Consider the following 143,547-nt stretch of genomic DNA (forward strand, 5'->3'; position numbering starts at 1 on the left):
GATCCTAGATACAGTTGCACGTGGACACACTCGGCATGGTGGTGTGGGGAACGTGGAAGGTTGTGTGTCTGATTGTGCTTGTGTGTTCATGAGCGTCTGTGTTTGCAGGTCTAAAGTCTGAGTCTATCTTTCACAATGTCCAACATTACTTGGTAATCTGTGTTTACTTACCCACTCCTGTACAACCATTAAAACCAACTCACCCCTTTCAGTCTTCCTCTGTGCCCCACACACACATACAGTACACACATAAATATGAAATGCAGTATAATAAGCGCTATGGTAACATACAAGCACTGCCCATCAAATTGGTTGGTGAAGGCGACAACCACCCAACCAGAAAAGGGTTTATTTGCTGTACGTGTATCCACTGAAAACCAGACCTTTACTGATTTACTCTGTTAACCCTCTGAGTGTCCATGTGCACGTCCATGTATGGACATGCACTGTCCACACAGATACAATATGACTGGATGTAATGAAAAGGTGTGTGCAACTGTGCTCCTCTTTGAAATCACCCTCTGATGAGAGGATACGATAACAAGAAGGATATCTTGCCTGCATGTGTCCTTCCTTCACCGTCAGACCAGTGCTGCTGTGATGAATCGCCCTGAAGTGAATGCATATTGCTTGATCCATCAATCACTGTCAATTGCTGAGCTGAGTCTGACAGATCCTGACAGCATTTCATCCCTGTGATCAGTTAAGGTAGCAGATGACTACAGTCGGCCCTTAAATACATGCCCTTTGTTGAAGCAGCACCTCTCCTTTTCCCTGAAGGTTCCACTTTTATATCATGAAAGTGTATTAAGCCCTTCTGACAGCAGTAAAAAAAAACTGCAGGAAATCAATCAGCTGTTGCCAGAAAATACACAAAATTGCAATACTATCAACTGCTAAAAGTAAAAGCAGATGATCTGTTTAAGTGAAATCATCTATGGAGCTGAGCTGGTTGTTTCAGTGAGAGATGCGATCAGTTTATTGGCCTCCAGCAGAACAAGCCACTGGTCTTGTCATGCTTGCTCTGGTTCTCTTCTCTTAAAGTTCAGAAAAATATTCATAAAACATATATTCAAAGAAGTTCAAACATCTGTAGTGAAAACACAAGTAACTGAAAAATAGAGTGAGAGCAGTGAGATAGAGTCCTTTGTTACTCATGTGTTCAAGGGCCATCCACTGTCCATCACCAGCTCTGAGGCCTCAGGCTTTAGAGCACTTGGCCCGAGGAGCTCAAACCTTCAAAACCATCTTTCATCTTTAGTTCACATCCCCAAACACATCTGTGGTCTGTTGTTCCATCAGGTTTTGCCATTTTCACTCACAGTAGTTTTGAACTCGTTCTATATTACTTGTATGTCTACTTGTGACCGTGAACTGATGAGAGGACATCACACGTCATCCATACCTCAAGCATTACTGTGCAACAAGAGAGAATAATCTACCTCTTCGATGGAAACATGAAGGGCGCAAACAGCTCCTCTGCCCTTCCCCCATTCGGTGGATCAGTACCACTACCATTAGCAGTAGCTGTTGTTGTGAAGCAACAGGTGGCCACAACTCAGACTGTAAGGTTTTTTTTTTGTATCATGCTATATTATTACAATTCCTTTCTCAGCAATAAGACACATACGCTATATGTTAGCACATAGCACACATGCTATATGTGCACTATGCACATACAGCTCATTATTGCACATTAAGAATACTTCTATACAACGCTGTATACAGCTTTGTATTTCAGCCGTTGTACAGTTTGTTCTCAACTGACTGCATTTTATCTCCACCAGCCAGGCATAGGCCTGGAGGAGATCATGCATTTGGTTGTGTGTGTGTGTGTGTGTGTGTGTGTGTGTGTGTGTGTGTTGGGTTGCGTATGTTTGTGTGCATGTGTATCTGTCTGCAGCTAATCTCATACTATTGGACCCTACGGCCTAATATTTTAGGAGCAAATTTATAAGTGTATGCTCCCGCGGCTTTGGTGATTCACAGTCACAGAAAAACCTCCTTCAGGTTTTTGTATTTCAGCAGGATTTGCCACTTAACGATGTGTTATGACTGATTTCCTGCAATCAGCTAGGCTCAAAATTACACTTTCCGTGTCTGTTGCTGGTTACATTTTGGCCTTTGCTGTGGCTCAAAAACAAAGTTTGCTTCATCATGAACTAAAGTATCTACAGATAAATTCCACATCTGTACGTTATGATCCACTAAACTTAGGCATACAAGATGAATATATCCCTTTTTGCTATATTTGCCATCTTGACTACAAGGACCTGGTTGGGATAACTGAATCTTTTGTAGGTGTGTAGCTGCAAAAAGAGCTACTATTTTACCATTACTCCCTCTCTGTGCCTCATCTTTATCCTTCTGTTTCGGGCAGTGGGTGTACTCGCTGTATCAGCTCTGAGAGTGTGTGTGTGTGTGTGCATGTGTGTGTAGGACCAGGAAGAGATGTGGACAGGGCAGAAGTGGACGTGACCCTGACCCATCTCTGCCTCTAGATAAGAAAGCTTCAAACACACTGACACACAGTTGCCCTCCCACACACACAAACACACACTTCCTGAAACACTATCTAAACACTCCCTCAGTCACAGTCCAGGCGAGGGAAACAGGTGGCAGAGTTCAGATCACTCCTTTCATCTCAAATAACTTCAGCATACATGCTTTCACTGTTACACAATAACTAAGACATCGCAAATCACATCAGTATATCAGGTGAACATTAATTCAGCACATTTAACACAATTCATCTCTAAGACCCGCCCTCCTCAGTTACTAAGATTCAGGTTGCTAAAAAGTGAATGTTGGGTTGAGTAAAAAGACAGCACCTTCCAAGCTCTTTAGATGCAGAGTACTGTCCTACAGCCACACCTGTGACACTGTGGCATGCAGAAGAAACCACAGCTTGACAGGAAATTGCTAAGATGTGATTGGACAATCACTGTTTGGGGGAGGGTTTTGGTAAATGGCACACTGGGCAGCATCAAATACCCAGAGAGCGCCTTACTGAAGAGTTTGATTTCATCACAACATCTGTATGTGCATTCAGCTGTTGAACAAAAAGGGGTTTTATTAACAAAATGCCAATTCCACTCAGTTTGCTTCCACTGGGTGGGTTGAAGAAAATAAATGAATTTCGTAAATGACTAAAAACATGGCCACAAAAGACAGAAAGTCTTTCGAGAGCTGATTACTAATGAGCAGTATTGATTGTCCTTCCATGTATGCTGTTCATAAAACAAAGCACTTGCTGTAATGTACCCACTAAAGCTTGTCTAACCACAGCAGACTCTGTGGGAGAAACAGTGGAGCAAACCGGCGACTCCCATCAAGATTCCAATAAAAGTCACCTAAAGAAAAACCCGAGCTCTTGTCCTGTGTTATCTCCAGCGTGTATACCTCCTCCCTGCTCCTCTGTGATCAGCCTCTCCACACATGAGCGAAAAGGGAAATGTCCTCAGGTCTGTTGATCTTTGGATCTTTGTCGTGTGTGTTGGGATTTAATCCTGTGAAACGGGATTCCCAAGGATACCGAACAACAGCAACAGCTGTGCCAGTGGAACACACTGAAAGCTTACTGTAATTAATAAACATCTTCAATAGTATGGCCAAATGCGCTTGTATCACTGCCACTAAACAATACACTACAGCAGTCAGGCTGGAAACCCATAGCTTTATACATATTTTATACCTACTGCGCAGTTCCAGGGTTCCCAGGCTATCATGTGTCAGGATAGAACAGGAAAGTACTGATAAGATACAAGAGCAGGTTAGAAAGTGTCTAATTTTAGGGAAAGATATGAATCCCTTGTGTGTGTGTCATGTCTGTGTGTATATCCAGGCATGTGATGTTGTCTCTACACACTCTTTCTCTGTCCTTCCTAGCAAGTATTTACAGCTGGCTGTGGTTGGGTACAAGGGCAGAGACGCAGTGCTGTTGGGAAGATGTATGGATGCATATGAACCCCTGGCACCCCTCACCCCATCGTCTAAAACAGTAAAGTACTTCAGTCTGGCCACTCACCGTCCCTCATCAGCTGGGCTGAATACAAAACAAGCCTTAGACAACAGAAGGAATAAGGGAGTGCTTGTGTGTGTGTGTGTGTGTGTGTGTGTGTGTGTGTGTGTGTGTGTGTGTGTGTGTGTCCGGGTGCGTGCGCATGTACGCTAGACCTCGTCAATTAAATGGTCTTTCAAAGAGTCCTTGAGCTTACCTGCCAAAACCAGACCCAGCAATATACAAGGAGTTGTAAAACCTGCCAGGAGTGTGTGTGTCTGTGTGTGTGTGTGTGTGTGTGTCCCACAATGTCAGCCAAGATACTAACAGAGCTTTTATTCCGAGGCTTGGTCTGCTGCCATCTCTTACCCCCCAAAGTCCTACCAAGAGGATGGATAAGTAAATGGAGTAGTGAGAAAGAAAGAGACACGGACAGATAGGAGGAGGAGAATTTAAAGAGGCCGTGTAATGCTTCTGGGGTTTTCGCTCTCCTTTCGTGTGTTATATAGCTTTGTTGTGCGTGCTACAAAACCCAAAGTCTGTGCCAAAGGGAGCTATTCTCTCCCACAGAAAGCACTGCTCCTGAACCGCCTGGAACACCTTGTCCGTGGTCCGGCCTTTTCTTCTGTAGCTTGTCTACATCAGTCTGTAACGCAGCACCACCTGCAGCTCGGTGACCGGCCTCCCAGGTGGCCATGCTGTTTGCCGTTGTTATACAAAGATGTAGAGGGTAACGTTACGAACAAAGCAGCCAATTTCTATGCTGTTGGGTGCAAGAACTAACGCAAGTCTTTATTGGATTACTTTCATGGGTTTTTTTTTTTTTTTTAAGTGATCTCTGGGGAGAATTCCTGCACACATCTGGACAGATGCAAGGACGCAAACACATGATTTTACGAAGCACAGGAAATACCCAAAAACATATGAATAGATGCACACTAAGAACTAGCTCCCGATGGCATTCCCCTGCCTCTTAAGCAACGTGATTCTCTGAGGACATGGTGATAGCCAATCACAGGGAAGCGGGGGGAAGTGGCTGGAATGTGAAGACACGGCATGCTGCAGATTAAACAGATACAAGGAGGATACGGAGTGAGGAAGTTGTTTAGTTACGTGCTGAAATAAGTCACTTATTTCGCCACTCCTCACTACAATGACTCTGCCTTGGATACAACTTGCTGTTGCACACTTTTACCATTCTCTCTGTACAGCCTGTCTTCTCGCGTTCGTGATGCCTTCACTGCTCTCTCATCCTCTTTCTCTCCTATTCACAAGTTTTCTCTCACAGCTCTCTCTCTTCAGACAAGAGGGTCCATTGTATTTCCTAAGATGCCTTGGAGTCCCGGCCCAGCATGCCTGTGCACAGTGTGTGTGTGTGTGTGTGTGTGTGTGTGGGTGTGTGTGTGTGTGTGTGTGTATGTGTGTGTGTCCCAGTTTGAAAACAGCTGTCACATTCAGCCATCACATGCTGCACAGCTGAGACTGACCGCTACCATCCCCATCAACTTGCTCCATCTTTGTCCCTCTTTCATGAATACCTCCACACCAGATTTTTCTTGGCCATTGCTGTGACATTTTGGTACTTACCTTTTTCAATCGAACTTTCTCAGATTCTTGGACACCCCTAATCATCTCCTCCCACGTCATCCTTTTTGTCCAGACAGTGTAGGAGTTGAGGTCTCAGAACAACTGCTAAATACATGGATCAAACTACATCTAAAGAGTAAGATTCAACTGTATTTCAGTTACGTGAATAAGCCATAGTGTAGGTGTTTAATGTAGTTTCAACACAACATGTGCCTAGTCCACACATAAGCAGGTATTTTTTTAAAACAGTTTTTTAATGCGTTTTGGCCTTTTGTCTACACACAAACACAGCTTTAGGTCACTGAAAGCGGACATTTTGGAAAACTCTTTCAAGGGTGAAGATATTCAGAATCTCCATTTGCAATGTTGACACGGAAAACAGAGTTTCAGTCTTGTGACGTCAGAGCGTGCACCGTTATCTCGTTTGTTAACACAAGGCATTTTTGTGCAGTTGCAGGAATTTTACCACAAGTGTTGTGAATGGCCCGGTGAGCAATGCTGTGTTTGGCATGGCCTGTCTTGAACTGGCCGTTAAATAAAGTTGCAGACTTCCTCATTTAAAACTACGCGCGATGCAGCAAATAAACAAACTCAAGTTTCCCAGCATCTCTGTCATCACGCTGACATCAACAGTAGCGCAAAACTTCTCCCACTCTGGAAACAACGAACTAACCCGCTACCTAACAATGACCGTTATGTGGTAAGCACAAGCAGCTCAACACAGTGCAGTGTTCATATTATCACACATGGGATTTTAAGTTTACAAGCATATTGCTGCATAGTGTAGCATAGCACCACTATGTGTACCACTAAGTTGCTGTGAGAACTGATCTCGCAACTTATCTGCATACGGCATTCAGTGATATTCACTTTCCTGTGATGTTGATACGTGTGTGTCTTGCGTTAAAATTTGAAAATGTGGAGTAAACTCACTATGGTAGGCGCTGAGGTGACAGAATCTGTAAAAGTTTGTACAGAACAGCAGTTTATCTTTATGGATTATATTGATGCTGAATTAACAAGAAGACTGTCGACATGGCGCTTTTTATCTTGTGTTTCTAGAGTAATGTGTTTTAAGGAATTGTTAACATGTCATATAAAGAGAGTTTGGCGTAATATTTTCCCTGTAGAGCGCAGAGAGCTTTCATTTAATTCAAGTACTGTATGTAAGCTTTTTAACGTTTTGTCACTTCAGCAGAGAAAGTAGGTAACTGTTACAGTGTGACATGGCTGTCTGACGTTAATTGGCTGCTGTTAGTTACTGGTTCGATTATTGGTTTACAGTCTAATAATGCATGTTGGTATTGATTACTGACGATGGCTGATCAGGCTAATTATCAGCCAATTGTACTCAGCAGTACGCAGTAAGTTGTTCTCCTTTGTGCGCGTATGTACGTTTGTGTAACTACTTTCCTAAACATTGTGTGCTCGTTGTTGACACTAATGACTCCTGATGAAACTAGAAAGCTCAGCATTCTTGTTGTTTTTTAGTTTCCCCTTTGAAAATAGCATTAACCTTTATTCACCCAGAAACAACTAAAATTTCTCTGTATAATATGACCTCCTCTTTCTGTCAGCTGCTGTGTGCCTGCAGTGTATCTTGTGATGAAAGAGACTAGTACTCTCACCTTGAGAAGTTTCTCGCCAGTGTCACCAGGTTTGCACATTATTTAACTGTATATATGTTTATACTGATTACGTTGATCCTCCCTTACCTGTCCTTTATTTTAGACAGTAGAATAGACAATATCTGTTCTCCTCACCACTGACATTTCCATAACGCCTATTAGCTGTTGTGAATGAAAACTCATGCTCTTCTCAGACACAGCATTCATCAGGCACAAAGGCATCATATGGTCATCAGTGACGTGATAAGAGCAGGTCAAAGTAGTTCAAGGAGATGAGCATCAAAAAAACAAACAAGATGACAACTTCTGTGAGAGCACTGCTGTTTCTATGCTTAGCTATCAGTGCACTGGGCATTTCGCATATCCTCATATAGATGTTATGAAAATGAGCTGAAAACAGTTGTGATCCAAAAGTAAAGTAAAGTGAAGCCTGAAACTCTTACGCTGTTTCATAATTTAACTTTAAATGCAAACAGCAGTGTGCCTACTTATTATAATAAAACACTCACACACTTAAAAAAATTGCTGGTTTCCAAGAGAATGCTGAACTGTCAGAGATGTGTGTTCATATGGATGATGAATATTAACGAGACGACATGGTTTAACACCATAGCTACCATTTCAGCTGACACACACAAACAAACACGCACACACACACACACACACGCACACACACACACACACACACACACACACACACACCACAGCTATGCTAATACCCCATCAGGATATGTTGTAACCTGACTAACAACCTGAACCCCTGGTCACTGAGTTTGGTAATATAAGCTCACCTTAAATGACTAGGTGGTTGGTCTGTCTGTCTGTCTGTCTGTTTGTCTGTCTGTCTGTCTGTCTGTCTTTCAGTGTCTGTTGATGAACACATGCACAGCGTTTCTTAATTCTACGTTTAATTTTTGTCCACCTGCCACTCAAAGTACTTCTGTACCCAAAATAACCACATGGGAGATACAAGTGCATTCAGGGTTTTATAATAATGTCTTAGAATAATAATATAATCAATGTCAGTAACATAAACCAGGTGTTGTGCACTGAATAGTCGTCAATCAGTTCCGACTTACTGGGTCATGTTTGAAGCTAGCACACAGCTAAATATCATGTCTAAATATCAGCTGATTAAAATGAGGCACACAAAAATAATCATCAGTTGTAAACTATTAATAAACAAATCATGAACTTTTTTTATAAAGAATTGTCACAGTATATTGCTTACCAGAGGAGTAAGTTCAATAGCAGTGTTAAAATTAGTTTGTAATTTAAGGCCGTTTCTAACCTCTGCTGCTTCTGGCCTCATCGCTTCAATGAATCAGTATTACTCAGTGAGCCTTGTCAGTACTAACGCTGCTGTGTTCTTACCTCTGCGTTGAAGGTGTTGTCATCCTCCGCTCCACGAGCCCCAAGCGCACACATGGACAGCGCGAGGAGGGTCCGTCTCCAGAGCAACCAGAAGAAGCTGTTCCGCGAGGTGGAGGCCATGGTTGGGGCGCGAGGAGAATCAGTCTGCGTTCGTCGTGGTGCTGTCTCGACCGTGTGCTACGACGTTTTCGACGAGTTTTAATCGGTTTATTGTTAGTTTATGCGGTTAAAGCCCAATAGAAAAACTGTAGTGAACTATTCCCTAGCAAGAATGCTACAGTAGTCTTCAACAGTGCACTTGCATTCTGGAAAAGAGCTCCATTCCAGACTCACAGTCAGAGCCGTATTACAAGCTGACCCTCCATAAATGCCGATGAATCGTTCACTCACATGTGAGCTTGTGAGTCCATTCAGCTTTCTCCTTCAAGTTTTTTGCACCTCAGACACCTCACCTTTCTTTGAGTACTCTGCTGGGGTTTTTGTTGTTGGTTTTTTTTTTTGCTGGAGGAGTTGCCCACGAGAGCGCACGTCTCATTTAATTTACATCAAAGTCGTGGCCTAATCAGTAACCTTGAAAGTGCACTTCACAAAAGAGCCACAACGTCTCCAGCAATGCCCACTATCAGCACAGTGGGTCTGCCGCACAAATGCTTTATTAAATCAAATACTGCCAACATGTTCAACTTCAGTAGGTCGACAACATCCCCTCGTGATAATGCCCACTGAGGCGCGGTTAGTTTTACCCTGAGAAACTTTTCAATAAGAAAACAACAACCAAATGATAAGCCCAAAGTTCAAAGCACTTGACCGACTCCTTCAGCAGTAACGTTAGCATCAAATCGCAGCTGTAAGCGAACGCGGCTGTTTCAGATCGCGACCTCTCTTGTAAAAAATATATGTATATATATTTGACGGTTTCTTTGCCCTCGACAACCAGTTTTCCCTTTTTCCAGAGGAAATGCTTTCGGAAGCCGGTACTTAGCTAGTTGCTGCCAGTCATGTCCCCAGTCAGCGGCTGTGTGGTCTCTCTGCCGGCGCAGGACGGACAGTGGTTCGCTCTGTTCGTGGTGTTTCGGTACCTAACGTGGAGATGCCAGCGTCAAGTTTACATGGGAACGAGGTGTCCCCGTCAGGACTTTCAAAATAAAAGATAACTGGTCTGACTTGGTCTAAGAGCTCTGATTTTAATGGAAATAAAGTCAAGACATAAAGAGGAATTCATGTTAAACTAGTGGATTTGCTCCCATGAAAGTCCTCTGATATTTTCCTTCTCAAATATTGTGTTAGTAACAGCATGAATAGTCAAAAACTCGTAACAGTTAAAAGTTAATGTGCGGTCATGGAGCATATATTAACTTATTTGATCAATGTGATATCATTTGACAGAGGCAGTAAGACATAATGTGAGTGCAAACTGCATATCTTTCTTAAAATAGGAAGCTGTTTCCTCTTGTGTGATTACTTTTGCCTTTTATTTTGAAGACAACGTATTTCCGGTATTGTCTTGTCTTTCTGTGACTGACTATGATGGTGCTGACCGCTACTACAATGCTCTTATCAACCGGACGGATGGAGGTGGAAGTGGGGAGGAAGCAGAGAAAGAGCCCCGGACGCCAGCAGACATGACCCTCCCCCCTGTGTTTTATAGCTCAGCAAGGTGATCGGACGATATCACGGGCACGCGCTTACACACACACACACACACACAAACACACACACAAACACACACACACACACAATCTGAATAACATTATATATATATATATATTTTTTTATATTTTGCAATGGCATCTATTCTCTGTTCCATTCTTTGTATGTCTGTAAGCAGTAATAAGCAACTGCAGCACTAATCACATTTTTAGATATATTTATATAAATCTGTAACTTTGAAGTCCTTATTAGAAATCAGGTAGTCATGTTTTGTTTTGGGGGGAAAAAAGTAAGTAAGTATGTGCCCAGGTGAGAAGGAAGCACCTGTCATCACTGCAGATGTGTTAATAGGACAGCAGAGAATGATCTTAGTTCCTCGGGCAGTTCCTGTCATATGCTCCCTGTCAGTGTGATAAGACGCTGGAGAGACATGTCTGTATAACGAACTCCCTATACAGTAGCTACTTCCAGATATAATAATAATGTCTGAGTCTGTAAGTCATATTTTGGCATTTCTCATTCATTGAGGAGTCTATTAAAGAGGGTGAGAGAGAGCACCGTGGTGTGATAAAGGATTCATGCATTCAATCCCAGATCATGATGCATGTAGTCCAGACGACCAGAAGATACATTCTGAAGAGATCTTTTCGCAGTTCAGTCACTGTTGCTTTGTCTTGCACGGCAGTATGTCCAAAACATTGAGTAATCTCTGTGGCCTGAGGTCATTACAGGGGACGAGGTGCCATAGTCAAGTGAGCACACACAATGGTCACTGGTAAAGCCTTCCTAAAGCTCTTCTCCTCAATGTATGCCTCAGTGCACCTAGTAAATTGTGGCTGTTGTGTCTCAGCTTGTGTTTCAGATGTAGTTTGATATAAGTTTGTACAAACAAAAAAAAAGTAGTTCAACTTTTAAAGTAGTTCAACTTGGGATGGTGGCAAATAGCAGCAGTTTTAGTACCTTGGAAATCCCCATCCCTATTGTAGACTGTGTAGTCATGATTGCTGACAATTCAAAATGCTACGTTTAAGTACAAATAGAGAGTATGTTTTTTATCACCCAGGTTTTTCCAGTTAGTCATAATGAGGATCGTCATCTGCTGTGCGTGAGTCTGTCTGCTTCACTGGTCTGTTTTCATCCAGGTGAGCAGTCTGTGATGGTTTGTCACAGATAGGATCAAACCCCAGAGGCTAACATCAGTCAACCCCTGCCCACATACCAGTGATCTCAACTGTCTTAGCATGAACGCAGGGAAATCCCCCCAACAGACCCCACCCTGAATGATTTTTGAAACAGTTATTCATTGTTTTTTCTTTGTAAACTCCGACAACATTTGCCTCCCAACAAGACTCAACACAATGACCCATATGTGCAGTATATGGATATACAATCGTACTAAAGCTGTGTCTTTGGAATAGCTTTGAATGGTAGAATGGTACCTCTTTACTTCATGGATTTTGCTACCTTGCAGTATATTTACAGATATGAATCGGGAATGCTGTAATGTGCTTCAGCAGCCTTTATTTTATTCTTTTATGTTCTATTATGTTCTACACTGATCTGTTCTATTCTACTCTCATCAAGTGTAGTTTCGTCTTTTTTGTTGTCTCTATGATGTGCTGGCCACCTGGCAGAAAGGACACCTGCATGCCAAGCCAGTAAACTTACTGATGGACAAAACACAATGTGTAAGACACACACACACACACACACACACACACACACACACACACACACATACACACACACAAAGCCATGGAATGTATGCACAGTGTCACAAGCTACAGGTGTGTCCATAAACATGTATGGGTTTGTATTTTAATTAAACAGGTGGCTTAAATTCAGGTTCTTATGATGACAATACCAGCTGCAAATGCCATCATATCACTTTACCAAGTCATTGTCAGTGAGCCTGACCGCTGAGGACCTCCAAATTGTTCAATATTAAATAAATAGATAATCAATCAATAATCAAATCATCTGAATAAACTGTGAAAAATAATTAAATGAAACAATAAGTTGTGAAATATTCAAGAAATAACTTTTCATAATGTCATAATGGTGCAGTCACCACCTTCTCACCTTTCATCCAATCATGTGGCCCTTTGCCTCTCTTAACACAGACTCTTCACTTGCTGAGAAATAAGATCACAAGCTGGCCTATCTAGCGATGTAGCATGAGCAGCCTTGTTAAGATAAGGTTTTAAAGCTACAGAAGTTTAGTGACTGTGTCCGTGTACTGTGTATACTTATAGCACACTCTGGTTGATTCAGAATTTCATTGGTATACTCGTTGCTCTAGCTAATGGGAGCTAACTGGCTAAATGTGGTAGCAGTTGTGGACCTTGGGAGTTTAGAGGCAAGGGGTAAGTGACTCAATGAAAGGCGAGAGGGTGGTAATAAGACCACTGTCATGAAAAGTGACATAAATGTAAAATTGAGAAGTGGTATTATCAAATAAAGCTTGACATGAAATGTGTGATTGGGGAAAAAAGACCGAAAAAACTAAAGAAACTGTTCAGGAGTCCTGGACTGCCCTCTGGACACCATGGAGGAGGTGGCATCGATCATGGACAACCCATCCCACCCCCTGCATGAGACAGTGGGGGGCTTAAGAAGCTCCTTCAGTAACAGACTGCTGCATCCAGTCTGTAAGAAAGAACGCTACTGCAGGTCCTTCATCCCAACAGCTGTCACACTGTTTAGCTCCAGCATCATGTAACGTAGCTCTGTGTTGATGCTGTTTTTCCCAATTCTATATCATAAACCTACTTTCTTTTTCTTCTAGTACAAACACTGTATTTTAATATCCATATTGACAACAGTATATATATATGTATATATATAAAGTTGATTTATAGGATCTTTATCCTATATCCTCCTTATCTTGACTCCTCTGTGCCACTGTGCCACGGCGTGGGATCAATAAAGTTTTATTATTATTAAGCTTATCTTAATGAAACCAAAACAGACTTTTGAAAAAGAGCAATACAATAAAATCAAAATGACATTCAATAGAATTATGTTATTAGGGAAATGAATGATTAAAAAACTGTTATGTAATTTGTCATTCAAAATTTCAAAATATTCAATTATTTCACAATGTGCTGATTCTATATTTTACAAGATTTATTTATATCATTATCTGTTCTATTTGCTTCGTTGAATGTTACAACACAGAGAGAGAAAGTCTGGAAGTAGGAGCTGCATGACTTACAAATACAGGCTCAGGTTTACATGTGGAATGCAAGTATGTTGATTAAGCAACCAGCAGAGAAACAGTTACAATTAAGCAATCCATTTGTGCAATCACAACATATACACAATGGAAAATGAAATGCTTGCAGTAAACACTCTGCACCTGTTTCATGTGATTTTTTTTGATGTGCTACTCCCCTCTGCTGGTGGGAGTAGTGCCATGCAGCCATAAACCAAGTGATTTGCATATTGAGCAATGATGGACTGCTATGTAGTTCCAGATAACATGCCTTCTGAATAGAAAATGTAGTTTCAAGTGTTGAACATAATCTTTTTTAGTTATTTAATCTGAGCCCACATTCACAGCAGATTCAGTGGCTACAGAGGCAAGAGATACAGACGGCATTTTTAGCTTTCAGTCTGTTACTGCTTCCTCTTTTTATCTCAGAATGTCATTTACATGTTTTCTTTGTCTTCTTTTTTTCAACTTCCCATGAAGCTCTTTGATTTCACCAGGTTTCCTCACTTGCTCTTGCCCTGCTGTCACATCAGCTGCGCTCTGTAGTACTCTCGTCAGTTGAAAAAATTTTTACAGGGACTCAGCAACATGAAAGGGTAGGTTATGTTTTGATTGTCTTTAGGTCAGAGCCACTTTATTCTATATTGATGTGACTATTAGGCCTGAGGAATGTCTGTTGGTTATGTGACAGAGTATGGGGGTTGTGAAAAGAAACTTGCTGCTGTTGTCCCAGTTAAGAGCAATAATGTGAATGTTGAATGATTGTGTTTGTACCTCCCTCAGTTTGGATGTGTCTACGTTTGCTCTCAATGAATCCTGCTCACTTGACAGGTTGAAGTGGTGGCTCCTCTGTTGGCTGGTCCTGTCTTTGGTGTCTCATGAAATCACCTGCAATGATCCGGATCCAGGTCAGGGTCAAAATCCAGGTCAGGGTCAAAATCGAGGTCCAGGTCAAAATCGAGGTCCAGGTCAGGGTCAAAATCGAGGTCCAGGTCAAAATCGAGGTCTAGGTCAGGGTCAAAATCTTTGCAAGAAGATCAGTCAAAATAAACCAGGTGAGAAACTTTACTATATGAATGTCTTTGTTGTTGTTTGTTGTTTGTTGTTGTTTTTTTGAATACACTATGTATATACTGATTATCAATAAAACATTAATTTAAACCTACAGGGGTTTCTGATGCCAGATGTTGTATGGAAGATATAAACAAGATTTTGACAAATGGAAACAGCCTCGACACTATCAAGTAAACATTTTTATTCTGTATGCAATTTGATATTCGGGGTTTTAATGTTGTGTGAGCATCTGTGTTTGTGTGTTTGCTCATAAGTAACCAAATACGTACAAGGGAGTAAATAGCAGGGCAACGTGAAGAATGTCTAATCAGATATAAGGTTAGGCATTCTGTATTCCAGAAGTCATCATAGGTTTTAAGGAAATTGTATGATTGATTGATGTTAAGAACTTCTTGTCCTTTCCCATTAGATCCCTAGAGAGCCTAGAACAAATTCTAGAGGAAGTAGAGGTGACTGAGACCACGTCCCTGTTTGTCAACCGTTTCGTGGCCGTCCTGCACAGACCCAAAGGTCGCTTCGCAGGCCTTGAAATTTATGCCAGTGAGAGTGAGGTAAGTATACATTTAATCTGAACTGGAGGTTGAGTCAAAGGCAAAATCACGGTTTTTAACCTGCCCGTAGATTTTTAGCCATATTAGCAGCATGGCTCAAGGGATGGCAATGTTGGCAATGTTCACCGCTTTGGTCAGACATTCATTTGTCTAATATTGCCATGGATGGGTTTACATTTGAGTCGGTGCATCTCATGCAGACGCACAAGGTCTCCTTAGTATCCAGAGACACCGAGGGGCGTGACAAAGCTTCAGCGTCTGACTGTCTGGGAATAAGACCAGGCTCAAATATCTAAAAACACATAGCACAGTGCTAATTAGCAAATGTTAGCACGCTAACATATTAAACTAAGATGGTGAACATGGTAAACATTTGTCATTGTGAGCATGTTAACATGCTGACATTAGCATTTGGCTCAATGCACCACTGTGCCTAAGACCATTCTCAATGACCTGCTGCCATGGCTTTAGTCTCATTTAATGTTCAGCCTACTTGTTTTGCAACAAATACTTTACACGCATTTGTATGTTCATCTATCCTGCATGCCTAAAAGCAGCTTGTAAGAAAATACAGGATGGCAGGATGATACTATAAATCTTCAACTGTTCTTTTGTTATGGTGTCAGGTATGTCTGAATTTTGCATCCAACAGGATGACATTATATTATGTCGTGTGCTTGGATACAAATGTAGCTGTGAGAGTTGCATTACTCTTTTACAGGTATTTACATAGAATGTTTATCTTCCTGTTTTTGGCTCTGTGTCTCTGATACAGGCAATGCCAGAGAAAGCTGTTGCCAACAGCAAAGTGAGCGTTCGACTGCCGAGAGAGTTGGATCTTGGACCAGACAACACTGTTGTGTTCTGCATGCTTACCTGGCCTGAATCAAACGGGGTTAAAGACTACATTCTTTTATGTAAAACTTTGTATAAAAGAAGAGCTGTAGTCCAATAGACTACATATATGTGTGTGTGTTTGTGTGTGTATGTATGTATGTATGTATAGATAGATATAGATATAGATATATAGGTAAAATTCTATTTTTTTTTTTATGGGCCCAGCCTTGGTGTAAGTGTTTCCCATTGGCTGTGACTTGGCCAGCATGAGCTTCTCTCTACTGGCTGCATGGTTTGGTAAATGGAGTAGGTGTGACTCATGGAGGAGTGAACAGGGTTTGGATTGTGTTGGTAAGAAGAGGAATGTTGCAATGCCACAAATCTGCCTTCATACCTGGCATGTGATCATTTTTTAAACTAAATGATTTACTTGGTATGTTCCAAGTTCATAAATCTGGGAATGACCACAGTGTTTCTTCTCCAGCTGTTCACCAGCTCCTCATGTTAGCCATAGGAGGACAAACGTGTCAAGTTAAGAGAGATAAATAGGGCATAGGTTGATTCATTTCAAAATGCTGATGCTGTGACCAGCATCGTTGTATTTCATCAATCTAGTTTAGCTGGTAGAGCTACAAAAAACAATGTCATATTGCATTTCATGCAACATTCGCTATGTGTCGTTGAGTTGTTTTTTTGTTTGTTTTCTTTTGTTTCATTTTATCTTTTCCAAATCTGGCCAAATTTACAATGTGGGCCTCACTGTCACAAAGTAAAGATCTCTAAGGGCAGCATTTTATACAAACGTTCAACAGTGACAGAGGCAGATATATTTATCACAAACAGGAAGGGATGTTTATTTCCGACAAAATATACCCTCAAATGCAAGAGACTTGTTACGTTTATTAACAACTGAAACTGTTGTTTTCTGAACTAGAAGTAGCTGCTCTTTTGCTCTTCACGACTGCTGTCTGCAGTAACATGCAAAACATAACTTTAAAAGTTCCTATGAAGGCCAGTGGTTACACCAATAAAGGTCACAACATTTCTATGAGAATGAGGATCACTGGGCGGCATTTTCCTTTAGTAAATGTTCATCAAATAGTGATCAAATTTTAGACAATAAGCATCTTGAATACACTGTCCAACTAACTGATTGTATGTTGTACTGAAGACCACAGGGGGAGCCTCGGATGTATTATACGAGAACAGACTGGTTGGGGTGAGTGTTGGGGGCAAGACTGTTTCAGGACTCCAGGAGCGAGTCAACATCACAATGAATCTCACTATGTACGGAAATGTAAGTACAGCTTCATTCCACAGACCGTTCACTACGACCTCAACTTGTGTAACGTTGTAGAATTGTATGTTTTTCCAGACTAAAGTCTGTTCAAATGATAAATGCATATAAGCAACATAAACCTAATGTGAACCTGGTATATTGTTGCTTCCAGGAAACCCAAGAACCCCGATGTGTGTTCTTTAATTTTTCAACACAAGGTGAGTAACTGAGCAGATCGTAAGTTGGATTCATTGTTGTTATAATGATTATAATGTGTGATGTGTAATGTCTGTCTGTTTGTTTGACTTACCAGCATATAGCGACGATGGCTGCAAAACCCTGTGGAAACCTGGCCAGAGTGACATCACCTGTTCCTGTGACCACCTCACGTACTTTGGTGTGCTCATGGTAGGCAAGAACGACAGAGATACAATGGCATTAAAGTGATCAGTTTAGCAAAACTGTGTTTTCAGTAGAAGAGGATCTGAAACAGCCTTCACCTATGGGCGATGCTTTTCTTATTGTAGCAATAAAAAAATAATAAATCAATAAAATAAGATATTTATATTACAAAATACAGTACAAATATTCTGTAATGAACCTTTTTTACAGCACACTAATTGACTTGTCACAGTAGGAAAGCACATGTTACTAATAACATAACAATGGTTAAGATCTATGCTGATAGACGTATTATTCATAATATTAGTATCATCGGCAGAATATCCTGCTATATTGAAGGATAAATAATCAAAAAATCATGTATTTTCGGATTTTAATTTTCTAACTCTGCACCATAAGCTTGTCATGCTTTTATGTTTTGTATGTAATTCCTAATCTGCTTCACCAGCAACTATATGTTTATCAAATGAATGTATTAAAAGGACGGCATTTCCTGTATCTTTGTACTTTCTCCACAGGTGTCTGTTTCCCTCTCACCGACAGACCTAAAGATTCTGACATACATCACTCTGATTGGTTGTAGTCTTTCTCTTTTTGCCCTGGTCCTCACTGTCCTGCTCTTCATCACAAAAAGGTTATTTATTCTTCCCTTTTGGATGGCTCTCATCTCTTATTGTCTGCCCTTCCTCCTTACCTTCAATCTATCTTCCCCTCTCACATATTTTCAGGTACAGCGGCGTTCTTCTGTCCTCGCTCCCATCACGTCTCCAGCTCCTCTTTATGCCTTTATCCTGTTTTATTTCTTTACTTCTGCAATGTACTCTCCTTTCTTTCTCATCACATTTTGTCACCCATCCTTCCTTCCTTCTCTATTTACTTTCTCTGTTTCGTCTTTCCTCTCTTCCTCAACTTTATATGGCCTAATTTCATTGCCACCACGATGTCACCGTGAAATCCGCATAATTAAACCACAAATCCATTCTCCTTTGTCTGACAGAAAAGTCAGGGCAGATGTCTCCATGAAGGTCCACATCAACCTCGCTACCGCCCTGATCCTCCTCAACGTGCACTTCCTCCCCAGTCACACGGTGGCAGCACTGTCCTCCACTTGGCTTTGCCTTTACATGGCCATTTCTCTCCACTATTTCCTGCTGGCCACTTTCAGCTGGATGGCCCTGGAGGGATTCCACCTCTATCTTCTCCTCGTCAAAGTCTTCAACATCTATATCAGGAGATACTTGCTGAAAATCAGCGTGGTGGGATGGGGTGAGTAGAGTCGCCAAGGCCGGGGAACCTGCATGTTGCCATCTGGAGTCTGGAGTGATCCAACCCCTAAGTGAAAGGATCATTCCCTTGCTCAATCCGTATGTTTCAGGTATCCCTGCAGTCATTGTGTCCCTGGTGGTCATCATAGACAGGGACGCGTATGGTCCTGTCCCTCTGGACTTATCTAACTCCAACAGCACTACAATGTAAGGGAGAGGCAGCAGCCAAGTTGCAGTCATGTACAATCTAGCTAATAAGTAACTTGTATTTATTTAGTGTTTTGCATGTGCATAGCTGGACATTTGAATGTTTTGGGAAATGATTAGAAGAAATAGCTGGGATGTACTGTTGAGACACTGACTCCCCTCTAGCTTCAGGGATATTTTTACTGCACATAGCAGAATCTTTAGTCACTTGAACTGACATTTTCATCATATCTCATTTTGCAGCGTGAGATTAAATCCTTATCAATTCTCCTTCTCATTGCAGATGCTATATCGGAAACAACACAGTGAAGATAGTGACGACAATGGGAGTGTTCGGCCTGGTGTTTGTCTTTAACGTGGCCATGCTAGGGGTGACAATCAGACGCGTTGTGAGTCTCCATCAGCGCAAAGAGGTGCGATTGAATCAACACTCTATGCAGCCTGCTCATCTTGTCTTCACAGAGGATCTTTGAAGGATGAGTCCGCTGATATTTGACAAAAAGGAAAATACAGATTATCACCAGTCTTATCCTTTTTGTTTCTTTCTTTAATTCTACCTTCTGATATTTAAGGCTTCATGTCTAGTCAATATGTTAAATAAGCAGTCATTGAAAACATAGCGGCCTCCCTGACCCAGACAGCCTGTGTAAAAACATTCAAAATGGTACTGACATAAAACTGACAGTATGACTCCTGAGAGCACAGTTTTATACAAATTCAAGAAGATAGATCTGCTTCAACTCCAGAGGTGTAACGTCCTCAAACACAGGTTTGTTTTTCAGTATTGTCTGGTCACAGACTGTCCACAACCTGTTAATGTGTCATTTACACTATGTTTTGCAAGTCAGTCGGGGCAGAGGGACCGAGACAGAGCCAAGCGAGACACCTGCACCCTGCTGGGGATCACCACTCTGCTCGGCGTAACGTGGGGCCTGGTTTTCTTCTCATTTGGCTACCTGACTGTTCCTGGCCTCTACGCCTTCAGCATCCTGAGCTCACTGCAAGGTACAACCTGCACGACCTGCTTCCACAGATTCACATCTGTCCTGCGTTGATGTTACCATAAATATGACAGAAAGGGTTATCGGAGGCGAATATCTAAACTGTTGTATAGAAATGGATGGAGGACTTCATATGTGTTGGTTGTGTATGTCAATGACAGCTGCTGTGGTCGTAAATGCAAGCTGATCCTTTGGTTTGACATTTATAAATTGAATTTATCAGGGTACAGTCAGAGTGAAGCACAACACGGTTTACTACTGAAAGCTGAACACAACATAGTCTTTACATGGCTACACATGTTTATGCTCAATCTGACGTGGTAAAGACCAGAACCTATCGTGCTTTGTCCATGCCAGACCTGAATGTGTAATGGACAGACAAAATTAGATAGCTTTCTATATCACAATTAATGTTCTAAGTCTCTGGATTTTTAACCATGACACAGGATTTTTATTCCTGTTGCAAACTGAGAAAATTACTCAAATACCAGGAGACAAGAGAACTTTAGAGAGTTGGACACTTCCATGCCAAGAATAAAAGGTGTATAATATTGAAAAAGATACTGACTATTTGTATATTGCTAAACAGTCATGTGACATAAGCAAATTGTTTATCAGTGGCATTTGCATGATAGGCGAGATCCTCTCCTCCTATACTCTCTAACCCTTTATTTGTCTCTTTCTCTTTTTCCACTCAGGTTTCTTCATCTTCCTGTGGTTTGTGATGTCTTTGAGAAAGATAGGAAACTCAGCTACCAAGACAAGTAGTGAAACACGTAGTGCCAACAGCTAAGTTTAAAGCCGACAAGAGACTTCTCTTTTCTTTTGTGTGCATGCGCGCTGCGTGAATTAATGCAGAAATGCTGTGAATTTAGCCGTTATTACCTCTGCTTTAGATCATGATGTTTTCATGTACAGCAATGTAGCAGAGAAGCAAGCATGTTAGCCAGAGCTAACTCATGCAAAGCCTTGTAAATGACTCTAATATTGAAATACAAAATGCTTTTACAACTCACGGTTTTAGTGCTATTTTTCTAGCTTTGTTGTTAATCTTATATTCTTTGCACAGCTGTAGGAACATGAGAAGCAAGAATTTGGGGGCATTGTGAGATGATTGTGAGGTTTACACCATCTCACTCCTGTTAGTCAAAGTTTTAAGAAAAAACGATGCAGGTAGGAGATCCCAGAATGAAAATGCATCCACTCCCATTGGAGTTGCAAATAGTATTTCTGCCTCAAGGTACACACCTGCTTTTCTGTCCAGATCTGATATGAGTTTTTAACTGCAAGTCACCACACCATCATTCTCTGAGAGCGTACATTCACTGGCCTCCACCTACAACACTGTGCAATGGAACATGCATCTATTACATACTGCATTTGAAATATTGATTTGTGAGTGAGTGAGTGAGTGAGTGAGTGAGTGAGTGAGTGTGTTTGTGTATGCGTGTATGTGTTAATGTTATAGTTTGCATAGTTTTTTAACCTTCAGTAATCCACCTTCTGTGGTTTTCCTAACGATGAGGTTATTGTTCACTATATCATATCTCTGTTGACCTGGTTTGAGGTAGCAGTGAACTTTGGACTGTGATGTCGGTTTCTCGCATATACACATGAAACAGACTCATCTGCAATCATTTTGTTACATTGATAAAAAAAAAATATTTGCATAAAACAAATACCTCCAGCAGAGCAAACATAAGTGCTATTGTATGTTTTTACTTTAAGTCCTCAATCATAAGTTCAAACCAGCACAGCTCTCAAGTCTGGTTCATCCTTTTCTCTTCAGAGGTGAGAAGAGAACGTCTCTGTGTTCACTGAGTATTAATGTAAGTATTTGTTTTAAATATTCTGCTTTTTGTGGGATGCACTTATTACTATGATCGCATTGTGGAATTAGATGGCAAAGAGTCATTTTGAAGAGTTTTATTTAGTTTTAAAGATATAGATTTGGAAGAAATCTTGTGATGGTGCTTGTTCATATTTCCCTTTAGGTGGAACTGTATGAAAGATTTTCCTCTATTTGCCCAATGATATGTTGAAAAGTCACAGCAGGTATGTTTGATTTGTGCTTTTGGAGTGCTGAATAGTTTGGGATTTTAGATTGTGTCACCATGAGGAGAACTGACTGCTGTGTCCACGGGAGGGCAACTGAATAATAAGAGACAAACAAGAAAAGAAAAACTTCAGTCACTCATTGCTTAAGTGAACGTTAAAATCAAATCATCAAATCAAACTGACATGGCACTGTTATAACCACGACGGCTGTCATGAACACGAAGGAGTCTCAGTAAACCTCTATGTGGAATTTGGTCAATTACGTCCTTTAATGCAAAGCTGACATTTTTGAGATGTCTTTGTTGTCATTTTTGATGCCGTAAATCATCATCTCATCATGGTGTCATGTCAGTCTTATGCACACCTTCAAATTAAGTGTAACCAAATCTTTGAAATTTTTCAAAAGACAAGAAAATCAAGTGCAATTCTTTGCTTATACCATTTAATATTTGGATGTATTTCATTTGCTATTACTTACAAAACACTTGGCCACTTTCAGGAAAAGAATAAGCATTTGATTGTTATCTGATGCAGATTGCAGATACACTGAATATATCTGCACTAAAATATAGTTTTATTTCTTATTTTTTGTTTGTTCCATCAGTGACATGTTCAGAGGAAGCACAATGGTTCCCTTCCTGCTGTTACTGCTGGCCCTGGAGTCACAAGCTGAAAACGGTACTGTCAGTTTTATTAGATAAGGTTTTGTTCACCAAACAAAGATGAAGCTCAGAAAGGAAAAAACGTCGAGTTAGTCATTACATCAGCATCTCTTAGATTTCCCCCAATCAAGGCAGTCACCTAACCGTTACAGAGGTCTTGCCATTTTGCTTTTTTATGTTTCATAAACCGAGAGACATCAGTCAAATCCTGATGTATTCACTTACTTTTACATCAGAAAGCACAAAAGTCAACTCAAACTTTTTGAGCCACTTTATTTGAACCCGAGCAGCTGAGCTTCTTGGGCTGAAAAGTATGTCAGTGTGTGTTCATTGAAATGATTTATTTTGCCTTGTACTCCATCCCATGTAATCGTTGTCCAGAGTCAGTAAAAATCTGAAAATGTTTAAATGGGATTTTCCATACAATGAAACAATATTGTAATTCTTTCTTGTCTTCTTTGTCTGTCTTCAGTTTGTTTCAACATTTCAGGTGGTGTCATTAATATTACCCTGACCAATTCCTTCATCAATGAAGCCAGATCTGGCAATGTGAATTGTGTGAGTGATGGACAACCCTGCACCTTTCAATGCCCCACCAACATGACGTTCAATTTATCATCTTCCTGCTTTGAGCTTAATGTGACATTTTATCCTGCCGAGGTTGTGAACAACACGGTACAATGTAAGTACGCTGTCTCTCAAACAGTCCCCTACAGTGTGAAGCACACATTATCACTGATGGGGTCAGACATTGTTCGGAGATGCTGTGGCTGCTTTGTCTCCGTAAACAGGTTGATGACATGTCTGCATCTTAAGTCTGTTTCCTCTCTCACTTCTCAGTTAGATATTGCACTTTGTACTTATGCAAACACAAGGTCATCTTGCACCTGATTCGTTCAATGGATAATAACAACTCTTACCAGATGGAAATGATGCAATTCTTCTATGTAAGGCATTCATGCGCAGAGCTCTTCAGCAGCAACGAGACAATAAAAAAAAACGCTATTAGGTAAGTGTCAGACCTGCTGCCAGTACTCATTCATACTGTTTTCCGTAAGACCGCTGTTAATCATGCAAGCAGCATATCTCTGCCGGTTGGTCAACCACTTTTGTTCAGACTCAAATATCTCAGCCACTATTGGGTGGATTGGTTGGTAAAGATATTCATGGTTCTCAGAGGGTGAAAAAAAATTTCACACTGCTGTCAGAAATCAGCGGACAAAAATATGATAAACTCAGCAGTATCACTACAAATATTAGATTTAAATATCATTTGGAGTATTTTCTAAACAATTAGAATATTGATAGTACAGTTGCTGATGATATGTCATCATAGCAGGGCTAGACTGGTCACTTCCCATTTGGTTTACATGTGTCACTGGCATCTCAGCTCGTCTCAGTGGGGATGTGAGAAAGAGAGATGTGAGGGTGGAGGAGTTTTGTTCACCAGATGGGATATTTATTTCATTGCCATTGTCTTCCTGCAGTGTGGAAAAACACATAATCCTTAACATCATGAGAATATCACAGCTAGAGCCTGGAGGCTCCATAACCTACGACCTGAAGGATTTGTCACTGCATGTTGTCAATGTCAGTGAGGTTAACCTGACAGGAAGCAGCTCCAGAATGCAGATAGAAGCTCCACAGGTAAACAAGCTGTGATGAAGACGGCGCTGAAGAATTTAGAAGGAACAGTGATGATTAAAATCACATGATGGAGAATATGTCTGTGTCTTTGTTACGATAGGCTGACATAACTTCAGGCAGCGTTTGATGAATTTTGTTTTGAATACAAACTGCCAACTGCCCTTGCTTGACATAATCTACTTACCTCCACTGTCAGCTGCTGCCTCAGAACACGACATTTGTCCCTCACATTTGGTTGCCGGTGCACGCCCTGCGTAACGTCCGACAAGAGGAGAGGATTATTGGTTTGGTCAGCTACATGTCGCACAGCCACTTCCAAGTATATCCTTTGCCCTGCTTCTTCTCGCATCATTCATTCAATGCAGTCCTGACACTCTCGTGTTTCAGACTGTAATTTGTGGGTTTTGCATAAATACTGTATGCACACTATGTTATACTGCTCTGTGTTTCCTTCCATGCCTGTACTGAAACTGTCTCCTCATTAGTTTAAACAGGACGATATCTCATCAATGGTTATCAGGATACAGCTACTGGGGGGACGGCGTCTTCGTAATCTGACGACATCTATCAAGATGATTTTCAAAACTACTCCAAACACAGACATTAATGTAAGTCTGTTTGTGCATGCATGATTGAATGTTTTCAACTCCGATCTCTTTTTAATTGTCAACTGTGGGTCTAAAAACAGAGGGTGCTGTACACTGTACAAACTGACCTTAGCTACTCCGACCAGCAACTGTCCAATCACAGGTTAGTAATTGTAACAAGGGCTGGCAGGCCTGTCAAGCTTCTACATGTCGATGTGTTGTGTATGAGGTTCTAAGAAGAGCGATATCTCAGCAGTCTGGGCTCTTTTTTAATATTAAAATTCTAAAGTAACAGAAATACCAGGAGGACTAGCTCCAACTCACGTTCCATTTGCAGTGAAGTGATACAACAAAATGTCAGTTCAACCGTCAGATAGGTGTTCCCCATCTGTCAGGTAAATGTTCGTCTTCTGGAAAATCCACATATATGCTTTCTGTTTTTTCAGATCATTTTTCAGATCAAGGGGAAGCTGCACACTATTTCTTTGCCATTAGTCATTCTTATTCCAGAAGCCTGGCCTAGCATACTGCAAAATAAATGTGTTGTTGCAGTGTGTTTGTCCTCACTGGCCACCCTATCATACAGCGTACCACTATGAAGAAACATTTGAAACCACTGATGTGTTCTCAGTGGTCTATAGTCAGCAGTTCCAAGGTCACGTACAGCCTTTGTCTTTAACTGCTCTAATGTAAGCATTAAATGTTAACATATCCAGCTTATCAGTAGTAACTAAGCATTACACCCAAAGGCAATGGGCATGTTATTAACTTTCTAGTTTATTGTTATTTTTGGTGTTCTATAAGGATTTATAGTCATGATAGCAGCTCAGTCCCGCTCTGTTTGTTTTGGGGAAGTTCACACGCCAGCAACTGCAGCCAAACTTGCTTTAGATGCCATCACATTTTCCACTCATGTCTGATTCCTCATATCCTCAAATCATTTCTCTTGTAAAAGTGAAGCACATTGTTTAGTTTAATAGCGTGCTATGGGGCAAACGACGCTCACACACTTGGGACATGTAGCTTTAGCCTCAGTGTTTTAGCATTATGTCATGTATACAGCCATCAAGTACATATTTCAGACCCTTTTGCAGGGCTCTCGTTTTAAAATGTGTCACATGGAAACGTCAGCTGGAGTCAGACCTCTAGGCTGACTCAGAGTTTACGCATTAGTGTTCAACTTACTTGACGTAATTTGACTCTATTTTGATGATGACATGTGACCTTCACTGCTAAAGTGGCATTTTAAAAGTTTGAGCATTATTTCCATGCTTGTTCCTTTAGAAACTTCAAGGGAGTGAAGAGAACTGATTTAACTGGATTTATCCCAGTATTGTGCCACTTTTCTGTTTTTATTTCCTGTTTTGTTGAGTCTTCTCAGATGACTTCAGCTTCTTTAACGAGGCAGGATGTATGGATGTGTGGATGTTTCACTGCCTCAGCGTAGCTCTATGTTTTTGTATTTTTACAGAATGCCTCATGGTTACAGTGTCACTATTTTGATGACAGTGGTAGGTATATATCAATTTGTGCTTACAGTTCGATAAACAGCAAAACAGGAATTTTATTCTTGTTACTGTGTAGTAAGTCACTGACAAATGGATGAAAGCATGTTTTCAGTATGTTCTAGATTTCCAACAAAAATCTGCAAGGTTGTCCAAGAATAGCAAGTCATCAAAAGAAAAATTCTGATTAACTTTGTCATAGTCTATTTTTGCCTAATTGTTGTGTGAGCATGTTTTAAAACATGAACCATTGACTGATTTAAGAGAAGATTTCTGTGTAAATTTAAGGGTGATGTTATATGCACCTTGTTGATCCTGCAACTTAGAGAGTTAGGAACCGGAGAATTAGCAGAATTAGACCTCATTAAGTCAACTAAGTCAGAATGTTCACATCCCCAGATTGGAGGTGGAAAACAGATGGATGTGAGAGTTATGGAATCATTCAAAATGAAACGAACATTACTTGCGAGTGTGACCATGCAACACCATTCGCCGTCTTGCTGGTAAGGACATACACTTCTCTGTCTGATGATATATTCACCAATTAATTAAGCTTTTATTCATTTGACATCTTTCACACAGAAAGTAAAGAATACAGCAGATAGCCAAAACAATAGTATTACTGATCATCTTTATTCAACAATAGTACAGTACTGGTATTAACCCAGTTTCAAAAAGCTCTCTGACTCCATGTACATTGCAGATAATTACCACTATGCCATCTTTTATGCAGATGAGAGAACCAATTGCAGAAGTCCACTGGGAAATTCTGTCATACATCAGTTACGTAGGCTGTGGCCTGTCTGCCTTCTTCACATCTTTGTCCATTGTGATATACCTCTTCAGTCGGTAGGTATACATGTATTCTACACCTTCCATGCAGCTAGCTGTCAGACAGCTGCCATCCAAGAAACAACTACTACTGCTGGCAGTCTCTGTGTTATTTATTTCATATAAGGGGTTTATGTATTCTGTTCTTGTTCTATGCTGCTCTGAAAGTGAGGATTCATTATCCTCTAAAACATGTCTTTGTATTTTGTGTTTTATGATGACAATGATAGTGCACTTACGTAGTAAGAAATGGCACAACGAAACACTGTTTCTTTGTGCTTGTCATATGCCCAATGCACTGTTCTCCTTTCTCTTCCTCAGAAACCACAGAACAGATTACTCCATGTCAATCCATGTGTCTCTGAGTGGGGCCTTGTTTCTGCTCAATTCAACCTTCCTGATGAACGAATGGGGGGCCACAGTGAAGCCAGGCTGGGTGTGCGTGTTTGTCGCAGCGCTCATGCATTACTCCCTGCTCTGCTCTTTCACCTGGATGGCCATAGAGGCACTTCACCTCTATCTACTGCTGATAAAAGTGTTCAACACCTACTACAAACACTACATGCTCAAACTGTCTCTTGTTGGATGGGGTGAGTGCTGCAGGAGCTTCAGCTGTATTTACTACATACTGATGTGGTGTGTGACGACTCATGATGACACCAGTGGAACTTAGAACAGGAAGCCCCACGAACATCTTTCACTGTTGCAGAAATTCAAGCGAAAGAAGGCTTTTGCAAGGAAGTCCTCCAAGGCTGTGCTGCACAGAAAGCTGCTGAAGCAGAGGCTAGCCAGACCATGACTGGGTCATCGTTATTGTATGTGGTTAGCATGTGACACATTTCTTGTTGTTTCTTCTCATGTTCTTCGTGTGTGTGTGTGTGTGTGTGTGTGTGTGTGTGTGTGTGTGTGTGTGTGTGTGTGTGTGTGTGTGCGTGCGTGATTCTAAGGGATCCCTTGTGCAATCGTGGCAGTCTCTTTGGGAGTGACAGACTTCAAACAGTTTTATGGACTTAAACAAGTGACCTTGACCAATACTAACCACACTAATGCCATGTAAGTAACTCCTAACTGGTTTTAGTAATACAACAGACACAATCCATTTCAACAATAGGAATCCAAAACCAATTTCTTTTCTTTTTTTAAAAAAAAAAAAAAAAAGAAAATCTGGTCAATCAAGGAGAATGGGAAAATGTGTCATTTATGTACTTTCTATGATTCATGATCACCCTTTGTTTATCTGTCTTAAAGATCATTTCAATACAGCTTTAGTGTAAGTTTTTTCTTTCACTTTCTATACATGATATGTCCACAAGACTATTCTGCCCATGACAAGCATCTCATACATACATACATACATACATACATACATACATACATACATACATACATACATACACGGACATACATCATGCACATGATCATACCCTTCTGATTTATATGACAGTGCTGTGTCTTGGTTCATTTGGTGATGCTCCTTGGTACGGGTGGTAACATCAAGTGCAGTTTACTGCAGTGAGAAACAGTAATGTGCATGTAAAGACAAACTGAATCCTGCAAGGACATGGCAGACTCTGCCAACAATGAAGACTGTCATACAGAGAGGTAAACACAGAGTGTAAATACATTGAATGGCCCCTGCTGAAAAAATACCAACCATGAAGAGAATCAAAAACAGGGTTTGATTTCACAAAAATCTCAAGAATTGTAACTTAAAACATTCAAGATAATGCTTTGATTCCTTGTATGTACTGGTCTGTATGAACCCTGCATGCACGGAGATGATATGTCTTTTCGTATGTCGTGAAACTATATGCTGAGAGTCCTTTGGGTGTCCTGCCTGTCCCGCAGCTGCTGGATCACAGATGACTCCTTCTTCTACTTGAACTTGGTGTATTTCACCCTTATATTCGTCTTCAATGCCGGCATCTTGATGGCAGTGGCCTCGGGCATCTTTAAGATGAAACGAGTGTCAAAGCCTGGGGCAGGGTCTGAGAGAAAGACCAGGAGGGACCCGGTGAGGTTCAGTGAGTCCTGCAGGAGTAGCCTCACTGTGTTAGGTCTTACCTGGCTGTTGGGGACCACCTGGGGCCTGGTCTTCCTGGGCTCAGGATATGTCAACTACCCCATCCTCTACCTTTTCTGCATCCTCAACTCCATACAAGGTCTGCTGTCACTTCTGACTAGTGTCTGTCTCTGAAGTGTTTTCACCTGTTTATTTGTCCAGGTTTATATTTACGTTCCTTCAAATTCTTTTTTACTTGCTTGTAACTCACATTGTCTCTTTGTCAAGGTTTCTTTATGTTCCTGTGGATCTGTCTGTCAGCCCAGAAGCAGAGGAAGAGAGATATGAACGACAGAATGACTTCAACTCCAGCGAAGACCTCAGGAATCAGTTCTGATTCGACCACCTTGTCTGCCATTAGTCTGGACGATAAAGCCCAGAAGTAATCATTGATAGAAATCCCCCTTCATGTAACCATAGCAACTCTGTTAAACTGTCCTCACACTCTAGCTTCTTGTAAAGCTGTTTCTTTCACTAGCGTACTGTTGAATATTGTACACCTTTTTGAATAAAGTCAAGTACCATCCTTGAATATGCACAGCTTTGAATAATTCAGACCTATATTAAAGAATCTTCAGATAACCTCATGGTGAATTACATTTTCCTTTCCTCCTAAGTGCTGTCAACTTCAGAAAACAGTTCACTGTGCCAGCCTGAGTTTCACTTCCAGTTGTGTCATTTGACCATTGTGACTTGACGTTTTTTCTTGTGTCTATTAGGAAACTGTAACATTTGTCAAGTTCCCCTTTTCTTAAAGCTCCCATCTAATGTTGGAGATTTAGTCATAGTAAAATATTCACATTGTTTCTTTCTATGAACACCCAGAGTCACATAATGAGTGGTGGAGATCCCTTTTTTCACTAATAACTCTTTAAAATAAATAAATGATGAGAGCCTGGCTTCAGAGGGCTCTCCCACAGCAATCTATAAATCCACAATGTGACATTTTAATCTCTCATGGGCACATCAGATATGTCAAGGAGATTTCTATGAAAACCAACTCCAGCATCTCCAAAGAAGTGGATCATTAAAAAACTCTTTGAAACACATCTAATATGAATCACTTCCTGTAACCCGCCTCCGCTCCACCACTACGATGTTACATATGCAGATGTGAAACTCCCTCCTCACCTCATTAAGCAAACCTCGATTCAGCTGAGCGATGCTGTCCGTGGGACTGTAACAGCATTGAGGTGTTTGAAGAACCACGAGGCACCATGTGGATTACTCTGTCTGTCGTCACACTCGTCTGGTTATCTAAGATCCAAGCTCGTGGTGAGTTCACTTGTGTTTATTGTTAATACATCCTCTGCTTAAATAGTTCCATTCCAGCACTTATAGATCTTATTGAAACCTTTGGAAAAATATCTGGATACAAAATTAATTACTCAAAATCTTCTATAATGTTACTTAATGAATTAGATAGGATAAATGGCAACGTTAATGTCTCTCCTTTCAGCTCTACAGATAACTTCACATGTTTGGGTATAAAAATTTTCCCTGAGGTGAACAAGATTACTCAAATAAACTATGACTCACTGCAGGAAACTACAAGCTTATCTCTAGAACGCGGGACACCATTACTAATATCAATGACTGGCAGGATAAATATCCTAAAAATGAACAGCCTTCCTAAATACCTTTATTTATTCCAAAACATCCCTCTACCCCCTCCCCCTTCCTTGTTTACTAGAAATAGGAAGTTGTTTACCAACTTTATTTGGCAAAATAAACGTCCAAGATTACGTTTATATAATATATCTACCATATGACCGAGGAGGCCTTAAGTGCCCAAACATCCAGTGGTACTACTGGGCAGCTAAACTGCGTTCCATCATGTTTTATTTCTCTTCTGAAAACACCCCTGCCTGGATAGACTTGGAAGCCTGCTCAGTGAGGCCTAGCTTACCACTTAACTTGTTTTTGCATTCAGCAGATCGGAAAAGTCTGAGGAAAAATACAGACAACCCTATAGTATTAAATATGATTGACATTTGGTTTGATACTTGTAAATATTTGAACATCAATCCGTCCTGGTCACGTTGTAGTCCTATCTGGGGTAATGCAAATTTCAAACCAGGGAGTAGTGATCCAGGATTTCGAACATGGGCTGAAAAGGGATTAAGGAAAGTGCAAGATATGTACAGAACAGATGACGTATTTATGTCCTTTTCAGAAATATCAACCAAATATAACATTCCAAAAACACGTTTCTTTAAATACCTTCAAATTAGGAATTTTATACCGTCATCTCAGAACTGTTCATTGGCTATACCTGTTACTTCCTCATTAGAGACAGTAGTTACAGGTTATTTGTCAGTTATCAGTTATTATTGTTATAATAAAGGTTTAATTTCATCTCTGTATGATTTGCTTATATCCGGGTCTGATGAATCTCCAAAACATAAGTTGAGACTGTGGGTGGAAGATATAGGCGATGATATATCACTACAAGACAGGGAAGAGGCATGTATGAAAGCTCAGAAACAAGCAATTAACAGCAACCTGAAACTTATTCAGTATAAATGGTTGATGCGAACATACATAACCCCAGTCAAATTGCACAAGTTTAATGATAACATCCCTGATACCTGTATTAAGTGCAATGAAGCAAGAGGAGCAATGTACCACTGCATATGGGAATGTGTGAAAGTGAAATCCTTCTGGCAAGATATTTTGAACATGATTGATCAGATATTAGATACGAAACTACCACTGGATCCCAAGCTTTTTATTGTAGGCACATATCCAACTATCCCACAACTACAAAGTAAAGAATCTAGACTTGTAGATATGTGTATATTACAGGCTAAACGTACCATTTCCCTTAATTGGAAAAATGTTGATGGACCAAGATTTGGAAGGTGGATTAAAGAAATGGCATTAAACATGACAATGGAAAAGATAACATTCATTATTAAACGGAAGCAACATGTCTTTGATGACATCTAGAGGCCTTTAATATGCTTTTTAAGACATGATGCTAATGTTGGTAACTTACTTCAGCAGGAGGAGGTTCTGAGAGAGTAGAATGTCCATGCGGTGTGATATAATGTCCTGAGGAACGCCTTTGAAAAGTGTCTTCAGTCTGTTTTTATTCAACTATAGTGAGCGTGTGCATATATGTGTGTATATGTATGTGTATCTGTGTCCACACGGGCATGTATATACTGTATACCATATCCAGGGTTCTATTGTTATTAACTTTTTTTTTCTTAGTTTTTTAGTCTTAACACACCTTTCTTTAGTATTTTGTGAGGGGAATAGGGGATGGGAGGAAGAACAGGGAGAAAAGTTTGCTTTGTTGTATATGATAATGATTTGCTGTTGGATTTGCTGTAATTTGCAAACAAAAACTAATTAACACATTTAAAAAAAAAAAAAACATCCTCTGCCAGGGATTCTTACCAGCTGTGCAACACTAAAACCCACAGTTTCCCAGAGTAAGTGGTGGTCTAAGAGTTACAGAAAAAAAATGAAAATCCTGTCTGTGCTGACATCAGTCATTTCTAGTTTTCTCTTATTAAGCTGACCTCTATCCAGTCTGTCCATCCATACGTTTTAATATCTGTGACTCTGTCACTTTCTTTTTCTGTCACTCCGACAGACTTCTGTGAAGATGTCATCTACGAGTGTAAACAAAGCAATGTTTCCTGGACCAGGTGAGTCATTCAGCGGATACTAAACTGATGCTGTAGACCTTAATATCTCTTTTTGAAGGGGAGTACATCTTTCTCTTACACTCATGAATAACTGGGGTTTTCCCTGCTGTCTCTCTGACATGACTGTGAGACCCTCAAACAAAAGAAGCACACAAACAAGATCTGAGCAAATCAATTCTTACAACTTACCGGATTTTTGGAGGAAATTTTTCAGGTTCCAGCTCCAGGTTGGCAGCCTTTTAATACCTTCACGAAGAATGTATAGATAGATAGATTAGAATGTATAAATAGCCTATCTGACATCAACCAATGGGCAATTAATCCTTAATTAGTTTTTAGAGAGCACAGAGAGTCACTCGTTTTTGGAGAAAAGCATCTACTATCACACATTATCATGTCCTGCCTATATTGCCTAAGACATGAAAAACATAACAACCATAATGATTTGAATATATTTGATGAAAACCAAAAATAGGAAGAGCATTTTGAGAACTGTGGGCTTCATTATGTAACCATTTATAATGTTACAAACACCAAACACTGTCCTCACTGCGATATTATATTGTCTAATTATAACTATTAACTATTGATTCAACGTGAACATTTCACATTTCACAAACAAAACAGAAGAGTATTTGCCAGTTGAAACTAGTCTTTGTAAAACTTGTAGCAGTGGGAGAAAAATGTAGAAATGTGTTGGGAGCATAGGCGTTCTGGTGACAGTGTCATGGTCCCCCTTCAACTCACTACTGCCACTACAGTCCCATAAAGATATACACAGGAATTAGGGATTCCCTCAAAACACCATTTTCCTTGCTGTTGGATCTAAAATCCATTTCAGTAGATAAGGGTCTAATTTGACCCAGAATGGCTTCAATGTACAAATATTTGACCTGAACAGTGTGTAAAGGTTAGGAACTAAATGCATATGACTGCATTTGTTTTTATTTCTCCTTACAAACAGTGTTTTGAAATGGCTTTGCTAGCCGAATGGGTGTACAACTTTCTCAATCCATACATAAATGACTATGTGCAATAATCATAAAAATGTCAGTTGTGCTATTGAAAATTCCCTAAGGACAGCTTAGTAGTGTTGTTTGTTCAACTAAAACCAATACTTATTAAAGTAGTTACAGTATACTGTATGACTCTCTCTGAAATACTGAAATCTATGAATTATGTGTTGGTAGGTGTTATGAGGACAGAATTGCAACCTGTGGACTAAGAGGCCGTTTTGCACCAAACTTCATTCGTCTGATGGTGACGTCGTCTCAAGAGGTGAGGCCATATTTTATTTTTTCAACTGGTTCTTGGTAAAAATAATCAGAAGTTTTGTATGTCATGCACTAACTAACTAAAACAGGAGACAAACTGTTTTTGTTGTCTCCATCATACACATACATGTACACTTCAGTTCAGGATGTTAGTTTCACTGTCAATGAAGATTCTCAGTCATCCAGATCATGGTCGTCCAGAGGGTTGAATAAAGGCAACTGGACTTGGTTGTAGAGACTTGAAAATGTTTCACCTCTTATCCAAGAAGTGTCTTCACTTCTAACTGACTGGTGGGGAGTCCCAGGTATTTAACCTCTGCTGGGTCATTATCAAAGTCATTGATACCTCTTGGATGATAATGGAATAACTGAAGTTTTTAAACATGTTTTGTCACAGTAGCTCTCGATGGCATAATGTATTCAGACTTGAGATACTAAAATAGCTGGTTGAATCCCTCGCTCGCTACCACACTGTTTAGCAGCATCTGGGTCTCAGTTATATGGCACATCAACTGGGGGATGGCCTCAGACTGAAGTGCAAATGAACTAATCAGCATGTATATGTGCATAAATCAGGAGTTCACAAATTATCGGTTAAACACCAATATTCCTAAACGTGAGTTAATGTTTTGCATGTGTTTGTGTGTACTTGTGGTTTTTAGGCTGAAGTGAGTCCCACTCTTCATCACAGGGTTCACATCCCATCCTCAGCTCTCCAAAGAAGCAAAGGAGCTGTGTCTGAGGACGAGGTACTGCTGGTGGCCACTGTGATCAACAGCACTTTCTTCCAGGTCAGTAGTTCCAATGGTGCACAATCTGGGACCTCTTAGTTGAAACTCTACATGTAGATAAAAGGAAGTAGGAGCATTTTTAGCTTTTGAAAATCTGACTGTTCAAAAGGATCTGCAATTCAGGAGGAAGTATATGGATGAGGACCTTAATATTTTTGTACATGACACTGGCTTCTACTCCAAGTTAGCTACCTGTGTGTAATAATATGGGACAGCACTTTCCTCTCATGCTGATTTGCATTGATTTCCAGGAACTCTGCATGCTCGCAGTCATCCCTTGTAAACTATGAAAATCAAGGCTTGATACTGTAGCTAATGTTGCAACCCTTTTACATGTGTTGGAAGTGGACAAACAAGTTGACAAACCTCAACCCAACCCAATGTCATGTGTCCCCTCTGAAACCTCTGTCTGTCACTACAGCTGAGTCCCCCTCCAGGAAGAGGAAGGGGAAGAGCACACCAACCAACCCAGCCTGTTCACAGGCAAGGCACTGTTCTGGGAGAAACTGTCCTGGCAGTGAGGGCAGGGAACCACCCTGTTACAAACCTCTCAAAGCCTGTCAAATTATCCTTCAAACACAACAAGCAGGTAAAATGATAAAACCAGCTTTGTTCACATTACACTTGGAAAAAGTAACAATCTGCTTTTCTCTGATTTTGAACATGCTTTTGAATATGTTTCAGTGGGAAGATGGGACTTGTGTGTTTTGGCAGGAGTCTTGGCTGGAGGATGGAACAGGTGGGCTACATACAGTGTGCCAGCCTGCATTATTTTTGTTCCCTCAAGAAAAAAAAAACACATTATTTGAGATTTATCCATTTTATGTGCTTTTTTTTTTTTTTTTTAGGTCATTGGAGCACAGAGGGATGTGATACCAATGACACTGGAACTGAATTTATCTGCAGCTGTAACCACCTGAGCTTCTTTGCTGTGCTTGTGGTAAAAATCTTTCTACAGAACATTTTCTGTCATTGCTCTTTTAACAGCTACATGCCAAATGATAATAAATGATGAAATAATTTGCTCTTACAGGATGTTTTTACCTTAACAGGCTCACAATGGGCCATAGTGGCCCTTTCAAACACCTAAAACACAAGAGCAGAAGTGAAAAGAACGGATTAAACACAGTGTTTATCCTCCAAAATGTAAGCTGCAAACGTTAGCATGCATGTCTAATCAGTTTGCTGCCTAAAATAGTAACCAAGCCTTACTTCCGAAGCCAAGCAGCGTATCATTTGCTAACTGAGTTTACAGGATTACAGGGTCCATCTTTAAAAAGCCAGACCAGCAAAATCACTGTGTGGTTCTTCCCTGCTGTGTGGAAGCCGGTCCTGGATGGACAGCACGTGTGTCCTGCTCTTAATTGTATTTGAGAAGTTTACACTCCAGTAATCACATCGGTTAGTCCTCACCCTAAAAGCGTTTCCTCTTGTGATGTTTAAAGTGAAAACATGCAGTTTGAAAATGCAAACAAGTAGCTAATTAGGGTTTTGTTAGAATGAAAGAGCTTTGAAAATAGTCTTTATTTTTATTTCTTCTGCCTGGATAAGCAGACGAGATGCTGCCTGGCTACGACATGCAGCTTTAGCCTCATCTTCCAGCGCAGCAGCCATCAAGTGCATACTTAAGACCCCTAATACAGGATTCCCATTTTAAAGCAAATCAGCTGAAATGAAAAGTCAGCTGGAGACAACATTTTTAACCATCTCATAGTGCTAATGTGAAATTTGCCAGCAAAAGTTGGTGTTTTATTTTCTAAATACAAAACTTTCTGAGTGGTAAATCTGCCACCATTGTCATTATAAACCACAGGCGTGGTGTGCAAGAACAGCAAGCTTGGATGGCATAGCAGCAGTGCCGTTGCTAGGGTCTCTTGGGGTTCCAAGCAAGAAATCCCTGGGGCCCTCACCCCACCCGTGCACGCTGCAAAAATTTGGTTTTTGCACACATAAAAGGCACAATTTCTGGGACATTTGAGATGAATACTGAAAAAATCGATTAGTGGTTCTCAAAGTGAGGTCCAGGAACCAACAGAGGTCCCTGAAAGCCCAGGCCTATCAATAATCGTTGTTGTAAGTGGCCGGGGGCCCCCTTAGTGGCCAGGGGCTACAAGCAACTGCCTGGCTTGCTTGTCCGCAAGCCCCGCCCCTGCATAGCAGCATAAGTCAATGGAGAGATGAGGCTTGATGAAGTGTCAGTTCAGCCTGAGACAGCACACAGATTGTAGCTGAACAGTCCTTACAGTTCATTGTTAACACTGAAGGTACATTTTGTCACTTGGGTACATAATTGGTTTACAAAATTAAGAATTTCAGACTTAAAATGTGTATAAAACCTGGTAAACTTGGTAAAATACATTTTATTTTTTGGAATTTTTGCTGCATCTTTTTTCTGTTGCAGAACCCTGTGTTATCAGTTGGGAAAACTAATGCTGTGGCCCTCACCTACATCACCTACACTGGATCAGCTCTCTCCGTCATCTTCACGATCATCAGCTTGATCATCTATATATGTCTACAGTGAGATTTCTGATTGACTTTTCTGATATCATAAAATATCTTCGATGTTATTCTTAACAGAGATGACATGTTAAGTCCTTTCTTTGTCATGTGACTGAACAAGCTGCAATCCCTGAGACTGAATAATGAAGTCCAGACTGAAGTGCCAAAAACTACAGTTCCTGCTACTTAAGGCCGACTCCAAAAGCGAGTCAATCCCCATAGACCCCCATATTAAAATGCCCAACTTTCCAGCAGAAATATACATGTTGACAGCCTCATACAAAAAACACTTTTGCTCTTTGTAGCTGATTCATGACAGCTGTACAGGATTAAATTGGTTTATATAACAAACTTTTTAGGTGTTTAATTTATATTAATGCTTAAAGTTTGGTCGAGGCAGGCACTGTCACTCAGTTTCGTAAAGGCTCCTCAGAAATCTGTCGGTTAAGTATGGGCTATTATTCATTTATTTCAACAACAGTGTTTTCTTCCGGTAGAAGCTGAACCACAGTATAGACATATTTATATACAGCTTTCTTGTTTTTCTCATACTGATAATGATCTTTGACCAAGTTGACTCTGTTTCTCTTTATACATCTGGGACATAGTTGTTCTAGTGTGGCACCCCACAGTCATGTGGGTCAAAAGTTATTTACAAGTTGCATGCAAACATGATGATGTTCATTCTGGTTAAAAAGCCAGTGACGGTAAAAAAAAAAAACCCCAAAAAAAGAACAGGCTAATTCTTAATCTTGCATTGCTGTTTGTGTTCACACGGCTGGCTGGCATGTGATAAAAACCACAGTCAACATAAGAGCAGCCCTGACTCACTCTACATGTTTGTAGGCAAAATGTGAGATTAACTTCCTATCAGGGGGTAAGGTTCAAAACAGGAAAGAGAAAAATGATGTTCATGTATTTACACATAATAGAGTAAATGCCTACCCCTTCCTTTACACTTTACTTCATTATAATATAGAAATACTACATGATAGAAAAATCAATGAAAGCAGAATCAGGACAGAGTCTGAAGTCACTGTGGCACAGTAGTCAGTCAGCCTGCACAGAGTAAACAATGAAGTGTTCATCAGAAGCCACGGTAACATCAAAACTGATTGGATGGATGTGTTTGACTGACAGATGTGATATTGTATCAGATAAATGGGCAAGACCAATATCTTAATATCCTGTGTGCTGTTTCTCTCTCAGACGGCGGCGTCCAGAGAAGGCCATCGGTGTGCACATGCAGCTAACAGGGGCGCTGCTCTGCCTCCACCTCAGCTTCCTGCTCTGCAGCCTCTGGGTGTGGCTGCTGAAGGAGAGTGAGGAAGGCTGGGTTTGTCGGGGTCTGGGTCTCTTTTTACACTGGTCCCTGCTGGCCACCTTCACCTGGACGGCTCTGGAAGGATTCCACCTCTACCTTCTCCTAGTCAGAGTCTTCAACATCTACGTCAGGAAATACTTGCTCAAACTCAGCGTGGTGGGATGGGGTGAGCGGACTGAGACAGTGTTTCTGTCAAATTAAAAAGTCTTCAATTATTTTTGAATTATGGGAACATTAGTGGCTGACAGCAATGTAAATGTTTTCATATTGTAAGACTCTTTTTCTCCCATTCTGTGGTTCCAGTATTAGTCTGCTCACAGATACAGAGGCATCACGATGAAGCAGGCACCAGGCCACACACCCTGAAGGCCCAACATTCATTGTGTCTCAGCGTGTCTGTGATCATTTTATTGACTTCAAATTTGTTTGGACATATGCTCTACCAATCCTCAACATCAACTGAGATCTGAAGGGCTTTAAACCTGCAATATATCTTTTGGCCACTCGGGGCAGCAGGAACAAACTGTAAACTGACAGACCTGATAGCAAACAGGTTGCTTAAAATACATCCAGCAGGCTAGAATGGACATTATCAATCATTTGGAGTCATATTTTTGTCCTGATACTCACTCCCTTCCACTGACTCTGGAGGGAAATATTTGTTTGTTGTTAACTTTCGTCTCTCTGATGTTTGCTGCTTGACAGGTAGAATATAGTCAGTGAAAACATCACTATGAGCGACAGTTTTCACATATAAGCAGTCCTGCGGTCCATTGTTAAGAATAAAACTTGAAGCGGCTGCTCTGTGGGGGCTCCTGCATCATAACCTACAGTATCTCATCTAGCTCTCCTGTAGTGGGGCCCTGTGGCCTGTGTACACAGTGCACATCCCTTTAAAATGCGCCTTTAAAGGATAAGGCTGCCAATATTCTCCATCTCTTTTCTTGTTGTTGATGTGTTGACATTATTGTCAACAATGTCAAACCAACAATACATTAGTCTGTCTCTCAGTGCTTTGTGTCTTCCCTGTGCTGTGGCTCTCAGGCCCATTGGTCCCTAATGAAAGTGTAAATCATTTCCTAAAAGAGCTGGGTGCTGTAGTTTTTAGCAAGCATTACTTAAAGGAGGAAGTAGCGTGCTGGTGTATGTGGGGTCAGGTCCAAATTAATGACAGATGTTTGTGTAATGAAGAAATATGTTACCTGGCGCTCTGGTGTGGCTCCTTGATGCATTTTGAATTGTTTTTTTACACACTGAGGCTCTGTCTCACAGACAAACACACTATGTCAGGCTTTGGCGACGCAGTAACTGTTGGCAGGATCAATTCACTGTTGGTGTTGGTCGTAATGGGGTTTGTTGACAAAATGAAAAATACAGAATGTCACCAGCCTTACCCTTTAAACAAAGACACCATCAATAGGCGCCAGCAGCTTATTTTTGACAGCTGTGTAACAAAGTGCTCCCACCGGCAGCTCTGACCGAGTCAGGACTTGTTGAAGTAAATTCTCTGTCTTTCTTGTCTTCATGCAGGTCTCCCTACATTGACTGTAATGGTGTGTGGGATTGTTGGCGTTTATGGCAAATTTAGCCTGGAGCTGAGGGATGACAACAACCAGAATTCAACAGTGCAAATGTAATTAACCAAGATTGATTGTTAGGATTTTAACTGTTCAGCCACACAGACTGTGATTCTAACTGTGCTCCGTTTTATTCATTCCCACTTTAATTTTTGCTTTGTTTTTCATTAACCCTCAGGTGCTGGTTGAGCAGCCAGTTCCCGCAGAGGCTTTTAGTCAGCTACATCACTACTGTGGCCTTCCCGTGCCTGGTGATAATGTATAATTCCTGCATGCTGGGGCTGGTGGTGTTCAAGCTCCTGGAGCTAAGGAGAGACTGTGCCTGGAAGATGATGGACAAAGAGAAAGGGAGCAGGTTGTGGAAAGACTGTGCCACAGTGCTGGGCCTCAGCTGCGTGCTGGGCTTACCTTGGGGGTTAATGAGCACCACCTACGTCTCCCTCCCTGGGATCTATGTATTCACGATACTAAACTCCCTGCAGGGTCAGTATGTGCATGATCATACAGTACATGCTGTGCATTTATGACTTCCTGGAAGAATTCACATCCTTTCTTCTTCCATCTCAGGTGTATTTATGTTCCTGTGGTCCATGGCTTTGACCTGCAAGACTCGATCTGACAACAACTCCTCTGTCAGAGACCCTTCCTCCCAGAAAATGATGATGACCAGTCTCAATAATTGATGTCACAGCAAAAAGAAATGTGTTATCCATTGCCTATATTAGGTGTTTACTGGACTCTGGTCATATGCAGTTAAATAATAATTAACAAGGATTTAATTTTCTGATATCTTGCACCTTCTTTAAATGAAGAAAATCATGAATCATGAACAGTCAATGTGCTGCTGGTGCACTGCAACCTGGATGTAACTGTGGCACATCAGTGCCATCTGCTGGCTATCCAAGGTCCAAGGTTCAATTTATTCAGCCACAAAAACATGGAAATGACTGCTGATTACTGATTAGCTGATTACAAAAACATAGAAAGTAAATACTCATACAGTAAAAACCAGAGATAGAAAAACACAAAAACTTTGTACTAAAAAAAAGAAAAGAAAAAAAGATTGAAATAAATTCACACACTTCCAGATCTCTGATTGTATTGTTGTATGTCCCCTGGGTTAACATGGAGTATATGTTCACAGTATGTCTACCTCATGTCAATCAACACTGCAAAAAAAGAAAAGCAATTTACTACACAGCACTAGATTACATAGATCACAACACAGATTTTAAAGGTTTGTTCTATTAAATGACAACAGAAACAAGTTTCAAACTTTTAACTTTCAGAGGTTTGAACTCAGTCTTTTCTGTTGTATTTTTATATAAAATGTGATTGTTACATGGCTGAAAAAACATAAATGAGATTAGCTTTGAATGAGGGCACAGCTGGCCTGCATATTTAATCATCCACAGAATAAAGAGGTAAAGATGGATAGATAGTTTAAATAAACGAACAAATGAGCATGGGTAAAGTGATGCACTCCAGCTGTAACAAGCAGCAATGGAAATATGAAACCAAATGAATCATTTCCCATTTGAATGAAAACTGTGAAGCACAGTATGTCCTGTGCATAACCACATCTGAGACTTCATTTTATCACCAAGGAATACATGGGAACATTATGTAGCAGCTCAACTAATTACAAAAGCAGCAACAGCAGAAACGTAAAAAGAAATGATGAAATTATCCGCTGCTGTTAACACCTGAACACCATGTCCTGACTGAGAGTCTGTGAAATCCAGGGGAAGGAAGTCCGAACAGTTAGCTAACAGCAGGGGATAAATGGTTGAAAGTGAGACAGATTAGCCTTGTAGAACAGCTCCATGAGTTCATCGTGCTTTGTACACATCCTCAGGCTCAGTGAGCATCTGCCTTTTTACAGCGTCTGATGTCGCTCCAGGTGAGGCTCACAGCACGAGGCCAGGCAGACCAGGCAGGACTTCAGAGCCTTTAGTCTGATCCCGGCACAGATGTCACAGGGATCCTCTCCTGGCTCTGCTTCGTCTGAGGCTTCCTTTTCAGCTGAGTGTCTGAACTGAAAATTCAGCTATGAAAGCACTAAAATGCAGCCCAGGTCTTGTGTCAAAAAGCTTTTTTACAAACAGGGCTCTTCTGGCATCTTCTATTGATTCTCCAGCTTTCAGTGCTGCCCTTTTTGCAGAAGTTGTGTCCACAGTATGATGGCAGGAGTGCTGGACACATACAGACAGAGGGAGCAGACTGTTGACAAAGCCAGAACTGAAGCTGTGGAATAACAATGTCAGCACTGAATTCTTGAATACCTTTAGAAAAATGTTCATGTTATTAGAATATTAGCTAAAGTTTTTTGGAATGATTGTCAACAGGTCTTCATTTCTCATTGGAAATCATCAAAACATGATAAAGCTGGTTGTTTATACAGAGCAAAACACACTCTGCTGTGTGTGTGCACAGCCATCATCCACCATTCCTGAAAATTATCAGACAAGTTTCAGTTTTTCTTTATATATTTCTTATACCTGTGTTGACTGCAGCCTGGCTGTCGTTCTGAGGTAATAACACTGAGGGGATGTGACTGCTCTTGTCAGTGTGGCTCCACCTGTTCAGACAGTTAAACTGGTCACATGGGAACACCCTGAGAGCAAGAGGCACATAGTCTTTTTCTCCTATCTATACAGAGAGCAGTCGTAAAGGCCCTGTTTATTCCTGATATTCACGGAATGTGGACAGAGCATATTAAATCCCCTGGAGCTGTTCAGCAAGACCGAAAAGATGTGTGCAGGTCAGTTCACTCAGGCAACACATCACAGTACAGTGTTCTACTGAAAGGAGAGTCTGAAGGAAAGAAGGCTGAGCTGAAAGGACTGTGACAGGGTTACAGCAGATGATTCAGAAGACACACAAATGAAGACAGGCACTCACAAAATTGGTTTTAAAATTGTTCAAAATCTTAGCTAACCAGAATGTAAAACTTCCCCTCCTGTCACATTAAGCTGTAATATGGTGATTAATCCAGAATTTGTTTCCTCAGATGACTAAAGCAGGCGATGAAATGCAGCTATGGCCTGTTGTGGCTGTCAGCTGGGTTTGGCATACTAAATTTAAATGATGCTCTCAAAATATTGTTTAAAAAAGATCTCATAATAATGATCTGCTTGATTATATTGTTATCAAATTGTAAGTCATTTTATTTGTTTAGAAATAAGTCCTAAATTGATTTGTAAATCAAATTTCAAATATGTATTTTCTTTCTTTCTTTCTTTCTTTTTATTGTGTTATCGTTATTGTAATGCTACAATTAATTGGTTAGAATTATCCACTAAAAAGGTGTATTATCACGATGGCACAATCCAAACTCCAAAAAAAAAGAGGTTTGCGCTCACATGAAATTAATGGAACTGATAAAGTAGTTTGACAGTAATAATATTTTGACCAAACGCATGAGCTGAATAGGAATTATTTTACTCAGCACAGCGTTTCCTGACATTCCCCACAGCTCCGCCATACTGTGACGTTTGTGGTACCCGGAAATAAAGGCGGAGTGAGCGCTCTCCGGTTTTCCTCCTTTCTGTCTGCCAGACAAGCCAGGCAAACTCAGACAGAGGGACAACATGGATCCTAACACGACGATTCTGCGAGTCAAGAGAAAAAGGGGGACCGACCCCGCAGATGCGTTGCTGCTGGCGTGCAAACGCATCCGTCCAGAGACGTCCCAGAGCTCAGGCGAAACGGTACCGGAGCCCAACGAAGCCGAGGTGGAAAACTCTGTCTTCAAACTCGTGGCGACAGTAGCGACACAGGTGAGAGGCCCGCTGGCACAGGCACTGTGTTAGCTAATCAAGCTGCGGGCTAACGTCAACGCAGCCGGCGGTGGAAACGGCAAATACACGTTAGCTAGCGTCTCGGCACAGACGTTGGTGTTAAGCTGGTGAAGTCGACTGGCTGTTAGTACTCCTTAAAATGACGGCAGTCCCTGGAAGACTGTGCTAGGTGTTGTTAGCATAGCATTCAGGCTAGTCAGTGCTGTTAGCGGTTAACGTTAGCCGTAACTCACATCAGCCAAATAGCCCGTGATGTCGTTAGCTCATTTTGTTGATGTTGAACGTAGTTGTGACGTGTTGTAGGCCCCAAAAATGATTTGACTTGAACCAAAATAAAAGCCGTCGTAGTTATAACATAGATTTAGATCCACATCGAACATCGAAGTGTCATCCATTATGCAAGCTAGCTAATTATCTTATCCGGTAAACATGTTCTGGCATGACACCAATATATAAGGTCTTCACTTTTTCGCTGTGATTACAAGCGACTCCATCTGCCTTTACATGAGCCTTCATGCTGTTAATGTGTTCCTGCTCATTGTTGCGTTTAGGAATGTCTGTGTTTTCCAGTGACGCTGTGAGAGTTGGGTCCAAAAGTAATCACACGTTTGATTTCCTTCAAGGCACAGGCGTCAATAATCAAATGTCTTGTCCATGTTTTATATTGCCTTTTATATAAATATATATATATTTTCAAACCTTTGTCTTGTCATCACCAGGATGCTCCTGTCCAGACGCAGGTTCGGCAGGCTTTGGCTCGGCCTCGCACGGCCCATGCACTGCGTCCCTCTGCTGCCAGTTCACAGCGGATCATTGGAGACCTACGGAGCACAAAGTGGAGCACCCGCAGGGAGGAACGCTACAGAATACTCTCCAGCCACCGTACAGGGCTGTCGAGCCCACCCGAGCCGCAGGACCCCCAGACAGATGCTTCTGAGTGTGTAGAGGAAGCTGGGAAAGAGGCGGACAAATGTTGGGGTCTTGGTGAAATCCAGGTGGTTGATCTCGTTCATGAGAATGTAGAGGACCAGGACAAGTCCTCTGGCAAGGTGAGTTGAACATAATTGTAGCTGGTAATTATGTGTTGTTAGGATTTTGTCCTTAACGGTATCAATTACATCACTTGTTACTGAAATGGATACTTACTAATAGTCTAATTGATTAAAACAAAACAAAACCAAAAAAAATCCTTCACTGCTTCAGAAAGTAACAAACATAGACACATACCTCTCAAAAACAACTGTCAATGGTACAAACTGGTGTAAAACATAGACATAGCAGAGAGAATGAACCAGCTTGAAGTGGGCATACATCCTTCTTGACAGTGATGTTTTTCTACTGCTGGTATGAGAAATTTATCCAACGTCGGATAAACAAGTAACATAAATTAGCAGAAACGTGACAGCTTGCTCACAATCAGCTCCGGGTAACATCTTCATCCATAGCCAGTATGTCTCACATAGCCGTCAAGAACCGTGGGGGTAATATTACATTGATAACACATCACATGAAAGCTAACACTGTCAGTTTCGCTTGCGTAAGCTGATTTCTTCTGTACTAGTTGTACCTGCTAAGCAGCAAACTCTTCCTCATTTATATTTATTCTGTTGTGAACTTCTTCCTTTTCTGGCACAGCAATCCAAAGGCACCAGTGAACAGTACTGATAAGAGGAGTTGTATTCATAAAAATCTAACTACACAGTTCCCATCTTGACATAGATCAAATGCCTGGTTAAGATTTTGTAGAAATGGGTTATTTGTAAGACAGACAAGCATGTTTTTTATAGCAGTGCAAAGCAGGAAAGTGTTTTTGGAAAGAGCATTGTAAGGAAGTCCCAATATCAGAGTATCTGTACCATTACTGCTATCTAAATGTAGGAAACGCCCTGAGTGAGTGGCATCACTTTGGGGGTCAGGGGTGACTGTGCTGAAGTTGGTGCTGCAGCAGCTTTCTTTACGCTGTCCAAAACACTGCACGTCTATGACACACTGTCCTTTTTAGGTTGCTGGTGTTACTCCCATTGCACGTAGCTGTTGTGTAGATGCAGTGAGCGTTAACTGTGTTTCCATTCACTTTGGCAAAGGGAGCGTCCAACGCTCGACGTTTGAACCTGTCTCCCATAACAGAACACTTGGCTCCCTTATCATAGTCCAAAATCCTGGCCCTGTATGGAATTAAAGTGTAGAATTAATAACACAGAATAGGTCCTAAGTTGGAGTTAATCACAGTACACATGCTCGACATTTTCTTTCCTTTTGTCACCAAAGGATTTCAACGTAGTCAACAGTAAATATTTATTGTCTTATTAATTAACTGTTGAAAAAGGATTATTAATCTGTTAGAGGTTATAAATCCAGGCATCAGTCAACACTTCTTCATATATTCTCTGGCTTTATTTATTTTAAAGATGCTGTCCTCAGACCCAGAAGTGATCCTGTGTAACAGCACCAAGATGCTGCGGGAGCATCTGAGCATATCTGGAGAGCGACTGGGGGAAGAGCACCGGGAGCAGGACGCCGACTACGTCTATGATCTTTACTACCAGGAAACAGTCACACCAGGGTGGATCCAGGACATCCTGTCTGTCAGGGCCTACGCCGATGAGGGAGAATTGGTGTGTGTGGATGGATGGACGGACAGATGAATGAGTGCTGAAATCGGAGTGAGTGAATGAAGACATGGGTGAAGTAGAGAGTAGACATGGGGGAAAACAAGGGTGCTTAACTGCCTGTGAAATTTGTAATGAGAGAAATTGGTCGTTAGCTGACATGCAGCTGGTCTTTGCCTTTCTTTTGGTGTGGTTTCTCCACACGTTGCTCTTCTGTTGTGGCACATGAGACCACCATATGGATAAGTTGTGTTTACCTCAATAATATTGGCTTATTCTATATTGAAAACAGGGACAGACATTTCATACTGTCCTCAAATTTCAGCCAAAACCAACAACAGGGTCATTCGTTTGGCATATTTGAATGTGAAACAAAGTGATTTTCCAAAAGTGTTAGTTCAGATTCATGAGTGAAATGATGAGGCTGACTTTATTATATATATCTAATTACTATAAACAGCTTCTCCCAGGACACCAAAACCAATAAAGATGCAACAAAAACGAAGCTCTCAGATAAATGGGCTGTTGTTTGTCCCAGGTGCCTGACCTCGTGGTTCATGAAGAGGAGGTGTATGAAGATGAGGATGATGAAAACGATGAAGCAAACTGGAGGAATGACTACCCCGATGAGGAGAGTGATGGAGACAGTGACAGAGAGGAGCGCTATGGTGGTACGCATTTATGGATTTATGAAGGTGTTATTCAAGTCTGTATTTGTGTTTTTGTGTTTGTTTTGTTTGAACTCAGTATTGCGCTGCGTAGGCAGAAGCTACAGAAGCTTGAGCAGTGCTGTAATCAGAGTGTTTGGCAGGACATTGTAGTTGAACCAGTTTAAAAATTGTCCAAAGTCTGGGTCATTTTCAGTCACTCCTGTTCAAAAGTCACTGCTCCAGTCTGCTTTTGTTGGACTGGTTCTGGTTTCTGTCATTTTAGGTTTAAAGTGTTATTTGACATGATAAAAGGGGGTGTCACATCATGATTGGCAACTAACACTAAGAGTTAGGTGGGTGTATGGGCGGGACTTTGATACTGTGGCTCCATCTCCCGATCACGACTGTGCAGACTGCGGCTCCACATGACGTTGCCATGATGGCAGCGCCTGTGGCCGGCCGGAGCTGGAAACGTGTCGTTCATCTTTATTTACAGTCATCGGGGAACACACACGTGAAGTTTGGTTCTGTTTACAAAGGACACTCTCCTGCAGTTCCCTCTGTGGGCTCTGCAGCCTGCTTTGCCCATACCTCTCCACCCAGGATGATGCCCAAACTCTGCACTTTGCCCTCCTGTTTCATGCATCACACATGAGGGTACACTGCAGTGTGGGTCTTCCACAATCACAGCTCCAGTCATTGCTAACCAGTTGCTCAGCTGTGAGATTTACGCTGCTTCCTGACTGCCAAAGACTTAAAAAAAATGCATGTTTGCAGAATCACTCTTCGTATGGTTTGTCCTGACTTAACCCTGCCTCCTACAAGACTTCAACTTTACATGAATCAATCTTTGTGTCCTCTGTGTGCAGGTTACTGGGAGGAAGAGCACTCGTACAGCCGGAGGAGCTGGCAGCGCTACCAGAGGGAAGTGCTGCACGAGCTGGGCTGCCGTGGTGAAGATGACGACGACGATGAGGAGGATGATGGAGACAAATACGATTCCGATTGATCTGTCCTTAACCCACACCTGTCAGTGGATTTTCCCAATGCCCTCACAAATAACCCCATACTCCATAGACCTCTGTAGGGGAGAGTGGAAAACTACTGCGAGAGTGACACACAACCGAAACATCTCTGGAAAAATGTACTATAGAAATCGAAGTGTAGCAGCTCATGTGTAGCAGTCATCAGATTTTTCCAACAGTTCAAGTGAATTTGTTTTGAGTAACATCCCGTTCTTGAGTTAACACACTAGTCTGCATCTTCAGAAGGTCAACTTTATGGTGAAATCCATCCCTCTCTCTCCTGCACAGGTGATGGAGTAGGCGTTATTTCCAGAAGGATCCAGAGTGTCTTTTTTTTTTTTTTAACCTGTGATGGAGTGAACTTGTGTGTGTGTGCGTATGGGTGTTTGTTCAAAGTGGATGTGTGTTAGAAATGTCGCATATTAGTGTTACATGCCTGGTATGCTTTGTGCTGTTAACACTTCTGTTAGTGAGGCGTCTTGGGCCGCGTGTGGTTGCAATTTAGGGTGTTTGCATTTTGTGCATGGTAGTGTGTGTAGGTACAACTGTGCGTGTTAAGATTTTTGCATATGTGAAAGCGTGGTGCATTATTAATGTTGTGGGTGTGTGAGTTTGGTTCAGAAATTCCCCTTTTGAAGTTCAGATGTTTCTCTTGAATGCTTGTTTAATTCAACTTTTTGTAAATATGTAGATGTGTATAAAAAAAGCTTTCAAAATAAACTTCAAACATCTCACTGTCAGTTTGTCCTGCATGATAAATACACCAGTTTAAAAAGCAGACGTTTCTACAGTGGACCTGAACGTCTGCACGTAGTACAGTGAAGTTGAACCAAAGATGTGTTAACGATCAGTGAAGTGAAGCTTTCTTTTACTGCCGGATGAAAGAAAAGTGGACAAGCAGGAAGCACGCTCAACCTGCCTGTTTCAGGGTTTGATCTGATAAGCTGGGCTCGACTACTTCCAGAGGCGGCGGTGTTTTTATGAAACAGGCCAGTGTAGGAAGTTAGTCCCAGTTGATCTGAAATACTCGACGTGATGCGTCGTGTTGTCTGTTTAGGGGTCAAATGTTATTGTGTGATCAGCTTTTTCACTTTGGAAGTGAAATTATCCAGGATGTATGTAAAGCTCATCCCTGTCAGGGGTTCTCACAAGGTGGCCATAAGGCACCGCTGGACCAGGAGTGCCAAAGAATGATCGAATGAAAGGCACAAGATGAAGTACCAGACTGAACCCAAGAGGTGCCATTTAAGATGAAATTGGATTTTTCTTAACTTCATCACTGAAGTGACTGTGATCTTCAGCCCTGTGCACATTGACCTTGTACAAATGACACATTGCATGTAGGTTTTCTACATCAAATTTATCTGTCCGTCTTTGAGTTCATGGATTTTGATAGTAACGACTGGCAAGAGTTTAACACGTTTGTAATTCAGTTTTTCAGTGATGAAAAATGGTGCTCTCATGCCCTCTCAGCCTGATGTCTCAGGTGTATTGCTTTGTGTTTGTGTGGCTCCATGAATAACTTCCAGAACCTCGTGAATAAGAGGGTTTTTGGTTTAATTGGAATTGAGATACTTTAGAAATAGTAACATTCTGAGATAGTCTTTTTGGAGCATAGTTTGCTTGAGACCATTTAGAGGAGAGTGTGCAAATATGACACAACTTGAAAAAGACAGAGCGCTACAATGTAAAGTAACAAAATTGCTATTTTGACCAAAGTCTGAACATCTGTTGTTGTCTTGAATACGGCATGTTGAACACTAAAGAATTAAACTGATGTAGCAAACATGACGAACAGAAAGGGTACAGCTTCCCCCAGTGCTCGACAGTTAACCCAGCTCAGCCAAAATGCTGCAAACATGAACAAGTCATGAAATAAAAAGCCAATGTTCCACTTCAACATATAGAAACAAGAGTTAAAATGAAAAAACAAAGTACATGAAGGCAATGCCATTAGGATGATAAACCCAAATCTTCACATAGCAGCAGACAGAAAACATTTTCTTCCCTTTTTTCCAGTGAGGAGGTGAAGACGACACACAATTTATGACACCAGGCGAGCTCACATATATAATAATATTTACCTGCTTCATCATAGAGTCCCTGTGGTCATGAGCAGCACCTCTGAAATCTCACAGGCACATACTACAGGCATCTACACCATTACCTGTAGAGCTAACAAGGCAACTCCGTTATAATAGAGGTCATTAAATAGTGTGATGAAGAAATAAAACTGTAACAATATCCACAATACGCAGTATAACAGTACTGTCTATCCATATGGGTTGAAGTCCTTGAATGTCCTGGAATTCCAGGACAATCAATCAAGTGAACTTGTGCATCATGTGGCAGCATTTCAGTGTAAACAAGTCAGTGAAGTCTGACCGCTCCAGCATGGTGTCCAGGAGAATAACAGTCAGAAATGGTTTAATTCACAGAAGAAGCCCTGGTCTTGTCGCCTGGTGGCTGTCAGCTGTGAGGCTGCTGAGGCTGCTGGGTAAAGTTTCAAAGTGTATTGAATGCTATTCGCTTTTGTCCATCTCTGTCAGCACACAGTAGCAGGTGTACTGGGTGAAGTGAGTCAGAGAACCTGCAGTAAGAGACAACAACGCGTTAGTCCCGATGTTGATACGGGTGAAATGACAAGTGTGTCTGCTGTGCGGGATGTGTGGCAAACTCACGCAGCAGCTTTGTGATCACAGGCGGTCGTTTGGACTCTGGTAGATGGACACCCAGGAAGTAGACGGGAACCCCTGACAGGGCAATGGCAATGCCAATCAGAGAGTTGATGGTGTCACTGTAGAGAGGAACTGCGACCAGGAAGACAGCACACAGGCAGAACACCACCGGGTACAGTAACGTCAGCTGTAGAGACAGACATCAGGAGGGAGACTGTGAGCTACAAACACAACAAAAACACTTACCGCTGTTAATCATCAAAAGTTCATCTTCAAAACAAGACATCGGTCATTTTGTTAGGATGAAGAGCTGCAGGCAACAAGCTGCACACCTCCAACTTCTCAGCAAGGTAACACACTTTCACTGTGCTCTGCTGCTCAGACTCATGCTGCGTGCAGCATAGAATCACATCACAGATGCTCACGGAATGACGGAAAAACGCCTGACTTCTTCACTCAAGTGACAATAGTTTGTTTTGCCGCCGCCACAGTGATGTGACCTGTAGTACTACACTGCATTCACTGTTCCCATCAGTAACTACAGGTGCTGCCAATCAACCAGGACTAAGATTACTACACGACAAAGGCCTACATGCCAGATATCAATCATCATCATCCAAATAATGCAACTTAACCTTGGCAGCCAGCCATCACATCACACAACCACTGACAACAGATTTGTTAACACAGAAATGAATGTGCACAGGTTGGTGTTTGTTTTGGCAGGTACAAGTGCACACAGCGATTTTCTTTCTCTTTTTGCTGTTATTTTTACCAGCAGCTCAAACCAGTATGGACCAATAAAGTACAAGCTGCTAGAGGAAGGTACACATGATGTTCCATTCCCTCAGCAAAGGAATACTATGACTGACAGCAGGAGGTTCTAATACACTACTTAATGCAATCTGTTCACAGGGTTAGGGTTAGAAATGGAACTGCTCTCACCTTGAGAGGTCTGGGTCTGTCAGGCTCTTTCCAGCGGAGGTAGATCTGCCCGGCGATTGACAGACCCATGAAGAACCAATAGCTAAAGCTGTAATAGTTGATGAGCTGGAAGACATCCTCCACTGTCAGGTAGATCAGAGACATGATACACTGCACAGAGAGAGAGGAAGGAGGTCTGTCAGTGAACATTACAGTATTTACCGCAAAGAGAAGATTCCATGACTTCAACCTGTTGACCCATTAAGGTCAACATTTTCAGGTGGACGAGTGGTTTAGATAAAGGAGTGTCATATTTATTAACAGGCAAAGAGTTTCATTAATTCCACAATCATGCTCTTGTACTTCTTCAGGAATTTACATGTGGGTGATACATTTTCCTACATTGAAGATCAGAGCAGGGATGGGAGTGAATCTCTGTATGTGGATCATGGACAGAGCGTCTGGAAGGTGACCCTCACGAGAGCCCACAAAGAACAACCTGGACACAACAAACAAGAATTAAGACGGATAACATGACACCTGCGGAAATAATAATTATAAGATGAGCACTGCAGACATTTGCAGTGCTGCGTGTGTGTGTGTGTGTGTGTGTGGTTCTACCTGGATGCAGCTATAATGGAGGCGTTGAGACCTCCATAGCAGGACAGAGCCACAGCGATGGGGATGGTCCAGCTCATCACACCAAGAGTGTGATCTGCAAAGGTCTGAAGCAGAGAGCAGTTTCAGTTCAAACACATGCGTCTTATTCTCCATCTCCTCAGCTTTGTTTGTTTCGTTTGTTTACTCACCACTGCCACTGCGTCACTGGCCAGTATAGCACTAACATCCAGAACAGCGTAGTAGGCCACATTGGTGAGGATGTAGATGATGGTGACAATGGGCATGGAGATGGCGATGGCCAGAGGCAGGTTCCTGGAACAAGAGGATGTTGGATCGTTACCAGATTGGTTCAACGATTCAGAATTGTCTCTGCTCACACTTTCTACTGAGCAGAAAACGTTACCTCTCAGGGTTTTTGATCTCCTCAGTAACAAAGTTGAGGGTGTCCCAGCCGGAATAGGAAAAGAGGGCAGAGTAAAGCGCCAGCGCAATATCACCAGGGTCTGTAGACGATCCCCGGAAGGATGATTCCAAGTTGTTTGTGTAACCTAAGACAGAGACAAAACAATTCAAGCAACAGCTCTTAATTATCTTATTTACTATTTTATGTGTAATGTGTGTTTTTTATCTGTTTTTATCTGTTCATATGTGCTACTGGACACCCGAATTTCCTCTCATGGGGATGAATAAAGTATCTATCTATCTATCTATCTATCTATCTATCTATCTATCTATCTATCTATCTGTGATGCTGTATTGCAGTTATGCAAGTATGCCACCAAAGCGAGACTTTTAGGACTGAATACAGTTCCTGTCAGCAGATATTTCACTTAATTTCTTAATTTCACTTATATTTCACTAGTGAGACAGTAGAGGAACAACGTGAGCTCTGCAGTGACACCACTCACCCTGGCACAGCTTGACGATGCCAGTGATGATGATGACGATGAGGGCTGCCACCTTGGCATAGGTGAAGACGTCCTGCACGCGGGTGCCCCACTTTACATATGCAGAGTTGATGAATGTCAGTAGGCCTGAGGAGAGAGGAAGGTTTCACACATTCTCGGTACAGTCACCACTCCTGCAGCTACAGTGGGACAAAGCGTGGAGCAGAAGTACTTACAAATGCATGCTGCAGCGATGAGCCTGGCTGCTGCATATGGTGGTTCACATGTTGGAAAGAGCGGCTGCACCAGGTAGTTTGCAAACGTAATGGCAATGACCGCCTGACTGGTGGGCTCAATAATCAGCAACGAAGTCCACAGACGAATGAATGCAATGAAGCCACCGAATGACTCCAGGATGTATGCATAAGATGCCCCTGACTTGGTGATGGTGGTGCCCAGCTCAGCGTAGCAGAGGGCCCCCACCACAGAGAACAGACCCCCAATGACCCAGATGACTAGCGACAGCCCGTAAGAGGCGCTGTAGATGAGCACACCCTTGGGGGAGACGAAGATGCCAGAGCCGATCATGTTTCCTACGATCAGGCTGACTCCATTGAGCAGCGAGATCTCCTTCTTAAGCTGCATGCTCTCTTTGGGCGGCTCCAAAAGATGGGAGGAGTGACCAGGAGTGCTGCCGTTCATCCTTTTGGATTCCTCATGGTCGGCCATGGTGCTGTCGTCCCGGGGCTGAACCAGCGGGAGCTGAGGACCAGCTGTGGACGCTACAGGCCCTTGTCCCTTTTCTGGCAACCTGTCCCACAGATTCAGATGTAGCAAGTCATTTTTGGTGAGTCAGAAGAGGGTCTTGAGGCTGGCTTTAATCTCTAACCTATCGACACTGGTGAAAGAAAGCTTCTGATTTGATGAGACACGTAACATCATGAGAGAATGAGACACGTAATGTAATGGCCTGAGTTGGACACTTCTCTTTAGAGTGATTTAATGGACCATGATACACCCATAACACCACACAGCAGCCTCAAACTGAACTCAAAGCAAGATCAAAAAGTTAAGCCCTTCACAACACAACTGACTTGTTTGTTAAAATTCAATGAAGTGTCCAAGAAAACACTCCAATGGCAGAGGTGGTGCTCTTTGTAACGTAGGTGTGGAATGTACAATTCATCAGAGCGACGGGCTGGTCAAGACAGTGGGCTGGTGCGTGTGAGGTGCGTGCTTCATTCAGTCATTAGGCATGTGTTCCACATGTGTAAACTCACCACTACACCACCTGCTTTTCTGACGATAACAGACCAGTCAGGGACTCACACAACCACTCTGCTGTTTACCTGAATCTCACTGCTCAACAGCGGACACTGTGGCACACACAGCAGTGTCCTCCTGCACGCTGACTGCCAGAACCCCAAGTCAAAGCGTGCCTCAGGCTTCATTCAAGCTGGGAGCTAAAGGTGTTGGTGGTGTGAGACTTTATGTGTGTGTGTGTGTGTGTGTGTGTGTGTGTGTGTGTGTGTGTGTGAGAACTTGTGTGTTGGCCTGCGAAATGCTTCAAGCAGTATGCAACTATGAAGAGGACACAATATAGGTGTGATGCACAACGGTACAGTAAACCCTGTGATTCTTCATCCAGTGCTACAGCTAGGAATACATTGAAGGAAGCATCGACATTCAACACTGTTATCATTTTATGACTCTGCTGCAATCATCTGACGTGTTGCTTTGATATGTTATTGATGTGATGACTGTGATGTCTTGGGTTTGAATTTGGCCCAGGACCTACATGTGTCTCTGTCTCTCTTAGACTTTCTCCATCTCCTAATAAAGGCTCGGGGCCAGCAGTGTGGAGGAGACTGCTGTCCATGGAATGTTTCGTTGGCTGGTCACTCACAGACAGAGAGAGGTGCAGCGTCTTCTCTCCACATGATTCAAGAAATCAAACTAAAATAATCCAAATCATGAACAATTTACCTCACAATCAGAGCTGAAAAAAATTATCAGCAGCTATTTGATGATCAGTAAATTTTTCAAGTCAGGTATGACGCGCCGAATGCTGTGTGCTTCCAGATTTGCTGTTGTTGACTGAACATCTCCATCACCAAACAATTAATCAATTACCGAATACAATATATGAGGAAAATAATAGTTAGCTGTGGCCAAAGCACATTGTAGACTAGTGTCTGTGTGTGCGTGAGCATGTACAGTTAACAGCTGGAGAAAAGTGGATCACTATCTTCTTTGGCTGCAAGCCATTTTAGAGTTAATTTGACTTGGAGTAACCGCAGGGCGGCTCAATGTAGGACGAGCTCCAGTCAAAGTCAAGGAGCTCCTCATAATGAAACCTGTTCAGCTACTTCACCGCTCTTTTTCAGACCAGTGACAATGACACGACATCACACAGATCCTTGCTGCAGGCCATCACTCTAACCAACAGTCGTATAGTGCCAATAACCACGTAACGTAAGTGAAACTTGTGTTATGATAGCCGAATGCCGTACGCCGACATCTGTGCTAAAAAGGTGGATGTATTCTTTCCTCAAGCGCAGTCTCCACTGCTACCACAGCTCTGACCATTTAGACCAGGTTTGGGTTGGCCAATTTCACTTTTAAAGCCAAATCAGTGGGGATCAGTCTATTCATTGACATGATATTAGATATTTGTATTGGTAGACCCAGGTCTGTCACATAATAGGGATATATACAGTATACCCTTAAACGTTACACAGCATCCACTGACGGCGTCTTCCTTCCCTAAAATAGCCGGTGTCAAGGCTGAATTCCTATACCTGACTTCCGCCATTGACTTTCAAAATAAAGTTACAATTATATCTGTCATAACTTTAGATGAAGCTTTTGTTTCCTCTCATCACTTCTTTACTCATGTCAAGTCAGGTATTTTTGTGTAGACCACACCGACATATGTCACATATGGGCTTTACAGTGCACGAGGCAAACGGAAAATAACGATGGGAACTGAAAGGTGGAGTCCAGCTCCACGCAAAAACAATGACAAAAATATATACTTGCTGTTATTAGATAGCCATAGATAAGTCTAAAGGCAGGCTTGAGGAGCTCTTAATAATAACAGGCATATTTCTGTACCTACTGTAACAACGTTAGAGCGTTAACGCACTAGCTAGCATTCAGCAACATTAACGGTATTTGCCTTGGCTAGGTTAGCTTATTCTTTGATCTGACTCACTGCACATCATGTCTTTAAATCCTACTGGCTCAGCCCAAACGAAAAATGTTTGCCCTCACCTCTTATTGATGAAACAACACAGCCCCGTCACAGAAATACACTATTCCAAGCAATAAATTGCTAACGTTGGCTTTCATTTTGAATGTGAAACTCCTCACCTCCGGTTGTATCTCGGCTCTCTGCGGTTTGCTTGCCGCGATTCAATGACTTCCCTTTTGTCCCGTTAATGTGTTTTAATTCAGGCACAGTTCGGTCTATCTTTAGCCAAATCGCGGACACGGTCTCTCTCTAACAGAAAGTATTAACCGGGGCATTTTCCAGTCTTACCTGTGCTAATTTGCCGCCTGTCCAGTGGTTTTGACAGCCAGCCAACACGGTGCCCGTTCACATATGCATCAGCCCCGTAAACAACAGGCTGCCGCTGCTCGCGCGGGGACGTCATGTGACGCTACTGCATGGACACAGTATACAGTACGTCCTCACTGCTCCGCATTCACCCTTTTTTTTTTGCGATAGTGTACATATAATGAGTCGGGAAAGTCACTTTGTAAGATATGTTATTTGTTTGTATAACAGATGAGATTAAAAAAAAAACAGTAAGAAACGTTTGAAATGGCGATGCTGGTGTGGGAGGAACACACATGTAATTAGAGCGCAGCTGTCAGGAGCATGGGGCACAGGGCTGGGCCTTTCAACGGCATCTGCCATTATAATGTGAGGGAGGTGAGAGTGATGTTCAAACATGTACGCACACACCCGTTGGAATAAATATGGGGAGGCTGCTTTGGGCTGCTTTTACACAGCGCAGCCCTTTATCATAAAAAGGTCTCATGCGACAAAGAGGCAGGGTCCTAGATCAGGAGTCAATTACCAACTAACACCAAATGAACCATCTGTGTGAGGATGGGATGGTCGCTCGTGTGGAACCAGGACCGAGGAGTGTAGAGACAGGGGACAGACGCTCATCTGGGCCTATGTGTTTGATTTTATCAAATATGTTTGAAAGCCTGATTTTGTTCGCAAAACATGTCTTATTCCTTATGCTTGGTGAGGGAGTAAAACTTGGAGTGAGTTCTTTGGCACATCAGATAAAAATCACCAGTTCAAAAGAGACGAGTCTTTTATGTCATGCATTGTTAGTAAACTGTGTATTTTGGGTATAGCAGTGTGGCTCCAGTTTATTGATTATTCCCTGGTCCCATTCAGCGCACACTGTGGCTGGACAGATGTAGAAAGAGTGCCACCTGCAGACACTGAAGCACCACTGCAGTGAGCCCCTGTTGGCACAGCACCAGTCACGAATGCCAGAACAGTGAAGCACAGAACCATGGAATGCTTTTACAAATGTTCAACAGATTTTCTGGTCACATTGGTGGAGACACCTTGTGATCTGCCTGTTTAACAGCACACCTCTGGGTCTGGTACAAACTTTGACCTGCCACGTCTGCATCGCATGACTGTGTAGAGGAATCACGTAGGAGTGTAAAAAAAAAGGTTGTTTCAAGTTTTTCTGGTGGCTGTTAAGTCAACTTCTTCCAAAACTGCAGGCATACATGGTGGCACAGACCCTGAGAATTCCAGTGGCAAAGAAGCAGCATGTTTGTGAAGAGAACAACAAATCTAAAACCTCCAGGGAGGAAGCACACACAAAGATAAGGAGGGACGACTGAGCAGGAAAACAGCAAGCCTCACATGTGTTTACTTGGCACTGGTACAGTCACATTTAGACATACCCAACGTTTAGTTTAATAATGCATATTTACATCCACAAAAACTCACATATACAGAATTCGAATGACATAAAATTTCACTTTAGAAAATAAAGTGCAAGTGTCACAGCATCTACAGATTCACTTGTGTTGTGCTGGGGAGGAAAGAAATGTTTAAACTAAGTTCAGTTTCAAATAACAAACACATGTTGGTCCATTTTGAAGGCAAAGACCTGAGAATTACTACAGTGTGTATTATGTTATTTTTGACGGTCTCAAAATGGCCATCCTGGAGTCTATTATAAAACAGCTATTTTACAATGCACAACATACTGGATATGAAATCTTTACTATGTGTATTAGAACAATACAAATGACAACTGTTAGGTTCTAAAAGTAAACCTAAAAAAAAAGTACAAGTCAAAGTGCTACTTTACAAAATTAATATTCTATATGAAAGAAATGCTTACAGTACAAATTAAAAAGCTTATCTAAGGTTCAAGGGGAGCTTCAGTTATATATTGTTTTTCTGTACAGACAATGGAAATCACAAAACAATTATCTGCAATCATTTAACTTCCCTGACTGGAAAAAAGCCTCACTTTATCCCCAGCTGACAACTGAAAGTCTCAAATTCTTTCCCTTCTTTAATTATAGTCAGTCTAAATATTCTGCAAACAAAGGCTCCAGGCCTGTACAATGACTTCCTGAGTGATGGTGTCATTTATTCTTCACTGTCCCAGAGAAGAAAAAGCAACCTGTTTGACTGCAAAGCGGAGGGGTTGATTGAGATACTTCAGGCAAGGTGTTGATTATATTTAGCTAAGCCCAAGACATATGCTTTATACCTGAGTGCCATCTGTAGCTTGAACAAACAAAACAAAAAATTGTAATGCATCTGACCAAAATCTGGTAACTCTTCACTTCATGAGATGACTAATGAACACAACTTGCACTCACCCCCAGAATGACTGATGAAGCCTATTTAAGTTGATAAACTGGTGCTGACAGACTGTCTCATGGCAGATGTCTAACCTAGCATTTCGTTACCTTGACAGGGATAACAACGCCGCTTACAGCTGCAAAGCAAGCACTGGATTTGAACAGCACCAAGAGTTTACCAATCGAAGATCAGTTTTGAAAAATCCAATAACGTTAATTTCACTCAGTGTGCTGGTGTTCACCAGCCCAGCATGTTCGCAGCACTAAATACTAAAGTATACCAGAAGAATGAGAGGTGGAGGAGGTGGAGACTTCGCTCACTGCTTTTTGGAGGCACTCTTGTGGGTTGTCACTCAAATTTGGCAGCAGTTACCACAGCAGACTGTGCAGCAGAGTTTCATCTGACTAAACTGTGAATCTACAGTGTGGCAGTCAGTGGTTCAGCATTCTTCTCCAGTTTATCATTCAAGAAAACTGGATTTTTACAAAAAAAAGCTTGATCGCTACAGCTTTGACTTTTCCACTGTATTATGTGCCACATGTTCTTTTCGGTCCATCTAACTCTTCTCCTGGGCCTGCAGCATGTGTTGTCGGGTAGATCCGGTGCTGCTGCTGCCTAGAGCAGAGCCACCAGCCTGTTTCCGCACCCAGTCCAGCATGTAGAACCGCAGCATCAGGAGGAAGCCTGGAGGAACAGACCAGAACCAAGGTTCAATCACTCACTTTTCTCTGTCTATGATCACTTCTCTGGATCACTGGGCCAAAAACTGCCATGGATGGCACAGACACATTCAAGGAAGGTCAAGACAGGCCCCAAATACATACACACACTCAAGACAATGTTCCAGTGGGAACAGCTAACTTCACCTGTTTCCAAAACGAATCAAAGGCTGGAAGTATTTACGTCAGTCAGAATATTTGGACTGTAGGATACTGATACGTATATACATATATACGAGATACATATCACGTTAGCACGACATAGCATTTCTGGTATTCAGTTCATACACATATCTCAAGCGCACGAGTTACATATCTCAAGCTAACATGATAAGTTTCTGGATCGCACATGACCCGTCGTCATGGTGACCAGAAACTTTTTATTTCTGCTTGTTTTCTTTTCTTTTTTTTTCTTTCTTTTTTCCCATGTCCCTTAAGCGGCTCTGTACTTTACAGCTGCAGATAGGTGGATTTTGGTACCTCTGGACAGTGCCAAGAGAGCTGTTACCGCTATTTCTAGTTGAGCTGAGCAAAACTAGCCCGCTCCTGGCTGCAGCTTCATATGTGGTGTACAGACATAAGTGCGATATCACTCTTCTTCTAATACAACATCCACCTAATTTAAAATTCCAATGAATCAATTGTATATATAGGGCCATGCATACTATTGATGAAGGCCTAAACAGCTGTATCACTAAACTGTCACATTGGCCACTTGGTGCACAACATTATCCTATTGAGTTAGCAATGGGCAGCAAAAATGGGGTTAATAAGTTGTGCTTTTGGACCTGAATCAAAAGCATGTGAGAGGAAACAGGCTTTATTCTGATATGCACCAGTAACAGACAGCCTTGATTAAGCATGGCCATTGTCTTATTCCCACACTGATACAATGGACCACCAGCTCCAGGCACACAGTCACCAATCTCTGAGGCAACAATGAAAATAACCCTGTCCAAAGGCTGACTATATATAGTTAAACGTTCTGTGAAGGTGGAATAATGCAGTTAAACTACACAAACATGAAGCTTGAATTGGTTCAAGACCTTTTTTCCTTTGGATCAGTATATTTGCTTTGGTGACAGTGATGACATATTAAGACTGTACAATACCTGAAAATGCAAGTCTCTGTCCTGTTGTGATAGTTCTGTGGTATGGTCTATTATTAATGACAAAACATACAAAATAGTCCACAGAAGTTGACAGACACTGATAGCCATGCTGTCCTCCTTGTGGTTGCTTTGTTGAGTAGAACAACATAGTATAAACCTCAAGTGCACTGACTGAAGTCTGTAACTGTGTTTGACTGGCACAGTATACTGCAAGTACAAACCTTGGAAAGAGTTGAGGATGCAGAAGAGGAAGAGAACAAATTCAGAGAGAGGTCCAAAGTCTAGGAAGGTCAGACCCCAAGTTGTCCCAAAGAGGCAGCTCAAGCCCCAGATGCTGAGAAAAGCCACCCGGTTCTGCCTCCATTCGTCCCTTGTGCGGATCTCTCTATAGACCAGGAAGAGCATCACAAAGCCCAAGAGCACCAGGATGACCAGGGTTGTTATATTGGTGAAGTAGTGGCCCAGCAAGGCCTTCGGGGTGTCCTTCATCCAGCACCTGGAAACACCAAATACACTCAGAGAAGGAAAAGCAAGTAATCCCAAAAATGTCAAATAAAATGGTGAGTTTTCTGAAACTGACGTTAGACTGAAGACTATTAAAACATGGGCTGTGTGACTTTGTGATTTACAGTGCTAGCTTTTATTTGTACAGCATCAAGGGATTATCTGCACGTTTGTCCACAGCAAATATCTTTGTCCAGGTAGTGCTGCTTACATCTGATAAGGATCAGCTTTGTCATCACATGACCACACCTCTCTCACTCCATAAATGTCACCTACTGCCATCAGGATGATGACAGGAACAGCAGGGAGAACTGGAAAACAGGTTTGAAGGTCATACGTTAATATCGTCTTTACCTAAATGAGCCATGAAGTAGTTTTCTTTTTGGAAATGCTGCTTCAAACACTCACCAAAGCCGACCAGGTTCCGTATGTAGGGCTTTGGGGAGGGTCTGAAAACCACATGGACCAACCAGAAGGTGTGGAAAACTTCAATGCCCATCCAGGCAAGGGAGCTGAGCAGGGTGTAGTGGAGGGTTGCCCCCACCCAGACACACACACTCTCCCCTCCTACATTGGCCATGATCCCAGTTAAGAAGAAGATCAGATAAAGGAAGGCCAACGAGACAGCTAAGCCCAAGTGGCTAAGTGTGGACTGCTCCTTAGCTCGCCTGCTAGAGGGAGAGTGGAATGGAAATCAGTGGAATACTTAATTGTCCCAAATGACTGATCTTTTTTGATAAACTAGATCAGACCTAAAAAAGTCCTATTACCTCTTCTTGCAGAGAAAAATGATGAGAGCTATACAGCTGACCACAGACACTGCACAGCCCAGAGATGTAATGATGGTCAAGGCCAGCAGGTGGCATACTGGGCGAGGCTCCAGTTGCTGTCAGGGGACACAGAGCAATCAGCAAATTACACTATAACACTAAAATATGAGAGTATATGTTTCTGTGTATTTTTTTGTATGTTTTGTCACCATAAATTGATCTGCTGCGTGTCTCACCACTAGTACTGAGAAGAAAGTCAGATGATTACAGAGGCACTCGGTGTGTTTTGCTCCCTGTTGACGTGTCTCACATCCATCCACCAGCCAATTAACCTGCAATGGATCTGCACAGAGAAGGTACACATTTAAACATACCTCATACAAATAAACAGGGAAATACACATATATGTTGAATGAATAAATGAATATTGGCTTTATGGTTCTAAAGGGTTCCAACCTTTCCTGGTGTCCCATGAAACACATTTCCTTGAATGCGTTCTCTGAAACGAAGAGGAGGCAGAGATGTGAGCAGTAATCATTTCTCATGTAGATGAGTACACTGTTATTCATATTAACAAAGTTTCGGGTACTTTGAAGCAACCACTGCATCCTTTGATTCAGGAGTGCGTGAAAGAGCAGCTATTGTAAATAGTTGCATTCATTACTTCTGTCCGACGTGCAAAATCTGCTGCATGTCCCCCCATCACCACAGATAGGTCGAAATACAGTTTAACAGAGATCAACTATGACACTAAGTGGTAAGTTTATGGGGATGTGTGCATTGCAGAAAGGAAGCAACAGACAGTAAGCGTACGAACAGCACCACCTGTTTTCGCAAGATGTGAGGTAAGAAAAGAAACCTTCAAGTGGTTTCCATGTATTCTGTGTGTGGAGGTAGACAGCTCGAAGACGCCATGAAACTGAAACAACAGCATCCGCAGCAAGCCCACATTTGAGAAGTCTGTGTGTCAACTGACACGTATTCTGTAAACATTACAGGAAAAACAGAACATTTGCTCCAGTGTTTCAGTTTTAGGATAACACTCTGGGTTCTGCAACCTTTCAGGACAATATTCGATTCCGTGTCAACTGTTCGTAAAAACAACATATTTCTGTGGCTACCGTTACACAACCAAACATACCACCAAATATTTGCACTTAGCTAGTAACCAAATCATTAAATCCTCTGTATGTAGTGTCAAATGACTTGTTGCAGTTTGGATAGGAGTCCTTTTTCCAGTGCTCATCACATACGACTGACTTAACATTTGAAAGTATGGATTGAGACAATGTAAAGGGGACAGTGATGACACTGACACGCACCAAAAGGCACAACAGCACACAAACTTACAGGTATGACATCATGGTGAAAGCCAATCCTGATTGGCTCAGACAGATTGGTGATGATCTCATTCTCCACTGTGATTCCCACGACATCATCAAGAATCCTGGTCTTCCTGGAACCCTCCTGGAATAAAAACAAGCACACTTCTTTACCTGTCCTCTCGCAGCCTTCATATTAAGTTTGTCAGTAGAAATGGTGTATTGTGTATCAAGAAAGAGTAGAATTACTGCCTCAGCCTCAGGGCAAATACCTGGAACAGAGAGTTGTTTTTGAAGAAAGTGCAGACTACTTTGTTGGTCTTTTTTGCAGCTTGCTTCAGAGCGGAGGGGATCTGGACGGTGATAGTGGGCTCTGCAGATACACTTTGAGCAGCCTGGAAAACAGAATATGTACAGAGCAAATGACCACAACATTGCATTGTTACAGACTGCACTCCAGGGTTTGAGTCAATTCACTTTCACGTCAATATGTAAAAAATGAACACAGGAAGCACTATCTATAAACCAGCTAATCATTTCAGTATCGATTCTTAATCATTGCATTAAATGCAGGATCTAAGAACAACGTCAATGTTTTCACATTTTCAAATTGTGAGTTAAATCAGAGACAGGACTTGTACCACCCTGCTGCTTTCTTGTGAGTGTGCATCACAACCTCATGCTGTACACAGCTGTAATTAGTAGATGTGCATGTGGATTGCTGGGTACTTACACAAATGGCCCTATTTTAAGATAGTTTAGAGGACAAATGTCAGCTTTCTACTCTACTTGTCAGTAAAATGCTTCTATCACTCACTTTCATGTGGTTAACCTGTCACCTTTTTTCTCAACTAAATCACCACCTCCCTCGACTTGAATGAAAATGTTACGACAGTTACTCATTCGCTGGGATAAAAACCTGCCATGAAGTAAGCCCCTGACTTAAAATGGATGCACACAGTCACTGGAGGGAAGCAGCCTACTCAGCTGAGCTGTATTATTCTGTCGAGTAGAGAAAAGGGAGTGAAGTCTGTCCTGTATGACAAAAATGGACTTTGAGTGAAGAAATGAACACATAAATGAGTTTATTTCTGAATCAACAGGTTTCTTTGCAAGTGAACTGCAACACTTTCTACCCATGGCAACCACTGAAGAAGAAATGTTAACATGTTATATCATTTTTTGTAGTGGTTGCAATCTGTTTTCTTATACAAGACTACCTGTATGAATAGCATTAAATGATCAAGTCACATAGTCAGTGTTGTGAGTGACTACTGCATGCTGAAAAATTCCTATTCCATGGTTCCAAACAGACATAAGAGCATAAATAACGGATGTGTTTCTGTTTCTGTTGGTGTCAGAGAGGAAATGTGCTTCATTTTCGAACATGCAGCTAAAATATAGCTAAGACTAGACCAGTGTGGTTACAATCTTGCTGATGCGGCCTGTGCAGACTGCAGCGTAGGTTGACACGTAACCTGAGACAATTCAGTGTCAATTCTGTAGGTCAAAGTTTATTCTTGACCCAAGAAACCCATGACGAACTTTATCTGCTGAGAAAGATTATATCAAATGTTGGGAAGATCAACTTGCTGCTAAATGGACCTTGTGGTGAGATTCTCTGCCAGATCTTACTGTAAATATTGCTTTTAGTTCTGGTATCATTCTAACTGTGATAATAAGGCACATTTGAACTCTTTTTGCGTGTGTCTTACAGGCGATGTGAGGTTGTAGCCTCTGAAATCCTTCTTCATCTCCACCTCAGAGCTGTGAGCGCAGGGATGCTCAACAACCTGTGCAGCCTGGGATCTTTTCACAGTGTCTTCAGCTCTGGGGACATACATTAATACACAGCACCATAATATTCAGATAAAAGTTGTGCTTTCAGATGGCCTTTTCACAGAGGTAGCGTTCATTTTGTAACCCCCACCCAAACACAGTACAAAGCCTAGCTTCCTGTTTGTAGTCAAAAGCTTCATAACAGTGGCTTTAGCAATTAAGACAAAGCTGTATGAGAAGGAGGATGTTGACAAAAACACCCTAATATGCTACTTCAACAACAAATGTGAGAGAAGAAAAGAGGAAATTACTTGTTAACTGGGGTGGATCTGAGGTTCGCTTGATCACATAATTTTTCTGAAAAAAAAGGGAGAAGAGTTTGACATACTACAGAGAATCGATACATACATACTCTGAACTGTGACACTTAAACAGAATCTGATTCTCAATCCATTTGTATCATCTTTGGATTTTGAGTTGAAGGAAGTTTTGAGACTTTCTGTTTCAAAGATGATTCTTCCATATGCACGTTTGACTCCACAAAAGGAAATTTTAACAATCAATGTTGAAAAACTGACTTAGCCTAAAACCTTTCAGTTATCTCAAATCATTAAAAGCTTCATCTCGCTAAATATATTCCATTTACAGATTTACTGCAGATAACACCCATTCTCCCTTACTGCAGTCAGTCATCCCTCCCTTGAACTCGTAGGCTGTCCGTATTTTATCGGTGATTGTATCATTATTGACCGATCCATTCTTGATGCCGTGGAGTGCTTCGGGTTTGTTGGCGCCATGAGACAGATCTGTGCAGCACAACTTCTGCAGGCTGGCCGGCCAGCACAGAGTAATGTTCTTTCCTTTGATCTGTACGACAAAATAAGACAAACAAACAAAAACAAACAACCCTCGTTAACATCCTCAACGAGGAGGCTACTGGAGCATATACACTGAATCTGAGTCTCATTCCACCTACATGCCGTTTAGCACAAAACATTACTCTTTCACTTTCAGAGCTGATACCGCACTTTCCATAAGTTGGTTATGCTTTCACACCCTTTACTTTCTAGAATCCTGATTCCATAGAAATCAGAATGTGATCACTTGCTAATCCTTTCTGACATACACTCAACTGAAAACAGAGACAATATATTTAATGTTTGAACTCATCACCTTCATTGATTTTTGTAAATATCTTCTTATTCTGAATTTGATGCAGCAACACGTTTCAAACCAGTTTGGACAGGAGCAACTAAAGACTGGGAAAGATGTGGAATGCTCCAAAAACACCTGTTTGGAACATTCCACAGGTAAACAGGTTGATTGGTAACAGGTGATAGCATCATAATTGGGTATGAAAAGGGCATCCTGGAAAGACTCAGTCATTTACAAGCAAGGATGGAGCGAGGTTCACCACTTTGTGAACACATGATCGGATAAAGGAGATTACTACATGGACTCAGGGACACTTTGTGAAAGTGTTGTCAGTAAACACAGATCATTTCCAAATGATTGCATTCTGTTTTTATTGACATTTTATTCAGCGTCACAATTTTTTAGGAATAGGATTGTAGTATGATTGAGTCCTTTGTCATTCAGCTTTGAGGGCAAAAAAATGAACTAATTGTACTTCCATGTTACTGAGTGTGATGATAGGTGACAAATGACCGGGGAAGTTAGAACAGCTTTTGGATGTGAGAGGTGAGGACCCACTGCATGGAAACATACACCTCAACAAATCCTCATTTTGTCTATTTCTTCCTGTTTCTGGTTTACCTGCAGCTTCAACTGGTCCAGCAATGGCTCCCAGTACAGACAGAAGGGACTTTCCCCCGGCGAATCAAGTCCAAACTGCTTGAGGGGAATGACATCAGACCGCCTGCACTTGGCTGTGATCGTCCCATCGATGGACAGAGAGCTCTCACTGGCTGAGATTAAGATCCCTTCACAGCCCGTGGAGAGGTTGACAGCCAGGTTCAGGTCCTTGCCATGGCGCCAAATGCCACAAAAGTTCAAATCCAGGTCATTTTCACCTGAACCTGAAGGAGACAAAAAGGCACACCCAGAAAAAAAATAGTTTAGTTTCCTATTAAGTGTTACAAAACTGTTGTGAATGCAATACTGAAAGAAACACTGAAGTTTTACACATAAACCCACAGAAAAACAGATGAACTCACACTGTGTTCATCACAAAAAAAGGGATTTCATCAATTTCTGAGTGTTATTATTCTGATAATCAGTCAAATCTGCTTGTTTCAAGAGTTTTTAGGAAACCACATTCTTACAAGCTCAAATGGTGGTCATTAAGCTTTTAGAAAAAAAACCCAAAGCCTGTTGAAACCTTTGAAAAAATTCAAATGTAACGTCATATAATAATAATAATAATAACAATAACAATAACAATAATAATAATAATAATAATAATAATAATAATAATAATAATAATAATTCTGTTGTTGCAGAAATTTGATAATGTCTAAATATAATTTATTAATCATTTAATTTTCCTTTAGCCTCCTAATGTCCACAGAGCTGCACTTAACATAACACACGGTCACAATGAGGTCATTTACTGTAATTATTGAGAACTTAGATTTACACATTGATGAGTTACATCTGTTTAAAGTTGCTGTGTTCTTCGCAAACATGCAAATGGGCACAGCAAAATCTAACCAGATCACCTACACCACTGAGGCAACATGTTGCATATGCTGTTTTTGAATGTCTCTTGAATATTGCTACACATGACTACATAGTGTATACCACAGAAGCAGGCATGGAGCTTCAGTATGTATGAGGCTAAAAGAAATGTTCTGTTTCCAGTGTGGGTACCTTACCTGTGGAAAGGAGGATGATCAAGATGAACGCAACTCTCATATTGTCTGTTAGTCAGGGCTCCACTGGTAACAACTGCCACAGGGAAACAAAGAAAGCAAAATGTAGTTGGAAAAGAGGAACAAATCTACGGTTTATTTCTGCATAGGCAGATCAGAACAGTCAGTCAGCAAGTTAAAAACCCTGCCACTGAAACCTGTGTGTCATAAAGTGGAGGATTAAATCAAAATGCACTGTGTGCATTTGCTGCCAGTTTAGAACTGTAAAAGGCAAAAACACAAATATATCTGTCACATAACTTTCTCTCACTCAACACTTTCTATGTGCAAACACACTTCCTACATAACACAAAAAGTCCCTTTCTAGAGGTTTTTTTTTAAAGATACTAGTCCTATCCAGATGCCTGGCTTGCTCTCTACACTCTCTTATCAATTAATACAAATGAGCTCAGGCTCAAAATACACACAGGGACCTTTCTGTGCTGTTATCAATGGAAACAGTCTTTCCCTTTAACTGACACACACACACACACACACACACACACACACACACACACACACACACACACACACACACACACGCACACACACACACGCACACACACACACACCAATTCAGTCTTTCCATCACCCTATAGCAAGTTCATTTTTCTTGTTCTTGTACAAAAGTAACATGCTTGCCATATTAATATTCTGCAGACATTATAGAATTTAGAGGAGTAGAGGAGAATGTAATGCAAAGTTCACTGAAAAAAATCTACATTTTGCATCATATTAGACTTCCTGAGAATCATGTGAGTATTACCAGACACATATGTGTCAATCAACCACACACACGCACACACAGCTGCGTTATTTTCGATTTCGACCAAACACAGACTCATCCCAGACAGTTTTCATCATATGGACTTACAAGCTTTACTTGTTGCCCACATGATAACCCACTTGCCAGCTTTGTCACAGCACTGGCACAGTCACCCATGGTCACACTTTGCAATTTAGAATACAACAAATAAAGACTGCATCTCTGACTGTGTGGTGTTACTGTACAGTACATGTGACAGACAGAACTTGAGCAGCTGTACATTTTGGAGGGGAAACAGAGCAGTCATGGTCGTCCTCAACATCACAAGACAGACAGGAACAAGCTGAACCACAGACAATTCAGAAAGACAGCAACAGAAGGAAAAAGAGAGACTAAAACACATTTTGTTTCAGTCCTCTAATACTCCGTAAACACACACCTGTGACCACAATCAGTATGACTGCCCCAGACAAATTCTTTCAAAAATGTCAGATTTTGTTGGGAAAATTGATTTACTGGGTGGGCTATGAATGAATGTGTGCTGGAAAGAGATGCACAACTGTACAATTGAGGCTGATATTCAGATAAATGTTTATAGCCCCCCCAATCTTCAAGCATGACTTCCACTCTGTCTGTGTGTTTCTTGGCAACCATTCTGTTAAACCAGTACACCAGTGTGTGAAGCTGTATTACAGATGGACAAACTGAGCTCTAAATTATGACTGTATATGTTCTGGGGAGGGTGAGTCTTACCAATTAACAGGCAGTTAATATTCTATTGCACCCTATAATATACCATTCATAAAAATGTTATTTCATAGATTTCATAAAAAGCAATAATATACTGTTATAAATATGATACATACTACCTTCCCACGACAAGTTTCTTTGTGGTTTTGACACTTCCCTTTTGTGCCGATTCAAGAGCAACATTAAAAGTTTTGTGGAAAATGTGCTATGCTGTGACTTCACAGTGGTTTTATGATAAGGAACTATCTTTACACACACCCTCTTGCAGAGAGAGGCAGAGCAGTGTAGAGGTTCATCAAGCTGCAGTGGATTTAAACTGTTATGTATAAACAAGACACATCACTGCAGTAAATCATGCTGCACCCTATGTCCTTTGTTTCTGAAAAGGTGACGCTCCTGGTCTGCCGCAGAGGAAGGACGACCAGGATGGGTTAAAGGCGGCGGACAAATTTCACCAGTGCATGGCGTGTGTGTGCATGTGAATGTATCTGTGTGACAAATAAAGGGGATTGTCCCTCTGATTCTTCTTCTTGTCTTGTCTTGTCTTGTCCCTCTGATTCTTGTTGGACAGGTTTTTCACATCTCATCAGACATTTCAAATAAAAGGCTACAGAACTTCTGTAGTTATGAACACGACAATCCAATATTATGCCTCAGCAGCACCGAAAGATCAGTATAAATCAACAGATCAACAGAGGCAACAGAGTACACAGTCAAATGGATGTACAAATGTGGCAGCGGTCTACCATGGTGGAGCATGCAGAAACTTGCTGTAGCTTTACCGCGGCCCACACAGTCTACAGTGACCGCCGCTTCCTGTACAATCTGTTATACTCAACGTAAATCTGGTGATACTGTACTATTTTCTGGAAATACAATTGAGTAACTTGAGTGAGTTGTGTGAATGCATTCTTGAGCTTGGAAATAGTACTTTGACCACCAAAAAAAAAAAAAAAAAAAAAAAAAAAATCATCACCTCATGGTCTTTTCAGAGCAGATGCAGTTTGCTTAGTTGTATGTATGTATGCATGTATGCAGATGGCTCATTTTGTCATCATGTGACCTAAGAACCAAACTTCCATTGAGGACAAAGGAGCAAACTAAATCCACAAAAAAAAAGCCTAGTAAGTGGTCCTCTTATCTATTTCATTTTTTTGGCCAATCTACTTAAACCCACTGCAGACCCTGCTGTTCTATCAATAAACTACACTATTACGCTATATACGATGCTAAAAATCATAAATAAAGCTAAGGCTGTTTGCTGACATTGTAAAATGCAATTGCCTTATAATAACTTTATCTTGTCACTTGAGAAAGGCAGCAGAGGCACTGCAAACATATTTTAGAAGACAGACATTTTTTTTATACATTCAATTATGAATGTTGTCTCAGATCCTGCAACAGAAAAGACAAAGACAATACATGTAAAGAAAAAATGTAAAAATGGGATGTTTTCACAAAGTAATCAGAAATTATGTTAAGCTTGGTGATAGCTAAACATAAAACACCCAAAATGACTAAATTTAGACCGAATAAGGCGCACACAGTCATGCTTTTGGGTGAAATGATGACACACAGCTTACATCAGTCATTCAGCATCACACTGGTGGCCAATTCACACACAGCATTAATGTGTGACTCACATCAGCCTCCACTAGATCCTGTGCATTACGGCCCACTGACTACAGACAGTTTATTGATAAACAAGACATCTAGTTGCACTGTGGGAAACAGTAAACCAGTGTCAACCCACCCAAAGACAGCTAGCTACAAGTGTGAAGACACAGTGGACAGCTCAGTTCTCCAGAAATGTTGTCTCTGACACCTTAAATATCTTTTGAGCATGTGCACATGTTCCTTATGCAATCTCACATTTTCAAAGTGTTAATACTACAGTGTATAGTACTATTTTTGCACAGGGTACAAGGTGTCCATGTCTGAGTGCATTTAACATAAAAGTGACATTTCCTTTGTATGGAGCTTGATAACAGAAACATGATTTACTTTTTCTCAGCTCAAACCACCATATTCTCCCTCTTACACGTTTCAGCTTGTTGAATTGGCATGACATGTAAACTAACTCTCACTCCCACCCACCCAGCCCCACACCCTCTCTATTGTCCCTGCATGGCGCCCAGGCATCAATTCAGCACAAGAATTTCCCCTTTTCTTTCACTTCCCAGCTCTTGTGTGCGTGTGTGTGTGTGTGTGTAAGAGCGAGAGGCACTGACCAAAGACTGGCATAAATGGAAGTGTGTGTGAGATGCAGACTGGAACGCTGCTCACATACCGCAGACTTAGCATTTCTCATTTTTCAGTAGCAAGCCCACATTAATCCTGAAACTTGTTGCTTCGCTGCGTTCGTCACTCCTACACACATGCAGGATGAGATGAAGTTGTGTGTGAATGCATGCATATCCAACAACCCACGCATGTCTGAATGAGACAAGTCACTATAACCCACTGACCTAGTCTGTCACTTTGTGTTTTCCAGTAAAATTTATCTTCCCATCTCTGCATCATATAGCGGTCTGACTCACACTGTCAAACTCAGGGGAGCTGACATATATTATTCATCTTCACAAGTCTCAAAACAATGTGTGACACAGACAGCAGATAGGGGTGCCAGACAGCGAGAGAGTGGGCAAGAAATCAACTCCTCTCAGTACTGTCTGAGACATTTATTTATGGAGGTGGAGCATTTTCAGCTTCACCTTTAGCCATGCTAACAGCAACATCTGTCAGTCAGTCCGCCACTTTGGTCCAGACTTAAACATATTAACAATCACTTGATGTATTGCCACAAAATGTTCACGGTCCTCACAGGATGAGACCAACTAGGTCTGTTGACACCCTGACTTTTCCATCAACCAATTTTGTTTTTGGTTAAAAATCTCAACATTCTACTATCTACAATTACAATTAGTCATTTGGCAGACGCTTTTATCAAAAGCGACGTATATATGAATTCACACACCGATAGCACAGCATCCAGTGCAGGTTTGGGGTTCACTATCTTGCCAAAGGATACTTCGGCATGTTGGCTGCCAAGGCCAGGAATTGAACCACGGACCTCCTGATTGACAGACAACCGCTCTACCACCTCAGCTACTGGATGGATCCCCATGACACCTCATATTAGGTTTTAGCTCAAAGCACTGTTGTGCATAAGCACAGCCTCACAGAACTGCTAGCATGTCACACACACCTTACAATATGACTTACAATGCTGACAGTCTGCAGCTGGCCAAACTGTCTATTTTAGTGCAAGAGGTACTTGTCAGGTTTGACAGTGAATTCTATCAAAATGCTGACTTGGCTTTTAAGCTACAGCTGCACCTCAGATCTTACTTTCAAATCCTATGATATATGGGACCTGTTTTCAGTACTGTAAAGTACCTTACCACTTCCCCCACTTCTCACCATCTCACATTTTCTGTGACTGCTTTTGAAGTCATGCCACATTTCTGAATGCTCGCCTGAATTAATTTTATTTATTCATTTTTTATTTATTCAAGGTTGCATCATGTTGTAGGCACATTTACAATACAGAGAGCATTTGTGGTTTGGATTTTGTACTGCCACAGTTTCAGTTTGAGTTTTCCCCTCTCCTCTAAAAGCGGCAGAGTGAGGGAGCAAAGAATGTGCACAGAAGAGTAATTCAAGGAACAAAAGATTCTCTTTGTTGTCAGGCCTTAGCGCTGAAGTGACAGCAAGCTTGAATAAGGGTCAAAGATCACTGGCTAGTTTGATGGGTGTTTAAACCATTGATTAAAAGACATATGCGCAAATATTCAAACACAACCAGCTTTCACTCTCTGCTCAACACAGTCAAAATGACAGGCAACGTGCAGATGCTAAAGACCACTTTGAACAACTATATTGTATAATTGTAAAATGATTTGGTTTATTTTCCAGTTCTTATGAGCTTTCCTTCAAGACTAAGGATGAAAACAAATCCATGGTGTTAGGCACAGTAAAACACAAAAGTTCCATTGAGGAAAAAGTGATTATATCTTCTGAAGAAACACACTGACCTCATGTGTCTTCTTCATTTGTGTTTTTGTAACAGCTGCTGCTGTGAGAAGAATGCACTTTGCTACCATGTTGTGCACTGCTGCCAGCATGACTACAAGATAAGACTGTGGTTTGATTTCTTCAGCCACAATACAAAAAGCAACTGGCACACTATGGCTGCTGTTTGACATGCCGACCGGACAGCACGTAGTACCTGCAGTTCAGGACTTGTGCGTGAAAATGACTTGGTGAGTCACTGAGGAAGCTTCTGAAAGTGAGAATCATGACATCTAATTGAAAGTATTCTTAATAACTTTTCATTCTCACCAGCTGCAACACATACTAAAAAACTCAGCAGATCTATGTCAAAGCAGGAATGAGCGTCAAAGTCCGCTGCACAGAAATGTTTCTAGTTTAAGTGGAAGACTAGATTGAATATGGCTGATGTGGAATGTTCCCTAGGCTACATTTGTGTCAAGACCTTGCATTCTTTGTGCTATCACCACTGTGTGCACATCTGCACGAGTGTTTATGTATTCCTTTATCTGTATCTTGACATTCTCTGTGAGGAAATTGGAGGAGCAGGTGGAATGCTGCAGATATTTCCTTCGGGGCTATGAATGAATCAATAAAACAACACACACACACACACACACATGCACAGACAAAAGCCAGCATACTATTACGCCTAAATAACCCCCAGTGTGGCCTTAGGTGTGGGTCACGAGGTGCAGTTTGCCATCAGGGGCTTTCTTTCCGTCATTATGAAAAATGAAATCAGCACAAAAGAGAAGGAGTTCCTGAAATGAGTCACACATCCACTGCAATATTTGCATGGCATTTTTCATTTGCAGTTTCAAACAAAAAAAAAAAATAAATTTGCATACCCTGGATGACAAATACTTAAACTGGGGCAATGCCCTGGTTTCTTCTGGATTTTTCACATGACAGGTTGTTTTTTTTTTTTTTTTTACTGAGTGAAGACTTGTGATTATGCACCTTGGCACAGGCAGGAAACCGCATACATGTGGCAAGAGCAAGGTAGAGCATTTAAGTTCCTCCTGCTCGCCTTTGATATCTGCCTTTCAATGTCAGCATGAACCAACACATCATTTCTCAGTAAGGGTCGGCTTATGAGGGGAAAGAAAAAATACACAAGGCATTGCAGAATCCTGTTACTGCAGATAATCATAAGGATGCCTCCCTAAGTCCCAGCCCCGAAAACACACACACACACACACACACACACACACACACACAGAGAAAAATAATGTCTAAATAAATGTCAAATAATTGAATAAATAAAGTATTAATTATGGGAGTGCTGCACACACACAATAGAAAGATGCACGTCAGGTGATTATATTATATTGTATTAACTGGAAAAATGGTATGTACAACCTAATTTAAAGCACGCCCATTGGTAGCATTATGTTCACCTTATTATCGCGCCTACTAAACAAAATATTTAACATTTTCTTTCCAAAGAAACCATTTTACTATAATTTACTTTAAATTACTTAGTAATCGTGATAACACAAGAATATTTTGAACAGATGAAAAGGGTCATAATGGAGGTGCTAATGAACAGCAGACATGCTAAATGATTTTAACGTCGTAGCTTAGCTTGTTTCCATAGCAATGTAAGGTTGGTATTTTTCCCTCGGCTTACCCTGGGTAGTTTGTCCGTCAGCAGTCGGTGTTCCTTGTCTCCTCTTGAAGACAGCAAGACTCTCTGACGCTCAGAGTCAGCAGTAAAATCTTTCAGTCTCTGGTCCTCACACAAACTGGACTGGAGAAAGAAAATTAAGAAGTATCTTAATGTTACACACCGCAGAGACTACCTGGGATGGACGCGCACCCAGCTTCGGCCAGTCATACAAACCGACTAATGTCCCAGAGACAGGGAAAAAAAAAAAAAAAAAAAAAAAAACTTTCGAATTTGGATATTCGGATACAGCTGCTGTTTTTCAGGTCACTCGTGGCGTCTACTACACGCTTGAGACGGTTGAAGATATTTCAGAAACAAAAAGTCCGAAAAACAAGACGCCGGTCTGAGACGGTGACGCACACAAACGCTCCACTCACGCAGAAACTCAGCGCGAGCGAGGTAGCCACAGCAGCGACAGCGAAGAGCGATGTTTCCGGTCATGACTTTCACAATACATCACATGGACAACCACAACATCCTACAAATAAAGCGTGTATTTACAATTTATGTAAAAATCTTTGCTCAAAGAAACCTTCTTTCCCCCTCAACTTTTTATTCCCTCTACCGGGACACATGTCTTTCCATTTGTACATATGTTCCAGTAAATGTTAATCCTCAGTAGTTCCTTTTCTTATACAACTATTTAAATGGTTATATTTTCATTTTAAGGAGGAAGTCCTTGAAGGAAGAGTAATATCCCGGTTTTATGCTACTAGTCTCACTTCACTGCTGTCCAGCACAAAGGTTTGAAAGGGAAGCTCGACAAGCTGTCTGTATCTGGATGCGGGAGCAGAGGAGGGTCTGCATAATTGAGGGTACAATCTGTCAGTTCCCTTTCCAAAACCTCTCTCAATACAAGTAGTAGACAAACCTCAAACTTACATAGCTTTTGGTGTTTGTTTATTGAACCAATAATCATTTATTACCATTGCTATTGACCTGTTGCCTGATAATTATAATTAATATTAAAATCGGCCAAAAATGTAGACTATAATTTCTTAATATTATTCAGGTGGAAGCATTCCCACATAAATTAGAGTACATTTTTGTAAACTACATTCCAGGTTAGCACTCAATTCAGGACATTGCATAACTTTCCAAATAAGTGGTGCAATATGTAGGAATCTTTTACTGTATCAAACATGGATGTAGCCTCTGTGACGTCATACATAGGTTTCTGAAGAGCCATTGTGAAGCCATGCCCATAATTATACATAACTTTAAGCCTTAACATAAACGCCCCACCACCACCACCACCACCACCACCATCACAGATGGGAGAAATTAGCTTTTTTTTTTTTTTAAGGCTGTTAGCATGTTAATGTCTGCAGTAATGTTGGTCATTTTGGACATAATATGGGGCTCCATGGGGATTGACTCACTTTTGGAGCCAGCCTCAAGTGGCCATTTGAGGAACTGCACTTCCTCAAATGGTGACTATTGGCACTTGAGCATTTGCTTCATTTTTCAGCGTGGTAAGATTCGGCAGAACAGAAGCTATAGCTACTATCTGCCATCAGTTAGTTTGTACAGTTAGCTGTGCAGCTAATGGCCTAATTAGCTGACCCTCAAGTTAAGAGATCGGTTAATCCGCACAGTGTTGTTGTTTAAAACGTGGCCAATGGAACCGTCCTCAGCAGCCTCCAAGTGAGGCCAGTTTGATGATGGTGAAAATGGTGCTCAGTTGATTTACAGCGGTTCCAACACGGACGGGGTGGGGACAGGAGAGGCAAGAACCTCAACAGCAACCTCTGTGCATGATGCACTCCTTTTTAATGAATTTGTTTAAAATAATGTATCGATTTAATTTCAATTTATTTACTGTAATGAATGTATTTAAATGAGATTGATATCAGCAAAGACGATAGTGTTGGACCTGTGCCACTGCAATGCCAGAGGCAGCTGGCACTCTTACAGGTTTCAGATGTTACCACAGACCACAGCTTCATCTCCAGGAGACTTTGAACTATGAAGAAAAACAACTGTCTTGATAACTGCTTAAAGACAGGTATAGCAAACATAAAAGGTGAAGAATGAAATCCATATAACTTTTTTAAGTTGGCAGCTTTAAAGCTAAGCGCAAAGGGGCAGATGACTGAACTCAAGTCTCAATGCAGTATTTTAACTGAACAGCTACAACACAGAATTGAAACTGGCCATAAGCTTCAACTAAGATTATTGCTTCCTGTCATGAAAAGAAAGGGTCATATTAAGAGCATCTCTGGAACTTATGATGCCCTTCACTACAAAGAGATTAAATGACTGCAGCGCAATTTTCCTAGCCTTCTATTTGATGACTTTTTCTGAATTAGCCTTAAGTAAGATGAGAAAAAGCCAACTGGGCGTCTTCAGGCTACCAAGTCCTCCATTAAATGTTGCAGTTGACTTTGTGGCTCTGCTGTTTGTCCAAAAAAGTCTGAATGGCACCACAATAAATCTCATACCAGAAGATATGACCCAACATGATGTCTCAGGTCTGCTGGTATTGGCCTGTTGAAGCGAACCAAACACTGAAGACAAAGGGTGCGAACCTTTTTGCAAGACCTGTGCACATATACATTTGTGCATGTCTAAAAGCCCTTTGTGGCCAGTGTATTGTGTTTGTATGAATTATTTTCATGGTATTTCTCTATTCTCTGCGGCGTGGTGCTTTCATTGTTTTATGTTAAACATGCAATGTTACCTTGCTAATGCAATTTGTCCTAAAGTTTGAATTAACCTGTCTTTGAGTTTTATTTGTATTCCGCTTTGCACAAAACTCTCCATGACACACCTGCAGCTGCAGGTGTTAAAGCAGGTTAATGTTTAAACAGCATTATCTGATGTCATTGTTCATGCTCAGTCAACAATTTAAAGGACATTGTCCATGAAAACCTAACCTTAAACTCTTCATTTCAATCTTATATCTGCTTCTTATGCAAAAGATAAAAAAGCAAGGAAAGACTCTGGGGAGAGAGGGGGGCTAGACTCAGCACCTGGCTCCTCTCTGTTCAACGGTCTGCGTTAGCGGTTGAGGGTGTGTGTGTGTGTGTTTGTCTGAAGCAGGATTTGTCAGTTGAATTGTGTGGGTAATAAAAGGCCCACAGTCCCAGTGATGACAGGTGTGCTTGGAATTACACGCACACACACACACACACACACACACACACACCAATGACAATGCTCAGAGACCAAAGCAACAATACGATTGTGACCCAAAATATCTGCTGTGGACTTTGTGTGGACAGAGAGAGTGAGAGTGAAAGACAACTGATGAATAGGTGAGAGACAGGATAGAGAGACACAACAGGAGATACAGAGACTGGGAGTTGGCAGACAGTCTCCAGCCTACGCAAGTTAGTTATCTTATCATCCATCTCCATGTACAAGCCATAGCAGACATTGTGGGCAAGTGAGTTCCTTTCTTAATAGATGAGCTATTGGTGGTGCCAGTAACAGGGTAAGGTGCAGCAGAGCAGAAAATACTTGTGCATGCTTGTCAGTAGCAGACAATGTCCTGTAAACTAGAATATTGACCCCTGAGCATGGAATGCCGGCTCTTGTCAGGAGCTCCAAATATGGCCAAAAGAACAGTCTGAACTTGACAAATGATGAATGCTTTTGTGGTCTATCATGTGACACGGCGGTCAAGTTGCAGGAGTGTGGGCCTGACAGGCAACAAGACAAAGCACTTTGTGACTCAGTCGCATAGTGGTTGATAAAACATCCTGCAATTATGGTTTCCCACCAGCAACAACTGAGAGATAATATCCAAAAGTAAATCTTCTTAAATCCATCATGTGTTATTTTGGGATAATTTCACAAGCTGTTAATACAGGGTTCTGTCTGTGAAGGTGTGTTTTCCGTAAAACTGTGCAAATAAGCCTCACAGTGAGGGGAAGCACACACCCTCTTGCAAAGAGGTGGTGCCTAAGGTGTTTACAATGACACATTGTATATTGGTATACTAAAACACGCTGGTGTTGCTGCACTTGTAGGGGCCAAAACTGCACACTGCAGTGCATGCAAGGCCCTGATGAGTTTTTTTTTTTTTTTAACACAATCCAAATGTTAACTTTGATCTTAACCCATACTCTCACCTTAACCTAATGCAATGTATTCTAAACCCCTTAAACCCAAACTCAAAATCCTCCAAATGTCTCAACTTCAGTCTTTCTGACGCCATTATCACACACACGTTATGCCTCTGCTTTCATGGTAGAGTGAACTCAGAGGAGCCCTGTCTTGTTAAAGTCACCAACAATAGCTTCAGAACATTTTGGGGTGTCAGGGCTCCACCCTCTATAGTTCAAGTGACACAGTATGGTCATAAAGGCAAAAAGGCCTGCATTCCCTCTGAAAACAACAGCTTTACTGAGGTTTAAACCAGCTCTACACCTATCACAAGTTCAGCCATCCATCATTGTGTTAAAATACATTGTTGACTGATCTGTTGCAAGCCTTCACATCAGTCCAACATCAGTGAGGCTTCATTTAGGTCGTCGCCATATATTTATGATCACTTTCTTTGTAGGTGTCAGTGGGTGTCTGTGGGACCTATTTTCCGCCCTTTCATGACAAGAATCAGTGTAAAGGTTCCTGTGGTATGTGCACACACTGACCTGGTTGTAGGCAGACAGTGAGTCAAAGGCATCTGAAACAGAGTGAATGCACTCCTAACACAACCCCAAATGAATGTTAATGTTGCTCTGTGTCTGCTGGATGTGTAAACAGGCAACTGTTTGATGACAAATTCAAGAGATGGCAATATGTCAGTGCAGTGGTAGTCGCTTATTTCCATCTCCGAAATGATGAAACCTTGAGTAAATTTCAGAAGGGGGAATTCAGACCTCATAAATTCAGATACAGGGTTTTCAAAGAATATTTCAATATCACACATTTAAATGTCAACGTGAAATACTCTGCATATAAACTCAATATTGTTATGGCCTTTCTTGGTTTCCATGCTTATTATATAGTATAGCCCAAATTAGGTTCAAGTCATTCTCTTCACCCTCTAGCAGAAATGCAAATGTTACTGTGAACGGTAAGATCGTCGTTTACAGAAGTCTCAACTGGGAAGCAGAGCACGTCACATTTTAAGATTTCTGGCCTCTCTTTTTATATAGAGCTGCACTGTGTTCTGTATAAAACCTCTAATATTTCACCTGCTGAGGTGAAAAATATACCAAAAGGTTCCTCCTCCACTCCTCCCTGAGGGTGTGAGAGAGGGTGTGAAAAGAGGGGATTATTCACACCCTCTCTCCCCTATATTTTCACTCTGATCCCTCATCCCTCACTCCAACACATCATCCTTTCTGTCTTTTTTGTTCCATGCTTCATCCATGTATTTTTTTTTATACCCTCCATCATTTTCAGAACATTCCTTCCCATTTGTATCCTGACAGGCTGTAGATAACATTGCATTGATCCTTGCTGTAAAATAGCAAAAATAGGGAAAAAAAAAAAAAAAAAAACTGGTTGGAGAGTCTAGAGGATACCACATGCCCCACATGAAACACACACACACACACTGTGATGTGTGTCCCATGTGATTAGATCTTCATTGTTTATTGTGTCTCTGTCTGGAATACAGACAAGAAAATCTGCAGGCTTTGTGGGCGAGACAAACACACACACACACACACACACACACACACACACACACACACACACACACACACACACACACACACACAGAAGCACACACACAGCCCCGCCTTTATGCATTATTAAAAGATAGTTAAACCAGGCAATAAACACACACACATGGGCCCTCATCTGCTGGGCTTTGTCACCATGGTGACAACTGTGTGTCCTGCCAGAGAGCAGCTGGTGGAACCTGACTGTGATGGGAGTGATGTGTGTGAGACAAACAAAGAGGGGACACACCGGGCAGCGCTGACAATTGGTCTATTCATTAAGCTGTCTGCTTTCCACATTATATGCCTGGACACTCACCTGAAACCCCAGAAGAAGAGAGACAGCGTGGCAGACATTAGCATATTGATCCTCGCATTGATCGCCAGTTGCAAATGAGTATTTATTGTCCAATTCATTCACTGGGATCTTTATTGTGGTGGGGCAGGGTTGACACTCCAGACAGTGTACCATCTGGTTCCACCACTCTTGCACAGAAACGTAAGGAGCATGCAGAGACAAGTCTGGCTGTCTGGTTGGCACAAGCAGAGCTATGTGTTTGTCTCATTTAACATGATTACAGACTTTCTACTACCAAAACATCCAGGCATCATTCCACACTGACTAACTCACTCTCTCCACTGACTTTCTTCTCGTGCACCTCTGCACTCTGCCCTCCGCTCCACCTCGCGCTCAGTTAGAATAGCATTGTTTGTTCATGTAAACCATATATTAAATGTCAGAGTACATCAGTTCGGTTTGGAGAGCTCATACAGAGCGGGGCTTGATCACGCATGTGACATGGCTGAACACAGTGTGGCTTTCTGAAGCTGTGGCAGGAAGTTAAAGAGACAACATGATCTGAAGAGAGGATCGCTTCCCTTTCTCATGAAGAGCTTAGAGGAGACTGAATATGAGGGTTTCACCACAAATCAACACAAAATCAACACTTTTTTCAAGCATTTTAGCCTTTCGTAGTACATAGGAAGTGAGGAGCAATAGAGATTGAGGAAGTAACAAAGGTGCTGAGCCAGTCTCAAACCAGGGATGTTGGACCTCTAAGCCATCAGGATGTCCCAGAAATCAAAGGGGTGAAGATTAGTCAGGTACCATTGATTCATATGTCTATCAAATATTTGGCCAAAGCCAATAACCAGCACTTAGCTTAACCTGAAGACTGGAAACAAGACAGGTTTGGCATTTAACCCCCATTTAACCCCCCAGCACTTAGCTTAACCTGATGACTGGAAACAAGACAGGTTTGGCATTTAACCCCCGGAAAACCACAACTTGTTGGTTTTTTTTAAATCAAATGAAAGGTACTTTGACGTCAAACTCGAAGCAAATAAGTATACTTTACAAAATGTCTAACCAGTCCACGATGAAATGACTAACCATTAACATTTGCCTTTTTCAACATGATCAGACGTCAGATCAATTTCTTAGTGTGACTAAATGAATAAACAAGCAAGGAGATCACACATCTGAAAGTCTTTCATCTACCATACTCCTCTGCCATACTGCTCATTGCTCAGTGCTCATTTGCTGGTGTTATTTGTCTGTGTGCCTGTCTGCCTGTACAATACAGTGCACAATATAAAAGTGGCCTCCACAGGAATGATCTCTCTGAACTCAAATATTTCTGTTCTTGTCTGCCTGGATGTTCTACTGCCATGCAGCAGGCCAGCAATACATTAAGGGTGTAAACTTTGAACTTGTGTTTATCAGACCCTTTACTTTAGTGAAAGTTGTAATACCACACTGAACTCCACTGCAAATAAAGGTCCTGCATTCACAACTGAGCCTGTAAGAAAACACATTTAGCAGCATCAAAAGTAGAAGCAGGCTACTCATCATGCAGAGAAGTGGTCCTTGATGATGATGTAAATGTAAATCCTCTTTTACATGTCTTGTGCCTAAAACTCATCTTCATTCTACATCAATGAGAGGACTTCATGGAAAATTAAATGCTCAAGGATGGCAAGCCTGTAATGTACCAGTATAAAAACATGTTCATGTCATGTGTTAAAGGCTTTTTTGCATCGTTCAAAACTTACAAAAAACATATTTCCTATCATTTTCAAGCCTAGTTCGCTTTGGCTTTGTGTCCACCTTAAAATGATGCATACCATCCATACAGATAAATATTTATTCAGGATGACAGATAACAGAAATAAGAACAGAAAATGTACAGTATTTCAGCTGCACAGAAACAGTAAAGTAAAGTAAAGACAAGCACACAGGACTAAAAATACAATCGAGAATGTAAAAAGCCAAGCAGATGTAACGAAAGGGAAATGAAACTTGAATTACAGTATTAGAATCCTCTTTATTTACAGAAATGTAACTTTACATTTGATTTGCCTGTACTGTAACTATACTAAGACTGTACTGTACAACCCACCAGAAAGCAGCAGTGCAAACATAAAATTTCAATTTTCCTTTCAAACCTCCTCTAAAATTCTTGGAACTTGTGCTGCAGCGCCCTCTAGCAGCTTTTCCCTTCAAAGACAGAGAGGGCAGGGGAAGCAAGTTGATAAAACTCATTTAGGAAGGATCAACAAAGTAAAACGCCTGAACACAACCGCTGTTTGCAGCAGAGATGACTCACTCTTGCTATTGGATCTACGCCTTCATCAGTTACAGGAAAATGTTTACAAGATAGCAATCACAGTCGGGTGGGGCAGAGGATGTGGAAGTTCATCCTCTTGTGCATCGCTGGTCACTATTCCTCCACTCTGGGTCAGATGACTGTACAGGAGACGCAGTGACAGTAGCTGTCTAGCTGTCATCGGCCTGCAGCATCTTCTCGATCTCTTGATCCCATTGGTCGTCTTTGTTGTCTGACTCAGTCACCACCTCGTACTCCTGAAGCTCCTGCTGCAGCTCCTTCTCCCAGTCGGCTGACTCATCTGAATGCAAAAGGAAAAGACAGATTATGAGCAAGATGATTAGTTACTCTGCACTTAAATAATACTCGACATCCAAAATCCAAATTAGCTAATTAAGTACAGTAATTACTTTCAGCTGTGTGGTGTGGTCGCCAAACAGACAACATGTAGCTGGATAATCAATAAAAACTCATCTAACCATCAGGGGAGGGGGTGCTCTCTTTCTTATCCAGCACCAGCTGCTCCATCTCTTTCCTCAGGTCCTCCTGGTTGATGGCCGTCGAGTCGAAAGCGTCGCTCACAAACTCAGACACTCCAGGACTTGCTGACATCTCCTCCTCTTCTTCCTGAGGTGGCTGTGAGTCACACAGACAGGACGGGAAGTCACTGCACTATTCTTCTTAAACTTCACAATGATTGTTGAGAAATGGCAAGATATGCATACACACACACACACACACACACACACACATCTTTGTTTTAGTAGTACTCTTACCTTCTGTATGTTGTTGATGGACACTGGTGGAGTTTTTGGTCTGACATTGTCTACAACAAACAGTACAGTGCTGTTAGTTTTCCATATGCAAATCACAGCGTGGTGTTTGCTTAACTCAGTGACCCATGAATTCCCTCTGAAACCATAGCCCTGTCTGTGGTTTGTAGTAGGAGCATCATTAACTGCAACGATAAGCTGAATATATAATGAGGTGGACAGCAAGAACTGAAGACTTGATTCTCATTACTTTTCACAGCGTCACTTGGACGGCCTCTGATCCTACACCATGAGCTCCCCATACAGAGCCCAGTTGTAACACAACTTCAGCTCTCAGTTCTTTTGCTTCCAGGCCTCCAATCAAATCTCAGATCTCTTTCCCAAGAGGACAAAAGTCCTCCACCCCAAGAACAAAGCAGAAATCCAGGAGCCGTTCCTGATGATAAATCAAAAAGGACAAACGCGACAGCAACACTGGAGGCGTGATACATTCTTCACAAATCATGGACAGACGTGGTAACACAGCAGATTGTTCTCTTCTACCACATCTACAATTGTAGAACATCAGTCTGTATGTGTCTTTTTTACTTAAATAATGAGCAGAAAAGGAGTACACCAGGGACATTTACCACACAGGTATACGTATTTATGAAAGAAGAATGTGCACAACAGGCCACACGCACACATGTGCATTCTGAAGCAGGTTACAAGTGACAGAAGCTGTGAGGTGAGAGAAGGAACGGTAATAGACACTATTCATTAATGTAGCTAATTTCGCTGATTAGCTTTTTTTGCAGTGAATATTTTTATACACAGCGATTTGTAAAATGTCAACCAAAGGCATAATTCTAAGCTTCGTTTTGATTTGGTGTGATCGTCTTATCATCATTATTATCATTATTCACTGTATCCTCAACTGTGAAACACTATGTAAAGTCTGTGATCAATTAATGATACGTGTGCTATAAATAGCCAGAGGTAAGGTCTAATGTTTAGAGTTAGAGTTTTATGCATCCAGCAGCTAAGGCTCATCGTGGGTGTGCCAGTCGTTCTAAGCATATTGTCAGTTGTGGTACAAAGTGGGACAAGTTCCACCCTTAGAGCTTCATGTATAGTTATTCATTGATTCATTTTCTATACCTGCCTATCCCTTTCGGGGTTGCGGGGGGCGAGAGGCGGAGTACACCCTGCCGATTGCAGGGCAAAATATACAGACAGAGTCTGTGGTCACGCGTGCATGGGAAGAACATGTAAACTTCACACAGAATCTTCACCAGGGATCGAACCAGCGACCTTCTTGCTGTGAGGCACGTGCACTACCTGCTGCGCCACCATGCCGCCCATATATAGTTATAAAATAAGTAACTGCAGCACTGGCAGAGGCCGGCGTTGATGTAGTGAAATGACCCAGTGAAAGTGGGTAGTTAAAGGATGGATGAAAGTCTGACCTGTTAAGACGACGTCCTCAGGTGAAACACTCGCCCCTCTGTCCTCGCCGTCCATCTGCTGCTGCTGCTGGGCTGCCAGCGCTGTGAGCTGAGCTGACTGCTTGATCAGAGACACACGGTAGAAATAATTCCTCCAGAAAACCTCCTCCTTCACACTGCCAAACACAAAACACATGGCCGTCCATTTCACCTTGTTGATTCCACAGGTACTGTCAGTGTAATTGTGTCCAGTCACACTCTTGCAGAAACCAGCACATAAAATCTGTAATGTACACACATGCATGCCACCACACACACAACGCAGGAAGACTACTGACAGTTTAGGAACCAAATCAAAGCGCATGCGGTTGAGGAGTTGATCTTCCTCCAGCATCACTGCGGCCAGAGGATACATCTGCTCCATGTCGAAGTGGAACTGAACACCAGCGGGAGGGTCTCGCAAGAAATTCCTCTTGTCCTACAATCAGAGAGCTCACTTTTAACAAAAAGGGGTTAATCATTGCAGAGATAATGAGAGGGATAAAATGCGACAGTGTCACAGACAGGCTGACACACTCATACAGTGTGTGATGTCTGCTTACAGCTGACAGAGCGAGGATCTGTTGCTGGATTGTCTCCTCCTCGTTGTAGCCGACCCAGGGAGGCACTGCTGCTTCTAGATGAACATCAGCACACACACAAGCACGCACACACAATCTGAATTCATTTTTACATTACTAAAAAGTGCAACTGACACTTAGATACAACTTGACACAACACAGTGCTGTGGCAGATCAGACACACTTATAAAGCGCTGAATGCTAACCGAGCTTTCTGTTATTCTTTGTATACTTCTGTCAGTTACAGTCAGTGATTCAGGAGGACGTGCTGCATACAGTATGCATGTAGACATGATTGTTGCACACTGTATATGATGTTGATATCTGTAACGCAGATCATTAAAAAGATGCTACAGAAGAAAATGTTTCAGTTCTAAAAGATTGAAAGTTGACAGTAAAAAAATAAAATAACTGATGGTGCTGTGCTCCATCACTGAGAACAGGATCTGACAGCAGCCTGGATCAACAGTAATTCCAGTGGACTCTCATGTTGACAGGTCTTGGGTGGCGTATCACTTTAAGTAGCTATGTAAACTACAAAACCTTAAAGGTACTACAAGAAGTTTTAACTGGTTATGAAAAAGTCTCTGCTTAACACTGATGCCTCTACAATGACCGACATCAGCAAACGAGACCATCGGCGAGAACACTGTCTGTTTCTATTCAGTGATTCTCAATGTCTGTCCCCAGGTCAGATTTCCTGTGAAATGAGACAAAATGATTGCATGCAGACAGAAAGGGCCTCTGTTCCCAGACAAAGTTTGGTAGTGAGTCGTACAGTTGTCAGTTAAGAGGAAGTGGGAGAAGCTTTTTCTTGAGAGAATGATAATATGATTCATGGTTATGGCTAATACTGGTGCAGGATCAGCAAAAAGAAAAGAACTGATTTCACAGCCAATCCTGAATTGGCCCTCTTCCTCTTGGACAGGTATGGATTGTGGGGAATGTCGATAACTTAAGATTCCTAAATGGAATTACTCTAATCAAACAACCAGATCTGGTTTATGTGTATCTTGAGTGTATGAATGATAGTAAAACAAAGTTTACTTCGCTTCACCATCTTCATGTTACTGTTATTAATCTCACATAGCCACAGACAGACACACGACATCATCCTTATGCATCCTGCAAACAGCTGCATTTAAAAAAGAAAAATTGTTTTAAAAATAATCTGTCTTTCTTTCGCTTACTTCCAACACAAACACATGCGTGAGCCAGATCAACATGTTTATGAAACCAGGTGGCCCATGAAGGTGCACTAATATTCTCCTTACTGCAGTTTGTTTCCATTGGATTAAGCTGTGAAAAAGTGACTTCACTGTTCTCAATTTACATTACTGTGTTTGCACTGTTTCAGCACTTTCTCATCCACACCTAGAGTTCCTGGAAACAATGTCTCCCACGATCAACCATGAGTGAAAATTCATGTGACAGAGATTACTCCAAGAAGAGCCTCATTTCCCCATCTGATGTTACCTGACTTCTTTGCCTTCTTCTCTTGGACAAACTTCTCTTGCTCCTTTTGAAAGTCTCCGAGGAAAGTCTGCAAATACACGAGTGGAACAAACACACACACACACACATATATATTTTAAATGGAGGAAAGGACTTTCTAATGGAAGACTGTCATGCTGATGTTATGTCACGTTGAACAAAGTGCTGCACTTGACAACCACAAGTCAAAGCCCTGTAGCTGCACACATGAAGCCTGAGCTGTATTCTGACAAACTTGTCTGACAAGCCAACAGAGCAGCATGCCTTGTCTATGATGCCATCGATTCTCCCTTCTTCCACAGTCTTCTTGAGGGTCTGAGCCGTCTCTACCACCGACTCTGAGATCTTCTTTGTGGCACTGGAGGCAAAACTGAAGATGTAATCTTCAGGTGGAGGAGGAGGACGAGAAGATAAGAGTTGACAACAGCATCATATTGTGGGACTGTTACTAAGAACATTATTACAACAATACAACACAAACAGATGAGGAGACAGCTCCTCCTGCTCTCAGATACCTTCTTGTCGACACTGGGTAAAGAACAACATAACTGAAGTTACATTTCAAGAATAGGGTATGAACATCTTTCACAAAGAACCAGGCTGCATTAATTTAATGCCTTTATGAGGAGTTGAGGTGGACAGACAGACCAATGTCACGCTGTATAAGACAACCAAGTCCTCGAGCCTTCCCAGTGGCTCGAGGACTTGACAAGTTAGCTAACTCCCTAGCATGACATTAAATGAATGTCGATAAAACAACAACAATATAGGGAAAAGGTTTCGTTCTCACCACCCAGTCCTTTGCCAGGCTCAGAGTTTTCCTGGTTCGCCTCTGGTTCTTCTCCATCGTGGTCAGCTGGCTGCTGTTTGTTTACCTCGTTTTGTGCCTCCACCACCTTTTCTTCCTGCTCCTCACTCAGGTTTTCTTTGTTGTCCGGCGACTTCGTGTACGGCGGGTTCTCCAAACCCAACCACGTCCCGAAACCTCTGAACATGTTGGTCGAAATGAAACGACCGTAAGCTTAAAAGTGACAAAAACAACAAACTGAACAGGGGGTGATTCTAGACTTTATGCAACCAGGAACTAAACCGACAGGATTTCTTCTTCTCTGTTTACTGTACTGTGATTCAGACTGCGTGTTACTACCACCCAGCGGTCAAAGGGTGGAATGACGCCTTCAGGTGCGCTCTGGTTAAATGGGTAGACAGATGGGTCATGGATTCTCAGTTGTCGTTACCGCGCACGCGCTGTTTTGGTGGGAAACTGTGTTATACAACAAGTGGATTCATTGTGGCAATATCATTACATTTTTCTTAATAATAGTTGTTCTTGGACTCCAAAAGTGACACTTCACCAGCGGGTGGCAGTAATGAGCACAGAATTGTTGCTCATCTTGTAACTCAGGACGAGGAGGAAGACGGACCGGTGGAGTGACGTCAGGCAGGCTAAGGTCAGTTTGTTGTTGAGCACCGTTTGTGTAAATATGTATTTTATGTACTCTTTGTCTCTTAACCGGGGGTATAGTCTAGTTTCTAGTCACTGTAATCATTGCTCCCCCCCGAGCCCGATCTGAACTGTTGGAGCAGAATTTGAATGGAAGGATTAGCCGGACTGCTAGGCCGTTCACTCGTAAGAAGACGAGTTCCCACCAGATTTCTTATAAAAAAAAAGAAGTCACTTAAAACATAATGACTTTCAACGTAACCATTGTAGTGTATAGAAAATAAATAAAAATATCTCAGGGTTGATTTAGGTGTGGTGGTACAATCGGCACATAGAGGAGGGCAGTTTATTGAGAGCTGACATTTGGATGATACAGTTTATCAGGAGTTTAATCAGGAACAGACGATCAGCTGGGTGAGCAGAACAGGCAGAACCACTGATCACAAGAGGAGATTTTATTTTATGTATTAACTAAACCCGAATGTCACGAACAAACGTGCGTAATACATCTTATTATAACGAGAATATTAGATAATAAGAAGTCTTTAGTTTTTTCGTTTAGGGTCCAAAATAACAGTTGCTTCTTACTGTGCATTGTTTGAAACTATGTCTTTCTCCAGGTGAAAAATGAAGACTCTGATGGTGTTTGATTTTGACCACACTGTGGTCGATGACAACAGTGACACTTGGGTGATAAGGTAAATAATATATTGTATATTATTATACATTAATATATTAGTGGAATGCAATTGATGAATCACTATAAAATGCTGTAGAATGTCTAAAAATCTATCAGAGTACTACTACTACTATACGACTGTTTGACACTAAGAGATCAAAATACCACACTGACAGGATCAATATTCAGCACTTTATTCACAGTGAATCTTGTTGTTTTCTCTCTTCCTAGATGTCTTCCAGGTCAGACTCTTCCTGACTCTGTGAAGAATTCCTACAGAAAAGGCCACTGGACTGAGTTCATGGGCAGAGTGATGAACTACATAGGTTAGAATTTGTTATCCTGTTTGTAGTCCATTCTGCTACAAAGAGCTGCTCAAAAAAAAAAAAAAAAGGTTCATTAATATTTTATTGCTACCTCCAGCCTGCTTCTTCTCCAGTCCAATGATGTTTTTCTCTTTTCCTGTCTGTCCAGGAGACCAGGAGGTCAGCCCTGACAGGGTCCGCAGTGTGATGGAGACCATCCCCTTCACAGCTGGAATGACAGATTTGCTGACATTCATATCAGAGCATAAAAGCACCATTGACTGCATTGTAATCTCTGACGCCAACACCATGTTCATAGACTGGATCCTCCACGCATCTGGTCTCCAGGCAGCTGTCGACAAGGTTTTCACCAACCCGGCTAAGTTCAACGAGCTCGGGTACATGGAAGTACAGTGCTACCACTCTCACGACTGCGATCGATGCCCCGTCAACCTCTGTAAGAAAAAAGTCCTGGAGCTATATCTGTCGGAGCAGTCTGATAGAGGTGTGGAGTACAAGCGGATATTTTACGTGGGGGACGGTGGGAATGATCTCTGCCCCACTTCCTGTCTGAGAGGGCATGATGTTGCGATGCCCAGGAAGGGTTACACGCTGGAGAAACTGCTGGCCAAGCTGGAAGGTCAGGAGGATAACACTTCTCTAAGAGCTAAAGTCATTGCCTGGAGCAGTGGCACTGACATTCTTGAGGAACTGAAAGCAAGTATGTAGTCATATCAGGACCGTTTCTGATTGACTTCTCATTTGTAATTGAAATATTGCACTGATGGCAAATACTGAGTCTGCACTTGTAGAAGTCACATGCTGCTTCCTGTAATTGTTTAGATTTAAGAAAAGAAGTTGTTAAAGACAGTATTTTTAATCACCTTAATTGAGTTAATTTTGATGCTCAAATTATTTACACGCAATTGCAAATGTTTGAAAACTGACGTTTCAACTGCAGGAAATTTTTATCTTATTTGACAGCAGTCATAACCCCCTCAAACAGGGGTTTGTCTGTTATCCAGAGGTGGGGGTGGAGAATGAAGGATCCTGAGCCCAATGGTGATACATATACATTACAGAAACAATGTTTACATGTGCAGTGTATGTTTGACAGATCATATCTGTTGAGGTTGTATTTGTATTATGTATTTGAGATTGTGACTGTTATCTGGGGTCTGCTCCAGTAAGCAGAGGGGGTACTCTGGGAAGGAGGGTGAGCAAGTTAACTGTTGAACTGAAATTCATGGAAATTTACCTTATGTGCTCTCTTGCCAAGGGTTAGCTGAGAAGATTGATACCGCTGTCATGTCTGTACACTAAATCCAAAGCTACAGCCACCATCTGATGAACGTAGCTTAGCATCAGCCAGCTAGTCTTGTTCTGTTCAAAGGGAACATAAATCTGCCTACCAGCACCTGTAAGCTAAATAAATGTCTTCTTTTTCTTGTCTGTTTTATACAAGCAAATGACACATAATGTGCTATTTAGTAACATTTAAACAAACAAGAAAAAGAAGACATGTTCTGTAGCTTTGCAGTTGCTGGCAGGCAGAGTTCATTACCTTTGGGTAGAGCCAGGCTAGCTGTTTCCCCCTGCTTTCAGCCCTTGTGCTAAGCTAAGCTAATCGACTCCTGTGACCTGTAGCACCAGCTATATGTATGTTCTGTCTTAAGCCAGGATGCACAGTCCGCTCTAAACGATATGCTGAAACCAGTCATTTTGACGTTAAAGCGGTGTCGATGTTTGTTGCGCCACAGTGACATAAGGTTCATCTTAACTACTCAACCAAAATATTTTGCCACAATATGGCATTTTCACTTCCTGTAAGCAGTCAGTGAAAAGCATCGTTCTTAGTGGTGTGTTTATTACCGTCTTGTCACTCGTGCAGCTACATAATAACAACGAGGCTAACGGCTAAAAATAGCTAACGATAACGTCGTAACGTAACTTTAAGTTTTCTAACCATATATATTTGCTTGCCTACACTATCATTCATCATTTTAGTGTCTAATGTCACATTTATGTAAAATGTCTCTTTTATTGCTAGCTAGTGTCATGCTATGTTGACGGTAGTTTGTCGGCTTGTACAGTGTACAGTTAAGTGTGCTGTACTGTCTGTGTCCTGTAATGTTACTGGATTAGTGTGTGTACTGTCACAGAGAATGTGTTTGCCGACAGAGCAAGTTGGTGTAATTTGCTCCTCCTTATCAGTTATGCCACCATTGAAAACAGTGCTCCATGCCAACTGCTGTTTTACAGAGGACCTTACACCCACTAAGGTCTAGTTGTAAAATGTAAGTTGTAACTTATGTCTACATTGAAACTATTTCAGCTGGTGCAACCCTTAAAATGTTAGTAGCATGTAAACTCTGTTATCAGTTAGAAATGCCATTCATACTCGGCTATGTTTGAACTTACTCGTAGCTGGTGCGACCCACTGCTGGTTCTTCCTCCATATTTAGCTGACAGACATGATAGTTGTAGCTGTTTTCTCATTTAATTCTGGCCAAGAGAGCAAATATGCGTGTTTCCCAAAAACTATTCCTTTAAGTGTATAAAGTCCAGCCTAATTTCCAACTATTAGCTCTCAACCATTAAGTGCAACTGGTGCCAACAGCATCCAACTACACTGAAACCGATGGGATGGATAAAATCATCCCATCAGGACACAGGACATCAGTCATGCATGAAGCAAAGGCAGAGCACTAACCCAACACTACAAAACCTACAAATACACTTTATGACCGTATATATTGTATTACCAGCATATATGGAATTGCAGCAGGACTTTTTTTTTTTTTTTTTTTACAGTAGACATTATGTGTTGTTAGTAGAAAAAGCACAGGTGTTATTAATAACAGGAACAATGGTTCTGTTCTGTTCAAGTGTCCCAGTAAGTCATGACAGTGAGCCAGCATGCACAGCGCCGGGAGCCTGAAACTGAAGCAGACAAATGGAATTCAGCCATCATTCATTTTGTTATTAACACCTGTGCGTTTCCTTCTGTGACATGACTAAAGGTCTTCAGTGAAAAGGGTATAGTACAGCTACAAAGAAGAACCAACCGACTTTTAGCTCAGGGCTGTGGCATCATTTGTAATGCAGAACACCTCGACATTAACTTACCTCAGCTGCCCTGCAGGTTGAATGAGATTACAGAAATTGAGCAGTATCTGCAGTGAAACATTGCTTGAATTTCGAGAGAATGCAAACTATCTTGCCAAATAAGTTATTCATAATATGTCAAAGTTATTTAATGTTTCTTAATCTTTCAACTGAAAATATAACATGACTTCTAATAGGAAAATAAGTTCCTTTAGCTTACAAGCATTTTATGATCACGCAGTCGGAGAACAGACACGTAACTAGGCTAATTATATAATAATTACAAATAGTTGGACTTTTATGTTTTGGTTGTTTATGCGGTGTATCTAATTTGTGGCACTCTGCTGCTGTGAATACTCAGGGCTGTTTGTACTCATACATGTGAAGCTGTCTTGATTGTTTAAACCAGGTTTGGATTAACCTGATCATGGGAATTACTTGTTTAAGCTTATGAACAAAAAGTCTTTTTTTTTTTTCTCCAACAGCCTCAGATGTACTGAGTTACGTGGATAACTTTCCTGAGTAAAATCCAGAGGTGCTGTTTTACTTCCATCCACGTCCAGGATTTATTCAGCAATGTTCTCCACATAACAAGGAAACTGTCTTAGACAATATTGGAGTTATTCTCAGACTTTATCCAGGTTTGTCATAGCCAGTTTATATTACCTGGATAGAGTATTGTGTTTCCCACTTTAATGTTCATGGAAACATGCACTGAGAGATGTTTTTTGATGTGTGAAATATTGTTTGATGATTTTTAGGGGTTAGCAGCACTTGCTGCTGGAGCCCGATTGCATTTGTACTCATTCATCCTGTAATTCCAATGCTAAAATTAAAACCAGAAACCTCTTGTATCCATTTTTACTTTAAATACTGCTGGGGACACTGCAGCACAATCACACCACAGTCTAACAGTCCAGTGCTTCACATGTGAAAATGTGATGCGCAGGAATGCAACAAAAAAAAAGTTTGGACGTAAAGTAAAACAGAATGTGATCATTTGCTAATACTTTTTGACATATACTCAATGGAAAACAGTGCAAAGACAATATAGTTGATGTTTGACCTCATCAGCTTCATTGATTTTTTTCATAAGCAAGGATGGAGCGAAGTTCACCACTTAGTGAACACACAAGTGTATAAATGATACTACATAGTTACTGCCTAGTTGATTTGCAAATGATAGGATTCTGTCTGTATTTATGCTTTACACAAGTTTTTTGGAATTGGGGTTGTATAAATGGAGTGGACAAAAAACACCTGATGCAGTCCATAAGAGGTCGAAAAGGGGCGTTCAGACACTTTCAGACTGCACTTTAGAGACCATATACAGTATACTGGCCGTTCATTAACCATGGACAACAGAGGAGCATGCAGTCAGTCTGTCAGAATGCTGGATCTTCTCAACTCTTGCTACCAAGGTTTTCAAGCAAAATGCTAACATCAGCATGCTAACATGCTCCCAATGACAATGCTAATGTCACTGTTAGTTTGCTGTGCTGATGTTTAGCATGTATGTTGTTCACAGTGTTCAGCATCTTATTTTAGCGTGCTTACGCGCTGATATTTGCTGATTAGGACCAAACACAAAGCACAGCTGAGACTGATGGGAACGTCTTCCCTTGTCTGCAGGTATTTAGTCACGAACCGAGGAAAAGTCACCAAAGTCATCAGGATACATGAAAGTCTGAGCAAAATTTTGCACTCATCCATCTTTTACATAAGATATTTCGCAGGATGAATGACAGCTAGAGGAAAGTTCAGGGTATCATCAAAGGTAGTAGGCTTCGTCCCCCGGGAGTGACGAGAGACAAACTGCATGACGCTTACTGATGCATTATCATTTTTTCTTAGAGGCAGCTTCTTATGTGCTGTTTCCATCAAAACTTCAAACAGTGGTTATCTAAATAGCTGATGTACCCTCTCTTCTCAGATAGGCAGATGTGAAGATGCAAAGGATTCCTTCCCAAGACTGAGAAAAAAAAGAGACAAAAACATCACTATTGGCATAAACATAGAGGGATTTGAAGATGGATTTGGACAGGGATGCAGGCCAACATCTCACAGAGACAGCTCTTGCCTAAGATCTAACCTGGTGTTATGGTCCAAGACTCAGCAGGCTTTGTTTACTTCCTGAATTCACTCGTCGGTGGGAAGAAGCTTTGGATGAGGCTTGCTGTATTAAAGGAAGATGCTTAGTTGCATAAGTGAGAGCCAGGCTCAACAGTGAGGCTGTCAAACAAGTTTTGGAAGTTTGGACTAGTTTACTCAGAAGGTTTGGTGTTCAGGCCAGAAAGAGGGCCCAGAAACAGCTTGCGTCTGTACATGACCAGAGACTGAATCCATCGCATTGTGAATTACTGCATTTATGTCACTGTGATATAACTATAATCACTGTTTTTAGGTCATCACATAATTGCCTGCGGTTAAATCTGCTGTTTGTGACTCCAGTGCAGCAATGATGCTGTGTAAAGGGAAAATGCACACTAACAGAACAAAAATGGGGTCCACTGTAGGTGAGGCAGAGTCAGTTTGTGGACACACAGTAGCCTGCATGCAATGCAGCCACGAGACACGTGAAGTTCTCATGAAGGAGCTGTGGGTGTTTTTTTTTTTCCCCCACATATGCGTAAAAAACACAAGCTGAGTGCAAAATAATTCTCTTTTCTTCAAGCTCTGTCATGGCTGTTGAAAGGCAGATAACAGTATCCAACAGTGCAAACTGACCTTAGGATTTAGGAACAGTTTAAGCTGTTCCTTAGCACACTTTATTGGTGGAATAAATGCGGCTAAATTTGTCATTCCAAGATATTTGTTGGCCATTTGTACGACAGCCTGTATGATTTCTACTGAGATCAGTAATGAGGACTGTGCTCACTTTATTAGTGTGCACTGGTAAATATCTTCATCTTCACAAGAATGTCCATTAAATTATTACATGTTTTACACTTCTCATGTTCCTACAGGAGCTCACACAGAAAAGATGACCATAAAACTCAACGACAAGCACCAGCTCATTCATGACGACATGACTGATCCCTCTTTAAAAGCTCCTTCAATTTCAGTTTAAAATGATCCATTTTGAGTTTGGTTGGCAAGGAACTCCACATTTAGTTTGAATACTTCTAGCATTTGCTATTGTAACACTTACATCATCCATATTCCTAAATCAGTGTGAGTGTTCGAATGCAGAGCTGCAGCAGTGCAACTATTTCTAAATCAGTTGTCTTGAGTTGTTATTTTGAAATGTCAACATTCACTGCCAGCTTCTCACACTCACTCTCCCCACATGGTGTCCATAGTCTTCGATGATTGTCAACTTTATCTATGAACCTTTGGTGTTGCCTTAATAGTCCATTTGATTACTCTGTCCAAACCTAAAGGTCTCTTGAGTGAACCCTACCCCTCCACACCCCTCTCTTTACAGCCTCTTTAATCTCATCTCCAGCTCTGCTGACAGTCTGTGACAGTGTGGAATGCGTTCTGTGATCCCGGTTGATTTTCTTATCAGAGCAGCAGCGACTCACAGCTGCGTCAAGGTACATCCACAAAACCGGAACATTTGCGATTTGGCTTCCAAAATAAATGCTTAAAGTGGTCACATTTCAAAGTAAAAGTGCAGAACTATTAACAAAATGCTCTTAAGTATCAACAAGCATTGTAGCATAAATTATATTCTTTGATCATTTCTATAGAATTTGTCAAGGCTAATTTAAACTACTTATTGTTGGCTAGTTTATTGATACGTCACATTTGATCAACTGATTTAATGTGTGGTCTGTACATTAAATAATGAACAATAGGGAATTGAATAGAACTAGTATGTGAGAGAACGAATAAGACAGAGGAATAAGAATACAAGGAGACTTAAGTAAGGAGGCTACAGTGCTTAAAAAAAAAGTACGAGGTGACCAAAGCCTGCCTCGTGCTCCAAACATACGCCTAAACGAAAAGAAGAGCTTTATTTTGAAAGTCACAACCAGAAGCTCTTCTTAGCACACGGATTGTAATGTGTTCTCATGGGAAGACCACAGCGACATAACCAATTTAAAGGCAATTTCACTTAAAACCAACACGATTTTTTCTGCTAATCAGAGAGATTAAGCCGCTGTCTCTGCAAAGTCCTTTGAAATTCAGTGGAACCGGCATCACATCCTGTGGACCATGTCGGTCAGGTATGTTGTTATGACCGTTGTTAAGTCACACTTATGTATCACGCTCCAGGAATGGATTTGTTTTGGGAATTTTAACTTTTTTTTTTTTTTTTTTTTTTTTTAAAATTCTAAAATGTATTTTACCACATACTTAAGTTCATTAGCAAGTGAAAGTATCCAATCCCAACCAGAAATAATAATGCAAGAGGCAGCTTGTAAGTCTGTGTCACTAGGCTGACCTATAGTATTTTTCATGATTTTCTAAAGTGTTTTCCATATGTGTCAGAATATTTGCAAGAGTTTGGGGAAACCAGATCTATAGGAGAAACTCACCACCAGAATTTAACCACAAATGATGCATGTGTATTATATCACCATAACACCATTTATTATGCATGAAGAGTTGATGAATATTTAAAGGATCAATCCTTGATTTCAGCGGGCAAATGTCTCATTTGCACACCAATCTAAAGAGTGGGGTAAGAAACCGTAGGGTACCACAGTAATTTACATCCCTCTTTTCTGATGCATTACACTTTTTTCCAAAACACAGCATGTTGAAAACCCCAAAGATGTGGTAATTGTGATTTACATGCAGAGCAAATGCGATCTTAAAATGTATTTGTCAAAATCAAACTGACAATAAGTATCAAAACCTATGATGTGACATGTTCATTCAGTTTTCCTGCTTTGGCACTGAGCCAAACTCTGAAATGCCACAGACAGACTACAGCCGAATCACCCAGAAGATCCCAGGATCTCTATGTGTATGATTTCCACGATGTGAGCCACTCTGAGGAGGTGCTGGATGCCCTGAGAGGCTTCTACTCTGAAGGCCTGTTCACAGACATCGCCCTGCAGTGCTCCTCTGGCCAGGTCTTGCACTGCCACAAGGTGGCACTCTGTGCACGCAGCTCATACTTCAGGGTCATGTTCACTGTTGACATGAGGGAGAGGACCAATAGCCTTGTCAGGTATGTATGAGTGTGAAAAGGGAGATGACGAGGTCATCATGGTTGGATTATGCCAAGCTATAGAACTCATATTCGATGCCCTGCTGCCATCTGCAGGCAATTAGCATCGACCCGCCTTGTGTACCTGCGTCAACCCAATCAAGGTCCAATCAAGCGTCTTCTTTGTCTCACTGTGTAAGCAATACTAAAGACTGTATGGAAATGCGTATAGATGAGTGACTAAAAAGCACGCAGGGAAATGTTAAATGTGTGAATAAGTAATATGAAATAGCAATGGCATAGACAGGAGTATATTGGTTCATATTGTGGTTCACAGCATTGTGAACACCTTGTTGGTGTTTAATCATCCAGTTCAGGACATTTAAAGATAGAGTGATTTAAAGGCTGTCATTCAAGTGGACAACCTGGGCTCAGCTCCAGCGTGGCTCATATTGGCAAACATCTGCTGAGCTGTACAGTCCTTTAGAGAGACAATGAATGTTCTCCAGCCCTCCCTGACCTCTGACCTCCCTGTAAGAGAGGGGGAGGAGAGATGAGAGAAAAGATCCTTCAAGGGATCAATAAATTATCAAAAACCATTGAAACTAGCATGGTGTAGCCAGGGTCTTGCTTTGTGCCAAACCAGATGTTAATAGCTTACAGGGAAGCTGGGTCATGAAGAGAAAGGGCTGCAAGTCACCACAATGGTAAATTTCCCTTTTGTATTGTCCCCCATGATGAAATTATTGGGAAGAATGGGGATGGCCCAATTATCCCTTAATAGATTCAAGCAGCACTTGGGGGAATACTAGTTCTTACAACCTGCAGAGGTTTCAAAGGCGAAGGTGCAGGTGTTATACATTTTTCATGTGCCAACCTCTAATAATTAAAAAGGTCACAAAGCAAACATTTGGGCACCCTTCATGGTCAGCACTTAGTGACATGGCAACTATCACAGCTTGTAAAAGCTTTTTCTAGCAGGGTAAGTTTTTCACCTTTTGTTTGGGGGTTTTTGCTATTCTCCTTTACAACAGGCTTCTTGTTCTGTGATTGTTGGGCCATCTTGCATGCACTGCTCTTTTGAGGTCTATCCACAGACTTTCAATGATGTTTAGGTTGAGGGACTGTGACCACTGCAAAACCTTCAGCTTGTCCTCTTGAGGTAGGGAGAAGCCATCCTCTTCAGCTTTTTTACAGACGGTGTGATGTTTGCTTCCATAATTTGCCAGGATTTAATTGAATCCATTCTCCCCTCTGCCCGTGAAATGTTCCCTGTGCCACTGGCTGCAACACAAACCCAATGCATATATATGCTGCCGTAACTCTCCTGATGGTCCGTGCACTTGGTGCCACATCACCTGCCGGCCACTCATTTGAAGTCTCTATCCCTTTGAAAGATATACAGTCTGACAGCGAGGAAAGGATAGACTCGTCGCTATCTTGTTCACCCTTAGATCGGCACGTTCCACACTTCATTACTCCTCCTCTCCTCTCCTCTCCTCCCCTCTCCTCTCCTCTCAGGTTGCCAGTGGTGGAGGTGGAGGTATTATCAGCATTGGTAGACTACATCTATTCCTCCAGACTCACCATAACCCAACTGAACGTGGAGAGTTTGCTGAAGGCCGCTGACCTGCTCCAGTTTGGAGCGGTGAAGAAGGCCTGCGAGGCCTTCCTGGTGCGTCTGCTGGATGTGGACAACTGCCTGGGCATGCTGGCCTTCTCCCAGCTCCATGCATGCCTTACCCTGGAGAAAGAAGCCCGCAGGCTGTTAGCAGGCAGGTCAGAGATCAGCTCTCTCTATTTCGTAATATTTTTCCAAATTATAATTTTTAGAACGAAGGCAAATTGAAATCAGAACAGTATTTTTCTGAATTACAGTATTTGCTTTGCATGCCACTGAATAATTTTCCACTGTGCTGTGATCTCAAAAAGGTCATTATGGTGAGGCTCTTTAACGAACTTTCACACATGAACAAATGAATACAGACAAAATCTTGCTTGTTGTTGAAATGCTGTTTGCTTGGATATGACAAAGCACCTATTTTAATCTCTCCATCTTTACATATTTTTACTATAAGCCATGGTTGCTAAAGTGACTCTATTCTCTGTAAAAAAAAAATAAAAAATAAAAAATCTCCAAGTCATTTAATTTCAGGTACTTCGCTGCAGGTTTCACGAGGTGATCAAAGAAGAGGAATTTCTAGAACTGGATCTCGACAGCTTAAGGACTGTTGTAGCGGAGGAGAACGAGGAAGTGGTGGTAGAGGCAGTGGGCAGGTGGCTGAGCCATGACCCTCTCATTCGAACAAAACATCTCTCCTCCCTGGCACTGGACATTAACCCAACAAATCCCACCACCGCCTTGTTGAAAATTTGTGATTACTGTGAGCTAAACGACTTTGACAGCCTCCTTTCTATGCTCACCCTCACTTCCATGGTCAAACAGCCCTCCATGAGGTTAAATAAGGTGAAATCCAGCTCCAGGATGATAGTTGTAGGGGGTTACCACTGGCGCCCTTTATCTGAAGTTCAGCGCTGGGACCCGTTGAGTGGAGAGTGGGTGCAGGGTGAAGACATGCCGGATCACTCCAAGGAGAGCTATGCGGTGGCATTACTGGGCTGTACCATTTATGTGAGTGGGGGGTACAGAACCAACACTACTGAGGTGTTGGATACAGTCTGGGAGTACAACAGCGATTCTGACTGTTGGACTGAAGGGCAGCGCATGTTGACAGCCAGGTACTGTTAGAAAATGTAATGTCAGATTTGTTTTTGATTTAAACTTTTTTACTTTTTATTTATGTATTTATTTTTTTTTTAGGAATGGGATTAGGCTCTGAGTTTTTTTTTGCCGTATCTACAGAGCTTTTTAACATCTTTCAAGAGTAGCTCTTTTCAGTGAGAAAGGCCTGCCAAACAGCCAAATATTTCCCTCTTAGGTGGTTCTGGTTCAACAACAGGAGCACAATGTAATGCTGCATCTGTGAATCCATTATGTGCAAGTGCATGTGCCTGGTAGATTACTTTGTGATGTGAATGCCATATTTACCTGGTAGTGCTAAAAATGGCTAAAATAAAGTGACAGCCACCGTAATAACTGTCCACTGCTGTACAATCCCTCTGCATAATATTATGAAAAGATCAAACTGGTTTTCTTGGATGATTTTTCACTCTCTCTCAACACTACCAAACAAACAGCACAGCCCCTCCTCAATACAACCCCTCACATTATTTTAAATGTAGGACTGTTTTCAGTCTCAACGCCAACTTACAAGTAAATGCATTCAACACTTCACATGTATATTAATCAGAAGATGTAGTTATTAAAAGTAAAAGGGATGATGATGGAGAGGGACCTCTTTTAGAATGTTGTATTAAATTACATTATTGTAACCAGTTGAGGCGGAGCTGATATGACCAACTTTAATACCGCTCGGTTTTTGAGATTTGAATTCTCAAAGTAACAAGTAACAAAAAAGTAAGAAGTATTATTTCCTTCTGTGTAATGTAATGTATGGAATGTATAAAAAGTACTTGTCTTATAGTACCTCAAAATCATTCTGTTGTTTCCTTGGGTAAATGTACTTGCTCTCCACTACTGCATCAAGTTACTGAACTTAATATGAGACAAAAGTTTCAGCTTTTTTTCAATTTTTGGCAATGCTGTTTAAACTTGGTATGAACTTTCTTTATAAAATATATAATAATAATAATATTCATAACCCCCCCTGCAGATACTACCACTGTTCTGTGGCCTGCTGCGGCTGTGTGTATGTAATGGGAGGTTACAGAGGTGGTTCAGCAATGCCACGGACTGAACTGTTTGATCCACTGAAGAGGAGGTGGATGGCTGCAGCTGATATGGTGCAAGGTGTGTTTCTCCAATTCTGTCACACTTTTGACATCTCTGCATTGTTCCATGTAGATTTCATATTCAGCTGTCACATGAGCATTTCCAGTTAATATCACAACCAAGACAAGAGTGAAAGTCTTTATTGACTAGACAGAATAATTATGTATAAATTGGTTCAAAAGGTTTGAGGATGCACCCAGATTACCACAGATAAGACTTTGCAGACTTGACTTTGAATGATGGGTGCCAAATAGTCATGTGAATGCATATCTGAGCAAACAAGCTACGCTAACATCAACAGAACAGTGAGTGTTTATTTTTTTTATTATTATTATTTTGGGAAATATACTTATTTGCCTTGTTGCAGAGAATCAGATGAGAAGCTCAATACCACTTTTGTATCTGTCCCGTATGTGGGTATAGCCAGCAGCTGGTTAGCTTAGCTTAGCATAAAGCTTGGAAACAGAAGGAAACAGCTAGCCCATTTTAAGATAACAAAACGACAGCAAGACTCCAGAAATTACACAAACTACTACTGGATCCCAACTGTAGCCTTATTATCATATATATCATGTATTGATCGGACATATGGCATATGAAAGTAGTATCAATCTTCTCATTTAACTAAGATGGCGAATAAGCCTTGTCAAACTATTTCGATAAACTGACACCATCCCATCTCCTTTGGCAGGTGTAGGCAATGCTTCGGCGACTGTGTTGGGAAACAACATCTATGTCGCGGGAGGTAATTATGGCTTCAAGGACAGCTGTAGCTACAACAAGATCCAGAGTTACAAAGTGGACGTTGATCAGTGGAGTATTCTAACCACTTGCCCCCATGCAGGTAGTTGTGATATTAAATCTAATTGTGAAATAACCAACTTCTCAAGGATAAAGAGACAGCTGCTCTTGATTGTGCATGCAGAAAGACGGAGCCCCAAAATAGCTCTTTCTAATTTAGCCTTTCTCGTTCAATCCATCTATATTTACATAAAACTGCTCAAATTGAAACCTTGTTCTTGTCATGTCGTTGCTCCCTGCAGAGTACGGAATGTGCCTGGTGTCTCTGAACAGCAGCCTGTACCTGGTAGGGGGCCGGACCACCCTCGCTAAACGCTTCGACCCAGACACAGAGGAATGGATCCCGCTTGCCAGCATGAGGGAGAGGAGAGTTGAGTGCGGGGCGGTGGCCATGCTGGGCTCTGTGTATGTCACCGGGGGCTACTCCTGCTCTCAAGGAACCTACCTGCAGAGCATGGAGAAATATGACCCTCACACAGATACATGGGACATAGTCGGAGATCTGCCCAAAGGGGCACGTTTGCACGGCTGTAGCTGTGTTTATAATGGAACGTAATGTGGAAGGACAGAGATACTGCATCACCACCTTTTCTTGGAACGACTGTACTGACAACTGGGTGAACTGGTTTAATAGCTCCCAGTTAAGCAGTGACGTACTGGCTGGTTTAAGTTTTTTTGTGGTATATGTGGTTCTCCTCTGTCAACTGAACTGCCTCCTCCAGACCAGCAGGGACAACTGGAGAACAACAGGGAAGGGGAATGTTTAATGCCCATGTACATTTTTTATTTATTTATTGATCATTACATTTTTTTCAGAGTCTGAATGTAAGAAAACCATTTACCAACCTGCACCGCTGAAGCTCAGTAATGAACACAGGAGGTCATTGCCTTGAAAAACAGCAACTTTTCATTTGTACATTTCAGTTTTTGACAGACTAAAAAAAAGATTTATAAGGTGTTCATTAGTGAATTTAAAGAGGGACTGGGAGGCAGATTTTGTTACATTTGGACCCAGGCAAGCTGTTTCACCCTCTCTCTAGTTTTTATGCTAAGCTAACCGACTCCTGGCTATAGCTGCATATTAAATGAACAGTTAAGTCGGTGGTATCAATCTTATCATCTAACTTTTGGCAGAATGTAGACAGACAGCTAGACAAAAACTTGAGGCTCTTGGGATTTGCTCAGTGAGGTTTAACTTGAATATAAGATTGTTTCTGCCTCCAGAAAGCTCCTCCAATAAGGCCAATCTGCTTGCCAGTGTCTGGCTAGTGGGTATCCTAAAGCAAGTAACTCCCAATCAATTTAGAGTTTTATCTGTTCTGAAAAGGAGGCACTGTGCATGTTTGTGTGCGTGCGTGTGTGTGCGTGTGTGTGTGTGTGTGTGTGTGTGTGTGTGTGTGTGTGTGTGTGGGTGTGGGTGGGCTGGGGTGGGGTGGGGGGGGGACTGTTTTACAGTTAACAAAGTAAAAGAAAACGACAGATGAAGACAGATTGACAGGCAGTCCAGCAGATATGGAGGCGGACAGAGACAGACACAGGGGGACACTCTTGGGTCATCTGTGTCTTTCTGCCTCATCCTTATCTGATCTCCTGGATCACAGGAAGTTCTCTCTGTGCAGTTCTCCATTAACCATCACAGAGAAATGATACCAGCCAGAGGAGAGTAATGCCATTTAAATACATCCGAAACTCATCATGGAGCTGGAGCTGCATTTTATTTTGCTTTTGTTTTTGTAACTTAAGCTTTATTGTCCACAATTGCTTCACTGTATATGAACAAATCAACAATGCTGTTTATTTTACAATTTTTTTTAAATAATTATGCTAGATTAAATTTGATTTTACAGTTCCTCAGTTTAATATTTAAATGGCTGCAAGCTCATTTCATTTTGAAAATGATGATTGATGATGGATTGATATGAAAATGGAGCAATTCCATTTGAAATCACCACTGTTGCAAATTATTATTATTATTATTTTTTTTTTTTAAATACAGTCCAATTCAAAGCTTTACTGTCTGTGGTCTTTTAAACTGCAGACAGAGGGTGTCTTGATCAACCAACTGAAGAGTGACACATATTAATGATGTGTAGGGATAGCAAATATGGCATTGCCTGTAATAAAGCAAATATGCCTTTGTATATTGTGTGAAACCTTATTAAGTATGCACAGAACCCAGTCTGCACTAACATGACAAATGCTTACCCTTTTCTACCAATTACTCTAAAGTCTATGCTCATTGTTCTCTTTGACAATAATGGCCCAGATCTAAATCTCCTTGACCCATTTCATTTCAAGTTCCACTGCTGTGCTCTGAAGGCTGAATACCAGGCTCTTTCTCTGCTGTTTCTCTCAAGTTTGGTGCCCTCTGCAGCACAGTTGGTATGGTTAAAAGTCAGAGTAATGAAGTGAGGCTGCCAGGGGATGGCAGTGTTGCTCTATGCTGAATCTGTGAATAGACTTGACAGGAAATACAAAGTCTGACGCTTTGCACCTTTTCACATTTTCTTGCGTTTTGAAACCAAATTCAGGGGAGCTTTGCTCTTGACAATAGAGGACATGGACAATTGTAAAATCAATGAAGAGCTGATGGACAAGAGAATCTAGGTGAATTACCCTTGGATGTAGCCTGAGTAAGTGTCCATCCTTCATCGGTTATGTGGTGGAGGGTAAAGCCCCCTCGTCTAAACTGCTTTCACTTGCAGAATGCCGTTTTCCAAACTCTTGAAGGATGGGAAGCATTTAGCATTCACCAAAATCTAACCTTCCCAAAGTCTTTTGTGAAGTTGCCCTTGAGCAAGGCTCTTAACCCTGAGCAGCTCAGCGAATACATCTGGATGCTTTATAGGGGTTATTCATCTGACCATGGATATTCATCCACCATTGCTATGCAAACCCCCTGCCATCGCATCATGCTGCAACTAAGAAGCAACCAATGCCATATTGACATATTTCATCCACAAAGGCAAAAGAATTCCCATGACAAAGCAGTGTTTCAGTTGTGGTATGCTGCCTCTTTACTACTTGTTTTTGTTGTATCTATTGATTGTAGCGATAATGGCAAGCCATCGTGGTTCAAGAGGATGTAAAGACTGAGGGACTTGAGCATGAGCAGATATAAGATGCTAACTGTCTGTTAGTAGAGGCTGATGAAGGCCAAACATTATTTAATGTCACTGAGAAATGAGGACGGTCATTGGAAGCTGACTTTTTTTTTTTTTTTTTACTATAGACCACTCATATTTCCCCTGTTCATCTTTCCTCTTGTCACAGCTCTGCTCAATGCCCTGATCCTTCTTGTTTTCGCCCACTTAAAGCTGATAATGAAATGTATGCACTGGGTGAAGCAGGCGATTAATCAGAGCAGATGTGTATCTAGGTGAGTGCCAGAGCAAGTCTCTGGAGCGCAGAGGCCTGACGGCTCAAACTCCACAGTGGCTTTAGTAGGGAAGCCGAGCCCTCGCCTCTCACCCCATGGCTGTCATTGCCAACATATGTGCCAGCCTGCCTTATTACAATTAATTAGCCGGTGCCGACATGTCCTCACACTTCAGAGACGATCATGTCTCATCTCAGCCACTGAAAAGGCTGCTGGTGGACTGTTGTCATGCTTACTGGCCTGACAAATGTGGGATGACAATTAAGTAGCACAATCTAGTGGTTTTATCCTTGAAGGAAAGAAAAAGAATTGAAAAGAGACCAGTTGTTGGTAAAGTTTGTCCTCATTACAAATTTTGGCCGCCTGATGATATTTTCTGTCTCATATGGTATCCTCATAATATTTCTATAATAATATTACAATGATATCTGCCATATTAATTATAGTGATGAACATTACTCATACAGCACCTTTAAAAACAGATTTACAAAGTGCTTTACATGGGAAAGACAGAAACATAGGGAAATACTACTGGTATGGAAAATGAAATAGATTAAAATAAAACAAAAGAGCAAGAATGAAAAAAGAAATTAGAAGAGATAAAACACATTACAACCACAAATAATCAGTGAGTAAATAAAGCATATGACATTAATAGAAGTTTATTGTAGACAGACTGATGCTGTAAAATGTTACAGGTTCTGCAGTGTACTCAACAGAGTGCACTTCACCCTTATCATACTTTATCTCTCATAGCATATCTCTACAATATTCCTGATATCTTTATCCGATGTTACACACAATTTATGGTTCCATTTTTGTAAAATGTGTCTGTTTACAACAATTCATCTTCCTGAGGGCTACACCATTAGTCTGTAAGTGTTAGACTAAATATTCTCATAGCGTTGCTTGTTTTATGCCTTAAGATTAATTGCAGCTTTCAAGTTGGATGTCATTCAGTCCACTCTGCTCATCACACAGACTCAGACTTTCCCGGAGTTGGCCGGAGCAGATGGCATCGTGTCGTTGATTAGGCGAAATGGAAATGATGACAAAACCAGTATTTGGTCCGCTGCGTGCGACCTGATGTACATACAGCATTGTTTGCTTCCTGAGATGTCCAGTGTTCACAGATGGAAACCTGACTTGTGAGTATTTGATTAAAAATGACCTCTGTGTTATATCATAGTGTTAATGTGTGAGCATGAGACACAAGGCAAAATTACCTCTTCTAAATTATGCTGTACAGGGAAAATCCTCACATTGATCTGAGGTGTGCTGAAGAAAAGAAGATTATAAGATTAGATTTTTTTAAATTGAAAGCTAATCAGGTATTATACATACCTGGGGAAAACAATAACAGTTGTTAGGGCATGTGTGCAGAAAAGCTAAAAAGTGAGATATTGCTTTAAAGTCTCTGGTATTGCACATGAGAGCTGTCTATACCGTAGCATGGCAGCGCAATGGCAGCAGTAATGCACCTCAAAATGTCCACATTGTATCATTACAGTACTGCAGGACTTTCAGAATGACGTGGAGAGAAAAACACAAGGAAAAAAAATGAAACACAGGGAGGATTTGCAAGTGAAGGTCATATGGTCCAGACTTGTCAAACATCAGCAGCACATGTTATGAGCTGCCCCATACACTTCATCATCCTCAGTCAAAGATAAGCTCCCTGTGCAATGACTGCCCTGAAAGATCTCAAATCACAGCTGGACCTCACAGTCTCAGCTGAGAAACCAGAGAATGGCGGTGAGCATTGTCATTAGTGTCATACTGTAAATCTTCACAACATCTCTACTAGATGATCAAAGAAATACATTCAGGCTTGAGGCTTTTCTTCTTGCCCCTGCTGACCCCCACCCCACACTTGCTGTCATCATCCAGAAGTCAGTGTGATGCATTGCTTTTCGATGGGGAAAACAATGTGTTTCTAAAGGATGTGTTTGAGGATGTGTGGGAACTGAAAATACCTTCGGATTTCTGGTACAAAGCAGATATTTGCCTTAATTTTGTTTGGCTTAACAGGGAGCAGGGAGATACTGCCAGTTCTGCAGGGCAGCATCAAATGATAAAGTTATTTCTTCTCATGTCTCCTATCACATGGCATTAAATAAATTAAGGTAGCGGCAGTCTTCCTTTTCCCTTCATTTCCTTCTCTGCAGGCTGTCATTTACTCTGCTCATCTGTACCTCTATGAACTCATAATCATTGTCACTCAAGACATCCCCACTGTCACACACACACGCACGCACGCACGCACGCACGCACGCACGCACGCACGCACGCACGCACGCACGCACGCATGCACAGAGTCATGTTTCCATCACTTCAGAGGACATTACACTGACTTACGTTCATTCCGTGGGGAGTTAACCTAACCTGAACCACACTACTTGCCTAAACTTAAATTTAAGTCTTCACTCTAAAATGTAATGATTTATATCACGGGGACTTGCATTTTGTCCCCAAAAGGAAGGTGAGTCCCCACAATGTGAATTTGTAAACAGAGTAATGTCCCCAATGTATTAATAATACACGTCGACACAGACACATCCACTCAAACACGCCTCTATCTTATGGTACTCTTACAGTGTTTGCAATGCAAAAGCCGTGCCGTTAGCTCAAAAGCACCACTTGAACTGACTGGTTTAAACATGTCTACATACTTAACCTCAAACTAAACAGAAAACTCCCCAGGTATGATGATAGAATAAATAAATCATGTCATGCCACCATGGCCAGTTTAGGCCTTGCTAACGTCCTTACATTTACAGCACATCATAATACTGTCCACACCTTGGAGTCAGCAAGTGTCAACCTACTTACTCAGCAGCATCACACACAATGTGACATGTGATATACTGAGTAACGCTCAGTTCACCAGTAACTGCTCAATTTGTATATAAGTTCACCAGTTGAATGCAAAGTCTAATTACATTTTGATCAACTGAATTTGCATTTTTTTTTCTGACCCCAATGGACAATAAAGACATTCAAAGGTCAAGGCTCTGAGTGTTAGTTTTGTTATTTTCTGTTTTATGTTGTAAGTTTACCTCACCTGTAATCTTTTGCTTTACTTCCTGTGTTTTTCTGCCCTTGTGATTGTTTGATTTGAGTCACCTGTCCCTCATTTGTTTTCACCTGTGCCTCATTAGTCTTCCCTCCCGGTGCATTTAAATCAGTGTGTTTCCATCAGTCTTTGCCAGTCTGTCTTTATATCTTTTATGTCACGTGGGCCTGCCTCTCTGAGTGTTTCCCTGTTCTCCCTGTAACTTTGGACTTTTGCTTTGTTTTGCACTGAACCTTGCTTGATTTCTCATATTTTTGGACTTATGCTTCCTTGCTAGATTTATTTGCCTGTTTGGACTTTTTGCTTCAGCTTTGACCCTCACTAACCTCACCATGTCTTGATTTTGTTTGTCACAATCTTAATATATTTAGAAAATTGCACCAGCTCTGCATTTTGGGTTCAATCATTGCACATTACAACATTAAACCTTAACCTACAGTGTGCTTTGGCTGGCAACCCATTGCTGGTCAAGAATGCTGACGATTAAGCAAAATTCTGCATAATGTTAAATTACATTTTTCTGGAATGTTTTTGCGATGCTTGTTTTTAACAGACTGATCATTACACAAAATAGTGTTTAAAATGGCAGCTATGGAATAGTTAAGTTTATTGATGACCTTGTTAGCTTGTTTGTTCCAATAAGCTGAAAACACAAAATTGGGAGTTTGTCAAAGCCTTTATGTTAACAGCTGCCTACTGTGATTGTTACAAAGTGGGTGAATGCTGCAAGACTGAACCAAACAGAAAAATTGTGGGCCGTAACAACAAAGTACTGATGCTAAAACACACTGTAGAGCTGAGGGGATCTGCAGAGTCCAGTGCTAATTCTCTGTTGGCAACAACATTATAACACTTGGTTAAGGTAAGGGAAGGTTTGTGGGTATGGTACAAGGAAAAAAAAAAAAAAAAAAAAAAAAAAAAAATATGGATGCTCCAGTTTCAGTAAAATCATACTTGCTCAAGCCCATACACCACCCTGACCTCCACACCATCGCATTTAACCTCACTACATATAAGTCCTGCATTAGCACTGAATTTTGGTATAAATATTAAACATAAATTGTGATGTGTGGATTTGACTGCAATTCCTGGGGATACTGGGCTGACCCAGGAGAGAAGTTTAAAGATATCCCTTCAGCTAATTGTAAGATCCTGCACTACATAGCTACATCTGTCTGCTAGCAGTGCTTGTGTTGTATAGCACTGAGGTAATTAAACCTAATTATGTGTAAACATTGCTGCATGGATTATTATTTTTTTTTCAAATTACATAGTATGGGTAAACATGTTGCTTTATAAGCTGTACTTCAACTAATGTTAGTCATTTTTCAGTTTCCTTGCCCAAGAGCTGAAAAGGCCCTGAAACTAACACTGCTGTGCTGCATAAGTTGTCATGGCTTTTTAAGATACCTTCGGCTGCTGAAAGATCAAAGAGGCCATCTCAACCTACAGGATTGGACAATATACTGTAACATGATGCATACTGATGACAATTTTGCAATATATACATTTTTATCATCCTGTCTTCAGTTTTACTTATTTAAAAAGGACATCACATTGGTGTGATTTCATGTGAAAAAGCCAAATACCATCAGATACAGTCACACTGTGTAAAAACATGACGTATTCTATATTGCACAGTCCTGTAATTTAAGCATAAAACCATTGAAGAGGTCTTCAGACTGAAGCCCACAGAGCTTGACATCAAGCAGGACAAGGCCCCCTGGGAGATGAGCAACCATGGGAACTCTTCCACAAGTGGAAGTAACCAAGCAGAACCACTGAACAGGTTGGCGACATTGTCATTCTTGAACAGTTCTGTTGCTTGCTGTCACCAGAGGTCAGAGTATGGGTCAGTGAACATGATCAAGAGGTGGCTAACACAGTTACAAAATGGTGGAGACTTACCTTGAAACAGACACCAATACCTTCTTCTGTGAGACCCAGGTGAACCTGACTGGAGCCACAGGAAAGCCTAGGGGGGCTGCCAGGTGGCCCAATGTGGAAGATAACGTGATAAAGTGCCCTCTCAGGTGCCCTTCCACTGGAGAATATGTGATAAAGTGCCATATAGGCTGCCCTACATGCTAGAAAATGGTTTCACCATAAACGCATCACAACTTTCTGTGCACTGGTGGGATCACCATGGGATGGCCATAAACAGAAATTACCAGCCGATCCTGCAGCTCCCCTCAGCTTTATGAAGCCTTGTAGTGACTTTCAGCTCATTGTTCAGCTGTCTGATCTGCAACTCCCGTTTTGGGTCACCCTCATCACTCTTGTTCTTTTCAGCTATAGCAGGCAGCTGTTTTCAGTAAAAAACTCCAAAATCCCACCACACACTGCCTCCTCAGCACCAAATGGCAGGCAAACTCAGTTAGCAGACTGTGACTAGCTGGTGAACACAGTGAAGCATTTTCACCAGTTAAAGAGCCAGATATTTCCCTCAGGCGTTGGTACAGACCAAAAACAGAGCTGAAGGAAAATGATTATTGGACATGCGTTTGTCACATGGCCAGAAACATGACTCCAAATAATAATAATTTATGAAACTCAACTTCTAATACTTTGTAAATGTGTTAATTGATTTTGCTTGTATTATATTCATCAACTTCTTTCTGCTTTATCTATATCAGCATGCATGGAGAAAGTGCACTTTAGAATGAATGGGGAAGTATCCACAAGTTTGTGTTGTGACAGCTGTTGTACTCCAGTTCTGTGTAAATCTCCATTTAGGAAAGTCTTAGATTATAGGGTTAAGTGCGAACTTACAAAGATATGATGCAACTTGCCCTGCTCTGATGGCAGGTTGTTGGCAAATAAATGGGCCTGGTGTATGTCCCTCAGAGAACTGGGTACTGGTGAAAGAAGAATCCCCATCATTACACAATTGTTTTGTTCAGGCCGTAGGCGAGAAAGATGCGTCTGTATATGGGCTCATATCTACAGAGAATTCCTCTGACACCCTGCAGTTACAGGCCCTCATGCCACCACGCAAACGCGTCTCAGGAGAGACCAGGTTTCTCCAACCTTAATAGAAAAAGTTCTCTCTAGCACAGAATCAATTTCAGCAGCTTACGTGGGTGACACTGTCATCTTCAGAAACTCTTGGCAAGAGCACTCATTCACATGGAGGACATCTTGCAAAAGATCAAACTGTCAGGTCTCGCCATAAATCCAGAAAAGTTCTCTGCGGGAGTTCAAAGTTGCATTTGGATCCCGAGAAAGTGTTTTCAGACAACAGGACAAAATGCAGGCAACCAGAGTGGCACATAAAACCAGCTGACAGTTACGGATGTTTTTGGCCCTGGTGGGCTGGTTTTGCCTTTTCTTTTCTTTTCTTTTCTTTTCTTTTCTTTTTTTTTTTAAATTCACTGCCCTTTTGTCTCAGCACTACCAATAAAACCAAGCTGGCCTGAGGTGAAGAGCAGGAGAAGGCATTCATGGATGTCACAGAGGTCCCTGCATTGAGTCTGTCCTTCTGAGCCTCAACTTTGATCTGCCCCTCTACAGCCAAGCAGATGCCCCTGGTAAAAGTAGTGTCCTTTTGCTGCTCTTTGTAGAATTTCTATGCTTTCATGCATCACATTTATTCTGAAAACAAGCACATAATGTTGACAGACTATTAATTAAGGGTGACCTTTTCGGAGAGTGTAAATTTGTTTGTTCTCGCTCTTTGATAACTGTGTGTGAGGAGAATTTTTTTTTGGTTGGATTTACCTATAAAAGCCTATGAAATTATATTAGTCTCCAATTACACTTCGTGGTAAATTTTCTTTTTTTTTCTTCTGGAGTTGCTAATGATATCAGCTTGATTGTCAGACTTGTCAGCTAGCAGCGATGGACTTCTGTCAACAGACAAAATGACCATTGCAGTGACACATGCAGTGGGGCATTACATGGATGCTTCATGTGCATGAAAGAAAGGAGAATGGACTTCAACCTGGAGTATTGTGAGTCAGATACACCCTCCCTCTCTCTCTCTCTCTCTCTCTCTCTCTCTCTCTGTGCCCTGGTTTCTTTCCCAGTGGTTAAATGTGTCTCTGTGGCCGTCTGTGTGTGTTTAACTCCTTCGCAAGAACGCAGCAAGCAAGTCATATTGCTGCAGGTTGTTTTCTGAAGCTGTTGTGTTACAGTGTGCTGTTTACATGGACACAGTTGCAGGGACAGAGCCTGCAGGGCTCTGAGTAATTTGGATTTTCTTCAGTATTGCATTTATTGGTTGTGCAGTCACCTGTTGATCTGTGCAGAAGGTCTGCTTGTGAGAATGTCTTCGTTAGTGTTTTGTTTCAAGCTGTGCTGCATAAGTTACACACTGCAGGCCTCGCAGGCTAACCATCAAAGTCCACCAGGCCACTGGAACTAATGGTGGGCATTCCAGACAACACTTGCGATTCTAACAGAAGAGCCACAGCACGTTTCAGAGCGCCCCTCCGCTCTGCTCTGCGGAGAATACGTGCCGCGTCTCTTTTTGACAGAAGCTGCGTCAAGCGCCACAGAGCAAATTAAGCCAGGCAGGAAGTCAGACACAGGAACACCATAGAGAATCTGATCAGTTTTCAAAATAAAAACCCTGTGCAGACTCCTGATTATACATGAACAATAAAAACAGACAAAAAGGAATCCGTTTTACTATAGCCTATTCAACCGTGGCAGAAGCATAAATATCTAGGAAAAATGACCAAATCTACCAAACCTGAGCAAGTCAACATAATAAGGCTCCGCTTCTGAAACGCTCTCAGTGGGACATGAGCTGTGCAGAGGACAGAACAAAATCACGCAGCAGCTGGAACACGAGGGCGCCGTGCTCGGTGAATCTCCGGGTAAGAATGTAGACATGTTTGACCCAGGCATTGATAGCTTTTGATAGGAACATGTATTTTAGTGACCAGTGATCCAAGCAAAAGTAAGTTTTGCTTGAATTTACTAATCCTTTTTCTGTCACTTACACTTCTGCTTTTCTACATTTTAGAGAATGGAGTTAGCATTTACATTGCTTTAAACGCTAACTCAGGTGCATTTACAGCAATGTTTATCAGTGTGCACCATCCCTGAACCATACACCTAAATGCACATATATATATATATTCACTGAGTACACATTAAAATGCTGTTTATATATCAATGCACCAGTAATAATGATCTAATCTAATACATAATAATATGATAGGAGCCATTTAATACCAATTAATTTTACCTTCAATTTTAATACTTATTAAAATAATAATACTTATTAAGTATTAAAAGTAAACGTAAATACCTCTAACCTCTAAGTTAGATTAAAAACTTCCTTCACTGTGTGAGCCTGTGTCCTGTGCCTGTGGGTGGCAGGTCAGTTTTGATGGCTCATTGTCAGGGAGCAATGGTGGAGTGATCCAAGTGAATTTCAGGCTCCTTTCTTTGGTAAAGTTGCAAATGCTGAGATGACACAACATGCATGGATTTGCTCTTTTCAGGTATTTAACTGGGGATGTTAAGCAGAGGATACAGTGTAGAGATCTTAATCCTGAAAGTCAAAGCTGCCATAAGCAAAGTCAAGGCACCTCCAGGGAATCGCGAAGAGCAGCTCCACCTCTCTTCATCATCACCTTAAACTTCATTTTCAACCTCCCTCTACAGCCTCTCACCAACACAGACGGTATGTTCATGTGTCACTCCAAGTGACCTGGTCTGGAGCCCAAAGCACTGCAGGGGGCACCATACTGACCTGGACACCTTTGGAAATAAATTTGATGCAGAGTCCATGCAGTGACCAAGCACTCTGTTGGATTGGTGGCCAAAGGGACAAAAATGATATTATGTCTGGATGGAATTGGTCAGACGGAGAAGAAAGCAGCTTCACTCACTGGAATGGCAACAACAATCAACCTATCAAACTACCTTGAAAATGAGAATTGTGCCGTGATAGGAAGGAAATTTTGGAATGATTTGCCACGTGATGACCGAAAGGCATTTCTGTGTAATGAAGATGATCCAATCTTAGTGAAAGAGAACAAAACATGGAGGGAGGCTCTGGAACACCGACCTCTCACACATGGACTTCAGAGGCTACATCATGCCAGACAGAGGCGGTGTGGATAGGTGTATGTTTCCTGGCAGGAAACTGGCAGTGGGTGAACGGGATCCCTCTGTGGGAACAACTGTCTGCCTGCCCTGCCTCCAGGATGTACTCTGGGACAGTGTTGAAGAGCTTTTGCCACTCATGGACTGTTTTTTGCTCTTTTAGGAACTACAAAACATGTAGTTCAGAGCCTGCATATGTCAATGCATGTTTTATTAGTCAATATTTGAGCAATATTCTGTATCTGTGCTCATGTTTGATGAGGGAAGATCATCTTCTGTATTTACAATTTTGAAAGATGTAACTTATAGATTTAAGATTGTCATGGGTAAAAATGCTGAATTACAGTCGTACTTTGCTATTTCTTCCTGTTCATTGTTACAGTCTTACATGTCGAACTGAAATATGTATTTACAAACTGACTCCACCTTTGTCAGCTCTGTGTGGTCTTTGTCCTGATTAACCTTGGTATGTCTGAAATAAATTCTGCTCTTTACACAGATTCCACACATGCAGCAATTCATGATTTTTCTATTAACTAATGAGAAAAAATTATGCTTTTGACAAGAAAGTAACTAAACACTGCAACTCAAAAATAAAACATAACCCAACATCCAGCTAGATTTTCCTCAGTGCTTTCAGCTGCATCTCATGGTCTCAGCTGATGGCGTTGCCATGGAGATGGATATGTTGTCAGATGCTTTTGGTGTTCATTCAGTGTCTTGTCAAGATTGTTGCCACAGAAAAAGCTACTAAGTGGACTTTGAATTTAGATTTTTTGTCCAAGTTCAAGAATCCACTTTCATCCTCAAATTATACACAAAAAGCTTACTGAGCAGAGGGAATCATAGGGATGTTCCTTAAACAGATGGGGTTGCAAGTATTATCTTCACAATATCATAATACAGCTGTGGATATTGAGTAAAAAGCTCACAAAGAGCACAGTTTCCTTGGGAAACTGGAGAACATATTTTGCTGAAGGCAGGACTTTGTGCCTGTTATGGTAGAAATTAGTTTAGGACTGTTGAGGCAGTTACTAATGGAAGAACGTATTATCTCTGTAATTTATGATGACACTGAACATGTCAGCCAGATTTAGACTGAATGCATGACAGAGACCAAACACTGACAGATGCATGTCAATGAATTAGTGACAGACATTTTTATCTTGGTCAGACTTGAATGTGATATTAAGAATGAGCAAAGGTTAACATCTTTCAAATCATTTTGACATGAAACGCAGCACTGGCAGGGGTATTTTTTAGTCATCCACTGGTGATATTTCAGTTAGACTCTGGTCCAGATTGGCCATCAGATAGTTTAGGATGAACTCTAAGCACCATGAGGTCTTCATTTGTTCAATACTTTGGTTTAGCTGCAAAACTAATGACATATCAGCCTCAGCTGCACTTTGAGTTTTGAGTTAATTAGCAAATGTTACCACGCTAACACATTAAGCTAAGATGATTAACATGATGGATATTACCTGCTAAACAACAGCGTGTTTGTGTTGTGATCGTCCTTGTGCCTAATTGCATCCTCACAGAGCCTCGAGCGTGGCTGAGGACTCCTGCTCTTGTTTTATATGGAATCATTTCAGAGACTTCAAGGATTCACTGCGAAACGCATGAATATCTGCAACATATCACTGAGTTTTGAACATGCCACACTATTCTGTGGCACGATCATGCAGCCAGGCGATAGCTGCAGTGCTTCATCATATGATAGCAGTTCATTTAACACTTCATGTAAGTGATGCAACTCCGTACCTGACCACGGATCATTTATTTATCTCATTCCCCGTCATTATTGCTAATAATGAATGCGAAGTGCAAAAAACACAGTGCATTGAATGTTCATGTTCAGGGATTTCCCCCAGGGACGCTCAGCAGTACCTTTGGACAGAGACCAGCCAACAGTGAAAATCCACCTTACTGATTCATACAAGACCGTCTAAGAGAGCTCTCTCTTTTGAGTGAGCCTGTGTGTAAGTGATGCCCTACATAACTGCACCCCTCACCTTTTCTGTCATTTTACAGGACAGGCTTACCTGGAAGGCCCTGTTTAACAGTGAAAGGCGCACACAATCCTATTTGAAGCCTGCTCTGTGGATTTAGCCACTTTTTAAATTCAAATCACTCACACCACAGTGTCAGGACAAGGGGAGGGTGGGAAGGGGAAGGTGGACTTAATATAAAACCCAAATCCCATTAGAGATGGACCGCAGGAAAATGAGGGGTTGGCAATGTGTCGCCTTACCACAGGATGTGAAGAGAGAACTCTTTGATGGGGGTCAGAGATGATGTCCCTTATTGCACGTTTTTTCCTTTTTTTGTTTTCCCGTTTCTACCCATCAAACTGGAAATCGCCAGAAGTGAAATGTATCATTACAGGATCTGTGTTCGCAGAGGAGCAAGGCTAGAAGGAGTAGGTGACTTATCTGCCACAGATGTAGGTCTTTGGGGTAATAAGGCATGCATGAGAAGCTGTTTCCCTCCTCTGAATGGGGTATCCATGTCGCTTGGTCCCTGTGTAGCCTGCAGACTCTCCGAAGTGGTCGACTTAGCTTGGCCTTCTTGTATAATTAGTCTCCTGAACCATGTAGGGTGTGTTTCTCGATGGCTCACCTCCTCTACTTTCACTTATACCTGTTCATCTCTCTCTCTCTCTCTCTCTCTGACTCTCCTCTTCTCTTATTCTCTTAAGACCACACACACGCATGCACGCACACACACACACACCAGAAGGAGTCATTGTCAAAAGCTACTGACCTTCGTGAGATAATGAAACAGCTGCTTGTGTAGATGTTGCTCAGCGTTAAACTAGTTCTGTTTCCTTTTCAGCAACTTTTTGAAGTGTTCATACAAATCTGACCCTGGATTGTAACTCCCTCCGACAAGTAAACAAGACTGAGGGCCAATCCACATGGAAAGCATTTCCACACGCGTTTTTGACGTCTGTCACTCGCCTGTCTCACAGAACTTCCATTTTATCAGATGTATCAATTCACACCGACTCTGAGACATGCGTGGGGTGATTTCAACAGCTGTCTGTGGCGATAGCGCCTCATTAAGCATGCAAGAGGAAAAATGCATGGAAAGAAAGAGCTTAAAAAGGTGCGTTGCCGGTAAAATTTTACACGCTTGCACCTCTTTGCACATCTTTTCAACAAGGAAAGTTTCATCTCCATCCAAGCTCCTACTGTCTGTCACCTAACATTGTCTATGCAAAAGAATTAGCTGCTATACTGCTATATCTAGACCCCTGTCTGCAAAATACTCTCTTCCACTTTGCAGCTCTACAGATGTGAATGTGAGTACAGAAGAGGAGAGAAATCAGATGGTTAAGGCAGTGAGATCTTACTGACATCTGGCAAGCAAACGTCACACACATCACACTTATCCATCTCCTGTAGATCTTATGCTTTGACCTGTAATTAGACCCAGTGTCTCTCCACACCTCTGACAATCACCTGAGAGCTGAAGCAACAAAAGAAGACGCACACACAAACAAAAAAAAAACCCCAACACAATTTACCAGAGAGGTAAAAGCGAGCATGCAACCTGGAGGTCATCTGGTTCAAATTCGACGATTGGCAGGGAAAAACCTCTGCGTAGGAAGTGAATGAGTCAGTCTCTGACCTTCGTCAAAAACTACCAATCAGGTGCCTTTAAGCAAGGCCCTTTAACCCCCATATTTGCCATGGAGCAACAATAGGAGACATTTTTGGACTCTGCAGCTCACACACGTGGGTGTATGTTTGAATATACAACAGTTCAGCACAGAAAAATAATATTTGTGTTAAGTCAAGCCTCCCTGAATACATGAACACCAAAAACAACAGTCATGTGTATTAGAAAAGTGTCGCTCAGTGTGCTATATAACAGCGATTAGCCATCCTAGATTAGCTAAAGAGCACCACTCCCTTGGTCACATTTCCTCCATGCTCCAGTACGACTGAGATTGTTCCTAAGTTGAGAGAAAATGAAGAAATAAATGACTGAGACATGGGAGGGAAGGAGGGCAGCCTGGCTTTGCTTGCCTGCCTTGTTAAAGGAAAGAATAATTACTGGAGCATTACACAGTAATGCATCAAATGATCATGTCAGTTTTGACTGTGCATGGCGAATGATTAACAAGCTAGAAGAGCTGTCTCGCGGTCTGAAACGGCCACGGGGCATAAAGGGACTTCACTTTTCAGGGTTGTACTTTTCCTTAAAGGTAGTAACATTTTCAAAAAAAATGTCTGTGTTGCTGCTCTCATCGATGTGAGCTCTGCTGTGTTACCAGGAGAGAATGGTGCAACAATTACTCAAGATACCAAAAGTATATCTGTCTTCATTAGCTGAAAAGCAATGTCTGTGTATGTGCTACAGAGCTACTTTTTCTCTTTTTTTTGTCCATAGGGCTAAAATTTATCCAGTCTGCCTTTCTTTTATGCAATGTTTATGGATTTCTCCCCTTTCGGGCTACACCTGACAAGAATTTTTCCAAAGTACAATAAAAACAGTACTGACAGATCATAAGGATATGAAGGGCCATGGGGTCAGAGGATCAGCCTCTCTGTCGCTGCTCTGGTAGTTCTTCTGCTGTGATATGTGTTTAAAGATAAAATAAAACATCGCTCAAAGTGGCTTTAATCAGGAACAGGGAATACATCTCCAAATCGACGCTAATGTCGCTCCATGTCTGTTAGATATGCAAGTTAGCAAGTGTTTGCTAACATATTAAGAATATGGTGATAACAACAACAACAACAACAACAACAACAACAACAACAATTATCAAATGTTGAAGTAAATGTTCCATATTTGGTACAATTTTTTAAATGTGGGGAAACACTATGACTTAAATTTATTCCAGGTGGATGTGCGACCTGTTGTGGGAATCACTTCTCTAGCCCATACATTTTAGATTTCGTTTGAAAGAAAATAACGAAAACAAAACAAGGACAAAAAACACACAGCAGAAGACCTGAATAGTTCATATTAGCATTGAAAGCTGACACCCCCCCCCCCCCACACACACACACCCACACACACACACACACACACACACACACACACAGAATCACCGGTTTCGAAACAGTCCCAAATAGGTGAAGTAAAGAAACAAAGATGGAGACAAAATACATTTGGACATTTAATGTGGAATAAAAATAAATCATGTCCTTATTAATAATTATAATAACAATGCTGTGTGTGTGTGTGTGTGTGTGTGTGTGTGTGTGTGTGTGTGTGTTCATATGTTTCCAAAAATGCTGGGCGCTGTGTAAAACAGAAATAAAACAGAACAATTGTTTTTATATAATCACACTCCACCTCTGCCTCTACTTGTCACATTGACACTGCCATAACTCTATGGGTTACATTAACGCTCAGCTCGGATTTCCTTGTTAAAAACAGACTGTGTATATAATTTATATTGTCATATTTTTTGTCATGTTACTTTTTAATAGTTTAGTTTTAGTCATGCACCAACATCACCAAAACAAATTCCTTGTATTTGTAAAATCATACTTGGCAATAAAGCTTTTTCTGATTCTGATTCTGATTGAATGTGACAATTTGCCAATCCTTCTGACATATATTCAATTGAAAACATTGGCACAGTTGTTCATTGGCAAGGATGGAGAGAGGTTCACCACTTTGTGAACACATGATTGGATAAAGGATATTACTACACGGGCTCAGGAACACTTTGTGAAACTGTTGTCAGTAAACACAGTTCATTTGCAAATGATTACATTATGTTTGTATTTACGTTTTACAAAGTGTGCCAACTTTTTTTCCAAAGGAATCTCATATCTGATATTTATGCTGCATCTTTTCAGCGTATCCATCTTCACTCTCTCTAATCATAATCATAACTCCAGCACAGCCCAAATGACAAACCATCCAGTCATAGAACATATTACATTTATAACTGGAGTTCCCGCAAGTGGTAAATGTTCCCTCAGCTGGACTTATATAATGTATTTAAAGCACGGAATCCTATCGTACTTCTTTAATTAATTCCATAAATCATTATTAATAACCTTTAAAGCCCCCCATCTGCATGGTTATAATCACCATAGTCAATCTTTGGTGTCAGGTTTGATTGCCAATCCATGTCCTTCTCTAATTGACCTTGTCCAGTGAGGGAAGAGCAGACAATATTGCATTTTCCCACTGGTGCCCCTCTCATTTCTACTCCAAATGAAGACTGCTCCCAGTTTGTTTAGCAGATTGAATTCCTTCACTTTATCCCTTAAACAGCTGACGCACATGCTACTTCAATTTAAAGTTATTGAATGTGCAAAGTCCAGTAAAAACAAATGGAAAAAGTTGTCATCTTAACACTTAAAAATGAAACTGTGCTTTCGTTGAATTGAGTGTTATTTAGCTGTATCTGGTGAAGTAATGAATATACCAACATATGTTTGAAGGTAGTGTCACAGCTGCATTGCTGGCTGTACTACCAAATGCTGTTGTGACAGTAATTGTGCATGGATCCACAGACTAAATGTACTCAGAAAAAAAAATGAAGGTAAAGAAATCTAAACTTGTTAAAAAAAGCACAATTGTTCAGTATTTATTCAATCTATACCCCAGTGTTCTTTAAAGAAGTTTAATATTAAGTTTTCCAACATTTAACTTTTGCCACAGCACTTCGTGCTTTCAGAAAATGAATGCAAAGATTTCTTCATGCACAAGTTAGAAGGCCACAGACCCTTATTTTTCTCTATTATACCATTTATAACCCTGTCTCCATCTAAATTTGTTTACTAATTTACCTCTCCAAATATGTTTTAGTGCAAATATAATTCCTGCTGGGAATATGTTCTCTGGCAATGTTCTTCTGTCCCAGGAAGTGTGATATCCTTGTACTGCCCAGAGTACACAGGGAGAAGTCAGAGTCAGCTGTCTCAAACGCTGTCAGTCAATATCTTTTCGCCTTTCAACTCTGCAAAGGGTGTTGTGCCTCTTTCTGGAAAACGGCTGCATAAATAAATTATAATTATGATTATGATGTTGCTGCTGCTGCTGATTATTATTATTATTATTATTATTATTATTATTATTATTATTATTATTATTTAGTAGTATTAGTACTAGTAATAGTAAACATATTAATGGTATTATTACTAAACTTGCTTTAACATTAAAAAACTTAAAGATGACTTGAGGTGGACATATTGGCATTTCAATATTTGGACAAAATCTAACCTCAACTAACTGTTTTGAGTTCCATGAACATACCATGAAATCTCACATATCTGCCAGAGTGATTGTGGCCAGCTAGAGCTATCTGCTGTGGGGTTGTGACCCAGTTTTGTGTTTATGATCTGAAACCTACAGTAACTGTGAATAAAAAAATGTACATCCGCAGAGGGAGGAGTAGAGAAGGTAGGTAGAAGGCATAACACAGTAGCTGTACTCCTGATATAACACAAATTTCTAAATTATAGAGAGCTTTGTCAGGTCCTTATCTTGCTGGGTTTGTTAACACTGTCCCTTGGGGCTTGCCATACAGGTGCAGGTATGGCCCCAAGGCACAAGTCATCAACCTGGACCAAATCTCAGAGAACACTGGTGGAAACTGTGTGGTTGCAGAATAGTGGAAACACAAACAGGGAAAGTAGAATCGAATCAGCATTTTAGTGGAGAGGGATGCTGTCCACCTCTGCTTGTATTAGACTTTGTTGTCAAACGGCCGCCTGTGTCTGTAAGTCTACTCATCAGGTGTTTCATGGTGAGAAACATGGTGAGCCTTCACCTTCTGTCTAACAGGGATGTTATTCACATTTTCAGATAAGCTTACTTTATGAACTGCTAGAAACTCAAAGAGCATTTAAACAATAAATATCTAAACCACAGGGTGTCTGATCAGCACTGGACCCCCTAAATTATTCAGGGTACCTCACACTTTTGTGGCGTTCCTGATTGCTGGAACAGACTGTGCGCCTTGTGTATTTAAGTGGAAACAATAACATTTGATTCATACTGACAACTGAAATGGAGCCAAAGTTTGGTAAAGGATCATCCCTGCTCCCCATATTTACTCTTGATCATTTGATTTACTGCACAATGACATAGAAGTTTAAGTGAGGCTGCTCTTTGTGGCCTTTTTAATTCCTTACCTTGTCAAAAACTATGCTAAACAAAATAACTTTTCAGAAGTGACCCAATAACACACATACATAAGCACGGACACACCCACCCACACACACACACACACTCACACACATCGGCAGGGTGATTTATTTTAAGACTCAGAGAGTCTAAGAATGCCATTTAGTAAAGATGGCAGTGGGTAATAAATCCTCATCAAGTCTGGTACATCCTGTTAGCTTCTTCTCTCCTGGTGACAGCTTTTTAATAAGCTGTGTGTGGTCCTGTATGTGTACTTGACATTTACTAGCTGACGTTACCCCTCCCTGTCCGTCAGTGCACATTATACATATTCTACTAGAACCCAAGCAAAGCATTAGAGTGTACTATAACCATGTCATTCGTGCTTTTCAAGGTCTAGGGGAATGGAGCTAGCCTGTTTGTTGCCATAATTGATTTCTTTTCAGCTGCGCAAATGAGTTTCTTATTTCTTTGGAAGTTATTTATATGGAAATGGTGTGATGTTGTGACTACATTAGTCGAGTTATTCTCACCTCCCTCTAAAGTCACTACCTCCTGGGGAAACTCCCTTTGTTGCCATTTGCTGTTTTGCTGATTCTGTCAGCAAAAATTAATTGGTGTCCATTTTAACTCCCCTCGAGCCTTAATTTCTATGAGCTGAGAGATACCCAGGCCCAATTAGGTGGTGTAAATAACATTTGCTCTATAATTGCTTCAATAAAGATTTATCGCCTTCTTTTCATTGTCCTTATGTTAAGGCATTGTGAGGCTAGCCAGAGGAGAGTGAGGCATGGCAAAGTTATCTGGCGGAGTTGTAAAGCCAGGGCACGCTGCTGGATTTAGCGTAGAGTCTGGGCTGTGTCAGTGTGTATTATCCATGCGTAGATGTCAAAGGTAGCTTGCACGACATTGGGTACTGTGCATTTTGCCTCGGTTGGTTGGGGAAATCTAAAGGAAAAAAAAAAAAAACAGCCAATAAGCAGACAGTTAAGGCATTCAGCGGGAATGTGACAGTTCATATCAATCCAATCTTACACACACACACACACACACACACACACACACACACACATATATATATATATAAATATATATATATATATATATATTTATAACACAAACTTTCAGAATTAAATATGACAACATAATAGCTAATGGTCAAAAATCAGCACTTCTTGACTGTTGTACTGGCAAAAATCTGTTAGGCTGTGTTTCTAACACAGCTCCAACAATCATTCCCACTTGCATATTCCATACAGTGATTTAATAACCTTAGTGTTTTCAATTATGTTTCAATTTAAGAAAGGAAAACCTTCACATAGGCTATAAACTAACCGATGCATGACAAAAATATCTCAGGTTAACCTCCTCAAAACAAATTACAAGACAAAAGCTGCTGCCCTGCAGTTGAAGTGGAGCATCATGTAGCCTACTGGCTACCTTTCTCTACCTAATATGCTTTAACCTTGGAAATACAATGCTATAATGGTTGTAACTGTGCCATTTGCACACATTTCCCTCCACTTTTACTTTTGTATTTGGGGTTTTGACTCCAAAACTTGACAGACCTGTGACTAAGGGATTAGTTAAGATCAGTCAAGGTCATTTGACATTGTGAAATTCTCTATTGTTGCTCCGGTTAATTTTGGGTGATTTGTACAGTATGGTCACTTGCTCTAACAGCGAGTGAGCATCAATGAGAGAGAGAGCTTTATGCAGTGAGAGCTGGATTCACCATGAAGGCAAAACCTTTTCACCTTGTCTTCCAACAGTCTACTCAAGAGGCTCTTCTAGTCAGACCACATTACATGAATTCTAAAAAAATACTACAAGTACTTCAAACTTTTATCTGCTCTGTTTTTAATATGAACAGCATGTTCATGGTATATAAATGTTGTGAGAAGAAACTCGAGAATGAGGTCAGGCACCTACGCTACAATTCATGCTCTATGTGTATGCAGGGGCATCCTATTTATTTATTTATTTGTTTTTTTTTTTGTGCGTCTGTGTGATTCTGCTTTCTTACTTTCTTTTGTTCACGCTAAGAATGCTGAAAATATTTCATGCACTGAGACAAAGGCAACCTATTTTTACTACATTGTACATTCTCTTAAATACTCCATTCATGTATCAAACATGATCAACAATTTTACAAAACCTTTTGGGGTGATACAGGCTTTAAACAGTGTACAGTTATATTAATGATGTTTCGATATATGACGAGTGAGGGAGAACTGTGGTTGGCAGAAAGATCTATTGCTCATCTGGGACCTTGCAACCATCGGTTTGCCGCCATTACTAAAAGCTATTGCTTGCCTATTCATCCATTTCCCATGTACGATCCAAATAAACATGGCAGTGCTTGGTCTGCCAGGTGGATCTGGGGCTCACCACCTCCTCTCCTCTGTTCCTTTTCCCGTATTAATAGCTCCTCAGGAGAGCCAGAGAGGTCTGTATGTCAGGTTTTATCTCCAGAGAAGAACAGGGGGGAAAACTAAATGAAGCCTGAACTTGAGAACAGCCCCATCTAAGCTTCTCAAGGGGATGCTCGGAGCACATTAAGGGAAACATCAGTAATGTGCAAAACAAATGGAGGGATGTGAAAACCCCCAAAGACTTTCCCCCACCAGCTACTTTGAGCTGCTGCCATAAATCTCAGGACCCCTGTGCACACTGTTGTATCCAGACTGGGGAGGAGAAACAGGAACTCTGCAGAGCCAGGTTTCTTCCACATGGTTACAGTGTAACTGTCACAAGGAGGCTTTTCATTTCAGTGCTTAGCTCCAAATGTGGGCTGCTTGTTGTCTCTTTGCCAAAGGCTTTTCAGACTTGATGCACTAAACATTTAGTCGAAAAGTTAAAGCAATTATCCATCGTTGCTGTCCGGAGAGTTTTTCTCCTGCCTTCAATGACAGTCTGTTTGTAACTACATGATTTGGATAAAGACTAATGGAGTGTGAGTAAAGCACTGGAGCAACGGGATTATACTAATAAAGATGTATTATGGCTGAGAACAAAAGGCCTTGGCAAGGTATCCGACCACTGGGGCTTGTGGGTTGCTTGCGGATAGGAAGGTGGGTGGTATGCACTGAGCTATACAATTTCCCTGATGAAATGCTGGCATGCTTTGCAGTGATATTGCAGATTATATTCCGAAGACACTGAGTGATCGAAAGGCAAGCATGATGAACTTTTACGATTAGATCCTATAGATTTCGCTATATCAAGAGTTAGTTAAAGCTGGCATTATGCCTCTCTCTGTTGTTTCACATTATCCATTATCCAACTGTGACTATTGCACAACTTTAAATATTATTGGATGTATCTTCAATACATGTACCTGCCTCTGGTACTCTTCAACTATCATGTATGTTATTTTGGGAGTCACTGGCAAACGACCTATTCTGTTGTTTAGGACGTGTTGGTCGTTCAGTCTTGCCCTTTGATCCGCAATGAAATATTTCAACAAATATTAGATTTCCATTGAAATTTTATAAAGACATGGTGCCCAGAGCATCATGCCTGCTGAGTTTGGAGATCCCCCGAGTTTCATCTATTACCACCAGCAGGTTTTAGATTTTAGTTCAGTGAAATGTGTCACCAACTGTTCCATGGATTAGATGGATTTCCATAACATTTGATACAGATATCAATGGCGCCCAGAGGATGAATATTGATGTCTGCGTTGATCCCCTGTAGTTTTATTCAGCACCATCATCAGATCAAAACTTGGTTAATTTACTTTGTCTTTTGACCAAATATTGCAAAACTAATGACGTTCCCATCAGGTCAGCTGCATATTATGTTTAGTGCTTATAATTACTTAGCAAATGTTAGCATGCTAACATGCTAACATAGGAGCAGGTTTGGTTATGTAGTACCAGTACCAGAGATTGACATCAGCAAAATTATGAATAACAATTAATTATGAGGCACCGTCCTGAGATCAGGGACTAATAGTAACAAATAATAACTAATAATAAATCTAGCAAAGGAGTGCTCACTTAAAATTAAAAAAATTTGTGGACAAATTTACATGCATAATGTGAACAGTGAAGGGTTAAATTTGAGCACTGACCTGTTACAACGAGCTGTTATCACAATGCATATACACAAATACAGAAAACTGCTCCTTAAAAGGACAATAGAGTTTATTTAACTTTAGTTGCATCCAATCAATAATCAATAATACTGCAATCAATGAACATCCAGTGTTCAACTACAACTACACAACAAGCAGATTTAAGCACAAGCAACTATAGTAAAAAGCATAAAGGCAGCAAGCAAGTGTGGGTGTGTGGCACCTGTGACTGTGTGGGGTGTGTGTGAGGAAAAAAAGAGGGGAGCTAGAGAGAGAGAGAGAGAGAGAGAGAGAGAGAGAGAGAGAGAGAGAGAGAGAGAGAGAGAGAAGGCAAGATGGCAGACGCGACCATGTGAGTGGCTACATCCCGTGAGAATTCAAGATGGTGGTGGAACCAGTTCAACAGAAAAATAGGAAGGGGAGCATAATAACTGTCCCTTTATCAATCAGGAACCTGCCATGTGAACTCGGGTTCATCAGCTGTGGCTATGGTCTTTCAACCAATAAAGTGCAGCTTACTGGCTCTACATGCCATGCCAGAAACTAACACAGAACAGCCAAGCAGTGTGGGACAACAAAAACAATGTGTTGTTACGCACACAGAAGCAAGCAGCAAGCACAGTGATTTAGGTAATACTAACAGCAACAACAGGACCCAGTGATCAGTTAAGTTCACAACAATACAATAAAGCTTACACAATAGTAAAGCTTACAGTAACACACTATTATTAACTTGTCTCTGACCAGACAAAATCTTTTACTAGGGATTGCTTCAGGGAGCGATTAATGTGTGTTTCGTCCATCTGGTAAGTTAGGTGAAGTTTCTTCAAGCTCAGACAATCATGGCGGTCACTGGTCCTCGTATGGCAGAAGAGTAGACAGTGAAAGGCAACTTACCTGAAAGAGAGCAGAACATAGAAGGTATCCTTCTTGTTCTTGGAGAAAATATACAATTTGTATCTTTAGCTCACAGTGCCACTGTGTCTAAGTACAGCCTCACAGAGCCACTAGATTGGCTTGACACTCTTAGGCCACATTCACACCTGGTATTTTTAACGCAGTCTGGTGCTGATTTGCCACCACCTCAAACTACTCACATGCATCTTAATGAATGAGGAAAACGAGAACACGTTAAAAATAACAGACAAAGGCAAGATGGAAATGTTTCTTATCCAGGTAATGTATCCAGATACAGATCCTGTTTTTCAGGTGTGAATGGGGAGTCAGTCTTATGAGGATTAGAAATTCTGTGGTCAAAACTTTAGCTGAACTGAAGCATTTCAGAACATTTCAAACACACACACACAAAATTAACAAACAGGCAAACATACCAAAATAAAAGAGCCCATATCTGCTCATTCCTGCTAGCAAGCAATGACAAAAAAAAAATTCTTAGAAATCCAAATTAAATACCTTTGAATACCCAAATCAGCCGCAGTTAAAATGTCAAATGCTATTTATCAACCCAGTAAAGGCAGCAGAGCAGTTTGCAGATTGGGTATGAATTACCATTCTCCTCCTTCCCCTCTAGCTGTTGCTCATGCCGAATGGTCAGAGTGGCTTGCCTGGCCTCATTTGCTGGTTAATTGCATTTTATAGTTGAGCTAAAGACCTGTCATCTGTTTCTGTGGTTTCATTTATCTTACAAATAACCTAGAGAGGGTGGGTTAAAGTACCTGTGCAGGCCAAATAAGCTCTTTCGCTGAATTTCTCACATAGCTTTTATTGCAGATATTGCTTTTTCACACCCTATTTCATGCTCATGATGAGACAGAATTAAATTTTGTGAATTAATGCAGCTGAAAAAAATTAAGGAAAATAAAATATGAACAAAGGTAAGTTCGGATTTGTGAATTCCAGCTGTCAAATAGGCAATGCTGGAAGAAAAAACCTTACAGCACACATAAGTGAATTTTGTCCCAGTTTTTAAGATGTAAATTCATTAATAATCAACCCACCCAAAAACATGAACGATACAACATCCAAATATCGCTGCTGCTACAGCTCACAACATTGTGTTTCATCGTTTTTTTTTTTCTTCGAGGTAGTGTGTATTCCCACTGTGAACGGTGTCCCCATTCCTTGTAATTATGCAAATGACACATTAATGAGGTGTAATTGTGAATTCATAAAACAGCAGGGATAAACTGTATAAAGATGCCATGTCTTAATAGAGGTAGAGGGAAGATTCATCATTGAAGGGCTGAATATACTAATTGTTTACCCACTACTGCTACTTTAAGTAGCACATATTCATTTTAGGGGCATGAAGTCTAGTTATGTGTGTTTATACTGCTTAATGAATGGTGTTGAGTGTTTATCAGGGCAAAGAACATTTACTTCCCAAACTACATATTTCAAAAGACATGCAGCCACGGTAAAAGAGCCCCGAGCAAAGGCTCAACTATTTAGCCTTGACTTCATTTCATTTCCTCTGTATCGTATGTGAGATAATTAGTGCGTTGCATTAGTGCTTATTGCAGTCTGTCGCCTTTCACAGTTGAGGTCAGTCAGCAGTTTCACAACTGACACAATATTTAAATGCATTTGTTCCTGAACGCTGTACAAAATGTCTTATATATCCTGTATACTTTACAATCTGTTTTTAGAATGAAGTAAGTTATCAACGCACGTATGTACTTTTTGATGAGTTAAAACATATTTATTTTCTGTCACCAAATGTTGACATTTATTAGAGGGTAATATTCTTATTCAATGTCTGCAACATTGTAGCCCCTGCAAACTTTTGAAATCCCAGTCGCCCCTACTTAAAAATGTGCTTTGCTTAATGTTACTTCACTGTGACGTTTGACCTTCAGTGTGCAGAATGATGCATGTGCAGAGTTTGACACTAGAAGGCTGTTTTCACATTCACCTGCTGAAGGTGGCGAGTTTCTCTGACCTTACCTCCGTTAGGTCAGACATGTATTGTATGAGCAAATTATGAAATTACGGCTTCCAAACTGACTTCTAGGTTCAGCTTCGACCTACTGTGCTTGTGCATAGTTGTGTGCAGTCACGGTTTTCTTGTGCAATGAATGATTATTAACAGCCGTTGGACTTATTTTTAACAATGTTGCAAGGTTCCAAGATCTTAGTTCAACGCCATCATGTCTGATGGAACTGACAGAGCTCTGAAAATGAAACCAAAGCTCTAATAAACTGTAGTTTTTCTTTGAGAGTCAACACAAAAGAAACAAACATTTTAGAAATGCTTGTTAGTATTCAAACACTGTCTTAAGATGGCAATGAATCTGCTGAAAAACACTAAGTGTGTCACTTCTCTTTGGCTTTTGGGGAACGAGTTACTCTGCGGGTGCCACTAGCAGTGAGTTAGAGAGTGGCAGAGAGGACGTGCTTTTGCATTCGTGACACATACAGATGTCTGGAATCAACTGCACATGTCAGGGCTTTAATTAGTTTCAACACTAAATCGATGGGGGCTGATTAATAAGACAGGGGCCAGTGCGAAGGTTGAGCCAGGTTACTGAAACAAGAGAGCTTGCTTAAGGAGAAAAACTAATTGTATGAATTATTGAGCAAGCTGTCCATTCTGAGCAATGATGCAATTGTTTTTTTTTTTTTGGAGAAAAAAAAAAAAAAATAATAAAATGAAATGTACCCACTGGACCTAAACATTTCTTTAATTTGATGTACTGTAAGAGATGTGTGCTGGGTGAATGAAGATTTCTCTCCACCTGCAGAAGCTTAATTCCATAATGAGAGGCCATGGACAGACAGACTGATAACAAGGTCTTCATTTCACTCTGTGAAATCATTATGTCCAGTTTGGTCTTTTTCTTCTTTATTTTATTTTATTTTATTTTTTGAACACTGCAGTCTGGGCAGTCTGGAGTCTAATTTAGGCGAGTAACTACCATCCTGGTTGTCTGGCCATCATATTCCTCAACACGCTAATCATAAATCAACTTTTTGCACTCTTTGACAGAAAAATTGGTGGCAGAAAGGCCATAAATACAAGAACTAAACACACGTAAAGATGACACAGATGTGAGGGCCAATACAGACCTCAAAGGACCATTCATTTGGACAGAGAAAGGAAAACAAGTGATTATGGTGCTGTTGCGAGTTAGTATAGATTATTTGTCATACATTTACCAATCCAATTAATGGTTTCAGATTTATAATCAAAAAGACATGTAATTAAAGACGATTGCTAATCTGTGAAAATCTATAAAATTAATCCCTTATTCATGACACATGATCGACGGAAATCTGTTGCTGACAACTTTGCAATACGTTCTGTGTGATGGGCAGACATGATGCTTTTTCATATTAAATACTTAAGTTGTTTTAATCCAATTTATTTAATGCAACTTCCTGTAGTGGCTGACTGTGAAAACCAATCTCCAGAAAATGTGTTTAAACCACAACTTGTCAGTAATGTGCTGCCGCTGCTATTCAGATGGAAACCACAGCATGCATGGTGGAAAATAAGAAGCTCTCTGTATGTATCAAAGGGCAGCAGGTTCACAGAAAAACAATTTGCAGTTCCTCCTTTAACATACAGGTAGTTATCCACTTTACACCTACTTGATCCCATGTCACTTGACATCTGGTATGCTTGATTATGCAGTACATTTTAGTTTTTTCGAATTTCAGTATGACAAACACGACAGTTGACATGTTGACATGTGATAGATCAAATTCTATACTTGCACAACACAGCTTGTTTTGTGATCACTGCAGCGTTTTTAAATGGGTTCAAACATCAGGAACCATGAAGAACAATCATGCGATCTTTGCAGGTAGGCGCAGAGTTCTGTCACCCTCTCCTTATGCATGAGCCTGAAAGTGAATGGAAAGAACACAAAAATAACTGTTTTATGTATTCCTGAGCCTCAGTCTTTAACTAAACATTAGATAAAATGATAAAGTCTGCACCGACACAGAACAATAGCTGCTCTATTGGAAAATTGGACTTTTACATGAGAATCCTCAGTGCCCAATATTTGATTTGATTTAATATTTCAAGGACGACCCGGTGGTGGGATTTATTGGAGCCTTCTGTGTAAGATTTCAAGTGCATAAGCTGTTTATGGTTTATGGAGGTTCAGACGTCAGACAAAAATCCTGAATTACATTCAATAGCAACCTTTATGGATGTTTATGGCATAAATACTGATAACAAAAATGTCTGAACATGGCAATTTCAGTAGACTGAGATAAAACCGAAAGTACGGCACTGGATGATTTAGGGTCCTAGAGACCGAAAACCACAAACATAACTTTATGACTTGGACACTTTGCCTTTTACTTAATTTTCTGACAATTGCTTAGAAACCTGATTTTGAACTGACATATTTCAAACGTTCAAGACAGAAGTTTGGATTCCTGCTCCTGTTTTTTAATGGTTTGTTCATATAACTCTGCAGGTTAACATACTGTACATGTAAGATAGAAATGATTAAATATGTTCTTATTTGGTGTAATATCAGTGCTTCTGGTCACTTTGGTCAGTTGTTACCTTCGTCAAATATGCAAGTCCAGTTAGTAGGAAATGGAACAAGTTCAATACTTTTCTGCATTGTCCGGTTAAATAAGATGAGAATAAAAGAACAGTAATAAGGACATAATTTGGAAACTGGGATTGTCTGAGACAATTGTGCAATGAAGAGGCTGACTTCACAGATATCACTGTTTGTATTTGTATCTGTATTTGTATTTCATCCTGACTTTCCTTCACTATTTTTTCATTTATTTAGTCACTGAGTCATTTAGTCAAAGTGATGCATTAAAGTCATTATTCTACAAGCACCTATTACAATAATGAACGAACAATTAACAGCAATTGCCTGCTGAACTACATCATTTTAATACATGGAGCTGTCAAATGCACATTATTCATTCTTTTTAAAACATTTCCAGGTTTGTCGTCTGGCTTTGGGTTTGTGACGGTGCAGCCTTGCTCCGTGTTGCAACTAAATAGAGTTCTCCTGTATTTAATTTGTTTGATTATGGATCTTGTGAATTAGTTGTATGTTGTTTTTCAGTGCAGTCACAGCACTGACAATGACTGATTGCCCTTCAGAAAATGTAAATGAATGGTCGGAAATGAATGACAATGGCAATATGAAAATATAAGATGTGGATGTGTTCCGCATGTTATCTAACCTCGCAGATGGCCTTCAAATATTTAAGTCAATTACAGCTATTTACAGTTAATAATTTGTTAGAATAAAGCAACTAGTGCTGCCCTCAGCCTGTCTGCCCATGTTGACTTTTGACTCTTAATTAGACAGGGTTAACAAAAGGAGAGCGACCCCCAGACTTCACCCCTTTCTGGCATGTGCCACTGCTGGAAGGATGTTTTCACTCACAGCCCACTGGCTACCTCCTGTGATTAATGTGTGTATGTCGAGGGCTGCTTTTGGCAGGGTCTTGTCTGACATGTCTTGAAAGTTCAATTGTATTCATGGTAAGCAGCGTTTAATTCAAATGAGGACATTAGACTTGCAAATGCTACTAGATGGTTTAGAAGTTCAAGTACAATGTCTTATTAGGTAGGGTTAAACATATGTAGGTAAGACTGTGCATGTGTGAATGCAAAGGGAGAGAGGAGCGGTGAAAATGTTTATTGTTGAGTGGAAGCAGAAATGGCCTTTATTTAAAACAGGATTAAAGGCTAAACTCTATCATTGTGTCAGAACCTCAGGCTGATTTTTTCCTGATGAAGACCAAAGACCCTTTGGTCAAAATGAAATCTCAGTCACCAGTCATTCCATCAAAATTCATTTCAACAGCTGCTTGTTCAGATCAACCTGTTAGGACTCAACCACTTTGCAATGTCTCATTTCAAGTGCTCTAAACTGTGATAGATAGAAATAGACAATTCCACTACGGATTGCCTGTTAATCACTTTGGCATTTTTCTCCCAATGTGCCAAATATTTCTTGGTGTTCAGAATTTTCATTTGCATGCTAATGAAGGTGAAGGGCAGAAGCCACTAATTACAATCCAGTAAAGGCCTGCCTAATGGTCCACTAAAGACATAGCATGGCTGAGCCCATAATTCCATTATGCAAATGCATAGTCAGGAATGGAAAACCTACAGTCATTGCAAACTAGATTGGCTGTTACCGGACTTCTTCGCACTTGGTAAAAATGTAAAACAATATACTTGTCTTTGTAGCTTCTATGAATGATGACCACAGACATACTGTAAAACACTTTCCTTATCTCTACATGCAGTGTCTGTGAGCTGCTAAAAACTGCATTCCTATCAATGGCCATATGTATAATACTAGCAGAACTGATGTTATGTTGTCCTGCTAGCGTTTTCCACAGTACTAGCCGCTCTGAGGCACTGAGCACTGGAGGACTGTAGTACATGCACGCTCTGCACTAAAAAGTTCCCTTTGGAGTTTTCTTGTAAACAAGAGAAATTATTTTTTACATTCAGCATTATTCACCAAAATCTATGGATTCTTGAGACCAAATGTCTTGAGTGCATTTCCTTCCTCATAAGACACTTGTGAGTGTGCATTCTCAACTGCATGCATGTGATCAGCTAAACAGGGACTCACTCATCAAAGCTACATTGCTTTTACATCTTACTTGTACTTGACTTATTTCTATGTCTTGCTCGTTTATATTTCGATGCCACTACAACTCAGAGGGAAACACTGTACACATATGACAATTTGCCTGTAAGTAATAATAATAATTCAATGTACAATAGTATGAGTTATTCTACTTTTGATACATTTTGTTGATAATACTCACATACTTTTACTTAAGTCACATTTTTAGTCAATTTTTTCCAAATTCAGGACTCAAATCATCAGGATTATAACTTCATTAAAAGTAACAATACTGCAATATAAAAATACTAGTATGAGCAAAACAAAATGTAGAAAGACCGCGCACACATTTTCAGTGAATGCTCACTGTCGGTGCTAACCTCTGTGAAAAATAAATGATGTTTCCTGTGACTACTTCACAATAAATCAAACCTGTGTTTCTCAAGTTTGATGTTTTTAATGTCTGACAGCAGAAAGTGTTGCAGCAGGAATGGCGGACTCCGCCACAAATTACTCTATGGAGAGGTAATTTTAGAATGTAAATAGTGAAAAAAATGCTGAAAAAGGTAATAGTATCAAAAATGGGGTTGGATTTCATTTTCCTGAGAGACCAAGAGACCACCATCACTTGAATGACTAACAGTGAAACTGTGCAACACAAGCCTGGAGTTGTCTAATATTACTGATCAAAAAAATAAATAAAATATATAAATAAAAATAAAGCCTCTTTGTGTCTGTCACAACCATACATATGTAAATTACATGTAAATCTCCACATTTTGCTTGCTTGTAGTGATTTGCAGTTGAGGTTAAGCAAATTGAGATTGTGTCTAATCCACTAACACTCACCACCCACACTCCCTAAAAGATTCTTAGCAAAAGCAGTGTGACGACTTTCCGCAATATCCCCCCCCCCCCATTCTGAATGACTGCTACCATTGCTGCTAAGACACAGTATTGTCACCAGCAAGTCAGGTAAGCAAGAGAGAGGGCTTTCCATCCTAGAAACTCCGATAAGATCAGAGAATGCTTCATTTATAAAGAAGCTTTAGGGTGCAAAGGTGCCAGCTTTGGTGGATTAATTTTAAAGCTGAAGCAATTTGCACTTGTAATTGGTAATGAAGGAGCTATTTTCTTGCACTTTTCTGGGGCTTGTTTGCACCACAACATGATTTACATAATTTTATTGGGGAAATAGGCAAAAGTGTTGCAATTGAGGTGCCAGCACATGCACAAATTGTCCTTGAATCTCCACTTATAGCACAGAAAGGAATCAATGCTGTATTTGGATACTCTGGAGGTTTGACACTTTGGCCAGAATCGTGACATCCATCAGCTTTATGCATTCATGTATTCATGTTTGGACATTCAGTGGTCTCATTGAGATCCATACAGAAAGACAGATAAATAAAAAGAGCAACTTCCCCCAAGCAGCTATGCTTCTGTGATTGAGAGGTAGTCAAGTGTCTGTCTGATTTGCAGCAACCTGCCAATGATCACAGCATCCCTGGGGGATATACAGCAGCACAGCAGGTGACAGTCATTTAAAAATGTTGGCTTGGCTCTAGATCCCTACATCAAAGACGAAAAAATGGGACTAATCTCTATTCAGGTCTTGCTCATGGCGTTCTCTGTGCAATTATAGAGGGATCACGTGGACCCTGGAACACTCCCTTCTTCTGCACTGCAAGCCAAAATCATAGTTTAACACACTGAAATAAAAACACTGTGTGTGTGTGTTTTTTATCATAATGTAGGAATATCTGACTGTTGGAGTTTCTTGCTTTGAAAATCACACTCACCTAAGCAAGTGTAAGAACACGCAGGAGTGCTTGTGTTCTTCTAGGGATCCAGGGAGCCCCAGGAGTTTGTGATAAAAGACAAATTGAGAATAATCAGTGGCAGGGATGGACTTTTCCTTGCTAGCCCTCGCTGGGGGCTTAAATTGGGTGATCTCTGAAAAAAAAAAAAAAAAGATAGTGGATGTGTGGCATTTGAAAGTCAATCTCAAGTATCTCATGGTGGCTACAAACACCTGCCATGATCCCGATGTTCTACACACTAACAATAACAACCACTTTTTAAATGAAGTACAAAGAACAGCAGCACGCTGATAGGACTTGCAGGGCTGTGCTGTGGTTCTTCTTCTGGCTGCAGGCTGACTACCCAAAGCTGAAATTAAAGCCTACTTTACCTGTCTGTGATTGCATGAACAACTGTGGACCTTCGTTACAACAAGATATATAGCACGTGTGGAACGCGTCCTCCAAGCAGACTCCAGAAAGTCTGTGAATGCATCCGTTTGGCAGTGTATTCAGGCTTTGACAGCACTGCCAGGAGTGCGCAGCACCAGGAGGAGCTGCTCTAACAGGTGATCTTAACCCTGCTGCTCTAATTATTCCCCAATGCCTGCTTCCACTTGCTCATCTTCAGTAGTTTTTGGATCCTTTTGACCACTGTTTGATGATAAAACAATATATTTCATCATGCTGCTGGCATACCAAAACAAACTGGACATCCCTATGTGATTCCAGTGCACAGAATGTTGTTACAGCAAACGTTTGGACCAGATTAGCAATATGAGACTCAACAGCCAAATAATAGAGAATCATTTAGGATTTCTGCGTGTGAAAAATTTTGGTGAGGACTGTAATAACAGCCTCAGCAGTGCTGTGTATGGAACAGATTCATGTGAAATCATTCCCAATTAAAAAATGCAGAGGAGCTACTTTCAGCCACAGAAGAAAGGAAATAACAAAAAGAGCCATACGGATCCCAACGACAAAATGCCACAATCTGGGGCCCATGCTATAACGACTGACAAAGCTGCTGCTGAATAAAAGCTTTTTTCATCTTAAATAAAAATAGCACATATAAAAGGACATTTTTATTTAACTTTTGATGAGTTAGAGCAAAGCCTTCTGAGAGGGCATCAAGGAAAGTAGAGTGTAAGCATCTGATGCGATACATCACACTGACATCACGTCTGCTCGGAGCAGCCTGCTGACAACTGAATACACCGAGAGGGAGCAGTGGAGGGAAAACTGTGACTGCACTTAACTTTCTAACCTTAGTGTGGACTAAAATAGCATTATACATGGTATAGTAATTATGGCTGGAACCACCAAGGGAGAGATGACGGTGTCTCTCAAGCCAGAAGTCTAAGACCCTGCACATCTGCTTTGAAAGACAAAAGAAAACAATAAAACTTTTCTTTCCAGTCCATATGGCCAATTAGAAGAGAAATCCTTAGTGAGTTTCACCTTAATTATTTCTCTACCTCTTGCAATGAATGGAATCATTTTACCGTAAAGGACTTCTAATCAAGGAAGAAATGTCACATTATAGCAGTTCACAGCGTGAGACGTTCCCTTCCCAAGTGTAGAAAAGTTTCCAAGTGCAGATGTGCTGAACTGCACCTTGGTACAGGCAGCTGAAAAATAAATATAAAAATAAAAAAAAAAAACAAAATCCACTTGTCATGCAAGTGTCTGTGGGAATGTATTCTGAATAAATACGCTCACTGTCAAATGCAGTCCCTTTGGGTGCTTTCCAAAGCAGCCTCTTGATGTGAATAAATGATTTTGGTTCCCTGGATTAAAATGTGGAGAAGGGAAAGGCCTGCAGCGAGCTTTCATTTAGTTATCCCAGTCACTTACCGTAGCTCCTGAAGGACTCTATCATATCAAACACATCTAAGAAATACACACAGGTATGCGCTGTCACACAAGTGTACGAAGCCATGAGCCTGATTCCATAGATTACTCGCATTCTTTCTTATCTACACCAGCTCTTTCTTACAGTTTGTATGCCATTTTGTGCTGGTCTTGTTTAGCGTATTTAGTGTGAAAAGCAAAAGGGCCCAGACAGCTCAGTTTTATGTTACCAACTGTGAAAACTAACTGTCTCACGCGTTTGCCAACTGTTTTGAAGAATTACAGAGTGAGAACTAAAACGACTTTTATATTTATTGCTTTCCAAATCCCTCCTGCTCTATACATGAGGGAAATCTCAGCAAGAACATGTCTTTCTTTAACCCCTGTCATTTAATATATAAAGAAAGAGGCCTAGTTTCCTACAGCTGCCTCGTTCTCTTTTTTGTTTCTACAGATTTAGTCTTTAATTAAATGTCATTTTCCCACTGCCAGCTTTTTTTCTTTGCTTTTTGTTTATTGTCTTCATAAGACTGCCATCCAAGTCTGTTTTCCTTCTTTCGCCAGACCTGCGAGTGTCCTTGAATGCGAGCTGCTTGTATGAATGAGCCATGTCATTTAGAGGATAAAGAGCAAGAGGAGAGACGTTTAACCTCGCGTTCCTCTCGTCTTTTTGCAATCTAACCTCACGCGCTGTAGGTCTCAACTTGCTCAGTCTGAAATGTAACACCCGGTGCATAGCAATGGCCTCGTCCTCAGATGCTGTTGGCCCATGCAATCCCTCTCAGTCATTCTTCATTACACAAGAGATGGAGAGGCTCATCCTATCCCATATTGCTCTGACTCCTTTACCAGCACCGATATTTAGATGCTCTCATCTCTCTCCTTCTCTCCAGCTTTCATCATGAAAAGGTGTTTGAGTTTGGAACACACATCTAAGCTCTTTTAGTTTCTGTGCATTGTACTCAGCTGTTGTTAAAAGAAGAAAGGAGAGTCACTAGAATGTTGCTATTCTGCAGAGGTGTGTGTTTGCATGGGGTCAAACCATGGCAACATGTTTATTCAAAGGACACGGCTTGTGTTATTCTGTGCTTCTCTTTGCCAACAAATCCCAGGAAAACAGCAAAACTAACAGTGCTTTAGTTCATCTCCCAATACTTTCTGACTTCACTACCTTGTCTGTGGCTCCTGGCCTCAAGCTTATTTGTTTCTACTGAAGATGTAAGGCTTTAGAAACAGGTCACAAATGCAGAAATTTAATACACATTTGGTGCTCTAGTGGGTGTATAAAGCAGCAGGACGGTGTGTGTGGGATTGACTCAAGACAGACTGCAGTGGCCATGTGCGTGAAGGAAGGGAATGAAGGAAAATGTCACTCAGAGCAAGGGCGTGGCTCACCGATGGGATGTTTTTGGACAAATAAAGGTCTGTACTGCAGATTTCAGGCTTTCGCCACACAAAATAGGCTGCAGGACAAAGAGTCTAAGGACATGCTGTGACAATGCACTTAGACACTGGGCTGCTTTGAACTCAGTGTTAGCTTCAGCATGCTCATATGATCAAAGTGACAATGCGAACATGCTAATCTTTGAATACTTATTATTACGATTCATCCTGAAGGGAAAATAAATATATTTTATGAAATTTCATGGCAATCCATCCAATAGTTGTCCACACATTTCTCTCACAGCCCCAAAATCGACATCATGGTGGTGCTAAAAGACAAGTCAGGTCATCACTAAAGTCAGTAGGATTCATCCTCTGGGGACCATGTACGTCTGCAGCAAATTCCATGGCAATTCAATAAAATTCCAATAGTTACCGACCTGTATTGCTATCCAGAGAGCCATGCTGCTAGGCAGGGATGTATTTTAACAAGAAGAAGAATACAAAAAACAGAATCTCACCAGCCTTATCCTGTAAATATGCCAGTGCTCAGTATGTCCTAAAACATTAACATTAATTTAACTGAGCAAATGGTGTTTTGCTTCCAAAGGCAGTTTGTGTTTGTCCAAAAATGAAAAATGTACCAAATCTTTGATACTTTTGTTGAGCAGAGAAGTCTAAATTGTTATAGACAGTCCATGACTGTCCATGCAGATATGAAAAACAGACTAGTTTTAATGCGGATATGAAAAACAGATTTATTTTAATACAATTTCAAACACCAGAGTGTTCTACTTCACTTCCATTTCTATGAATCTGACAGAACATAGTTGTTATACAACTTCAAATAGAAAAGCACTATTCTATGAGATGATTCCATGTGAAAAGCAGAGGGGGGCGTTCTGCTTTGATTTGAGACAGCTGTCTTAGCACGTTGTGCGAGATTGTTTTAGTTCTGTTTTTCAGACCTAAACTGTCACCTGAGGTGGAATTAGATGAATTCAAGTGTAATCGGTGATTCAATTTCCGACATAATCTCCTCACAAGCGTTTGAACAAAATGTGAAAATAAAATACTAGTGACAACTCCTCATACATTTATGCAATAGATCAAATATTAGGGTATTACAACAAGTTGACACATGTGCCGCAACCTCCCTGAAGTCACAACACAATATTCATCTCTTACAGCTATAAATGGATCTGCAAAACGTCTGTTATTGTTTGATAAGTCCCACCATGAAGAGATTTAGGTGTGCTGTCTGACACTGACATTGGCTTAGAGTTGAACTGGCTCTAGAGTGACTAAATTGCACAGCACTATCAAGCCTGCAACGTTTGAAAAAAAAAAAAGAAAAACACCTTCATGCTCCTGAGCTGTAGCCTGAAAATTAACCGCACCCTTGTACATGACGCTCCTCCGTCCGTATGTATTTTCAAAGCGTGACAGCTGCAGTTGCAGTTGTTTCAGCCCTCTCAGTCAGATGATCGCTACTTGGAATGGCTTTCTATTCCGGCGCTGGCAGTCAGTGCCGCCTGGCTTGACAAATAACCCTTAAGCGCTTTCCACCTACTACCCGATCCAAGAATATGTGCGCGTCTGCAGTCTCTTGCTTGCATTTGATAAGACAGTGAATGGTGAATATGCCTCCCGACGACTAAGTCCATCGACCCTCCGCTGCTGGTTTTGGGATCAGATACAAAGAGACCAGTGGGAGTTCAGTGGCAGATGGTTTTAAACAAGAGCTGGGTGGTAAGCTTTGACTGACAGTCCCTCAGTGCCCTGCCCCCTCCCTCTCCCCCCCTCGGTCTCATTGATGGCTTAATGGTGTCAACAGGAGAGATAGGGTCCTGACTCCTTTATCTGGACAAAATCTTAGACCCATCACCTTCTCTGTTTGCAGTAATTGCGGGAGCAGTGTGGACTCTGTGGGGGAAAAAGGCAAAGTAAAAGCCAAATCAAAAGGCTCAGCTTCAATCCACTTGACCGAGTGGGTCAACGGAAATAAATGACTTTCCTTTGACCGGCTGTACATCCATCTCTTCAGTTTCACCACTGTCAAGGACACTGGGGCCTATCTCTGCCACACTCCTGCTCAGATAAAATGAAAACAGATCGGTGTTAAAAAATAAAAAAATAAAAAAAATACCATTGCTCCTTTTTGTCTGTTAGGTGCCTTATCATTGAGAAGCTATCCATCTATGGCCAGCATCACCACACATCCACATCACCCCCAGTTGTCGATTATCATAGTCAGGAATAATGCATGAGGAAATGCGGTAGACGTGTGAACCATGAGGGGAGTTTAAGGTGTAGAAAAATGTGAGATTCCTCTACGGTTACATTCTGTGTCTACACATCTGGTAATTTCAAGTTGGAGGATCTTTTAGTGTGTACACACGTGTGTACAGACAGCGTGGATCCACTCCGCTCACCACCTGAGAAATAGAGGGAAGGAGGTGGTATTGG

At 41.1% G+C, this 143,547-nt stretch overlaps 10 protein-coding genes across 11 annotated transcripts in view; 6 read left to right on the forward strand and 4 right to left on the reverse strand.

The window, feature by feature from the left end:
• The window catches only part of mmp15b (matrix metallopeptidase 15b), a 31,575-nt gene extending 21,954 nt beyond the window's left edge, over positions 1–9,621 (reverse strand). The window contains exon 1 of the mRNA XM_076735506.1: positions 8,590–9,621. Coding sequence (XP_076591621.1) covers positions 8,590–8,709 — 120 coding nt within the window. The 5' untranslated portion in view covers positions 8,710–9,621. The remainder of the gene's footprint in view (positions 1–8,589) is intronic.
• A 4,365-nt stretch (positions 9,622–13,986) lies between these two features.
• Positions 13,987–20,943, forward strand: LOC143325785 (adhesion G-protein coupled receptor G5-like). Its single transcript, XM_076739105.1, has 14 exons — positions 13,987–14,052; positions 14,288–14,511; positions 14,625–14,700; positions 14,940–15,081; positions 15,857–15,976; positions 17,090–17,215; positions 17,370–17,415; positions 17,511–17,605; positions 18,118–18,233; positions 18,597–18,865; positions 18,975–19,071; positions 19,355–19,484; positions 19,920–20,076; positions 20,771–20,943. The coding sequence occupies exons 1-14, from the start codon at positions 14,045–14,047 to the stop codon at positions 20,863–20,865; spliced, it is 1,701 nt and encodes a 566-aa protein (XP_076595220.1). The 5' UTR covers positions 13,987–14,044; the 3' UTR covers positions 20,866–20,943.
• Positions 20,944–26,503: 5,560 nt separating this feature from the next.
• Positions 26,504–29,872, forward strand: LOC143325841 (adhesion G-protein coupled receptor G2-like). The gene is made up of 7 exons (XM_076739186.1): positions 26,504–26,537; positions 26,931–27,034; positions 27,265–27,380; positions 27,684–27,952; positions 28,310–28,415; positions 29,211–29,524; positions 29,653–29,872. The coding sequence occupies exons 3-7, from the start codon at positions 27,265–27,267 to the stop codon at positions 29,808–29,810; spliced, it is 963 nt and encodes a 320-aa protein (XP_076595301.1). The 5' UTR covers positions 26,504–26,537; positions 26,931–27,034; the 3' UTR covers positions 29,811–29,872.
• Positions 29,873–30,553: 681 nt separating this feature from the next.
• adgrg3 (adhesion G protein-coupled receptor G3) lies at positions 30,554–41,642 on the forward strand. The gene is made up of 12 exons (XM_076735629.1): positions 30,554–30,699; positions 33,032–33,086; positions 34,277–34,364; positions 35,023–35,151; positions 35,573–35,740; positions 35,836–35,890; positions 36,000–36,091; positions 37,553–37,671; positions 38,863–39,143; positions 40,508–40,610; positions 40,733–41,037; positions 41,122–41,642. Exons 1-12 carry the CDS (start codon positions 30,642–30,644, stop codon positions 41,235–41,237), a joined length of 1,569 nt encoding a protein of 522 aa, XP_076591744.1. The 5' UTR covers positions 30,554–30,641; the 3' UTR covers positions 41,238–41,642.
• A 2,414-nt stretch (positions 41,643–44,056) lies between these two features.
• slc7a6os (solute carrier family 7 member 6 opposite strand) lies at positions 44,057–49,381 on the forward strand. The gene is made up of 5 exons (XM_076735754.1): positions 44,057–44,336; positions 45,077–45,406; positions 46,766–46,972; positions 47,505–47,637; positions 48,486–49,381. The coding sequence occupies exons 1-5, from the start codon at positions 44,148–44,150 to the stop codon at positions 48,623–48,625; spliced, it is 999 nt and encodes a 332-aa protein (XP_076591869.1). The 5' UTR covers positions 44,057–44,147; the 3' UTR covers positions 48,626–49,381.
• A 634-nt stretch (positions 49,382–50,015) lies between these two features.
• slc7a6 (solute carrier family 7 member 6) lies at positions 50,016–57,405 on the reverse strand. Its single transcript, XM_076736102.1, has 10 exons — positions 57,296–57,405; positions 53,988–54,562; positions 53,773–53,898; positions 53,268–53,412; positions 53,053–53,176; positions 52,865–52,968; positions 52,646–52,742; positions 52,265–52,414; positions 51,323–51,506; positions 50,016–51,231 (listed from the first exon to the last, which is right to left on the reverse strand). The coding sequence occupies exons 2-10, from the start codon at positions 54,478–54,480 to the stop codon at positions 51,164–51,166; spliced, it is 1,491 nt and encodes a 496-aa protein (XP_076592217.1). The 5' UTR covers positions 54,481–54,562; positions 57,296–57,405; the 3' UTR covers positions 50,016–51,163.
• Positions 57,406–58,307: 902 nt separating this feature from the next.
• adgrg1 (adhesion G protein-coupled receptor G1) lies at positions 58,308–76,306 on the reverse strand. Of its 2 annotated transcripts, none has more exons than XM_076735972.1 (15): positions 75,905–76,306; positions 68,664–68,736; positions 67,603–67,865; positions 66,507–66,693; positions 66,138–66,183; positions 65,763–65,856; positions 64,320–64,442; positions 64,076–64,192; positions 63,182–63,224; positions 62,962–63,068; positions 62,726–62,841; positions 62,364–62,623; positions 62,167–62,266; positions 61,673–61,947; positions 58,308–60,304 (listed from the first exon to the last, which is right to left on the reverse strand). In XM_076735972.1, exons 2-15 carry the CDS (start codon positions 68,701–68,703, stop codon positions 60,177–60,179), a joined length of 1,899 nt encoding a protein of 632 aa, XP_076592087.1. In that variant the 5' UTR covers positions 68,704–68,736; positions 75,905–76,306; the 3' UTR covers positions 58,308–60,176. The 2 variants fall into 2 exon arrangements, with proteins under 2 accessions (XP_076592087.1, XP_076592004.1); XM_076735889.1 differs by having other exon boundaries at positions 62,364–62,626.
• Positions 76,307–83,697: 7,391 nt separating this feature from the next.
• On the reverse strand, positions 83,698–89,602 carry LOC143323999 (synapse-associated protein 1-like). Its single transcript, XM_076736195.1, has 9 exons — positions 89,278–89,602; positions 88,752–88,870; positions 88,470–88,536; positions 86,976–87,049; positions 86,712–86,851; positions 86,395–86,549; positions 84,950–84,999; positions 84,653–84,809; positions 83,698–84,474 (listed from the first exon to the last, which is right to left on the reverse strand). Exons 1-9 carry the CDS (start codon positions 89,480–89,482, stop codon positions 84,344–84,346), a joined length of 1,098 nt encoding a protein of 365 aa, XP_076592310.1. The 5' UTR covers positions 89,483–89,602; the 3' UTR covers positions 83,698–84,343.
• A 298-nt stretch (positions 89,603–89,900) lies between these two features.
• phospho2 (phosphatase, orphan 2) lies at positions 89,901–94,877 on the forward strand. The gene is made up of 4 exons (XM_076736311.1): positions 89,901–89,938; positions 90,552–90,629; positions 90,842–90,936; positions 91,085–94,877. Exons 2-4 carry the CDS (start codon positions 90,559–90,561, stop codon positions 91,642–91,644), a joined length of 726 nt encoding a protein of 241 aa, XP_076592426.1. The 5' UTR covers positions 89,901–89,938; positions 90,552–90,558; the 3' UTR covers positions 91,645–94,877.
• A 3,310-nt stretch (positions 94,878–98,187) lies between these two features.
• Positions 98,188–104,472, forward strand: LOC143324263 (kelch-like protein 23). Its single transcript, XM_076736610.1, has 7 exons — positions 98,188–98,198; positions 98,858–99,151; positions 100,652–100,909; positions 101,300–101,869; positions 102,865–103,001; positions 103,675–103,827; positions 104,027–104,472. Exons 1-7 carry the CDS (start codon positions 98,188–98,190, stop codon positions 104,338–104,340), a joined length of 1,737 nt encoding a protein of 578 aa, XP_076592725.1. The 3' UTR covers positions 104,341–104,472.
• The last annotated feature ends 39,075 nt before the right edge of the window (positions 104,473–143,547 follow it).

Source organism: Chaetodon auriga, chromosome 1 (assembly GCF_051107435.1).
Source record: "Chaetodon auriga isolate fChaAug3 chromosome 1, fChaAug3.hap1, whole genome shotgun sequence".
In the NCBI taxonomy this organism is placed as follows: Eukaryota; Metazoa; Chordata; class Actinopteri; order Chaetodontiformes; family Chaetodontidae; genus Chaetodon; species Chaetodon auriga.

Coding starts and splice junctions, on each gene's coding strand:
- phospho2 (XM_076736311.1), top strand. CDS start 90,559: ATGAAGACTCTGATGGTGTTTGATTTTGACCACACTGTGGTCGATGAC. Junction 90,630..90,841: donor AGTGACACTTGGGTGATAAG/GTAAATAATATA, acceptor CTCTCTTCCTAG/ATGTCTTCCAGGTCAGACTC. Junction 90,937..91,084: donor CAGAGTGATGAACTACATAG/GTTAGAATTTGT, acceptor CTGTCTGTCCAG/GAGACCAGGAGGTCAGCCCT.
- LOC143323999 (XM_076736195.1), bottom strand. CDS start 89,482: ATGTTCAGAGGTTTCGGGACGTGGTTGGGTTTGGAGAACCCGCCGTAC. Junction 86,550..86,711: donor TTTGATTTGGTTCCTAAACT/GTCAGTAGTCTT, acceptor TGTGTTTGGCAG/TGTGAAGGAGGAGGTTTTCT. Junction 84,810..84,949: donor CCATCAACAACATACAGAAG/GTAAGAGTACTA, acceptor TGTGACTCACAG/CCACCTCAGGAAGAAGAGGA.
- slc7a6 (XM_076736102.1), bottom strand. CDS start 54,480: ATGGCCGACCATGAGGAATCCAAAAGGATGAACGGCAGCACTCCTGGT. Junction 53,413..53,772: donor CATCGTCAAGCTGTGCCAGG/GTGAGTGGTGTC, acceptor TCTCTGTCTTAG/GTTACACAAACAACTTGGAA. Junction 53,177..53,267: donor GAGATCAAAAACCCTGAGAG/GTAACGTTTTCT, acceptor CTCTTGTTCCAG/GAACCTGCCTCTGGCCATCG.
- adgrg1 (XM_076735889.1), bottom strand. CDS start 68,703: ATGAGAGTTGCGTTCATCTTGATCATCCTCCTTTCCACAG. Junction 67,866..68,663: donor GATCATCCTCCTTTCCACAG/GTAAGGTACCCA, acceptor TGTCTCCTTCAG/GTTCAGGTGAAAATGACCTG. Junction 63,225..64,075: donor TTCACCATGATGTCATACCT/GTAAGTTTGTGT, acceptor TCTTCGTTTCAG/AGAACGCATTCAAGGAAATG.
- LOC143324263 (XM_076736610.1), top strand. Junction 101,870..102,864: donor CAGCGCATGTTGACAGCCAG/GTACTGTTAGAA, acceptor CCCCCCCTGCAG/ATACTACCACTGTTCTGTGG. Junction 103,828..104,026: donor AACCACTTGCCCCCATGCAG/GTAGTTGTGATA, acceptor TGCTCCCTGCAG/AGTACGGAATGTGCCTGGTG.
- slc7a6os (XM_076735754.1), top strand. CDS start 44,148: ATGGATCCTAACACGACGATTCTGCGAGTCAAGAGAAAAAGGGGGACC. Junction 44,337..45,076: donor TGGCGACAGTAGCGACACAG/GTGAGAGGCCCG, acceptor TGTCATCACCAG/GATGCTCCTGTCCAGACGCA. Junction 47,638..48,485: donor CAGAGAGGAGCGCTATGGTG/GTACGCATTTAT, acceptor CTCTGTGTGCAG/GTTACTGGGAGGAAGAGCAC.
- adgrg3 (XM_076735629.1), top strand. CDS start 30,642: ATGTGGATTACTCTGTCTGTCGTCACACTCGTCTGGTTATCTAAGATC. Junction 35,891..35,999: donor TTGGCTGGAGGATGGAACAG/GTGGGCTACATA, acceptor TTTTTTTTTTAG/GTCATTGGAGCACAGAGGGA. Junction 40,611..40,732: donor CAGAATTCAACAGTGCAAAT/GTAATTAACCAA, acceptor ATTAACCCTCAG/GTGCTGGTTGAGCAGCCAGT.
- LOC143325785 (XM_076739105.1), top strand. Junction 15,977..17,089: donor CCTGGCCTGAATCAAACGGG/GTTAAAGACTAC, acceptor GTTGTACTGAAG/ACCACAGGGGGAGCCTCGGA. Junction 19,072..19,354: donor AACTCCAACAGCACTACAAT/GTAAGGGAGAGG, acceptor TTCTCATTGCAG/ATGCTATATCGGAAACAACA.
- LOC143325841 (XM_076739186.1), top strand. CDS start 27,265: ATGAGAGAACCAATTGCAGAAGTCCACTGGGAAATTCTGTCATACATC. Junction 28,416..29,210: donor ACTAACCACACTAATGCCAT/GTAAGTAACTCC, acceptor CCTGTCCCGCAG/CTGCTGGATCACAGATGACT. Junction 29,525..29,652: donor CATCCTCAACTCCATACAAG/GTCTGCTGTCAC, acceptor CTCTTTGTCAAG/GTTTCTTTATGTTCCTGTGG.